Source organism: Nipponia nippon, unplaced genomic scaffold (assembly GCF_047370975.1).
Source record: "Nipponia nippon isolate SJK-2023a ecotype South Korea unplaced genomic scaffold, ASM4737097v1 scaffold_5, whole genome shotgun sequence".
Classification (NCBI taxonomy): domain Eukaryota; kingdom Metazoa; phylum Chordata; class Aves; order Pelecaniformes; family Threskiornithidae; genus Nipponia; species Nipponia nippon.
The window spans coordinates 73718509-73852919 of NW_028262369.1; the positions used below are offsets into that span (position 1 = coordinate 73718509).

The 134411-nt window shown below is 41.7% G+C and overlaps 1 protein-coding gene across 1 annotated transcript; it reads right to left on the bottom strand.

The window, feature by feature from the left end:
* Positions 1–49210: 49210 nt before the first annotated feature.
* On the bottom strand, positions 49211–107786 carry UBE2E3 (ubiquitin conjugating enzyme E2 E3). Its single transcript, XM_087733723.1, has 6 exons — positions 107551–107786; positions 106145–106347; positions 104051–104101; positions 52859–52991; positions 50919–51066; positions 49211–49849 (listed from the first exon to the last, which is right to left on the bottom strand). The coding sequence occupies exons 2-6, from the start codon at positions 106336–106338 to the stop codon at positions 49752–49754; spliced, it is 624 nt and encodes a 207-aa protein (XP_087589849.1). The 5' UTR covers positions 106339–106347; positions 107551–107786; the 3' UTR covers positions 49211–49751.
* Positions 107787–134411: the final 26625 nt, after the last annotated feature.

Sequence of the window (134411 nt, forward strand, 5' to 3'; positions counted from 1 at the left end):
ATGTTAGCATTAATGTGCATCTAGGGAACAGAGAGCCTATCCTTATCAAGACAGTGTAGGCAAAGTATAGACAGTATAGCATAGCAAGGCAGTAAGCTGCATCTTAAACTATATTTGGATCAATTGCTAATATGAATTAATATAAGTCAGTTCCTATTCTATTGCCAGTTATGTTAAGGCACTGTCCTGAAAATGGTTGGTTGGATATCGTAAATCAGAGTGGCCCTAAATTTCTACTTTAAGTCGTGATCAGTCCTATAGAATAATCTTAGGGCAATCTCTCCTTTTGCATTTAGAGTTATTTTTGGAGTTATTTTTTCTCTTTCATATTTATGAAGCAGAGGAAAGTAATATTGAAGCAGATGGTCATGGCAGAACGCTGATTTCAAATAGGAGAGTGTGAGTCAGCCTGTATCTAAATGCAGACAGGATAGATTAGGAAAGAACAGTGACCTTCTGATTAGGAATTCAAAACTCACGTGAAAGGGGAGCCTGTGAATGCTTGTGGATATTTCAGACAAAGTGGGAACAGGTGAGGTTGCCACTGGGAGCCTGCGTGGGCAGTGCTACCTGGAGGGAAGGAAACAAGCAATTTTTCTGGTGCTAGGGAGAGACTGCAGCATTGCCCCTGTCCCACTTCTGCTTTTCCTCACAAGGGAGTGCACACATAAATCATGCCATTTTGTAAGAACAAGTATTACAGCACCTAAAACGTTGAATGCAATAAATATTTTATTAAAATTCACAAGTCCATATTTTTTTCCTTTTGGAAGTAATATGTAAATGCAGATAAGGGCTGCAACTTGAGGAAGAGTCTAGAATAATCAGCAAGAGTTCCTTACCTTCCAGAGGTGTTTCTGCACGTGTGACAAGCCAGAAACATGCAGAATTAATGACTACAAAGTCACACTTCCTGTATCATTCCTTCTGTAAAGATCTTGTAATGAAGTCCGGATCTTGAGACATGCAAGATTTTTTTTCTGCACTTACACATTTGTTATATATTCAGGTTTCTGCACACTACTGTATCACTTTCAAAGATGTTTCGCCAGGTCAGTTCAGACACTCTGGGGAAAATACTTTAAAATGAAGCAGTTGAAAATTATTAGAAAGTAGACTTAAAAAAGCAAGTGTCTGTGTTCAACATTGTGCATGTATTCATGGAGTTTAAAGGAGAAAGGACCATCAGATACTGCTGTCTCACGACTTGCTAAACACCTGTTAACCTGATGTTTTGGGTATTACTAATATGTGACTTACATCCAGTTAGAGCCTATGCTACTGAAGATCATCGATTCTTTGTTTGAAGGGAATGTGTGACTAAGTACATGACCTCCAAAAGCAACTCATTGTAGCAGTTCATCTAATAACATCTAATGTTCATCTAAGGTTCATCTAGCATGCCTCATTTAAATTTGTCTGGCTTCAGCTTCCAGGCACTGGTTCTTGTTATGGCTTTTTCCACTAGGTTAAAGAATCTGGAATATGTATTTCTTCTTTTTATGCAGCAGCTATTTGTGCACCGTAGTCAAATCACCTCTTTCTAGTGAATAGACTGAATTCTTTGCCTCTCTCATTCAAAAACTTTTTTTTCTGCATCCACTTGTGTGGCTTTTTTTGCACTTTCAATACCCTTTAAAATGTGGATACTGGAATGGAATTAATTGTTTCTGTATCATCCTTGTCAATGAGAGATTCTGAGTTAAAATTGTTTCTTTCTCATTTTCGCCCTACACGTATGTATTTAGTGACAGCATAAGGGTTTCTTTAGTTGTGCACTTTGACCCTAAGTCTTCTTGAAAGTCACTGCTTTCCAAAATATAGTCCCTTATGCTGGGCATGTGGTTTGCATTCATTGTCCCTAGACGTATTTTGCATTTAGCTCTGTCTGAATACTTTGCTTCAACTAGCCCAGCGTGTCTTTGTTGAGATTCACCACTCTGCCCATCTTAGGGTCATCTGTAAATTTTATTCACCATGATTTTATGTGTGCTTTCCAGTTCATTGATGTGAATATTCGGTACTGGTAAGAATGGTTGCAAATCCTTGTAAACCCTATGTAAAACCTCCTGCTTAAGTCCCAACTGAAAAGTTAACGCTACACTGTATCAATAAATCACATATTAGATGCTTTTCTTAGACAAGTCTAAACAAAGAGCTGTCAATAAGAACAGTATGCCAAATGTCTGACTGAAGCTTATTACATTTATGTAGTTACTTTTACCAACCACGTCTTAAAGTTTTCAGGGACTGAATGAAATCAGGCTCTTGAAATAATGGGACAAGATGGAAAATTTCCAGAAGGCTGAAGAGAGTTCCTTTTGTGCTTTGAGCCTCTGCCTACGAGTATTGTAATGCTCCTTCCTGCTCCTGGCTGTGTGATTCCAACATTTCACTCTTAAAGCTGCTATGAAATTAGTGGGTCACTGTAACCAAAAAGATTCCCTGTATAAATAATGAGAAAAAGCCATCTGCAAAGGTTAGCTATCAGATCAGAGAGGGCAGGAGAGAAAAGGAAGAACTGAGCATCCTTCAGTAGGAGACAGCATGACTGACTCGTGTGTTTGCTAACACTTACTGAGTTTAATCACCATCGCTAAATGTCTGTTTGAGTGGATTTAAACAATAAGCCTTGGTTAAATATAATGAGCAAAAAGAAAAAGAATGGGAAGCCCAATACAGGTCTGCAAACTGTTTCACTCACTCAAGTCCCCTCTCCTAGCTACAGCGTCTGACTCCCTTTCAGTGAAAGCAATGCCTGAAGAGCACAGTCTACGACCAAGCGCAGACCTGTGTGAGCACTGTGTCTGGGATCCCTTTCTGTGGAGCTTCATCTTGATTAATTGTTCAGTTTATTCCTCTAGAGATGCTGGCTGAGTAATTTTTGGAAATAAGTGTGTGCAAGACATGTGAGACACACACAACCCACGTACCGCAGTCCGTTCCCTGCAGCAGTGCCTTCTGGGTAGCCCAGCATATGCTTGAGGTGCTTCTCAGCAAGGATGAAGGTGCATGAGAAGGAGGAGAGGGAGGGTCACTGGATTCCAACTGGCCACCGCTGCTGAAAGATGGTAGTCTCAGGCTCCCCCTTCCAAATCCTTTTCCTGCACAATCCCATCTGCTTACCTTCATTATTTATGTGGTGCCAGCTATGATATTCTTCTGAACTGCCGTGAGAGGCAGCAGCTCACTAATCCAGCACAAAACTAAACTTGCAAAAAGCCAAAGCGGACAGTTTTCTGCTGTACTGTTGCAAGTGGCTTGTAGAAGGATGTGAGTGTCAGGGGCTGTGCAGAGCTGAGAGGCAGGAGCAGAGGCAGAGGAGGTGAGCAGCAGGGTAGGAAGAGCAGGAGTGGGACCTTCCTCAATGGGCACCGGGTATCAGAGGTACCCCACGCTCTCAGGCTGCACTCCTGAGTCCTCCAGAGCCAGAACAAGCAATGCAGCACCTACCCACCAGCCACCTCAGAGATGTGGGCAGCTAAACACCTGCTTGGAAAAACCTCTTCCCCAGAGGTTATTTAGACTAGCTGGTTTCAAAATGTTTGGGTCTAAGATTTCCCTTAGCTATAGAAGGGCTATATCTACCTGATTCCTAATACAAACAGAACGATTTGTCAAGCTCTGCCTTTCCTGAATCGTTGTTACTAGGTTTTCCTGCCTACTTTGAGTAATGTTGTGAGAGAGCTCCTAACATTATTCTTGTTTCTGCTACTTTTAACATTTTCCAGCTTGCTAGTTTTCTAGCTTCTTATACCATGTTTTCATACTCCATAAATCTTCTTTTTAAATTGCCTCTTTTTTAATATATTGTTAATTCTCCCAATGAAAAAAATGCTGTCTTTTCTTTTTCTTGGAACAAATATTTCTCCTTTTTCTCGTTTTCCTCAGATGCAAGACAGTATATACACATGTGCACACAGATCTCGATGTGCCTTGACTCAGGATATGCAGGAAACACGACATGATCATTTGTTCACACATTCTTCTGAAAATTTCAGTTCTAGCCACCAATAGTAAAAGAGTGACATTAAAATATCTTTTAAAATAAATAGGTAAACCTCATAAACATTCACATTTTAATCAGATGTAATAACGTCCTAAACTGGTCAAATAATAAAATCTTTTAAAGAGAGTATTTATTTAACAGAAATCAAGTAGTATCACCTGCTATATAATCCACAATAGTTAAATCAGCCAGTGTTGGGTTTGTACTCTGTACTAGAAACCATGTTTGCAGTTTACAGATAAGGTAAACCCGAATAGCTGTATACCAAGTCAATCAGTATTACTGTCTTTGACTAGGAATTTCCCAAGGTTATTCTCCTCTGTATTAAAGTTCCAACCTTTAGACTTTCAATTTAAGAAGGAGATGAAGGGGCATTCATTGTGAGATTAGACAGGGAATGATTTTATAAGTGGACATAAAATCCGTGCCTCATAATTTGGAAGGTTTCATTGTGATTTACTAAGCTTTTGTTGGAGTTTTGTTTTGGTTTAGGCTTTTGTTGCTTTAATTGCAAAATTTATTTTTCTGACAGTTACTAATATCATGTGGGTGGAGAATAAGACCTTGTTTCTCCAATTCCCACAGAAAAACTACAGGGATTAAAAGACATCCATGCAAGGAAACCAATGCCCTATCTCCTGGGGTTCTTTTAAACTGACACCCACTTAAATTTTCTTTAGGCTGCCAGGGAGCAAATAAACACGAAAACTTCTGTTTTTCCTTTTGTTTTCTGTAAATAAAGGAGCGTCCATAGATACTTGGGTTGAAACACTGACTATTTATTCCATAATAGTTCTTTTATAGCCCATTGTGGATGATAACTATGTAATTACAATCCTTTTAAGGCTATATTGTCTACATGATAAACTAGCAATCACCTGATTAGAAATATTTTGGAGACCAATATTAAGTATACAATAGACCACAAGTCTGGTCAGGCATGCAATTATAGAACCAGAACTCATGCTGTTCCTAATCAAAATTTATCTAAAAGCAGTGTTTTGTGCATGTGCAAAACATAAGTTTAAAACCTGTCTGTCTCAGCTTCCTTTAATAATATTAAAGAGTAACAGATGTTAGTTTGGGTTGAAAATTATTTTCTTATTTTGTCCATTTATTTTTAAGTTTATTCTAGTTTTACAGTAACGTATATCTGCCTTACTGGTTGATGCCATTGTGAAATGCCACTTTTAACCAACTCATTTTTTGAGACTTTTTGCTGCGTGAGGTTGGAGTAATCTTCCCAGAAGGTGGTTCTTCAACTGAGTATACAAGAATGTTATTAACATGTTGATCTTTTTTCCATGATATACAATCTAAAGCTATAAAAATATCAGTTTCACTATAGCAAGACGACTCCCTGTTAGAGAGAGACCATTGAAGTGTTGATAATGCTGAAACTGGTGAGGATGGCAGATGTGGTGAATAATAATTAAAGAGACACAAATGAGCAGGAAGTTTCATATGCTTTATTGAAAAACATCCAGTAGGTTGGACATACTTTGAACAATTCTGCCCTGCCTTTCCCATGACAAGGAGCAATAGACAGGTGAGGGGAGACTGGAGAACTGGATAGACCCTGGCTCAGTGCCTTAAAAACATGGACCTCCTCCATCATATGCAAAGTTTTGAGGTTGAAGTAACTTCTGCAAAAGTGAAGAGATTCCAAACCACTTAGAACAAACCTGGGAAAGGTATTACAGTCAAAAAAAAAAGGCCAACAAGTTTCACTCAACTTTCCTGAAAAACTAAACTCAAAGGAGAAGTACAGAAAGAATTTGAATCACCTTTCAGGTCCAATGGGAGCTTAAGTGTGTCTATATTCTTCAGTCTGTCTTCAGTCAACGATTTGTTGGACATGCAGTCACTAGCATCATGTGACTGTCACCTGCAGTAAAGCCTTCAGGACAGGAAAGATGGAAAGTTGGAAGTTGGAAATAAAATCAGACCCTCTTAGTGTGGGGAAACATTTAGGTAAAGCGTTGTAAGTATCACAGAGGGGGAAAATAACCAATCGGGCTGTAATAACAGGGGAACTGAAGGAAGAAGTGACCCAAAATTGGAACCAAAATAAATATGTTAAAGGAAACAGGAAAGTAAGGCCATACCCACAGAAACTGGGAAGGGGTAACTCGAGTGTAGGATACTCTGTTTTAGGGTCTGATATCTGTGGCATGAAACCTGAAGTAGCACAGGGCTTGTCCAGAGAGTCTGGCAGGGGAGTAAGTGCATGACCTAGAGACTGGCATGCTCTGAAGAGGGTGCAGGGTCTTGGGGAATATATCCACCCTGGCAAAAGCAAGGCAGCTGTGCTTCTGTTCAGACTACGTACCTGTGGTCTCCCTGTGATGACGGAGCTGGGGATGCCTAATGCTGATGGTGCTGGAAGCAACAGGGAAAAAGGTGGCTGGGCATGGGCAGCTGGGGCAGGAGTGCCACAGCTCCTGCTCAAGCAAGTCTCCAATATAGTTGTGGTGGGATCACCCAAATTTTACAGTTGGAAAAGTTTCTGTATAATCACTCTTTCCTAGAATAGAGATCATCTCTGTCATGTTTTTTGACTTACAAATTAGAAGAGTAAGCAACATCTGTGGGAAGAGTAATCATCCAAGGCTTACAAATCATATATCTGCGTCTAAGCTGATCTTACTCAGACACTGTGCCACTGTTAACAGCTCACTTTTGTGAAGTCTCAGGTTACTGAGTATTACACACAAGTGACCACAGTGTATGTAAAGATGTGGAAGGGAAGTCACTTTAATTCCAACTTCCTTTTCTGCACCTGAACCATAATAATAACAACAACTATAATAATTGTATAATCCAACTGAGTTTTTAAAAAAAACCTGTCACAGATGTTTTAGTGATGCGTGTAGGAGAAACTGGCATTTACATATACATTTTTGTAAACGAAAATCATACCAGCTTCAATGTCAATGAAAATATATGATCCTATATCTTGGGATTTGTCTGTGTCCTGGGAAGTGCCCCTAGAACTGTTCGGCAGTAAAACAATTTCTGGCCTGGATCTCAAGCTGTATTTGACAGCAGTATTTCCCATTTGTGATAGAAACAGGCTACTCTCCTACCATACACATTTGTGAGTTCATGAACTATCAGAGGAAGTTTTCATATTGTGAACATCTGTTTTTTCCCCATTCAGCTGCACAACTACAGCTGGGAAAGACATGAACTGAGCTGTTAGTCATTTCTGAAATAAAAATAGATATAGTCTATGACTTTAGACTTTGGCTGTGAGCATGAGACCATCATTTATGGCTGTTTATTCCACTACATTGCATTACATTAACTTTCCTAATTACAAGATCCTTATTTAAGAAAGCATTTGAAAAGAACAGAAGAAAAAGCACAATCTTTTCTGATAAATTAAAACGTCTTTTTAATGGGCTATCTTCCAAAGGCCTGTAGTTTTTATAGTACTACTCTTCAATCGTTGACTAGCCAACACATCACAGACAACATGCATGGATCCAAACAGCTGAAAAACTGGCATCCTGGTAAAGCTTTTTTGTGGAAGCACTGATTTCTGGAAGTTATTTTATGTAATGATGTAGCAGTTCAGGTGTGGCCTGTGCTCTCTTCTGTAGATTTAGCATGGAGCAGTACAATAATATATACGAAAAAATATCTAAGAATTCCTTATTATGAGTAATTTTGTTTGAGAGCTAATTTCACCATGGTGAATAGAAGAGGTTCATGCATTCTTATGAGGAAATAATGGTTTTGGGCAGGTCTATCCAGTGGAGACACACATGGAAAGAGTGCTTTCCAACCCATCCACCTCTGCTGCACTACTGCTTCCCTGTTGGGGAGATATGGGGAAATAGATATGGGAAAAGATATATTCTATACACAATAGATATGGGAAAAGGGTATGAGCCAGGAGTGGGATCAAGGATATGGGAAAAGGGTATGAGCCAGGAGTGGGATCAAGGAGAATGAAATAATTTTCCCCATGAAACCAACAGAAAATTTTAAGCAAGGTTAAATCAGCCTAGAATTTGTTAATTTTCCTGTAAAAACTTTCAAATAGAGATGATTGCTAGCTTCTTGCTCTGGGCTAATCTGACCGTGGCAGCCTGACTCTGAGTGACCGTAAGGGTCTTCTGCACAGAATGTCATAGGTCTCGCCGGTTTTCAGGCAAAACCTCCCTCCTTTTACTAAGAAAATCTTCCCACACACCAAAACCAAGTGAGGAGGCATGTCAAAACCCTCAGAACTCTCCCACTTCCTAGTTATCAATCACCTGAACCCTTTACTAAGTAAAGAGAAGCAATTTGGCTAAATGCCAAACATGAAGACATATATGTGTTTCTATAACCCACAACACGAAGACTCATCAAAGAAAGGTGCTATGCTAGAAGAGGGTGCCAGCTGAATCTTTGCTGAGAGCCCTATGGTGCTTCTAAATCAGGCAGAGAGTAAGCAAGAACTATCCCGGACACCACAGTTGCAAACTAGCCAAGGGGGACTAATACTCATCTTGCTTGAAAGACAACAACTCTCAACACTACAGACTTTCTCAGTAGCACCTTGGAGTCCACATGGATCAACATGCAAAGGTGTTAAAATCTGAATTAACTAAAAATTGTTTTTCTTTAATTCAATTTTCAAAGCCGTTGACATAGCCGATCCCTAGATTACAAGGAAAACCAAAACTACATTTTCAGAAATGTAACTGCCTTTGACTTAGTAGTATTCAAGTTTCTAAAATACTTCACAGTTAATAGTTTTCCAAGGCTATGTTCTGTGCTCCATTTCACTCTCAGTAATCCTTTAACTAAATCTAGGCAATAAGCAAACCAATTTTAGGTGATTGCAGGTGACCTAGGTGTTGCTTTGTTCAGTATACCGCTCACCCACCACTAACTCTAGTGGCATGAGTATTTTTACAAAGTTTTACAATGACCAGTGTGCTCTCCAGTCCGAATCAACATCTTCAAGCAGCTCCTAAGACAGCTCATGAGGTGCCATGACAGCAAGCACTGGCAATATTCCTGTAAACACCATTTGACAAAAAGATAACATATACTCATATACCAACAATCCCAGTCAGTCTCAGTGGTTGGACAAGATCAGCTAATGAACACAAAAATGGCTGCTTGAAAATGAACCTCAGGAAGAGAGATGACGCTGATCTGTGACGGAAATACTTGAAGAATTTGCATATGTGGTGCAGTCCTCTTCTTTTAATTGTACATGTGTATGAGTAAGTGGTTAAATCCATCATTGTAGAAGTCATTCAAGTAGAACTTTCTGCTCTCTCTGACTGGTAGGGGAATGTGTCCCACCCTGACGGATGGTGGCCTCATCTTGGATATGTGTCTTCTCTAGCTGCATGGAAAATAGCAACATATCTGGCCATGAAACTGAGTCTTTAGGAAACACTGATGAAGAGCAGAGGAGTGTGGTTCCCTAACCACTCATCTCCTAGTGAGCTCATCACCCTCTCTCCACCTTCCTTTCCTCTCTGTAAAACTCAGGAAGAGGTTTGAGGCTGACAGCAGAAATCCCTACCATAGGGCAAAAGTTCAGCTATGCAGAAGACAGAGCCGCTCTGGAGTAATCCCAGATTAGAGAACAAATCTGCACCAAGCAGAACAGCCACTGCAGACATCCCTGCCCTCCTCCCAAGTGAAAAGTGTAGCTCTGTGGCCTGTCTCCTCTCATACAGATGCAGTAGGACAGACCTGTTTTATTTAAAAAGAAAAAAGAAAAAAAGAACTCCCAAGTACTCATTTTTTCCATTAGAATGAAAAAAATGAACAGCATGTGGTAGATATTAGTCATGTTACTTAGTACACTACTTACTCTAACTTTTCTATATACTGTGGTGGCAGGCATTGGTGTTAAACCTTGTATAATCTGTTTTGAAAATTCACCTCAAAAAAGAAAATGAGGATCAGACATTTTTTCAGTAAACATTTTCTCATAAGTGAGTTAAACGCTGTTTCTATTTACAAAACGTGCGAATAAAACACAGAGCGTGTGAGAAGTCATCACAGGAGTGAAATGGGAACTTGGAGCAAGATGAGAGTGTGGCAATTATTTCTACCTACTGGCAAGGATCAGCTGTCCTCCCTCCTCTTTATCTTCCTCCTTCTGCTCTTCCTACCCCACTTCCTACTCTCCTACTGTTCTCTTGTTGTGAATTCTTCCATATGCTTCTTGTTTTTACAATTCCTCCCTCTCCTGGAGATTGGAGTTAACTTACTTACATCATCATCTTCAAATATCTTCTCTTGAAATACGCTTTTTCTGAGATGCTTTCAAGTGGGAAATCATGAGAGTTGTATCAGCATAAGAGAGCAGAGTATGTCTGACAATAGATAATTTTCATGAGTTATCAGTTACTGTAGATAAGAAAAGAAGAATTAATTGAGTCTTGTTCCACTAGGGAGTTCTATTTTGCTGATTATTTAATTGCCCCCTGTCTGCTTACAGGAAGATAATAATACACCTATTAACTTCCAATGTTAAAGAAATTAATAGTCATTCATACATACTTTTCCAGACCAACACACGCCACCATTTGGAGGTTCTTGATATTGATACCTCTGCCTAGACAGCAAGAACAAGGTGTTTCTGCCCTGCTTGCCCTGGCAAACCACAAGAAGCACCCCCAACCTATTTCTTTAGCTGAGATATGAATCCAGTACAGAAGATAGTGGAACTGCTGGTGTCCTATTCACAGGAAGAAAGATTCATCAGCAAAATTCACTTTTTGGAAAGATATGTATGTATGTCAGCACTGCTACGTTACTGTACAGTGTTGCCAGGTAATAGAGGGGAGAAGCTGGGTGGTGTTGATGCACTACAGGAAACAGTGGTGAAAGAAAAGGGTGATGGACAGAAAATTAGGTTCTACTGCAACGGTGATTAGTGAGAAGAAAATATGCAAAACCATGTATTGGTATTTCCTCTGTTACATCTGCCTCTATGGCTCCCAAGACTGGAGCATCTGCACAAACTCTCCTGCTTTTACTACCAAGATTACAACAGCTGCTGTGAGAATTGCTTTATTTTCCTGCAGTACAAATGATTAATCTTTATTCAGCCCAGTTATTTCTACCAAGTATTACACAAGGTTTGAATGCCCACACAGATTAAACAGATAGCATATCTCTGCATATTTAACAGCAGAGTGCACAATGGTATAATGAATGTGTTGAACTTCTTTTTGAACAGATACCCTAGTGCTGCAACTTGAAGCATGACAAAAGACTCAAACAAACATTTCCTGAGGTTTTGAAAAAGTCCGGCTGTATTTTATCAAGTTGAACTGCTCCTTTTCTTAGCCTTTACCACAGTCTTGATGAAGCCTAAGACCCTGGAATTGCAGAGGTACAACTAGCTACTATGCATGAGCCAAAAGTACCCTAACTCTTCTGCACAGCACAGTTTGGACAGGGCATATCGCATATCTGACCCAAAGAGAAACACACAGAACTTGAACATGAACATGGCTTAATTTTCCCGTTGATGTCATCTCTTCCGTGTGCTAAATGTGGCTGAACCTCCTTCGGCCTCAGTGGGTCAGCTCCTGAAATCCTGTTAAGAAGAATATAATGGCAGCCTTTAGTTTATTTATTTATTTTAACAAAATAGATCTCTTGAAAGCAAATTGAACCATATCTTCTTTTCCAAAGTGTTTAATTTCCTCAGAATCCAGGATACACTAACAGAAATTGTAACTGGGAGGCTAAAGGAGCCCAGACAACCATCTGTGGCTTAATCACACAACAGGCCCAAGGGCACCTCCAGGGCCACAAACAGAACTGCCTCCGGAATCTGTGGAGAAACCAGACGCTTCTATACACGGGAGAAGTCTTTGCCGTTTATGCCCCTGAGGCTTCTCTGTGCTTGGAGAGGAATCTGCACTGGGGCCAATACACCCGCAGCATTCCTCCTTTAAAAAAACCATAATATTAAAAGACATCTCAAGTTCAAGAGCAGAAAATAAATTAATAAATGGATCAAAGACAGAAAAATTAAATTATTAGTTTTGGAGTTACTGCTCTCATTTTCTCAATGACTAGATAAATAAAAAGACAATGGAGATGACAAGCTCCTCTCAAACTACAAAGCAACATATGAAGCAGGCCAAGGTTCCAGGAAACATTTGGACATGCTCTGATTCTTTCCAAAAGAGCACAGATTGGTGAGAAGGTCACTCCTTAGTTAGTGGAGAATTTTATCACCATTTGGTTTCAATGTATGAATTATGTCCATTTAACTATTAGGTTTTGTGCTGATTTCTTTATGGGTGTGAATGTCTTATTGCATGAGGATGATTCTTACATTCTTAAAAAGAGCTCTGGTGAAAGTAAGAGCTTGCTCCAGATTTCAGCATTGAAAAACACCTATGCTGTATAGCTGTCTAATGTTAATTCTTATCTTTGACTTTGCTTTGATTTTGGATGTTCAAAACTCATCTTTTTACACCATGTGCCAGCCACTAGACTTCTACAGCTGTCTAATGGGAAACTATCATCACAGCAATGGTTCATCTCCATTTGTTTAAATGCCACCTTTTCCCCAGTATCCTCTGCTAACTCATTCTCTCCTATGACTATCAAGAGGTCTCAGATCATGATGATGGCACATATCCTAAGATTGTTTGACTTCCAGCCCATCTTTCTGATTTGCATTGTACAAAATGCCAAAGCTAGGTTCAGAAGATTTTTATTTTTTTTATCTCAACAGCTGTGACACTGTCCCTCAAAATACACAACTCTTCCTAAAACAGAGTCCCAGGAAAACCTCAGATCTGTTAACAAATTAGCAAATCTGATATCAGCCCAGAATACTTTTTTGAAAAAAGAGAATGTCTTTTTCATTTTATGAACTGCAACTGCACATCTTTATATGTTTACATGTTTTTTATGAGCATTTTTGCAGGTTTATTCAAAATAATTTACCAATTCACATTAGATCTATAGATCAAGCACAGTGAATTTTGACAGGCATTGATTTCTTTTAAAATCTTGTGAAGATCATCTTCCTTATGACTGAAGGTTGTAGCATTGGTGTTCATGATTCATCATTCAAAACATAGTTTTCTACAAAAATGTTCTAAGATTATTTGAGCTGATAAATTTCCTGCTCAAACCCCAAAGGTTGATATACTTTTGAAAGCACAAATTTCATAAAATTTCATTTATGAGCTTTGAAATGTTTCCTTGAGTAATGTAGAAAAGACTTTAATCCAGAAAGAAGCTGGTAGGCTAAATTAAATGGAAATGCATTGGGAGCAAAGGAATACATTGGAACTGTTAGATAAAAATTCCCTTGAAGCATTTCACAAGGCATAAATGTATAAACATCCCATCTAACATTTGGTTGTGTTGTATCTGATATCCTGGATTGCTGCAGGATCAGAGGCTGAGGAATTATCTCAGGACATATGGAAATTAAAATGTCTTCAGATCCATATGGGAAACATCTCTGAGAGCAGAGCAGAGATTTACAGGATAATGTTACTTCCTGTGTAAAAACAAAATCCTTTCTACAGGAATTGTCCTTGTCCAGGGTGTTTCCAAAACTTTGTTTCCAAAGTTTTATGTCTAGTTGGGTAAGTTTTCCTGTGCCGATGAGTAATTCATCAGGCTTTCATACTGATCACGGCATTTCTATTGACTAGTTTTCTTTCGTCAGTGGAATTATTTGGGCTAGTTTGAATTTATTATGAAAATGATCTTCAAAGCATATCATTTTTTAATTCCTTCCCCTGCCGTATCATTGAAATGTTTAATTATGTAGAATAAAACTAGCTCAAATCAACAGCAGACTAGAGGCAGGAGAATATGGAAATGACTGACGAAGATTCCCTGTGCCTCTCGTTAAAGGCTATCCTAACCACATTAGGGCTTATTTTGTGAGCACATACATGCGTGTGTATGCAAACCTGCCAACACTGACGAATTCAAAAGTGGCTGTTTCATAGCCGCCCTGTGCCCATACAGATGAGTTTACCTGTACAGATAAGCTTGGCACCACAAACCAGCAGGAGAGGCGAGCAAACAGATCTGCTATCCGAGCTCTTGAGAGAAGAGCACCACGTCTCTTCCCTGCACCTCAAATACCTGCAATGGAGCTGATAACAATGGAGGGAAGGACTTAGAGTCCATTAACCACAGGACAATGATGTCCTTTGTTCGGGAAGAGCCAAACACACAGGCACAGTGTTTGCTTACGCCGATACATGTATATATGCCCGTGTATACGTGCACGTTTTTTCCCCAAATGTACAAAGACCAACCAGATCAAGTGATTTATGTTTCCAAGAAAAATACCAAAACCTGTTTGAGAGAAGTGGTTAAGGTAACTAGCTATCTTCTGTTCTGAATCTCTGTTGTTTAACGTTTCTACAGTAATGGCTTAAGATGTTGATTAAAAATCCAAGTTAAAAGCAAAATTACCTGAAAATCAGCCACCCAGGCAGGTCGCAGGAAAACAGAGCTTTAAAAAAATCATTCAAACAAATAACAAGGTTTTCTATATGGAATTAAACAGAGAAGAAAAGACTCTTCAAAAAAACTTTCGAAATCCCTAAGTTGTTTGACATGAAGTAACTTACAACCCTCAGGTCTCAACCTGGAATCACAACAACTCGGAATCTCCATCCCAGTGGAAATCTTACCCTTTCTCTCCAGTTTAAGTGATTGACTGATTGCTGAAGGATAAACTGTAAAATTAAATAACAAATGGATCCGGGATACAATGCTGAAGTATCACTTATTGCAATAAAAAACCCCTCCTTACATCTGCACAGTTGATCAAATGTCATCCATTGTATGGCAATTAACATGTTTGCCTTTTTCTGCCTTTAAAACAAAGCAAACAACAAAACAACCCCCTAAAAAAATAATTTCCATATGATTCAGCCGTGGTATTAATCTCATGAATGAAACTGTCTTGGTGTCTGTCTGTCTCCACACCACCGCCTGCTTGCACCAGCAGCAGGTAGCTGTAGGATGGCATTGCTCAGGTAGCGTTAGCAGGCAAACCTTCAGTCTGAAAAAATAACAGTCTGTCTTATTGCACCTATACGTATTTGAGTTGAAAGTGTGACCATTGTCAGTTTGCGTGGAAGGGGACTACTGAGATCACTGGAGAGGACTGGAGGAGGCACAGAGCTGCGGCAGGGACTGCTTTCCCACTGTGTTCTGCTTCGGCGCAGCTGTCTGACTAAGAACAAAAATTGTCAGCTTCACTTGCTGATAAATTCAACTTTGTATCTCAGTACCCAGACAGGGAAAGGAAAGTGGAGTAAATCATTTGGCTACTGGTCATGCTGTTAGTCGTTCTATCTGCCTTCAAAGCTGAAGAAAAAGCTTCTCCCTCCAAAATGTTGGTGTGTTCAGTAAGCAACAAATATAGCAAATTCACGCTTTACAGTAGGATTTTTTTTTGCATTGCCAGAACTTGAAAAGTCAGTAATCAGTTTCAAATGCTGACAAAGGTTTATTTTACCTCAATTTTTCTACTAAAGAGAATAATAACGGCAGTGCACCTATCTGGCAGTTCTCATCTCTGGCTCTCAGCTTTGAGTAACCCTTCATACCTGAAGGAAAAAAATGTTTAGAGGTTTTTCCTTCTTAACACTCTCCTGTTGATTTTTCTACATGGCAGGAAGCAACACAGAGTGCTGAGACTACACCTTTATTGCTTCGGGCAGCATAGACCAGAGAGCAACTAAACTGTGCCTGCCCCATGCCTCCCTTCCTCCCCCCCTCCCAGCAACCCCCCGGACACCTCCAAAGGAGCCACAGACATGCCCAAAGATGTTGCTGCATCCAGCAAGGGCAGCAGCAACTTGTCTGCCGGGTGCCAGCTACAGCAGTGCCTCCTTGGCCTTGCTGCAGTCACGGCTGTCTACAGAGGGAAGCTTAAAATCAGCCTGGATGTGTCCTGTCTGACTTCTGTGTCAGCAACACAAAGGAGGAAAACTCATCAGATGCAACCTCGGTCTAATGCAATGCATACAACTGCGTGGCAGCCAGTTAAATACGTGGTCCAGGGCTTGCTGGGCTGTACCAAAGTTGTTGCTGTAAAAACACAGCAGTCACACAGGATGTCCTACAGCCTGCCATTGCTCATGGCTACCCTCAGCTACTCTATTCCCTTAGCAGGAATGGGGGCATGTATGAGGAAAGACTCAACCACCTGTGCATATTTACAAGTCCATCGAGGAGAACAAAAATTAAATGCCTCTACTTTGCTTTATTTCTTGTGACATGTGCATCACGTTACATCTGGATGTGTCAAAATGTATTATGCCATGTGACTCTCTTTAACCTGGTGGCACTGAATGCGTGTCAGGCTGCAGAAGTAGCTTACTCAAGATGGACTTAAAATGAACACAAGAGAAAAATTAAATAACAGTTTCCAAGCCAGGGAACCCAGCAGAATTTGCTCTCTTGTCTATGAAAGTGCATCAGCTGGGACATCTCTGCTCACAGAAATGCATCCTTAGCAAAACCACCAACTATTTTGCCCCACTTGTATCTAATCTCTACGTAGTGATGAGCTGAAGTTTATTAAGCAAGGGAGGGAAAAGAAAAACAATCAAACAGAAGTAATCTTTCATTAATTCAAAAGATTTGGGATATTTATTTGAGGCTTTCTACTGCAAACTGTTCATTTGGCTGCATTGCACATGTATGAATGCATGTTTCTGCAGAGGGAGTTATTCTTTCGTACTTCACTTCTGCTACAATAATGTTAAATCGATACAATCAACTATACAGTGTTAAAATGCTAACTTTTAATTTCATTTACTTTACATTATTTGGGTTTTAAAACTTGAATTTTAAACATAGCCTGACGCTTGTTTTTCCATTCAGCATTTTGAAGAGAAAAAGAAGTGTGAATCTTAAAAATATCTAAAGGATCCCAGTTAACCACTGAAGCTCATATCTCACTGAAATAACTGGATATGGGAGTCCCCAGAACTGTTGCAAAAGGCTGAATTAAATGACTGAAGTAAATAGTAATATATTTTGGTTGCGTTATATTTGTGACTGTAAATGGTAAAAACACACTCTTCTTCCAAAAAAAAAGCCTAATATATCTTGTCTATCATGTATATACTAGAAATGGGAAGGAACTCTTAAAATACACAATGTGAATTTTTTTTTCCTCCACTCACAGCTTTATTTTGCTAAGCTTCAAGCGGCAGTTTTTGCTTGCAAAGACTCTCCTGTGTAGTTACACTGGAAACTTAACAGGCTCCTGCATACAATTAGCTCAGCCTCAGCCCCATGGGCTTCCCACTCTGAGTAGGGAAAAAAGGACACCCTTATGCCACGGAAAAGACTTTATAGCCTTGTAATAAAACTCCTGTAGTAGTAATGGAGTTACAATCAGCCATGATAGTCTGCTAATTCAGGAGAAGCAGGGTTTGTTTGCAGGCAGAGCCAGTATCTTTTGTTAGAACAACCGAAAATAGCAAGTGAAAATGGACCCATGTTCAAGCGCACAAGCATGAGGTTAAACTGAACCTAATGAACGGTTCATGTGCCTGCAATTTTGTCAATTTTCATACAGTTTTTACAATTCTTTCAGGTGTTCTAGTAAGATGTTAAACTTTCCAATAAAAATCAAGGTAAAGTGCACACTCCAGTGATTTGAAAAACATTAAAAAAATCAATTGATTAACTTTCCTTTTCAGCCAGGATCCCTTCAGCTCTGTCAACAGGCACATTACAGAAAGGCTCTACTTTTTCAAGATGTGGGTGAAACAGACCTTTTTAACTCTGTAACAAAAGAAACTCTTGCTGTTCTTACTGTGGAAATGGGAGAGAAGGTGTTCCTTTCAGTCAAAAACAAATGTTGCCTTTCACTTGCAGCTAAACATCAAGAGGTTTAGCCTGAAAAGTAATTTTTTTCTGCCTCCATGCAAGTGAAAATAGCATGTATAGCCTGTAACTGAATGTGTTGTGTCGGACTGTTTGTCTCTAAATTAGTGCGGATCAGAATGTATGGGTTCTTATTAAATTCTAACCACTATTGATTTAGTTTTGATAATGTGAAGATATAGAAACAAAGCCACACAAACTCATAAATTTCTTTTTATTCTTTTCTATTTCCATGACAGTCTTTAAAGAAAATACAGAAGAAAATGTGGTTCTGCTTCTCTTTTTCTGCCTTTAGCACCAAGAAGTCGCAGTACAGTAATGATAGTTTTATGTGTGCTTGTGATAAACAGCTAGCGATAAGTTGTGGTCAAGGAAGTGGTTTTCTGTTCCATACAACAGCAGGTACAAGTGGTGCTGCTTGAACCAGGCACAGAATTTCTATAATACTAAGAATGAGAAGTCAAAGTAAGTTCAGAAGCAAGTAACAGGAGTTACACCTTTTGCACTGTGAGGCATTTATTTGGCCCTAGCCAAGCGAAGCAAGGACATGAACATTATTTTCTTGTAGCATTTTTCACCAAACGCTGTTTCGTTCCCAGAATTTAACCATCCTTAGGTTGCTCGTCCCTTCCCCGTCCTTGGCATTACCAAGTTCCCAGGCTGTGCAAATGCAGCACTTCACACTACCTGAAAAAATTCACACATATATTTCCCACCATTTAGCTCCAGCTCATCAATATATACATATTATCTTTCAACAGGATTCAGCCCGGATATTTTACTCCTTCAAGACTGTCCCAGTTTGGCTATGTTGTGCTTATTTGCACCTCTAACAGGCCACAGTAAAACCGTAATTTGCACCTTTTGAGGGAGGAAATTCAGAGAAAAAGAGAAAGGTGTTACTGTTCAAAAGCTGTCAAAACAGAAACTTAACCACGGAAATCCATATAAAAGGGAATGTGGGACAGTATGTGATGACAGCCTCTTGTTACAGTGCCTGTGCACAGCATGGGGCTTCTGGATCACACTTCTGATGCAGCTGAGACACACACTCTGCTTTCCAGGTGTCTGAGCTAGGTAAAGCAATCTCTTCATCATCCCGCTTCCTCTGTAATGTGATCAAATCCATCATTCCTTTTGCTATCTCCTTTTGTGTTTGCTTTGCCCTGCAGTAATTTGCTAACTGCAAAGCAGGCAAGTGCTTTAAAAACATACAAGCCTACTGCAAGTTAAGTCATACTTATCAGATGTGCTGGTAGTGAATCATGCTGACAGATTGGCTCTGTTTACCTCAAACAAACTGTCAGAAATGTTCAGTACCCGTACCAAAGCATGGAAAAGGCTTTCAAATACACACACAGATCAGATCATAGCCCAGCGCATCATATTTTGCATATTTCATAAAGGTATCACATGTACGTTTGCATGTAACAATCTGAACAAGCTGTTTACAAAGATATCTGGTATCTCTACAAGAGAAAGCAATTAAGACTCATGTAGCTAATGGGGCAGGAGTAGATTTTCTCTCACTCGTTCTGCCCGTCGAGGCTGGCTGGGGGCTGCAGGAGCTGCTGAGCTGCAAACACTGCTGTAGTTCCTCCACTGTTCTGTCCCTCCGCTTCATATGTGGTTTTGTGCCACTCTGTGCCGTGCTGGTACTGCAGATGGCCTGTGGGACCACATGGCAACTAGGAGTACAGGAGCACAGAGAGCACAGTCTGCTCGAGTGGCCAGAGCACTCATTTGCCACAAGCAACGAGCAGCATTAAAATGTGTTTGCTTTACATTGCCTGGGAATTTCCCTCTCCATAGGGGGCTGTATATAATAATCTTGCTTTTCTTTCTCTGCTTCAGCCTTGCAATTTTCATCCTAAGACTAGTTTTCTTAGCAATTTTAGAAACATTTTTAAACTGAGTTTCTTGAAAAGACACATTCCCTCGACACGATCATGTTTCTGAAGTTGTAAACACACATGCATACAGCTATGATTTCTGATAGCAACCCTTACCTACCTGCCACAGAGACCCCTCTGCGCGTGGCTGTAGGTTGGGACCCAAGGTGATGTTCTTAAAAAAACCCTTAGACTGGTGTGATTCCATTTCCAGTGCTCTTAAAAGAAACCCCTTCTTTGCTTTAAGGAGCTTTTAAAATAATCTACTTCCCTGCACAATATTCAGAATTAAGAATAAAATGGTACAAACCCTGGCTGAAATTTATAATTGCAAAATTCAAACCTGTAAAATCTAGGGAAATAAATAGTTCATATTAAACAACTTACCCACAGCCCTGCTCAATATTTAAATGGAAACCAAGTGGGACAATCTGTGGCTAGAGAAGAGGGAGCAGCAGAGGGTTGTTTTGTTTTTCATTTCTCCTTGTTTTGTTTTTTTGTTTTTTCTACCTGTGAAAGTGTCAGAAAGCCTCCCCCTGTGGCCGTGAGGCATCATTTCTAATTTCCCTGAGCAGGGACCAACCCAAGATGCTCCAGATCTCACTTACCCCAAGGGGCTGGCAAGCGCTTAAAATGTGAGCAAGGTTTCTCATTAGAAAGAACTACAAATCAGGAGTTCAGAACCAGGAACGTCCTGGTGAGAGAGACAGCACTGGTTACAGCTTATTTATGTGTACAGGAATTCAATTAGAATCGACCTGGACACCCACCAACATTGTTGTAATAGGGTGACTTAGGAGAGAAAGGTTTTCCAGGGCTGTACTCTGCTATAAACGCTGGCAGCGCCTGTCCCATCACTAGGTCTGCATGCTCCCCAGAAAAACAACAGCTTGTTTGCATCCAGTACCACTGAAGGTGGCAAATAAGGCACTCTGAAGGGTGCTGTGGCTAGGCTTATGCCGGGTGGATGTGATAGTAATGCCTACTTTGTGTTTATGATCCAGGACAGGATTACAAACTGGCCACACTAGTCAATAATTAAGTAAAAAATAATTCCCTCGATCATTTTACTGCCAGTGAAAAATGGATTTGTTTACATCGGAAAAAAAAGGGGAGACAGTAAATTCTTGATTTTGTAGGGAACTTGGTAACGATTCTTTCCTGCTAGGTGAACATTGCTCCTGACTTCTTACACAACGTGTAGTTTTACAATCATCAGCCTGTTTGTGAAAGGGACTGAGAAGGCTGCTGTGCTATTACTTTTTGCACTTGACTTTTATTGTGTTAGTTTTGCTTCGCTATTACTTTTTTGATCTCCAGCCATCACCATCTTAAGCCAATACTTGCAAACAGCAAGAAAGGAAATAACGAGTCGTTTTAGCCAAAACACCTGCAGTACCCTGGCTGCTGGCAACTTCGTTTCCCTTCTTATATGATTATCTGTTACTTAGGGAGAGACTAGCCTTTGTAGAGGACAAGAAGAGGAGGGTCTAGAGAGATTCTTGTGGGTCTTTCAGATCCTTTTACAACTGTTGTTTTAAAAGGTTCTATGACCTGCAGAAATCCATCAGAAAAAAGAAATACATGCAGACGCAAAAGCTGCCTGAAAGATTTCTTGACATAGACATTTCTTTCTCTTTGTTTTCAAGGCATTTAGCAACAGCATTTTATTCTTGTAAATATGGCAGATAGAAATTTTTCTATTTTTATACAGCTTTTCACCCTCATAAATCTGGAAATGATGTGCCACTTGCCAACTCAAAATGAAAACGCAACCTTCTGTTCCCTCTTGAATAGTATTATCTGCATCTGTAGTACAGGCTACAGGAATGGGGGAAAGCAAGCTAATTAAGACATTCCTCTTGCTCTATGATACTGAGGCAAACTGCAGATACATTAAAAATATTCCCTTCATAGTACTTTGCATGTTATATAAAGTCCTGGGAATGAATCGTCCTCAGATGGTAGATATTTTTAAATGACAAGCTAAAATGCAAAAAGTTTTCGATGGCATTCACATAGTTCTGTGAAGCAGACCCTGCTCAGGCTTCAGCTTTGGGCTCAGCATTTAAGTGACTGAATCTGTCAGTCACCATAGGGCTGTGGGCTCTTTCTTGTCTCCTTGGGTTTGTCGACAGCAGCTTCTCAAGTCTGCAGCACCCTGATGCACCATCTACACAAACAGATGTACACAAAACATTCGAAGTAGTAAGATAATTTGAACTGTGTTTTGGAAACAAACACAGCTTTTTCTTACTGGATGAGAACAAAATTGTCAAGGAGTATTTTTAATGTTGTTGCAAGTGTATTTATTTAATTGTTCCTTCCTGGTTTTCCTTTTTCTTACTGAAACCATTTTTATTCAGTTCCCCGACAAAACCACTAAAAACTCAGCCTTTGGGACACCAGAATGGGCCATCTTTTACACCACCAGAAAAGACACAAGCAAAAGAAAAAGCTTCACAGCCAAAGGGTCTAGTGTGAGATAGATACGCTAACATCTGTCCCGCTAGCTCTCTCTCTTTGTAATATCTAATATAATAATAATATCTAATATCTGGCAGTTTCAGTGGAACCTTTCAAATCTTGATGATGCTTTGGGATGTTACAAACCGCTAGTAAAAATGAAAGATACTGTGAGTCATCAGTCTCTTTTTCCAATAATAGACCTGGGTAAGCTCGGGGTCTGTCTGACCCCCGGTTTATCAGGTTTTCTGTCATATAAGACACAGGAGATGAAAAGATCCCGATTTGTTTAGGTATGTTACCTAGTTCACGGGAATTGCTCGTATTTCAGACACAAACAAACTTTCCTGCAACTAGCTGAAGATGTCACATGGCAAATTTCTGTTCATTTACTCATCCTAGAACTGTCATTTTTTGCGTGTTCTGTAAACCCCTAATTCTCCCTCCCTCCCTCCCTCCCTCATTTCCCCACCACCACCTTTATAAAGTAGCATTCTGCTTTCCTGGGTTGCTATGACAACATTTACACTTGCCTTTTGAAGGCAAAATATGTGGCTTCCTTCCATATTTTTGTCAGCGTGCTCTTGTGTTAGAGGGACACACAGGGGAATGAAGGCAATTGCAGATAAAGCTTTAAGCAGCAGGCTGCAACTTTATTTCTCAACATAAAGGGCATTTAAGTGGGTCTAGCATGGATTTACCTATGATATAATTCCTCAGTGTACCCCTAAGACAGATTCATTCAGTTTAATCTTCTGAATCTTCTTCCTCAGTGCAAGAGAAAATTAATGGAGAAACAGTGAAAGCTTCAGAGCTGCCTCTCTCCCCTGCCTCCTCTCGTGCAGGCAGAAAAACACCAGCAAAATTCACAGTGGCCTTTACTTCTAGGACTTGTCAACTAATTCCAGAGAGGGAGAGCAGCTAAAAGGAACTAAAGGTTAGGAAAGGATGCAAGCTACTTTTAAAATTAATCATGAGGCAGAAACAAAGAGAAAAAGCCCTTTCCTTCTCCCGCCAGCTGCACAGAGGAAGGCCTTTGTGAATGTAGCGTATTGCACTGCAAAATATAGGAACTAATGCTTGCACCTGATAAGAGTGACGGTTGGTTATATGGGCAGAGAGGGGTGCTGTGCTCCAGCTCCCAACAGGATCCTCGGTGCCACTGCCTTGCCAATGACTTGCTGTATTATGAACAACCCAACTGACCTCTGCCTCTTCACAGGTCTAGAAGCTGGCTGGCAGCTAATCTACAGCAGAGGTAACGAAAAATTCTCCTCCAAAGACAAAACCTCTGCAAGACGTTTTGAAACAATTTGGTCTTTATTAAAAATGCCAGGAGCTAAAAAACGCCTCCGTTCACCAAGTGCCTGGCTCTCCTACTTAAGCCACAGGACCCGAGTCAGATAAGTCTTATGGGCTGCAGAACTCTTTGGAACATAAAAACAGATGGAGACATCACATTTCCTCAAAGCAACAGAGATAGGCTGGCTTAGCTGATGCTTATTTCAGATCTCTTTAAAATCCTACAGAAGATACGCAGCAGATATATCTCTATATTTCTGGCACTGTTAGCAATCTGAACTGCCTCTCCTTGTTCAGGCTGTGGGAGCATTGTCCTTTTTTTAACAGAGCGTACCTCTGCAACACGCTAGCTAAAGGAAAAGCTTGTGTGCTCGCTGAGCGTGGGAAAATACTGAACTCTGAACACTGCTGACAAGATGCTAAACTGTGTCAACAGACTATGGAACAAATACATTTGCAAACAAAATGTGTTGCATTTAAATAGATTGTTAATATGTTCTTCAGTGTACGATGGTGTCAGCTGAGTGGGCTTAGAAAACTCGCTGCAGTCAGAACTAAGTTCTACAAGAAGCATGAAACTCCAACATTAAGCTAGCTTGTATGAGCGTGCCAGGAACTCAGAGGAAACTACGAGGGCCTCTCTTGCTCCAGCACTGAACCCTGTATTGCCCAGTAATTGCCTGTCACTCCTACTTTCCGAGATATCCCTCAACAAAATGCAATCCACACAGACTTTAGAAGGCAGATAAATACACTGAAAATTATCAATGTAGACCAAACATGATTTAGCATGCTCAGAGGCCAAATCAAGTTTGCACAACGCTGGCGACAGTTCCACTTGTGACAGAGAGGCTGGGTACTGGCGATGTCTCTTCAGCACCCATCTCCAACTGTGGAGAAGCAACTTAGCAAAACAAGAAACAGAAGGTGGCTACAGCTGTCTCGGAGGGAACTTGATGATCCCCATACCCAAACCCTGAAGTCTAAGTCACAACTCCACTTGTCGGCTCCATTTTGATCGCCTTGTGCTATTGTACCAGTAACAGCTACACTCTCTGGATCCGCTTTGTGGTGTCCAAACTGTAACCACTGTCAGCTTCTTAATGTTTTATATTTTTTCTTAATCTAAAGGTATACATTAGAACCGAACGAATATCTAAGCCTCCTCCATGGAGGACAATGGTCTGAAGAATGTGGCTTCACTACATATTTACAGGGCTTAAATCAATTTCCCTGTCCATGCTACTGAAAACCTGGAAGTTACAAAGACATTACTGAAAGAGGCGAGTTTTGGCACACATCATTGGCATATATGGCATAAATGATGGGAAGTGTTGTTCCTGTGTAACATGAGAACTCAAGGGAAAAGGCAGGTGGAGCAGGAGCCTCTCAGTTTCCAGACCTTTGGTCTTTCAGAAGGCCGTTCCCTCACACGGTCACTTTTGTCCTCACTGGAGAGCAGAGGGCAGCTCTGGGCGGGATGTGTTGGGGCGCAGTCCCACGGGCACCAGCAGCAGGAGCACCCTGGTGCCCTCGCAGCAGTGGAGACGGGGTGCAGTGTAATCCCACTGTGCCTCAGTCCAGCTCCCTCTTTTCCAACACACTTTTCTGTCTCTGCACAGATTGACTGTGGCACATTTATATCCAGCAGCGTTCCTCTACAGCAGGGGATTCTTTGTTGTCAATTTATGGCTGGATTATGTCCCTCTTTAAGCTACCTCATAGGACAAAGCAGCTGTAACACATGGTCCTCACAGCACTCCCGCACTGGAAGCAAGCGTGAGCGATGGGCAGTAGTCTCACCCAGCCTCCGTTATGTTTTGTCACAACAAAGCACTCTAATGTGGTAAGAAAATTCAGGCAACACCCTGTTCCCCGAGGTATGCAGTTTTAAAGCTTGCATTTCAGCCAAGCGGTATAAGAAAAATAGGAAATGAAATACGCATATCTTCTGAAAGCATATTTTCAAAATTTGAGCTGTATGCACAGTTTTGGTATGGGTTGCATCATTCCTGTTTAAAACCCCGTTTTAAAAAATCCACAAAATAAGTATACAACAGCCAAGTCGTCTTTTTTTTTTTTTTTCTGACTCCTCAGTGATATTACTGCATGTATGCAAATAAGGGTATGTTTATTTGTCCGTGGTGCTCTCTCTCTCAGCTCATTTTTCTGTCCCAAGAGAGCAGTCTCAGAATGCTAAGTTTACTAAATCAAATAATAACGAAAAAATACTTCAAGCTAGGGACAGTGAGGATTACTAGCTCATGCTAACTTCCCAAATCAGAAGTGCTAGCTGCTGTACTGCCCTGTGGCCACGTAACACCGCGTGTATATTCCTAAAAGACTAAATGATCTGTACCTGTAGCTCCTATCAAGCACATATAATAAGATACTGCTTTTGTTCTGACCGGTGTAAAACATCAGTCTGGAGACACACATGTAGATGCAGAAGTTACAGTCGGTGAATGTCTAACCTATTTAGGGTGTGTTGGTTGCTGTTCTGTTTTTATTAATAATTTGGTTGCTTTGTTTTGGTTTTAGGACCCAAACAATGAAACTTCACTGGTCAGCCACAGAAAACAGTTCATAGCCTGACATCTTCTGTGACAAGGGCTCTCTTGATTTTCAGTCTTAATTTTCTTTCCTTTAATTTCTTTTTCTTAATTGGAGTAGTGTATGACATGCTAACTAATTTCTCTCCATCATTAGGCCGTAGTCCTGCACATATTTATGCACATGATTGACTTTGTAATCACAAGAAATCTGAAATGAAGGTGGTAAAGCAATAAATGTGTATACATGCATAGTTTGTTGGGAATCTGAACCTTCTCCAATATCTCTTGACTCAGACAGCTATAATCTCCTTAAACACTGCATTGTCAACCTACATATTTTGCCTAGGTTAGTCTCCTTTCCAAAAGCAATCCATCCAGATCATTAATCATGTAGCAACTTTTCCCTGTTAAATATCCAGTCTCTTCAGTTAATTAAGTATTCCAATATGAACACGATATTCCAGGTCTGATTTCTTCACATCTGTCCATTATCACATAAGACTCATTCACACGGTTTGTCACAACCATTGATGTACATCCATGTTCAGAAAGATACAGCTCCCAACTGAAAATGCTCCTGGGGGTGAACAGCATATGTTCCATTTTATGACACTGGCATGGATGTGCATTGCTCAAAAATCTTCCATACTTTTTTTTATAATGCATGAAATACATTAAATAAGACAGAAAGAGTAAGAAGATTTGGTAGATCAGAGCATTATCTATCAAGAAGAATCAGGCAAGTCTAAAGGAGCAGTGTTATTTACAATGCTCTAAACTGGAATTCATAATTTAATGTAATTCAAAGCCTTTATCCCAAATAAGAACACTAAAAGTTCCAGAATTTCGTGGTGTTTTCCTTACGCAAAAAAGCATAGGGAATAAATAAACAAATAGGAAGTGCAAGAATATTAAATAACAGCAGAGTAATCACTTTGAGCATAGGAAGAATGAACTAACTAACTAACTAACTAACTAACTACTTATTTAACCCTCATTCTCACACACTCTTAATGTCTTTCTCAAACTCAGATGATCTGACATTAGTCCAACAAAATCCAGGCTCCCTACAAAGTGCAGCGCAAAATTGACAGCCATCCCTAGGATTCAGCTGTTATTTTTATCAGACAAGAGCAAGAAAGAAAGTTGCATGAGCCCTCACCACTACTGTAGCCCCTGTGAGCAGTAGCAGGTGGAAAGTCTTAGAGCAAATACACAGTGCTGTCTTTTTTAGTCATGATTCTTCCACACATTATAATACATTGAAGTGCTGTGCTTGCTTTTTAAGACAGCCTCATCTTGATAATCAATGTAGCCAATCTAGTGAAGTGCCACTTTCCTGCTGTGAGAACGCACAATTCTTCTTGCTGCCACAGCCCCCTGCTGACATGTTTTACAACATTTAAGCAGGAAACTGTTAAACCCGACTTCTCTTTTTTCCCCTCTGTGCAGGCAGAAATCTTCTTTCCTGCTGGTTTCTCACTTGAAGTAAGAGCCGTTGAGATGTGCCCTGGCTTTTACCCTGAGCATTGCCCTAGATTTAACCTTGTGCAACGGTTATCTTAATTTTACTCAGTTTTTTAAAACTGACTCATTCAGTCAGACAAATTGTGAAAGTGTCTGGTAAAAGAATAGACTTCCAATAAACATGGTAAAAAGGTCACCCACACCAAGTTTTCTTCGGAGGCAGGCGGGAGGCAGCTTCAGTGCATTCAATTACAAACCACACCGAGTCAGTTCTGGGCATTCTTGTTGCTGTAAAGAATGCAAAAAGCAAAGAGGCTGGACTTTGAAATCTGCATCTGCAACGTCAGGCACGCATTTTCATGCCATGAGCCCCGCTTCTCACCAGCAGCACTTTTAAAGAAGGACGGGAAAAATGAAGTTAAGGGGCTGATAGCTCCGTCAGGCTGAATAAGCACCATTAATAGGCATTAAAGTTTATGACTGGGAAGCTGATACAGGTGCAAGTTTTATGAGTTTTAAACTTTACTTTGACGTAATGAGTAAGGTTAAAGCCAGAGGCTTTTATGCCATTATGAAAGGGTCTGTCAGTGAGCACTGTAACCTAATTAGTTCTGATGCAGCAAATCAGCAAAGCCACTACTGGTTATGACCTCTGCCAAGAGCACGAGAGAGCCAGACAAATGAAGCTTAAGATGTTATTAGTTGTTCTGTCGCAAAGTTCCAGATAAAATATGACAGGATGTTGTCGCTTGACTTCGGCATCAGTTCTCCAGATGGCACTCAGCACTGGCTTGTAGCGAGGCTCGCAGGGAGGCTGCCACATTGGCTCTGTCAAAACGAAAGTTTTCCAATTACAAAGAGATAATGCAGAGAGATGCAAACTTAATCCCCTGAACGAAAGGTTGCAAGCTGCGTAATAGCAGTTGAGGGCAGAGGTTTCGCATAGTTCACTTGCTTTAAATACTGCTGTTCAGGAAAGCTTTACTATCCTGCCCAGGAAAACAAAGAAATCAGATGCACTTGACACTGTGCGTTAGGGCAGCTGTGGCTGGACACAGCCGTGCCACAGCCGCTCTTGTGGAATTAGTGGCTCTCATCCTCCTGCTGGGCTGTCGGTGTAAATCAGGAAGAGATGCCCCTCAGATAAAATGGTGTAAGATGGAGCAAAAAGGAAAATTAAGGACCTTTGAACTAGCTGAGCGCTGTTCACTTACTTTCATTTAGTGGTAGACCAGGTAACTTCTGCCAGTTTGGTTGAGGGAAATAATGTATTTTCTTCCTCAAATTTTTATGAAATCTTTAGTGGGAAAAAGAAACAGAATGTCATGCAAGTGGTGAGCTTACAGGATTTGACACTGATGTTATGAAATATTATCTTCATATTTATAGCACTGTACCAGGCATGTTGAAGTTTTTCGGTAGCCACAGTGACAGAATGACAGGGTAATGGCCTGATAACCAGCAGAAACACCATCTCACCTAAAGATCCTTTTGAGCTGCTGGGAAGCATTGAGAATTGTATAAAGGCTAGAAAATACAGTAAAGAAACTATCCTCCACTTGACCCACGTACATAGAGAACTGTTGAATGAATGTACCACATCCAATTGTAAAAGCTCTTAGTAGTATAGCTTTTCGATATCACTCAGCATCACTGAGTGAATCACGACTGTGCTTTTCGGGGTGTGAGTGTCCTCTTCCATGTGACACTCTTCTGACGTTTGAAAGCAATATGTTTCAGGAACATTATTTGTAATAACTTCAACACAAGAAATTCCCTTTAAGCCTAAGAGAAAAACCGTCATCCTGTGAGGGTGGTCAAACGCAGGCGCAGGTTGCCCAGAGTGGTTGTGGAGTGGCCAACGCTGGAGATACTGAAAGCCTGACTGGGTGGGTGGTGAGCAGCCAGCGCCAGCTGACCCCGCTCCGGCCAGGGCTGGGACTGGACCAGGTCTGGAGGCCCCTTCCAGCCCCAGCCGTGCTGGGTTTCTATGAGCCTATCCAAATTATCATTGACAGACCAATGTAAAAAGAAAGCCAAAATCAATTTTAAAAGAAAGTCACATTCTCTATCTGATTATAAGGATGTACTTTAAACACATAGGAAAATACGTAAATACAGGCAAGCAGCACCAGGACATGAACCAGCAGGATTATTTTCGATTCTCTGATTTCCAGCTAAAACAAAACTCCCCGAACAGCCCCCCCAGCACAGAAAGGGGGGCGACTCCTGCCAGGCCACAGGTGAGCGCCGCCGCAGCCCCCGATGGCTGCAGCCGCCGGCAGCTCTCCGCAGGGACGCCGAGCGCTTTGCCCGCCGCCAGGGAGCGGGCTCCCTCCCGCCGCCGGCCGGCCCCGGCCCCGGCCCCCGCGCCCCCCGCGCCCCCCGCCCGCGGCCGAGCGGCCGCCGGCGGCACAGCGTGCCCCGCCGCGGCGGCAGCCCCACCTGCCGGGCGGCTCCTGCCTGTAACAACCTGAGGGGAAAGCATACCCCAAAAAACCTCCGGGCCCAGCGGCGGCCGGCTCAGCCTGCGTGTGCGCGGCAGCGCCTGACCGAGCCCGCAGCAGCCGGGTTGACTGCAAACCCGCAGCCTTTAGCCGCGGTTTCCATGCTGCCCCCCGCCCGGGTGCTGTGTGCTGCTGCCCGCTGCGGGCTGCCCGGGGCGCGGGGGCAGCCCTGCCCGCGGGGCTGGCAGCAGCCGCGGGCGAGAGGGGCAGTGGGGCGGCCTTCCTGCCCCGCTCGCTCTCCCCGGGCCGCTGCCGGGGGCGGGGAGGGCGCTCTCCCTTCTTTCTGGCTTTGAAAAGGCCTGCTAATACTGAAGCTGCGTGAGGTGGGGTTACCCTAACCCCACACATGACTAAGTGGGGTTACATTTTTCCTTTTGGGGAACTAGCTGTAACCCTAAGGATGACACGGGAAAAGGGCTTGGAGGGCTGCAGAGAAATCTGGGTTGTGTCGCCTGGAAGCAAGTCTCCAGACAGGTCTTCAGGAGGGGCATTTCTGCGCTTTTTTTCCAGCCAAGTCCAAACAGCAGATTTGGAGACAGCAATTTCTGGCTAGAGTCCGTTCTTCAAACCGCACTGCTCTTGCATCAAGTACTTTAGGATGTTTGTTTTCCAAAGCCTATGTATCCATACTGGTTAAGGCAGTACACAGACTCTCTTGACAGTACACTAATGACTGTCATAAATGCTAGTGTGCCTCAGCCCTAAATATTTAGTAGGTTTGCTAGTCTCTGCTTACTAGAATGGAGAGGAATGGTGATATATATGCTTATGCACAGAGCCAAGAATGGCTTTGTTTTCAAAGATCTTGCTGTCAATAGTTCGCCTTTGTATGCCGCGTCCTTTTTCTTCTAGATTAGGACAGAACTTTCGCATAGGTACAAACAGCCGTGACAGCCACAGTGCTGCCATCAGGGAAAGAGAGGAGTTAAAGAAGTAGGTCACTGAATGGCACAAGGCCTTACCTGCAAAGGGCTGTGCACCTTTATTTCCTGTGGAATCCAGTGGGAATAGGATACTTTGAGAATCGCCATCAATGGCATAGCCAGAGATACTGAAAACTTGAATCTGAAGGGAGATGTGACAGCGTTTTCACTGCTTCAGAGTTGCATTTGTTCAGACAGCCAAAGATAGCAAAGATGAAGGAGGAGATTGTCTTATGATTGTAGGATTTGTCTTCTTCAGGGCCCAGAATGCAGCTGTCCCAGATTTTATTCATGCATATGGTTTAAAAAAAATGTACCTCTCCCAAAAAGCTCTCCCCAAAAGCTGGAAGAGCTTATATTGAAACTCGGAGCAGCACCATGAGAAAAGGATCCAACAAAAGAGCACAGAGTATATAAGAGACAGCTATTAACTCTACATGTGCTCCTTAGTTCCTTGTAGGCAGCAGCATGTTGGTAAATGCTCAGCTGCAGGACGAGGGGTGCTGTGGATCTCCCCAGGGAGCTTCGTGCACAGGGAGAGCTCAGAAGATGGCCTGGAGCTGTTTGCTGGGGCTGTGCTCTACCCGGTAACTGCAGAGCAGAGGACGTGACTGACAGGTCACTGCAACATGAGCCATCATCTGATAAGTGAAGATAAAAAGCCTATAAAGAGAAGAAAACTATTTTGCATGTTTGATTTGGTAGAGATGGGGAGAGTCTTTTTCCCTCAGCAAAGTTTAATGCTCCCTCAAATGAGCAGCAGACCAGGGCCTGCCACTGCTTACTGTTTGAAATTATATTCTCCCTTTTGGCTAAAAAGAACCATGAAAAACATCTTACTCCAAAGCGTAGCTGTAAATTCAGCATTCATAGTGCAACAGAATAAGAGAAGGGCATTTTCTTTTTAATTGAAATAGCAGGATGTGAAAATCTCCAGTGCAATTGAAGCACAACTGAAAGGAGTACTCTATAAATGCGACTAAAGAAGTAGATAAATGCAAAATGTAGAGGGGAAATCAGAAATTCATGCACAGAAAAATGAAAATATCTAAAGCAGAACAGCTTGGGGGAAGTGACTCTAGTTTCACATAGGTGTGGATGAGAACAAAACTGTGGTAAAGGGAAACGCCCTGCAAGGTGACATGCGCATTTACTGAAAAAATTAGTAGGGCTGTGGGGTTTATGGGCCTAATTTTGCATTGTTTGCAAGATCTGCAAAACTTGTTGCCTCTAACCATCCCTGCACAATGAACTGATCACTGTCTTATCTTTCTGAAGAAAACTTAATTCTTGTTTCCTCATCGAGGAAATATAGGTTTGATGTAATCAAAAGTTTTGCAAGAACACATGATATTCATCAATATTATATCTCATAGAAATTATTAAGAAATCCCCTCTGTATTTTTGGTCAGGTGAGGCCGCTTTGTTCTGGCTGCTCATTCGGATGCTGATAGTGGTGCTCTGGAAGGCACACATGCAAATGGTAACATCAAAACGAAGCGCTCTGATCTTATCTCGGTGCAATGCCCGAATAAATTCCCTTTGATATTCCCACAGTGCATGCTTTTTTCCATTCCATGACTTTCAAAATTTCAACTCCTTATTCTGTCTTGGGATGAAAGGAAACTGTGAAATGTTAAAGCCTGTTGTTTGTTCACATCGGTGCAGCAGAGGCAGAGAGCAATCGAGGCTTAAAATTCTCTTCTGTTGGACATTATGTCTGGACAGTTTTTTAATAATAAGATTCTGTGGCATGGTTGAAAACATTCTTTCACAGCTGTTGATGTATTAATCCAGCATGGGGAAGAGAAAACTGAAAAGACATGTCAGCCATAGTGTTTATATTTATATATAAAATTAGTATACGGTTAAAGCCAACAGCATGTTTACATCTGGATCCTGTATGATAGCAGTTGATACATTTAATATGGCATGTGGCATAAAACAGGATTAGATAAGGTTTTCTGCTTAGCCGTGCTTCTCTTGTGCAAAAGAACATTTATAACAATGTTCTCTACAAATCACATCGTAATGCTGAATGCTGTTTCGAAATGCACTGTGCATCAGCAGTATTTTCCAAAGGTTATGTCCCTGTGATTCGTGCTAATTAGCAATGAGTTGGCTCTGGGGTAGAAGATATGCTTAGGAGGATTTTCAGAGGTTTGATTTCAAAAACCCAAACTGACCAGACCATTCCCCAAATTAGCTGGTGTGAATGGACCTGAAAAAATAGGCTGGAGCAGGACCTCACACAAGATCGATCGTTTGGAGCTAGATTATGCAGAACTGAGAAAAAAATGCATGTTAATGATGTGAACTTTGGGAAAGCCTGTACTCAAAATCCTAGGCAAGGGCCCAGATAGTACTTTATTATTTGACGTGTCTTATCCACATGACTTAGTCTTCAAGTCCTCCCAGAATCTGAAACCACACCAGCATCTCTTGGCACAGTCCTTAATGGCTGCTAATTTCTGCGTGCTCCCATTCCCATCTCCTCAGCTCCTACAGCACTATCCTTCCCAAATTGAACACACAGGACCCGAGTGTGAATTTTTTGTGAAAAGCCTAACTAAATCGTAATAACATGTTCAGAGGAAACCTGCTCCCTCATACCCCGGTGCTGAGCATCTTTGTGTATGTCACCACAGTACCTGGCAGTGTGTACTGGAGGCTGGAGGCCTGGCACTGTGGTCCCCAGGCAAATAGGAAAAAAAAGTGAACATGTGAACTAAAGGCAGCTGTAGCACCTACCACTGATCTCTGTCCGCTGGAACTTGCTACCCAATACCTAGAAGCGATGAGGGGAACGGGCACTGAAAATACTTTCCACCTGCAAGTCAACGAGTGAGAAATCATGCCTGCACATGTACTGCAGGTACACGTTCAAATCCACTTTTAAGTAATAGAGACATAAATGAAGTTAAAATAAATGGGAGACAGGGCTGCTAGTCATTCTCTAAGCTATAGGCATAACACAGGATAATGTCTGATGCTGTCAAAGAATATGCAATTCACAGCCTAAAGAAAAAATGTAGCTGTGTTTTCATATAAGTCCACTAAAGACCAGAGAGAAAAATGCACGCAATTTCTGTAGTCAGTAGTAAGCACTACTGGCATCACTCTGTGTCCGAATAAGAATAAACAGTAACCATTATGAATATGGAAATAATGAAATATAACGGGATTTGTATTTGGAGAGAAAAATGGCTTATTTCAGTATGTATCTTGAGTGCATCTATGAGTCACGTAGTCTAAATGATGAGAGAGTTCAAGCACTGCAGACAGGTAATAAATAAAGTCCTAGAAATGCCCAGCCTGGTGTGTGTTGCTCTATCATGAAACGGAAGGATTCAATAGAGAGGAAAATTGACCAGCCGCTGACAGAAGATAATGGACTTATCTGTTAAGGGAGTGGAGATAATGTAATATTTAGTATGACATTCCTGATAACTAGTCAGGAAGATCTACCTGTGCCAGATTTCCAAGGTTATTTGTAATTGAATGTAAGCAAATATCACTAGAAAGCAATGTAAAAGGAAAGAAATCTCCTGCCATTTATTGTTAAGTGCAGAGGAGGGGGACTCTCATTTTGCTGCCGCTGAGAAGGGCAGACATCTTCCCGTCCTCCCTGTCTCTGCCCTTGCTCACGGCTATGCGCTCTCACCTACGCCTGTGCGTGAGCTCTGGCACCTGTTTGTCCCCAAACTGAGCTGATGTAGCATAATGCAGCTGCACAAAACTAGATCTTTTTTCCCCTTGTAGCCCTTGTCTGCTGGTTTAATGAGCTGGGTTGGCCTGTAGTTCATTTCTCAGCTGTTAGAAGGCTGGAAATTAGAGCTCCTGGTAGGTACAGTCCTTACTCCTTCAGCGCACAGTAGTAGCCATCCGGATGTATGGGGCAGAGCAGGGCTGGCGAGGCTTCTTATAGTGATTTAACAATGTGATTCCACACATATTTTGAATGATTTTTTTTTCTTTAGTGTAGGGTCTGATTCCCCACATCTGCACCAGTACAGTGTCTCTTGGTTTCAGTGCAGCTGGTGTAGGGCCAACTGAAAAATTAGGCTGGTGATGTTTGAATCATTCGTGGAAGACATCTGGGCTATTCACTTTACATACGTGTAAAATCAAAAACCTCTCTTTTTCTGTTCTTGCCACTTTTTTTTCTCTATAATTCCAGCAAAGATGGAGTTCCTCCAAAAAAGAGCATTCATTTCTTAACGCTGAAGGCATTTAGAAAAGATGTAGAGAGCAAGCAAATTGCCAGTAAGTGGCGTGTCAACATTTATGGATGCAGACTAAACTGTGATATTGATAAATCACCATAAAAAAGAGCCTTATTTGGGGAGTATGACTGGAGCAGAGCTCCTTCTGATGTTGACAGAAGTTTTGCCCACATAAAGGATTTCAAATTTGGTTAAAATTGTGGCATTCACTCTTTTGTCAAGAAGCGATGGGCAAAATTAGTCTCCTGACACATTTCTTACCTATCACATACTGTAATAACTCTTTTCCTCAGACAAAAGCCTGATACTGGCACTGCAAAGTACCCCTGCCTGGAAGGATAAAGTGCAGATCGGAAGTAAGAGATGATGAGAGGCAAATAAAGCATGGGATGATTTGATGACAGCCATGGGGAGAACACAGATGGGATGGAAAACTTGAAAAACACCTATCCTTGTAAAAACACAGGGTAATGAGAGAAAAAGAAAGAAAAATGAAGGAAGGAAGGAAAGAAAGACACAGAGAGAGAGGAAGGAAGGAAGGAAGGAAGGAAGGAGAGAAAGAAAAAGAAAGAAACCTGAGCCAAACATACTGCCAGACTGCAGAGTGCCATGAGAAACTGTCCAGGGCCACAGAGCAGCTCTGCTTCGTGGGGTTAGTGCCTTGGCAGGGCTTGTTCGTCCCTACCCTTCCCTGAGCGAGCCCACCTCGCCCTGTGGCACCCGTGCTGGGGCTGGTGAGCTCCAGCCAGTCCCGAGGCCAGGCGCAGCGAGGTTGGGGCTGTCTGTACCCTCTTGTGCAGAGAGGAGAAATGTTTACGCGGCGTGCTGTTCTGCTCTTCGTGTTTCCCACACGGCCATTGAAGCCATTACATACTTTTCAGCTCTCAGTCTCTTGGGAACTTGGGTTTTTGGGAACCAGAGCGTGCTTGCTGCAACCGCTGCCTCTGAGTCACTCTTTGCATCAGCCTGCAACTGCTGGCAACTTCCCCCACTGAAACATCTTTTCTTTTTTTTATTTCCCTTTTCAGAGGCAGGGCAAAACAGCCCTGCCTGGAGTTGGGTGTCGGGACTCATGACTTCACATCTATCATGTGAAGATGGGATGGCTTTTGGGAAGATGCTCTTTGTTGAGGCCGTTGTCTTTACTTTTCTTGCCTGGTGGCAGGTGTTTCTGATTTACAGCCGTACTACATACAACTTCAGAAATACACGGCTCTTCCATTCCAAATGATATCGCTGTATTTGTCAGTTTTTAGATTCACTATGAAACTATGCATTGTGTGTTCATTAAATGGAGTGTTTCTTTGCCAGTTTAAGACTCCACAGATTTGGCTAACTTGTTGTTTGTTAATTTTTAATTGCTATTGCAACCCCCTGATTTCAGCTACTAGAAAGAGTCTTGAGGCATGTTCTGGAAATCCGCAGGTTGCAGGAGACTTTTTTTCTCTGCTGGCAGCTCTTCTCCCTGGTCATTGTCAGCTGTAGCACTCAGAAAAGCAGAACAGGAAAGGAGAGGTAGTACTTGACTTAAGTTGTTCCTGGAAGCACCAGCAGCTCAAATTAGCACAGGGACTTACCTGGCAACTTGTGAGGGATGGGGTGCTTTGGTTTTGTATGTTTTTGACACATGGCAGTGTGTAACTTGAGTCACAGTGCGGTATGCTCTCCAGCATGGAAAGAAGGAGCAGAAGGAGTGTGTAACTGAATTCAGGCAAAAAACAAGAGCTGGGTTTCACCATAAGGCAGAGAAGAAGTAACCCACTGCTGTCCCTAATTTTGTAGGGAGCCAAGAGTGCTCTCTACATGGACAGTGAGAGTCTCTGGTGTTGAGGAACACCATTATTAACTTGATTTCTTTGTTAGTGTCATTCCCACCTATGCAACAGCTCCTGTCCCGAAACACTTGAGCCGCCATTTGAATCAGCCCAGCATGTACTCTATTTCTTGTTCTTCGCTGTGTCTTTTTTCTGCAACTGCTGAGAAATACTGAAGTGGAGGATATACAGATCAGTGCCTTGGAGCACTGGTTTCAATATAGCCTGAGATATCCAGACCCTTGGCACAGATTTGTAAGCGGATTGAATGACTGTAGAAGATGAAAATAAGGGACTGACTGAAGTACACATTGAGGTTAGCATAACATAACAATACTGATCCACCTACAGGATTCATGGAAGAGTCTGAAGGAGAATATTTAAGCCAAAATTTCCAAATTTATATTCCAAAAGCTTATGATGTCAATCTGTTATCAGCATATGACTTGATTTCAAAGACCCTCTTCTGATGTTAATGTACAGGCTAAGGTCCACCCTGACCTTCAATAGATAGGAGAAAATTAATAGGATTAAAAATCCTCCTCTCTCTGTTGCGTCTTTTGAGGAAGTCAAAGAAACAAATAAAAAGAACTGTAGTTCCCAGACTTGCAATAAAAGCCTAAGTGACATGAATCTCAGGTCTTGGGTCCAATCTGTCACTGCTCCACCTGTAAGTTTTGCGCTGAGTTAAACTGGGGGGTGTATGGCAGCAGTCGGTGGCAGCTGCCCAGCCTTAACTACAAGGAAAAGTCAGGTATGTAGTCACAGCTCACATGAATACTTCTGCTGAAAAAAACCCCAGTCTCTGGTTCAAAGCTGCCATAACCAGAGATAGGTCTCAGGGAATATTTTGTTGTTGTTTTTCTTTTACCTTTTCTAATTCAGCATAGACTTCCAGCATTCCCAACAACATCCTTGAGGAAAGAAGTTTCCTAACATGCTTCCTCAGTGCTTTGAGGAATATTTATTGTCTAGTTTGTTTTGAAACTGGGCTGTCCTTGCTTCATCCTGGCATTGGAAGAGACGATGAGCGATCAGTCCCAAGCATCACTCTTGGATGGCAAGCAGCAGCTCAGATCCCATCATGTACATAAAGTCAGACTCTTTTCCTTCTGCTTATCATGTTACATTTAACTATACTGAATTTTATTGGCTGTATTAAATCCTGGTCACTGTAAGTTATTTTGATAGTTCTTCACAGACAGCTCTCTTCTTAACCATTTTGAATAACTATAAATCATCAGCAAACTTTGTCCCCATAGTATTGAGCCCTCTATTGCTTGCTTGCTTTTAATAGCTTCCCTTATCTTCTAGCTAGCTTCTTTTTTTCATATTTTAAAAAATTTTTCCTGATAAGAGCTTTGCTCTGAGACCCTATATGCCTTCTCAGCAGAAACAGGTTTCTTTAGATACTTTCCAGTCTGCTTGTAATGATTTTACTCCTTTGAATGTACTCCTAGTGTACTGTTAACAGGCTTCTACATTTTCATGTAGTTCTTTTTTTATTTTCTTTTTCCAAATATGTCTTGGTTTCTGGAGCTCCAGTATGGATGCTGAACAGAAGTATATTTTGGTCCCTGTTACAGGGTAGGTCTGCAAAAGTAGCATTTTGCCTGCAAGGAGTAGGGCTGTGGTGCTTTTCTTTTTCATTTATGAGTGCTTTCTGTAGCTGCCTAGTCTTGGGACCCCCAGCCATGGCCCAGAGGGTAAACTCATCTGGGGACCAGTCTTTGGGCAGCACGGCTTCTCCCTTGGTGGCCTCCATCCAGCAGCACTCCAAACCCAGCGCCTGGCTTTGTCTGTCTCCTAACCGCATCCCTAACCCTAACGGGATAAGAGCAGTGAAGGCCCAGTGGGATCACAGCCGTCTCAGAAGGCAGCAGGCACGGCAGCCGGGATGGGGAAATCTGCACCTTCCCCTCCATGTCTTTTGTCTCACAGTCGAATTACCATCCCTCTCCCTAGGAGGAGGACGAGTAGAGCCATCCGTCTGTCCTTTGCCACCAGTCAGGCCTAGCTCCAGCACGTCAGTTTTTTCTTCACTCCCACTGTCTTGCTCCTCTTGTTTACCAGAGAAGTCCTTCAGATGGGTCCAAGCTTTTGGGTTTTATTCAGTCAGGCTTTATTTCGGCCCTTTGCATTGTGTTGGATTTTTGCAGCCACAGTGGCAGGCTGAGCTGGCCCTTGGTTTCTGGCTCTCCGAGGAGCAGAGACCGCACGCTGAGCATAGCTGGCTCCTTGCCACCTGCTCCTGTGATAGAGGATGGGTGTCAGAACAAAGCTGGCGGCATGAATTGGCATGATGAGGTGAGAAAGTAGGGTGCACGGTGCTCCAGCTGATGCTTGCCAATGTAATTGCCCTTCAGGCAATAATTCTTGCCAGCGTGATGGCCTCCAGGGACCTTCTGCAAGCCAGTGTAAGCCAGAGCCGCTTCTGCTTCCCCATCACTCAGCTGCCATGAGTGTTAACCTTATATTAATTCAAGACTGAACCCCTAGATTCACATTAGTCAGTTTCTCATAATAACAAATTGAAGGAAATTACCTCTTTTTTTCAAAACCCTTAAAGTGGAAGGAAAAGAAAGCAGTAGCAAGATTTGGAAGGATGGCCTTGGGAGAAAAATCTTTTGTACTGTTGCACGGTATAAACGCCACGAGGAAAGTGTACTCATCTGGTGCTTGCAGCCTGCTTGGCAATTGCTACAGTAACTTGGTTGTTCTTAAACCAGCAGAAACAGCTCCCAAAGCCGCTTTCCCAATGCATCCCTGACAATGGCCAGGAACGGCAGAGTCAGCTGTATGGCAATAAAAGGAGGAAAGCAAGAACTACTGTAAACTTAAGGCAGAAAAATAAAATGGGGACAAGACCTGAAAAGAGCTAAGTCAGCTCCCTCAGTTATTTGCAATGAAAACAAAAAAATCTGAAATCTTAGATTTCAAGAGACAGCCAGATCCTCACAGTAAAAGTCATCTCTAGCAGGTCGGAGCAGGTAGTATCCATGGGGACTTTTAAACTTTCCCTTCTCCGGAGCTTCATGTTTCCCAAATGCTGCAAAGAGGCACTGCAAAGACCTCGTCCACTCCTTTCTTCTGGAGAGCTGGGGGTTGAATACCAAGGACTAGCTTGTCGCTACACTTTCAGATTGCTCTCAGATAAGCTTCTCGGTTGATTCTTGTTTTGTGATTTTTTTTATTTTACTGTGTGGCAAATGTTCCTCAGCTCTGGATGACTGCTGTTATGCAAATAAATTGGGTTGGGTCACGAATTGTACCTCCTCTCTTTGTAGTTCCCCCTCTAAATGGAAGTTTGAAGGTTCCCAAAGGCTAGCCGGACTGAACAGCAGCTAGAAGGCCCACCACCCTGAGGGAGTGAGCAAGAAGGTCCCTCATGAAGTAGCAATGGCCTATAGGGAGCATCACTGTGATGGATGCGGCAGATGGGTCATGAAGTGCCTGGGGTGGGGGCTTAGTGCCACAGGAGCTCCCCACAATGCTGCCCTGTGCCAAAGTCCCAACCTGAATCCTGACCTGATTGGAAAAAGCCTGGTCATTTTTAACCAGCTGTCCAACCACCGCTGCTGACTGTTTAAATTGTTAAATGTTTAAAAAGTCCACAGCCAGGAAATATTGGTTCTCCCCAATGCAGTTTGTGGGACTTGGCAGTAGTTTTAGAGGATTTCCAGCACATTTGCAGACCTACAACACGTTCAAAGCATAAATCTCAGCAATTTGCATGAACCATCCCCCTTTGCAGTTTATGGCTCTGAAAACGTCTTTAATAAAAACCCTACCACAGGAAATGTCTTCAGACGACTGCTATTTCACAGCTTCGCTACAGGTTCCTAATGTAAGTTAATAAGGCAAACACAATACCTGACGTTTGCGATGGTAATTGCCCAGGCCTCACTTTGAATAATGCCTAAATGCGATTGTGTGTGACTTCCTTTGCAGAGTGTCTGAATTCCAGCATAGGTCGAGGCCTGAAGAATCCACGGCTGCTTTAATCACTCAATTAAAGCCTTTGAAAATCATTAGCCATTTGGTAACTTTAAAATATTTATCCATGCATCATTTTTAAGCAGACAGTGCCAGACCAGCACAACTCCACTTGTTACACTGGGGGACTGCTGCTGGAGGGGCAAAAAGGAGCAGCATTAGTGCACTGCGGCAGAGTAGGCAAGTGTATCACCGAAGCTGAAAGGCTGAGAAAGTCACAAGTTGCCTGTCAGCTTTACCTGATTTACAATGTTCAGCCGAGGTCACCCTTCAAGTGGCAACATACAAGCCAAGAGCCAGGAAGAGTCTTGCTGGCTTGCAGAGCAGTAGCCCCCCACAAGTGCCCCGGGTTTGGGTAAACTCCTCCGGGACCCAAACAGCAGAACCGATTGCGCAAAGGAGAAGGCGAAGCAACGCCGTCGGAATCCTTTGTTACAGAAAGAAAACCAGCTGCCCGCGAGGCCGCTTTTCAGAGTGGGACTTATGAATGAGTATGGCTTGTAAGGAGAGGAAAAAGAACTTTCTGATGCCAGGGACCTAATATTTAATCTAATAAAGAAAATAGAAACTGAACATGATATCTCAGTCCATCTGGACTAAATCTACCCATCTGCAAAGATTTAACTTTGAAAGGTAGTTGAAACACTCTCTTCTTAACTTGCATATTTATTTTCTTTAACTGCCTCTTCTTTGGAAGCAGTGGCATCTAAGTGCAGCACCGCTATTCTAAATATAAGGTCTCTTTCTGAGAAAAAAGACGCCCAGAGAGTATGAACAAGTAGGCTGGGAGGCACTGACCAGCACAGCAATGCTTCACATCCCCCTCGGGCTGTTGGGCTTATGTCAGTGATATTTAGGTTCGTGCAGCTTAAGGTAGCTTAATGAACTCGGGAGAGATGGAGTACCGGGCTGGCAGCAGCTATTTCAGATGATCTGTTGCAGTTTCTTATTTTTAACAATTCGGGGGGGTGAAAATATACTTTAAAGTGAATTGTGTGTCCTTAGAGTGCAACGTAGCGGCTGTTGAGTAGAACAAGGCAGTGAGTCACGCCGCTGCCCCCCCCAGGAGCAGGGGAAGCCCCAGGCCACAGGATCGGGCCCTCCCGTCCCGCGGCCGGCGGGCTGCGCTCGCTGCAGCCCCCGCTGCCCTGCCGGGTGAGGCGCCGGGGCCGGGGCCGGCACACCGCGCCCAGCTCCCGCACACGCTGCGCTGCCGGGCCCCGCGGCTCCGGGCATGAAAACCCACCTCGGGCGGAGAACCGCAGACTGGGCGCGCCCCGGCCGCAGGCGGCCGCCAGCCCCGCAGCGCCGGGCCTCCCGCCCCCGCCCGCCGAGCGGCCGGACGGCGGCGGTAGCCGGTGCGGCAGCGACACCTAGCGGGCAGCGCCCGCCCTGCAGCGGAGGGGCCGGCACCGCCCGGCGCGCCGGGCGCCTCGCCGCGCCGCTGAAGCTCGGTGGCCGGGCTCGTTTGAAACGGCTCCGGCGTCCACCGGCAGCTTGCCGGCGCAAGCCAGGGCCCGCTGAGCGGAGGAAAACGCCGAGATTCGTGAGCTGACTGCGGTGGGAGTGGGGGACCCCACCGCGGGAGGGCTGCTGGCAGCGGGCCCCCAGCCCCTCCGCCCGGCCGGAGGAGCGCGGCCGCCCGCCCGCTCTGTGGGGAGGCTTCAGGGGAGCCGCGGGCAGCTGAGCCCGAGGTGCCGCGCCCTGCCAGGAAAGCCGGCACCTGCAGATAGCTGTGCGTGCCTCAGTAGGAACCACGCCGCTACAGCTGCGTTTATAAAAGCCCGCTCAAGTGAGAACGTCTGAAATGTTTTATTTGGCTATTTCCTTCGCTTGGTATTTATTTGGCTATTTATTTTATTTCCTGAATTTCCTCATGGAAATGCAGGAAATTAGCTAAGCCAGAAAGGCCAGCGTTTGGTTTGATTTGCCCTAACTTTCGTTTTTCTTTAATGCAAAGTTCAGACATTTCATGGTTTTTTTATACACGTGACAGTTTCTGTTTTCCTTCTCCCTTGCTACAAAACTCCACAGTACTTCACCTTTTTCATTTATTCCATCTGCTAGTTTATAAATGCTTGGATCAAATATTATGCAGTAGGCAAGGGAAAGTTGTAGTAAAGTCCGTGATTTATCTATATGATGTACTGAACTAGGCAACAGCCCTGCTAATAAGCAGCATAATTTTCCAGAAGAACTACTGTGTAATTTGATTCTTACTGCCTTACTTTAAGAAAGATCATTCAAGTCATTTTACAGTAAAATATCAACTAAATCAATGAATGAAGCTTAAATGACACCTTAATGTTTTTAGTTCTTCATTAAATTCATACTTATGAAAAAAAAAATCGGGTGGAAACGGCAACACTCAGAAGTGAATAGAATGAAAAATGTTGCTCATACATAAGAACTAATCATTCCAGCAGTGAAAGGACAGCATGTTAGCTTCACAGCTAACAGGGAAACTCAGGCAATGGCAGAAAAGCACAGGGTGTATTAATATTTCCCTTCAGAAACTGACAAGTTTAAAATAATTTGTCACTTTAATTCCACTGCCTATGAATTAGGAGCTGTAAGTACTGGTAACACCTCTGTTTAGCTTGCAGTCAAGAGAGTCCCAGCTTGGTTCAAATTTTCACAAATGTACCCAGATTTAAAATGCTGGAATACATAAACACAACCATAGACTTCTACGCTTGCAAAAAGCTGCCTGCCTTGGTATAAGCAATGCCATCACGCACCACTGTACTTTAACAGCTTCATTGCACTTCCATTTATCACCTCTGCATTTCCAGCCCCACTATCGCTGCCTGGCTCCGTGCATGAACACTGGACTGTGGATTCCTAAGCCAATCGTACCCTTCAGAGATACATCCAGTTGCTACGTTCAGAGGAATGGTCTCCCACAGGATTTGTGATTCACCCCTGTCTACCTGTATGATATCTCAGAAAACTAATCTCCAGGACGACAGCTCATTCAGCACTCTGGAAAATTTACCCACGCTGAGGTCCTTTTTAAATAATGACATGACATTTGTTCTGTAGAGGGAGACAAAGCCCAGACTGATGAAAACAGTTGGCAGCTGCTGTCATTTGTGCCATTCAGAAGCCAGATGATAATTTGTCCTTGGGGACCCATCACTTCTTGGCAGACAGACCTGTCCAGTGCACTTTGCTATTACTTTTGCTGTTACCTCCCACCCCTGGTGCATGCAGCACACACACAGAGTCAATATTCAAGGCAGACGAAACTAAAACTGACTGCCAAGAGTCAAAGGATTTCACGATACTGAGAACTGGGAGATAAGATCACAGATGAATTCAGTGATGATAAATACAAAGTAGCAGATATCGGGAAAGACAAATTTGTTAGCCCTACATAAGAGGTTAAATTAGCTATTGCTCAGAAAAGAGATTCCAGCATCTTTCAGCACAGCTTAATGAAGACATTAGCTAAGCAATAAGCAACAGTCAAAAAGGCAGAGTATTACGAATTACTAGGCAAGCAGACGAAACCAGAAAACATTATTCCAGATGAATTGCGAGTTCAACTTTTGCATAGAGCATGCAGCTCTCATCCCTTTAAATTAGCTGGAGCAGAATTACAAAATGTACAGGCAAGGGTGACCAGGATAATCAGAGCATCTTCCATACAGGGAGAGATTTAATAAATTAGGACTTTCCAGTCCGGAAAAAGAGGTTACTAGGGGCTGATAATAACGCTGGTACATAAAATCATAAATGGGATCAAGGAGGAGAACAGATGCAATTATTCATTATTTCTCACAGTACAAAACTAGGAGACACAAAATGAAGTGTTCACATAGCAGGTTACATGCAATAATCACATAACAAACAAAGTATTTTTTCACACGGTCCGTAATTAAACTGTAGCATTCACTGTCAAAGGATGTTGTGGAGGGTAACAATTTAGGATGGTTCAAAGAGATGTTTAGCTTGGACAACAAAGTTACAAAATGCTTCCCAATACTTGGAAACACTACATAAGCAGATAGGGCTGTCCACACCTTACCTGCAGAAGAGCAATAGCAACAACAATGAAAGAGAGACAACTACATGCATTGGTTGTTCACGCACAGTGGTCCCACCACAGCTTACATCCCTATAGATGCAGAGCCTGTGCTCAGACATAGTCACCACGAGAGGATAAGTATATTTTTCATACTATGCCTCTTGTTCTAGCTATTCCTGGCAGTTTTCATTTTTAAGGATCCCCCACATTGTTGCTAGTATGTTGGATGCTTTCTGTTCTATCCAGCAACAGAGGCAGTCATAACTGCGCTGCAGAGAGACATGCACACAGAGGGGTGGGGGAAGACAAGCTGAAGCAGGTTTCCCTCTTTAAGGATAAAAAAGCAAAAGCCCCTACGTGCTGCAAACGTTCCAGCAATTATCTTCCAAGTGCATCACCTGCTCTTCCACCTAAGTTACAGCTGAACGTGTCTTAATTATCATTGACATCAGCAAGGTCAGGCAGCAGTACATGCAGCTGTGCTGTTCTCTCACTTCTTCTCCCTTTAAAACACGTGCTCTATTACACGATCTCTCCTGTTGCCTTGGGATCCTCTCTGGCCCTTTCAGTCGGAGTGGATAGTGAGGGAAAGGGCGTGGCGGTTCAGCCTTGGAAGTTACCATGCCACGCAAATGCAAGCGGTGCCACCAGGCAGAGGTTGAAGGGATACTGTACACGAAGCAGCGCCAAGTTCTCAAATGCATTTGTTTCCCTGGCTATAGCACAGGCTGCAGAAATACAATGTTGGTTTATGGCTGAATCACATCTCATTTTAGTCATGCTACTGTCGCTGTTCTTTGAAGCTGTTTTAGTTCAGGATGCCTTCCTTCTTTCACATAAATATCCAATGCTGAGTTTTGCTGAAGAAAATGCAGGAAAGATGAAATTCACTCTTCAGCTTGGAGTCAGGAGTCCTTCCTTGCCGTCTGTGCCCACGCAGACGAAACCCCAGGGGCAGAAGACCACGCGATCGATGTAGAAGCTGCTGCTGCGGTCTCCAGCTTCCTCCCCTACAGCGCTGCAGTGACCCAGGCAGGGCCACGGGGAAGCTGTGGCAGCAGCAGCAGAAGGGGCAGCCGGGGCTGCCCTGCGGCTCAAAGCTGCGCCCCGCTGGTGCAAAGCCCCTTGGCCTGAACCCTGCAGCTCTCTCGTCGTGGTGCAGGCGGACACTGCTGCGAGTGGGGGACACTGCTGCGAGGCCACAGATCTGGTTCCCACACATGAAGGTGAAAAAGGGGGAAGCTTGGTCTCACTTTCTCCAATACCCATGGCCACAAATAGCCTGGTACAGAGCAGGAATCGGTGTGCAGCAAAGCATGGCAGTTTCCTTTTCCCCCCAAGAGGCAGGGAGGAAGCAGAGTACGAACCAGACCTGGTTCAGTTCCTGCTTTCCTTACAAGGCTGTGCAAGCCTGGCCAGTGGCTCAGGCTACCCTGCAGTCTTGCTTTCTAGCCCCATGTGACTCCCTTCCCTTCCCGGCTATAGACTTTGAACTATCGCTAGTCAACATAGATCAGTAAGTGATCCACATAAGGCACCCTGCACATCACTAAGACATCATACAACATGAAGCAGCTTACCAAGGACATGTTAGTACAAAAATAATAAGGTTGATATATATTTTTCTTTTCGTTGTATTTAATATATTTATATTTAATACATTTATATTTAATACATTTATATTCACTCATCCCTTCTCATTTGATATGACGAAATATTTGCTCTGAATGTAGCCACCACCTCAGCTGAAAAGCAAAGATGTGACTGTGCTTGCCCTCTGCTCCTCAGCAGTGTCACAGCTCAAAGGCTGAGACAGCTGGTTCCCACCCGAGTGCCCCTTGTGCCATGAGATCATGGAGCCCGGTTCGGGCACCTTCCCAGCCAGCTGCGTGTGTTCCCCACTCAAATCCCAAAGACAACAGAACAAGAAAAGCCCATCTAAAATGGAGAGGAAGAGAGGATGTGCGATATCTTTAGCTGGTCTTTTCACAAAAACGTCATTTCAACTGACTTTTTCTCAAATACAGAATCCAGCGATTTGTGATAAGAAGATGGAACTGAAAATTAAAACTGTAAAATAGGATCAGTGCTGTGCTTTGGTAGTGTCCGGTATTCACCCCAGCACAGCCAGGAAGGAAATAGTTTGAAAACACCAGATGCTCATTGCAACGGGTATTTTGGATGTATTTCCAGCAGGGATTTCTTCCCCCCCCCCCCCCCCCCCCCCCCATGAAAACAGACACACATTCTCATTTAACAACTAATTGATTTATTTAACAATACAAATTTCTTTCTACTGCATGGTTTAGCAGAGAGAACTTGAGAAACAAAATTAGCTTCTTTTCTTTTTTTAAAGTTTAATTGTTTACACAAAAACAACCTTTACTTCAGTAAATATAAAATTTACACACAAAAAAACTACATTAAAAAAGAACAGAATCATGACAAACCAACAAAAAAAAAAAAAAGGATGGGAATTCAGTGTAAAGGATCCAATTGCAAGGAAGGCAAGATGGGGCAACACTATCAAGGCATCCCACTTGTACACCTAGGTATCTGAAGTTGTAGGTGCAATACAAAACCAAAATACATTAAAACTAGGATTAAAACCTGTATTTTTATACCATAATATTTTATGATATAAATATCTGTAAATTCTGTAGGCAACACAGTTAATGTGTGAAATACATAGTTTGCTCTTCACTGGAAAGTCACTGGAGTGGTGTACGAGCACCGTGTCACCCACGAGTGTGCTAATGGTCAGCAGCGAGCAGACTTTAGACGTCCAGCCCGGATGTGATAGCCCCTTGTTTCTTTGCCAATCTGTGCTATTTCTCACACGTCCAATGACATAATGAGAAACTCTGGTCACCTCCAGCAGTGATTTCCAGCACTTCATCTCCTGGCATTAGTCTGTTACCTGACTTAGGCATATTCACCTGCCAGATCCCCTGTTTCTCATTCCCTTTTGCACTTTATAACCTGAACTCTAAAGCTATCTTGTAGCTACCAAGAGAGACTGGCTTCTAGGTTGAGATATTTGGGATACACAGTTCTTCAAGCCACCTTCAGGAATCTGTAGAAATATTTAAAGTAGGGTGGACAATTCATGGTCAAAGGTTATGTGATACAAAAAACGGGGACCTATATAGTGATGGCTAACTTTAGACCTAAATCTTTAACATTTTTTCTATTGCTTCTTTAATATTTAAACTTAACATTCAGTTTTCATATATTAAATGAGCAGAGCATCTTATTGATGGAAGTGCTACATTATCTCCAAAAACACCAGGTAGTAAGGGAGACTGTAAAGTTTAAAATTAACTGTAACCTTAAAAATCATTTAAAGGGATCAAGTCTCTTTTTTTTATTATCAATATTGTGACTGGCAACCTATAAAAGCTTAAATTATAAAACTATTAGTGACTCTACTTTTTAAACTGTATGTACTATAAAGCTGTATATCTTTTGTTACTTATAGATGTTACAAAATTTCCAAGTCAGAAAGTGAAGGGGGGGGGGGGGAAACATAGTCTAAAAGTTTTACAGATTTAATTTTCACTAACAAAGGTTCATTTCTCCCACAACTGTTTTTATGCCATAAAAATCTGATCAAATTTATTCTACTACTTTCTTTTCTGGACAGATGATACAGTGTTCAATCATGCTTTGGAAGACCATTTTCAACGGGTAACTGTAGTTCTCTAGATCAGCAAGTCCAACTTGCTTTACTCGGAAACAAAAGCACCAGACTATCTCTAACTTGGCCCTCGTCCTGCAAAAAAAATTTGTAGCAAGACTCAGGCAGTCTGTTATGAGAGCAGGACTGGCCCTGAAGCAACCAGCTACATTAACTTCTGCAGTAAGCATGTGCAATGCTCTCATTTCAACTTGAGAAAGAGCCAAACAGTATTAGATTTAAGGAAATTGTAGAAATGACATTTGTTCTGTAAAAAACAAAACAGGGAAAACTTAAGCAATCCACAGGTGTGCATTAAACATTTAACAGCAAGCCTTTGCTTATGTATATTAATTTAAAGATTATCCACAGGGATCTGTGATACATTGGCCCTGCCTTGTTACTATAATTAAATTTATTCAAATATTAATTTAAAATAGGAAAACAAAGAAACTGCTCCTTGGGGAACATGTTTATTGTGTTTGAGATGATACACTGGGTGCTCTCTGAGCTACAAAGGGAAAAAGGAAATCCTTTCGTTACAAACTGACAAAGGTAAAAGTTAAAACAGTTTTCACAACAGCATGTACCACATATTGGAAATAGATCTGGGTTTAATACAAATGACATAATTCCTAGTAATCTACAGCTACCTTTAATAACTTCATACAGATAATGAATTAGGCTAAAATGCACTATAATATTTGGTTGACTTCAGGAACAGTATCCTTAGTACATCACAAAATACATTTTGATATCCCAAAGAAGCAAGACTTGCAAGTAGGCATTTTAAACATAACTAATCTACAGCTACAAATTTCTACTCTTGATAGCATTTACCTTTTTGGGGGGGCAGTATCCCAGTCTTCAAAAGGATAAAAGCAGAGTAGAATCAGTATAACATATACACAGAAGTCCGTATTGTAAAGGCTATAAAGATTTGTTGCACACTGCAAAGTTGCCTTCTGCACCTTCACACTGCACAAGTAGTTTGTAATTTATGTTGCATATCTCTTGGTCCACTGTCTGGCTATCCTGTCATGTTCTGCTCTGTTGGTCAGGTACTGAGTGGCTATGCTTCCAACCAGAGGGTCAGCTGCAAAAGGCAGGAGAAGATGCATTAGAAACCATTCCACGATAATAAAAAAAAAAAAAACAACAAACACATGATTTAAAATACATAATCTATTCCAAAAGATAGTCTTTGTTAGGCCAGAAAATCTGTGAGATATAGTGGGACTCTTATCATACAAGACATTTCCAAGAGAAAACACACAAGGCACAATGAACAGAAAAAGAAAACAGAAAAATCTGTTGTGGTTATCTGCGTATTAACGAATCTTGCCCCAGCCAGGTGCCCTGCTTTCACCCCTTTGCAAGGGCCGACGGGTGCAGGGGACATTCAGTGAGTGTAGCCTGGCGCAATCCTGTCACAGTGCTGGGACAAGACAAGTGTACCTTAGGGTATCAGGTCTATGGACACACACCGAGGGGGTCCAGTTTGCTTCAGGAGTCATCAAAGAGGCTAATCCCTTTCCCCCTGATCGTTACCAGTCTTCTGTAAATGAACTGTCACCTTAGCACTACTGCTCAGTTCCTGCCCTGATTGCAGGCAATTAGCATTCATTGCCTAATGGCACTGGTCACACACTTGTTGCTCAGAAACCGTACTGCTTCCAGTAGAGTTCCTCCCAACAGGAACAAGGAACTCTCTTTGAAAAAGGGAAAAATCGCTCTGCACATCGTCCCCCTCACATTTGCAAGATTAAACGTTTGAATTGCTGTCTTGAGAGAAGGGACTTCCTGTGGCCCCTTCCAACCTGCAGGATTTATGAGTTTACAACTCAAGGGAACTTTGTTACTTTCCTGGATCGACCACTCACTTGCTGCAGCTCCTGTAATACAGACCTTCAATGACATCAGCTTATTTTCTTCACCATACCTTGGGGGTAAAAAGGGCTTAGTGCTATTTGCTTTCTGTTGCGCCGCAGAAGTGAAAAGTGCCATTAAATGTGGGACGGCATCCAAGCAGGAATGTTTCATCCCCAATTTTAAAAATATTAATTTTTATTTAATCTGCATACAAGCAAATACGCAAATTACATTCCATGGCAAATAAGTCAAACGACTAAGAGTGGACGCTCAGTAAACTCTCAGCTCCTTACCTGGGTTGCAGTCTGTCAGAAGAGAACAAATAGACAGCAGAACCTTTGAAATAGTCAAAGCAGGGCTCCAGTTGTCTTTCAGGATATCCAGACAGATGACTCCCTGACTGTTGATGTTGCAGTGATAAATTCTGGTACGGAAAGTAACCTAGAATCACAGCGTAAGAGACAGAGAGGGAGTCATTCGGTGTTGCCCAGGGATGCTGCCCCTTGTCTCTGAGCAGCAGCAGCGCCTGGGGTGCTCCCAGTTCTGCAGAGCTTCTGTGGAGGCAGCTCATCACTGCTCATTTTCTAAAACACAATTATTTAACAGAAGAGAGCGTATTTACTGTAGTCATGGCTACCTTGGAGAAACCTACCACGGAGATCTTTGGTGCACAAACTGCTTTCACACAGGCCCTCTGTCTGGTATCCGCAAAAATTAGGACCTACTTTGTAGTACTGTATGCTATTTAATGAACATCCTGCGTGTCAAGAACGATCTAATCACAAACTTAACTTTACTGTGGTTTCTGAAGGTGAAGAAGTAGACAGAATTTGGCTGCATGTGAAGTATTAGTTGATCTTTTCCTTTCTTTCAAAAGCCTAAATATAGTCCATGAAAATTAATATTTAAAATTGCAGTATTGTATTATTCTTGTCCAAATTAGCAATGAAATCTTTGCCTTACCCTTCATTAGGCAAGACATAATATACATCCAAAACAACGCTATCACACTAACACCATTCTTGTTTTTAAATTATTTCAGACTAATATCGGTAGAACATGTAAGAATTATTCTGCACAAATAAGTTAGAAATATTTAAGTGTTTTAATTACATAATGCACAAGAAGATGAAGGAAACTTTCTTTTTCATACAGATGCAGGGGGGAAAAATCCGTGATGTTTCTGAAACTACTGAAAATTCAAAAATTATCATGCTCTTAAAAAAACCCCACAAGATTTTCATGAGGCATTTGTCTAAAACTCTGCATCGCTTCATTATAACAATCTTAACTCAGAGAATATTAAATTTTGCGGGTTTCAGAGAAGTGTGAAATACATAAAGGGTATATTCTTCTTTACGCTGTAATCCTTCTGGGAATGAAAAAAGATATCTGATTTATAACATAACACTGTAGCTACAAGAGCCGTAAGTTGTAGAAGCGTTGTGTGGTAGAATGTATTTAGTGTTTGTGAATGTCAGCAGTGTCCTTTCTGGTGACTTGGTCAAGAGCTGTAATTTGGTGCTAAGGGAGGGGAGAAGGGAACAACCTTTAACTTCCTTGATATCCATTAGTAAATTATGATTTCTTACGTATTCATACTATGTCTGAGCAAGGAAATGAAATTTTAGTTTAAGTTAAGATTAGTTGCATTTAATAAAAAGAGCTTTTGCTTAAAAATATTATCAAACAAGGTTGCTGATCTTGCCAGTAGTAAATAGATTGACATTTTACAATAATGGAAATCATCACAGTAATTTACCCGATTTGAAGTCACCATATCACACTCTAGTTGTCTATCTAAACTTATTTTAGCTTTCTGTTATTTTGCTGAAAATTACGTGAAAATATATAGTACAGGATCTGGTTCATAACAAAACGAAGTTTATTATGTATACATATTTTAGTAGCTGGAATGAGAAGATGAAAGCATAAGAAGGTCTTGTGCCATCTTCTATTAAAATTAAAATTTCTTGAATCTTAACTCTTGATCAGAATTATCATCTCATTTATCGCTTGGTAAAGCTTGGAAATCAGTATTGACTGTGGTAATCAGGAAACAAATTAGACACAGGATTTTTCTGAAATTGCAAGCCAAGATTTTGGACCTTGTAGTTTTCAAGAGACCATAAAAAAATTTGATATTCAGAAAGCAATGAGCATTCACTTACTGCAAGTTACATTCTTCTCACATGTGAAACAACGATAAACACAATAAAAAGCTTACCCTTACCTTTGGTGGCTTGAATGGATAGTCAGATGAAAATGTGATATCCAGGAAAAACACGCCTCCTTCGTATACAGAACCTGGAGGTCCAAGTATAGTAGATCTCCATTCATAAATGTTATCCCCTTTAGGACCGGCACTGTTTAAAAAAAGAGGAGAGAGAAAGGAGGAGTCAGGTGTACCTTTGAGAGGGGCATTTTATGGATTTCCTTCTACATTCATTTTGTTTAATACAAACCACTTCCCTGTCTTGAACATCTGCCTAATTTCCAACTGATCTCACTGCGCTCAGTGTTTGAAACAGGCACAAAAGCTGGGCACTCCGCTGTCCTTTGGAGATACAGCAATGAAACAGATTGACCATGAACTACTGGACTGTCACTGTCTGAAACATACCCCCGATCTGCTTTCTCGAGTATGCGGTTGCTCTGAGCTTCTGCATCATGCCCTTCCAATGACATCACATCCATACACAGAAGGAGTTGTATATCTTGACCACATTCATCTTCTCCAGGCATTAAACGGATCATACCTCCATAAAAAAATGTGACTTACAGGTATATTGATACACATTTATTGCCACTTGTTTCACAGACTAGAGTGAAATGTTACTCCCTTGGGCAGGAAAACGGGATGGGAGAGACAGAATCAAGTAGCCTGGAATTGAGCTTCTTACAGCACTGTTAATCCAAATAACTGTTTTCTTCAGGCATTTTCAATCAGCATTGAAACTACTAGCCAAAAATAGTTTATTTTAAGAAGTACAATACTGAACGCATTTCTCACTAGGGGAAGGGTTATTGCATAATTAATAATTAAAGTAAAGCTTTGAAAGAAGGGATAATGAACAAGCATTTTCTCGACTTCTGAGACTTCATACTTAATGCTATTATCTCACAGTAACCATCTAACCTCCTCACAAAAAAAGAATCAAAGCACAATCTTATTTCTGTACGCAAGTCTTGGGGTAAAAATTAACCTAACCTTTTGCAAAATGACCTGAACCTGAACCGCTGAGATCCAAACTGACTGCTATGGAAAACAACACCGCTGAGCTCAGGCGGGCACGGTGGATTCATCACATCTCTGCAGACAAGTCAATAACGCAGCACTGTAAAAGATCCTTTCAATTCTCCCCACCGCGGCTGCCTCCCAGGCACCACCTACATCTTGCAGATGCATGGTGAAGCGTCCCCATCCTTCTCCCTCTGCGGTCCCCAGGAACGGGCACGGAGGACTGTCATACGGGATTGCACAGGAAGCAAGCGACAGGGCATGGCACCAAGCTGTAGCCTGGGAGTTTGTGGTTTCTGGCATTGCTCGATACTCAGAGAAGCCTCCCTACAAGCCTTCCAAGTGTTAAGGCTCTTCCCATGTCATGTCACCTCATGTATTTGTCATACATATGTCCGCAGTCTATAACATGGCATGTTGGACATTCATCCCTACTACGTAGTCAAACATGTGGAGACACTTGTCAGGGACAAGGAATATGAGCAGTCTGCACTAGGCATCTGCAATTCCCACACCAAAAATTTAGCTATTTTTACATTAAGATCATATTTGAGAAACAATCAAAAGCTGATTTTGATTATGAACTTCCTTTCAATTCATAATTTCCCAACATGTTTTTTATCTTGTGGACGTTTCATGTACCAAATGTTTAAACTGTTATAGGCCTTTCATTAACAGGACAAAATAATCATGGATTTTGGCTGACATCCTATTTAATTAAAAACAAAAAGTATTTGATGGAGCTGTAGCTATTTTCCTGTTGCCAAAATGAAAGTAGGTAACAACGGCGTGCTGGCCTCCAGAGTACAGCTAAGAAAGAAAAACTAGAAGTGCTGTCAAAATAAAGTTTGGGTCTGAAATTACTGGTCTTGCCTTTCTATTTGCAATGCATGCACAAAAGTGGAAGAAAAACAGTAGATAAATTTTAGAAAAAAAAAAAAAAGGAAATCCAGAGGCAAGGAGGTCCATTTTCGATGATGTAATGAACTGTTCGTACCCTCAGTCACTCCAGAAGATAATTCCATTCATGCTCTCTAAAAACCAATTAGTGTAAGAACTGAAAATATTGGGGCAATAATGACAATATTTAAAACCCAGACAGGCCACTGAAATGTTTTAATTAATTATTGACATTCATCAAGCTTACAGCTAATTAGTATTGTGCTTGGAAACCAAATTTCTATGGAGCAATTCAATTTCAGCATTAGATGTCCTAATGACTGTTTTATAGTTTAATGCAGAGGTTAGTGCTCTTGCCTCGTGTGTCAGGTACCTTTCCTTCATACACCTCTAACAGCTGGATGCAATTCAATCAGATTAATGAAACAGCTGAATTAAATTAGTGACATATTTCAGCCCAATGAATCAGTCACAATTAAGTGCGGCACCAGTCCGGTGCCAAACTATCTGGTAATCACCAACCAAGTCAGAGCAAGGGCATCTATCAGCTAGTAGCCAGAAGCTAAGTGCAATAACTCTCCACCTATTACTATCTGCTATCCTCTTCTATGCTACTGCTAGCAATATATAAAAGGATCGGGCTACAACATGAGAAGGGGAACTCCTGACCTTGTAAGTGGAAGAAAACACTGTGTTCAAAACCCCTCCTACTGCTGAGAAAAGATTGCTGCAATGTCAAAAGTAACACAAAGCTGTAACAATAACTGCACTCAGATAAAGGAGAAAATTGTTAAATCAAACAATTTCATTACATCTGATTGAGGTTTGTGAAATCTCTATTTAACAGCTGAAGTGCTGCCTCACTTCCAGTGGTGCAAAAGATACCCTTGCTTCATTAGCAACCTGAAAATCCCTGCAATTACTACATCATTGGTGTGAAGAGACACGAGATTAAAGAGCAGAGACAAGACACCACACTTGGCTTCTACCACCTCTATGTTTCCACTGGGGATCATCAGCCAACCATACCCTACTTTGTCTTTTGTATACATACCAAGGTAATCTTTTTTGGAAGTAAACAAACCCACACTCTCTAAGGCTCAGCAAAACATACCAGACCTATTCACGGCAGCCTTGGCCTCTGCAGTGATTTCCACAAGGACAGGACAGTGGGGTTACACCCACTTGGCTGACTGCAGAAGAAGAGCAGAAAGCGCAGTCCTGCCTCAGGCAGGGTTGTGTACTGAGCTGCAAGCGAGTGCCGTAGCCCCACTGGAGTCACTGCCTTCGACTCTCCGTCACCGCAGAGCATCGTCCTGGTGCCGCAGGAAGCCACAAGGAGGGAACTGCTACTCCCTGGTGCAAATCTAACTTCTCTGTTCCCACAGAGGACACCAAAAAGCCCGGGCTGAAAACTGGGAATAAGGAGGCTTTCCTCTGTCCACAATTTTCTATTTCATTGATACACTCAGAAGAAATACTCTCCTCCTGTGGGGCACTAAAGAGGCTGGCATGGGAAGTGCTTCTAGGGGCTGTACTTGAGCTCTTTATTCCCAGAAGTTCTCCTGCTATTGAAGAGACTCACTCTCCTATTGCAAGCACAGGCTTCAAGCATCCCACCTTAAACCTTGAGAGCTGTGGTGAGTGACAGCCCAGCAATCTCTCTCGCGGTCTGCTACACTGGACAGAACACCCCAGGCAGAGCGCTACAATGGGGAATTTCCATCGGCTTTTTCCCTTTCCTTTTTTCATCACTGAAAGACTGAGCTCCTTCTGACTTCCCCCATGGAATCCATATGGACATAAAATCCTCCTCTATTCTATCCTTTAGCACACAAAATCCCGATGGAGCAACAGATGTGATGACAACTTCAGTGTTTTGGCTACACAGCATACATGTGCAGTTCACTGCTACCAGCCTGCTGCCCTCCTAGATTAGCCTACAGAACATCACAAATTCAGTAAAGGCACCACCCGTATATTCTCAATAAAAGAACCACTTGATTATTTTTTTTAAATATGGGCAAAAAAAATCTCAGACAAAGTAACAAAGCAAATTAATTGAAATGACAAAACATTCTTTGCAAAATTAAGGGGTTTTTATTTCATACATAAAAGCTGGATTGATTTTTTTTAATAAATTAGATAAATTGACAGAATAAAGTTAACTGGCTACATCTGCTTCCTAAGTAAATATTCATTATGCCACTTCACTGAGGGATATATACCTGATCCAGATAAGACAAAGGATTTATAACCACGCTTTATCCAAGCTAGTCCGCTGAACAGATTTAATTTACAAGTGTGACTTCAGATGGTGAATTTGAGAAGACATGAGGTTAAACTCTAGGGGCCCATGGGGTCACACCAGGTCCTTTAAACCTAACTCTGCTGAACCCTGCCTCTCAGGTTTCATGAAGAAGAGCTTTTCCAGCACAGCGTTACAAGCATTCACACGGATGCAGCGGCATTCACACCAGCAAGAAGTCTGTTAGAGTCCTGATGCAGCGGTTACAGAAATCAGAATTCAGCATTTGTTACAATTCACTATATCAAAATGCATTAAAGCTGCCCATATGGAACTAGCTGCACGATGAGAAACTAGGACAAGAAATTTCCAATCTACATGATGCTAGTAGCATGCTGCTTTCTGCACTTGCTAAATGCGTTTCTCCTGTCAACAGCACTCCTCTGAAACATGGGGCTCTAAATTTGGTGACAGAATGCAACTTCATAGTACTGAGACTGTGATAGTTAAGAAGAAAAAGCGTGAAGAAAAATGTAATTTAGCTAGATTTCGTGTTAACTCTGTTATGCTTTATTATGAGAAACAATTTGGGTCTGCAATACGATACAACTGAGGAGGAAAAAAAAAAAAATCTGTTTTTTAGGAAGTGGCCTCTGTCAGACTCTAAAACAGTCTTATAAGAAATGTCATTGGTACCATAAAACTAAAGGTACTGGTCTATATCCCAAGATGCCCATCGGGGGTGCCTACGTAGCACAGATTTAAGTGGTGGAATATTTTCCTACATTCTTCTTTCAAAGGCCCCACCCTTAGGTCTGATACCCAGGCAGGTACCACAAAGGCATCAGCTAACAAACCAAACGGGGTACCTGGAGTGAGAGTTAGGTAAGGAAAGAGCCCTCTCCATCCTCCCCCAACTTTCTTCTCAAGATGCAATTCAGCAAAAGTAAAACTCCCGAAGCTCTTCACAGACTGCCCAGCCACAGCGACTCTGTCACAATGGTATAATTATAATTTTTACAACAATGTAAGAGAAGACAGTACGTTAAGAAAGGAGTAAGATATCTTTTTTGATTTTTTTTAATTCAACTGAAGGTACTAAGGAAAGGAAGAACAAATGCCCTTAAGTACGCTCCACAACCTCATGCTCGAAAAATCCACTTCCTAAAGCTACATGGTGAGTTTTGCAAGATCCACAACACAGCTTCAGAAACTGGAGTTTTACAGATCCGGCAGTAAGAAAGGCACTAAGCACGTCACCAGCATGAAAGGCTTTGTTTTGGGGAGCAATGTCTCAGCTAAAGCTGTTGGCTGATGTTCATGTTCAGCACCATGCCACTGGAGGCTGACGGGGCTGTAATAGATCCTACCAGCACATACAATTCAGGCAAATACACAGATCTCATATGTAGCGAGTCTGTCTGCCTCACCGTCTCCAGTGGAAGGAGAAAGCTCCCACGCTCAGGTAACTTCAAGTTATTGCAGAAGTCGGGACTCAAAGCTACCATGTAGGGTACCTAGTGTGGATGCTGATGTTTGCACCTCAGACTTCCCAAACAATCAGGGTAGAGAGATCGGTGACTCTCTGTAGCACAAGGAGCATCTAAATACTCCCTAATAGCAAGGTTCTCCATCTCTCTGGTGACACCTACTTTTCGCTGACTGCATGGGGAACTTGGCTCCTAACTCAAGCCTCTAAGCTCAGTACTCCATGTATTCCTCACCCTCCATGCAGTGAGAAAGGGTTGTCTAGCTCTGTATTCACACACTACCTTGTAGCACACTAGCTTTTTGACTACATATAGATACACACTGCCATGCTGCTGGTAATTAAAAAAAAAAAAGTCTCACAAAGAACCAAAGGATCTCTGTCTGGTGCAAGCTGTCTGAGAGTTAGTTCAGTGTTACTCTGTGAAGCCTGGAGAAAGTACAAATCACTTACCAGTAGTTGTATTTTAATGTTAAACATGGGAATGGAAAGATGTTCAGATTATTCTCCTGCTTTGATATTTCCAACATTTTGAAGAAAATTTATCCATTACCTTTTTTCCTTAATCCTCTTTTCCCAATTGCGGAGGCGCTGTTGTGTTTTTGGTTACAGAGCACAAGAAAGGAAATGATCATTAATTAAAAGACTTAAAAAAGGGTTTAAAAAAGGGCTTCAGTCCTGTGCCCTTTAAAAATTAACAAGCATGGACAGCAATTTCAATTTTCTTTATTTTTTAATGCCTCGTTTCCAGGGCTTTCTGGAGTACTTATTCTCAGCATTCATATTATCAGCACTGGTGCCTGATAATAACTGATACCTACAGAATCTGGGTAGCGCATCCTCTGTACACAGAAAGCATACTGGTTTCACTAGCAAGAGCTTCAAGTACAGCCCTAATTTTTGGATTACAGCATTTTTCTAGGGTTGTACACATGTGGGCTGCCTACAGCAATATATCAAATCCATGTTGAAAACACTTTTTGATAAGGTACTAGCTATTATTAAGGTTTCCAGGTTATGTGCAATTTCTTACAAAGAAAAAGTTCCAGTCTATTGTGTTCTTTATATAGCTACAACTGTTCTTATTTTACCTGCCACTGAACTATCTGATACATCTGTTTGCTGAAAAAGGTTATTTACTGCTTCTAGCAGATCCACAGAGGCTCTGTGTTACTGAGGATACATGGAGTCTAGTTCACTGTACAAACCTTTGCTTCTGCCACTTCCTTAAAGTCTATCATGCCCTTAAGACTGAAATCTAGAAATTACTGCTGAAAAAAAGTGCCTGTTTTTAACTCATGGATCCCCTGCTAATTCAGCTGGTTGTAAAGCAGCGCAGGACTTGTGCCTGAGGCCATGGTTCGATGCAACAGTAAACCCAACTTGAGAGCTCCTCCTACCAGATCAAAAGCAGCATGGCTACGCAAAGTGCTGATCCAACGTAAACTAACTTGGCTGAACCATATACGTTCCAAAAACATCAATGGATTATCTTTGTAACACCAGGCTTTATGCTTAATCAGGTATCGTTTGTCCTTCTGCAGCCAGCATAAAGAGGGCATAAACTTCAGATTGCATGGTCCAGCTTAGAAATGTAATCATGTGGCTGTATTTGGTTCACGTCAAGTTGTACCATTCGGGGAATCTAACCGAGTGCAGATCTGCTATTAATCACCCTAAAGAGAAAGATGCCAGATTGTAGCGTTTTAGACAATTCAAACCTCCAGCACCAAACTTGCCATTAGTAGAAGAACATGCACTGTTGTTACCAAGGGAAGCTGAGTGACAAATCATTTGATAATTCCATCAAAGCTGTAATATGTAGATAACCAAAGTAATGTATTTTGGAAAGCTGATAGTTTTTCCACTGCCAAAAGCCCCATTAAATTACTTCATTGCTATAATAGCTCAACTTGACTTTCCTCTTTGTATTCCTGCTAGTTCCTAGGACCTTTCTAGCTGCTGTTAGAAGTCTGCTCAGGTTTGCTCCATCTTCCAGAACAACCGTAGCCAATTAGGGAGGCAGAATTCCTGTAATTTTTCTTTTGAAAAATAACTAACCCCAGCACGTAGTTCGCTAAATTACAACAGAAATACTGAATTTAAACCAGGTAACAAAACATATCAGATTGTTTCTGTCTATGTCTCCACAGAGGAGTTGTAAATATATACTACCCAGGCAATACATAAAAAGTTTACCAAACATGAGTTGTTTTTGAAAACAGAGAAATCACAGGATTCACAAGCATGAAGAAAGTTTGTGCTGAACATTTGGTTTATTTTAAGTATCTTGAAATCTGCATAGAAGTCTCTCTCACATGCCTACACTAGAGAAATTATCCATGATCCCTATGAAAACACAGAGCAGGACAGTCAGTAAAGGGAAACATTTCCTGCTACTTCACCATGTGTTCATAATAACAAAGCTGTAATTTAGCATAAAATAAAAGACCAGCTCTCTGTCATCAGTGTTGAAACATTAATAGTACTAGTGGCAAAACGTGTGCTATTTTCTTGCTGTTGGTATAAAGCCCAACTTGTATTAAGGCCAAATCACTTTGTCAAAGAAATTTGTCTACCAGGTATACAGTTCACATTTTCCTTCCACTCAAAATTACTGATGAACCTGTATTTAGCAAACATAGCAAATTTTGCCTTTCTTCCATGAGAGAGGCTCCTTCTCAACTCCCTAACACAAACAAAACCCATGTGGGATACACATATATTTTATTCTTCAATATGTTATAGCCTCCATACTGATGCTAGCAATCCAGACTGAAACAATCACATGGTACCTGAGAAATTGTGCGGACTTAGTTTAAGGAGTCTGCCCGCAAATACACAAAATGGAAGCACTCAGACACAGGATCATTTGCCTAATGTCATCCAGAAAACGTGTGCTGTGGAGTATGACTGCAATGTAAATCTCCCGAATCCCAGGCCATCACCTTACCCGCTGAACTGAGATTACACTATTAGTAGCTCATTCAATAGTTCTGTGGCATCCACGTGTTTTAGACATCTGTCACCTCCATCGTTCACTGCAAAATCTTCATGTCAAAAAGGTAAGTGACACTGAGAAATCTAGTTTAGGATTTTCTACCAATATTTTCAATGACACTTGCAACGTCAACAAAGAAAATCTATTATTCCCAAAATCCTTTACACACACACTTCAGATGGAGGAAGAAAGAACAGTTAAAACAATTAATTTCACTAAAGGATCTAATTAATCTAAAAATACAACTGGCTTTAAAACTGTAGTAAACTTATAAAGATTCATGCCCAAGAACAATAACCAGGCAATTTTCAACAGACTAAGCCTGCAAGTCAACTAGAGGTGTCCAGATGAAGCCCCCAGCTATCAATCTACCCAAAATACCTAAACATTAGGCAATTTCAAATACTGACTGATGTATTAAAAAAATCTCCACTGCTCTGTGGATTATGTTGTGTTTTTTTAAGGAACGTTATCTTCAGCCAAAAATTGAAAGGAACTCCACCTATGAACAGTGCTTTTCAAGACAGAAAGCACATTAGTGAATTAAAGAATCACCACAGTCTGACAATTCAAGCCTAAAGGCAGACTCCATGATTAAACTTGTGAATGGTGTTAATGTTGTGGAAAAACTTTCTTCTAATATCGTAAAAGGAGAAAGTGCAATTTAGTGAACACAATTTATTCAGGGACTTCATCAAGGACCAAGAAAGAGAGAATTGCTGGGAAGTCACCTTCACTGAAATGCGGGTGTATCCACCTGTCAAGAAGATGAACGCCCAACGTGCCTGGTGCTACCACAGTGGAACCTCCTCTTCCGGGATATCCAGGATTGGGCTTCTCCATCACTTCACAGCAATATAGCTAGAAGTTGCTTTTTCCGCCCCCCCTCTAAAAAATCGGCTTTCAACTTCAGCAGCTAAGTTACAGCTTGCCCACACAGAGATGGAGAAAAGACGAAACCAGTGAGTCGGATAGTCTGCTTCCATTAAAACACATCAACACTCTGAATAAGAAGGACCTACTTAGGGATTTAATGATCTTTAATACATACATATTAGTTTCATACTTTTAGTTGTTCCATACTAACTTCCTGAGTGTTTGCCCTGTGGCAAGCACTGAATATTTTCCCTCAAAAGAAGTCTGTATTGTCATCATCTAAGTCAGCTCTTGGTTCAGTCTTCCTAACCTTCTAGCACAGGCTTTCTTCCAAATGTAATTCTGTTATTACTGTTAAATACTTCCCCCCTCTTGCCTCCGTCCATTTCCACATCACACTGTACAGCCTAACAAAACAGAAAATGCCGTGCCACAGCTCCCTGTGTTGGATGCCTAACTTGAAGCCATAAAAAGTCTGATGGAAATCTCTGTAACTTGTAAAAAGCTGTATTTCTCAAAAATAAAACTGACCTTTCCCAGTTCATACACAAAGACCTTCCCCACCTCCAGCACAATAAGGACGACTTCTCAAGCCTGGCTCCTTTCCGAACATGGCTGGGGTCACTACGTGGCTTTTGTCACTAGCTACTTCATCTGAATTGAAAGTTCAGAAGGCCTGTCTTTAGCCCTCTTCCCACACTGGTTAACAAAATTTCCTACACCGAGGATTGCTTAAATGAGATTTTCACTTTTTCACAAGATTCATCATCTGAAATGATCATCAGAGCTCTGGCTACAGGCTTTAAACTCTGCTTAAAGCAAAATGATGACAAGCTTCACATTCAGTGCAGGGCATGAGTTTATCATTGACAATTTTTATACATTTAATATAATTTATATCTTTGATTTTAGGTTTTTTACCTTTGTACTTTTAACAAAACAATTCTGCAAATAAGCTTTTGCCAATCTGAATATATAAATCAAACCTCTGGGGTATAACACATTCCAGTAGACCTGAGCACAAGGTGACTGGTGCTGTCCCACAACCAATTAACCCCAGCAAAACCAGTCCCGTACCTCCTCTCAGTCCTTCCCCTCCCTTGAACACCTGTAGTGGTGCTTGTGAAATTATATACTGAATTGCTCTGTGGTGCTGAGCGGGTTGAGAAGTAACCAAGGATTGCTGTCAGGCTGCCTGGGCTCAGTACGTAAGCTGCAGAGTGACACAACATTATGAGCAGGAACAGTCCTGTACCGAGCACAAGGCAGACTTGATTCAGGTGCTAAAACATTAGCCCAACAATGTCCGTTTCACTAGCTGAATACGTGTATTTGGAGAGTTTCAAAACAAAAGCAGCTGAGGATAGGAATCTGTTTTGTGTAATGCAAAATTGGAGACAGCTGAAGCAACACTTGGTACAGAGTAGATATAAATGTAGCTTGTGTATTAAAAGCATTAAAAAACCCTGTGAATATCAGCTTTAGTTCCAAAAGCACACCAATTCAAAGGAATGGAGAAAGCATCATGCATACAAATATACAGAAATCAATGTCTGATATGAGTTCATTTTACTCCACAAAAGTGTACTACACTAAAGAAAAATGTGAAAATAATAATCATTCCAGGGGAAAAAAAGTCAATAAACATCTAAGCGAAACAAGTCTCACACAGTAAAATCTGTTTATTGAAAAGGCAGCTCCAGCCCAACTATTGCTCCCTCTAACAACGTTAATTTAATAACTCTTCCAAATGAATGTTCTCTGTCGAGACAGCTGTAGCATATGGAGCACAAGTAGCTTGGGTACCAAGCCTAGGGAGCAGGGCTTTGTACCCCCCCTCTAAGACAGCTGCCACCGCTAAAGGATGAGCTAAGAAATTTGTGACCCGCACAGAGCTTTGCTGTAGAGCTTGGACCACTGGTATCAGTGGACTAAGATACGCTGCAACTTCATTCCACCTTTTTACACATCTGTCTGTTCAGAGCTAGGATCAAAAAGAAATGTAATTTTCCCCCACAGCCCAGATTCAAGGCAGCTGTTAGGAAAGTGGCAGTTTACTGCCTGCAGTAGGATACAGCAGCTCAGACCTCAGGCAAAGCAAAAGCACATGGACAGCACCGACCTCCTCCTGGGCGTTAAATCCTTCTTTCCAATAGATCGGGTTGCAGCACCAGTTGCGCTGCATTCAGGAATTAGATACCGCTACAACATGGACACGGAACGGCTGTAATCTCAAGAAGAAAAGGCTCAGACTGTGTATGGTTTTTATTTGAGACTATAAGCATGATTTATCAGTGGAAAGAATACGCTTAATGACTACCGTTGCAAAATGCATCGGGTTATATACAAATTAAGTATAATCTCTTCCAACATGTCCCAATGCTATATATTGATACATAACTCTACTTCCTTCATATTCTCTGTCAGTTATAATTTGGTGAATACCATTAACCACACATTTGCTTACATTTGCAATCTAGGAAAAATAACGTTCTTTCTGAGAACTGATCTCAATAAAGCTCTTTCCTTGCTGCGAATGCCTATTTTTAAAGCACAACACTGCTAGAAAAATTAACTTAAGACAGGCTGCCTGCTCATTGTGCTTAACAGATTCAGAGCTGAAAGGATAAACATTTTTAGTAGTAGTTAGCCTACTGGGATTGATTACCTATGTTTAGGTGATTGAATATTTGTAACAAAAAAAAAATAGTAGTAAGTATATCATTTTGATATCATTTTTACTGCAGGTGTCTAAGACAAGATCAATATTCTGTTTTACAGACAGAATAATAAATGTGACAAGGCAATGACTTGCTAAAAGTGACCGACTGTATAGGTAAGGGACAGAGGAGGGTACAGAAGCAAAGTCTCCCAAGTCTCTGACAAGTAACCAAAGCACCAGGCCTCAGCGATTCCCATTCAGTGCTTGAAGGTTCATATGCCTGAACTTCAGAAGCCACACAAACACTCCTTATCCTACAACCAGGGTGTGGATAGGTGCTCCCAAGGGACAACTTACAAAACGAATCCAAACAGAAAGTTTTCTTGTTTAAATCTTCCTTAATGAAATTTAAAAAATAGTGCTGGAAAATAACAGCAGCAGGAGTAGTAGTAATAGTAATAATAACAATAACAACAATAATGAAAGGATCAAACTCTGTGGCCTGGCCCTGGGTCCCTTGCACCCGAGCGTGCTGCCGTACCTCCCTGGAGAAGGTTACTCAGCAGGTGCCCAGCTCTAACAGCAGTCCCAAGCATCACCGGCATTTTGGGCCGGGCAGAGGGAGGTAACTTCAGCCGGTCGCGCTTCAGCAATTCCCAGCTGCCGCACAGTCCCCAGGGAGCGCAGCAAGCTGGTGTGGGGCAGACTGGCAGATTGGCTCAGGCGTGGAAAGTCATAAACAGCTCTTTGATAGCTTGTCCCACTGCAACAAGCAAGTGCCAGCAGAGGTGACGATCCTGCAAAGGGAGAGACGCCGGGCGTTTTTTTTGCAGGAGGTGGTTTTCCAAAAAGGTACCCAGAGGCTCTTCAATAGCCCACTGATAATTTGTGAACACAAAGATCTAGCTTTTCAGGGTTACGCTTCATCTTCATCTTCCTCCTGCTCCCCCTCCACTGCAAGCAGCAGCAGCTTTCACAGGGCAGGACTCCATAGGAGCTGGAAGCTAATTACCAGATGTCTTGTAAATCTTTCCAATCTGCACAACTTCATCGAGTTTGCAATGCTTAACATCAGCTCTTTTGGAACCTTTTCATCCTTATTTTTGTGTAACAAATTTTCAACAAGCTAGGAGTTCTTTGTTCTCTCCTAATAAAACAACCTAAAATGTTAACAGTTCAGCATGAAACTAATGAACTAAATGCACTTTTCTGGAGATCTGAGCAGAAGTACAGCCATTTCCAGATTTGTGTGAAAATTTATTAATTCTGGAAAAAGTGCTTTGGGCTGTTTCTTTAAAATAACTTTAGAACTACAAAAATGAATACAAACAATGGTTGTAAATTATTTATGTGTTTTGCCAAACATGGCCACTCAAATACTGCGGTTTTTGAGGACAACTTAAATGAAAATCTTAAAGGGGGCTGAAAAGAGAAGTGGACCAAGTCAGACGTTTGCTCGGATGCAACTGTTCTGTCCACAAAATTTTACTCCAAATAACTGCTAGTGGCAATGCAGAGATATTCTGCAAAGTGTTGAGCATTCAAGTCTACAATTTACATGAATGGAAATGATTTTCAATTGCCTCCTCTTGGGGGATTTAGTAAAAAAGATTAAGAGTGAAGAGTTAGTCGGTTGAGTATTTCTGCTCCTGCAGTACTGCTGACACAGGAGACTGTCAGTTCTCTGTAACCTATTCAGTGGGATCCATACCAAATAACTGTATAGATTTAGTATAAGGCAGGAATATAGACCCCCACTCACATGAATCCTCCAGCTGGCAGAGCTGGGCCGGGTATGAACCACCACCGAAGGCAGCTGGTAACATCTCCATAGGTGCAGCTGATCACAAAGGGAATGCCTGACCATGCTCTGACTGTGCTATGGGAGGAAAGAAGGCTCTGAACTACCTAGGAAATGTGTCTTATGCCCAGGGCCAAGAGGAATGGGTGACATACAGCTTTTTGCTAGCTGTATAGTGGGAATGTCCTGTTTAACATCAAAGATGCTTTATTTAAACGTCTTTGGCCAAAAGAAACAAAGCAACAACTTTCACCTCGGGCAAAACACCCAGGCTGCTGGATGCCACCTGCTCTGGAAAGACTCTGTCATGACTAAAACTGCAAGCAGTACCTTCCCTTTTATTTTGTACAAATTCTACCCTGTGGATGCTGCAGATTACGTGGTGTAAAAATAAGTATTCAGCACTCAGTATTAAATGTATTTAGATGCATGCATTTTGGATAATAAGCCCAAATTACATTGCACTTCTTGGTAGCTGAAGATCATCTGCTACAAGTAGCATCTTTCCCCCCTCCAAAATACTAACTGAAGTACCTAAAACATTGTCCTCAGCAGATTATTTTCACAAAAGCATTCAGGAAACATCAAGTTTATAGGAACTGCCACTATAGAAGGAGCAGCTATGCCCCAAACCAAGTGACACTTCAATCACAATCTTCATTTGAGCTGCTGTTGCAAGAAAACAGTAGTATTAACTACAAAACCTCTGTTGTTAAAAAGAAAAGTGGCAAACATAGAATTAGTGGCTGTGTTCACATGTGGACAACTGTCCAGGAGGATTATGGTTACACGAAGCTCCCATTTTGGCAGGCGCAGAATGACATGATCCCTCCACCACCGGTATGGCTGCAGCTCCCAAGGAGCAAAACTCAGTGAGAAAGGACTGGGCCCTTCTACCACACGTTACATCCCTCATGCCTTCAGAAGAAAGGAAGCAAGAGGCCTCATTCATTCAGAAGAATTCAGGACAACAAGGTAGAAGAGTTGCCCCCATTTACAGAGGTGCAACTGCAGTACCTGAAAGACAGTGCTGCTCCTGAACTACATGACCGTGATGAACTTGAGGCCCACGTGGGTATGCCATACAGAAGCCAAAAGCGTAATGCTAAGGCAGCAACAGTGGTTTTTTTCCAATCAGACTAAAAGCAATAAACTGTTTAAAATACATTCTAGGAAGGGAAGTACTGCTAAATCTGGTACTGTTCTCCTGCTGAGAGTCAATGCTGAAGTGATGACACCAGTAATTTCTATCTGACTTTTTCCATATGCTTTTCTTACATTCAATGGGAACAGTCACTCTTGTCAGCTCTAAGGAGCCCACCCTAAGTTTTTGTGTATGAAAGATCAAAAAAAGATTTACACTGTTTTCCTCCAGGGCACTTGGCTGCCCATGCTATCCTGAATGCCTTAAACACTTATAAATGCTTCTTTTCTTTAAATGTTAACAAATTTCAGTCATTATTACAGCAATTTTACGAGCTTGGCTTTGTGAAAAGATAAATCTCCTAACATGCTCTGAAAGAGTCAATCTACAACACTTCCACGTGCCTCTCAAACACTTCAGAGCAGGCACCTCCCTTTAAAGATCTGCCCTGGAGAGACCTCCAGCACCCGGCATGACCTCATTAACCACTGACTCATCTGAGCCATGGAAGAAGCAGCAGTCCACCTTTAATACAAGGTGCTAAACCACTGAAGGTATAAAGACAGTGATTAGCAATATGAAGTGGAGCATATCATGATGATATATTCTTGACGATGCTTCTTAGCTTTCTTCTTTCCATTTTTAAAGCTTTATATATACTCTGCAGATTGGCATTTCTGTGCTTCTCAGATCAACTAAGTGGCTATGCCAAGCCTTCCTACAAACAAGAATTACATTAGTCACTTAAACATCAACTGCCTACACAGTCATAAACTAATCCACTCAGCTCAATTATATTGCAGTAACAAATCCTGACTAGACCTGGAGTCCAATGGGAGGAGAACTTTGTGGAGCACAGAAAAGGGTGAACTCGCTGGGGTCTGACGAGTGGGTGCCATTGGAACGCACCTCGAAAACCTGAGGATCCGCCCCAGACAGCAGGTATGGAGCAGAGAGGAGCCATCTCTCAAATACCTGGGCCTTGAAAATCTCTAATGCTCTGAAGGTCAAGCTCCACCTTGACCACACCACCATCTAAAAGCCAGGAGGCAATTTTGTTGGCACTCCCAACAAAGTGCTGCCTAACAAACAGGCACAGGCCGGATCTTAGCTTCTGAACAGTCTCGAGGCACAGCTCCAAGCAGTGTATCATGGAGTCAAGATACAAGGTGAAGCAGGTACAAATAAGGGCCACATAAAAAAACAACATGGTACACTCAATATGCCAAGCACAAATAAACTAAACACAGCTGTCTATTTGGCATCACAAAGCATCCAACAGAAAAATAAATCCCAACTTTCAAACACTGACTTCCCCCCACCTTTATCTACTTGCTGTTTGATTAATTTTGACAAGTGAGGTCCGCAAATCTAATGTACTACTTCTGCAGACTGTACGTTTCCAGCCTCCTCATGGTTCAAATTTTCAAGTTCTTCTACACCTTCCCACTCCATTCACATCCTTCTCAACCTCCCTTCAGAAATGCAAGGAAAGTATATGTCTTCCGCTAAAATCTCAGCCAGCAGAGACCGACCACGGTTCTCCCAGAATGTGCCTACATTTGCTCTACCTCTCTCCTTCCATCTGGCTCAGCTGAACGCCTCCCATCCAGTCTCCAAGAGATCTTCTTCCTCTTCCCTTGAATATAGTATCATAGAATCATTAAGGTTGGAAAAGACCCTTAAGACCATCGAGTCCAACCACTAGCCTAGCACTGCCAAGTCCACCACTAAACCATGTCCTTAAGCACCACGTCCAGGGATGGAGACTCAACCACTTCCTTGGGCAGCTTGTTCCAATGCCTGACTACCCTTTCAGTGAAGAAGTTTTTCCTAATATCCAATCTAAACCTCCCCTGGCGCAGCTTGAGGCCGTTTCCTCTCGTCCTATCACCTGGGAGAAGAGACCGACCCCCACCTCGCTACAACCTCCTTTCAGGTAGTTCTAGAGAGCAATAAGGTCTCCCCTCAGCCTCCTCTTCTCCAAACTAAACAACCTCAGCTCCCTCAGACGCTCCTCCTAAGACTTGTTATCTAGACCCTTCACCAGCTTCGTTGCCCTTCTTTGGACATGCTCCAGCACCTCGATGTCCTTCTTGTAGGGAGGGGCCCAAAACTGAACACAGGACTCGAGGTGCAGCCTCACCAGTGCCGAGTACAGGGGCACTATCACCTCCCTGGTTCTGCTGGCCACACTATTCCTGATACAGGCCAGGATGCTATTGGCCCTCTTGGCCACCTGAGCACACTGCTGGCTCATGTTCAGGCAGCTGTCAACCAACACTCCCAGGTCCTTTTCTGCCAGGCAGCTCTCCAGCCACTCCTCCCCAAGCTTGTAGCGTTGCATGGGGTTGTTGTGACTGAAGTACAGGACCCGGGACTCAGCCTTGTTGAATCTCATGCAATTGGCCTCAGCCCATCAATCCAGCCTGTCCAGGTCCCTCTGCAGGGCCTTCCCACCCTCCAGCAGATCGACACTTCTACCCAACTTAGTGTCATCTGCAAACTTACTGAGGGTGCACTCGATCCCCTCTTCCAGATCACCAATAAAGATATTGAACAGAACCAGCTCCAACACTGAACCCTGGGTAACACCACTCGTGACCGGCCGCCAACTGGATTTGACTCCATTCACCACCACTCTCTGGGCTTGGCCATCCAGCGAGTTTTTAACCCAGCGCAGAGTGCACTTATCCAAGCCATGAGCAGCCAGCTTCTCCAGGAGAATGCTGTGGGAGACAGTGTCAAAGGCCTTGCTAAAGTCCAAGTAGACAACATCCACAGCCTTCCCCTCATCCGCTAAGTGGGTCACTTTGTCGTAGAAGGAGAGCAGGTTAGTGAAGCAGGACCTCCCTTTCATAAACCCATGCTGGCTGAGCCTGATCCCCCGGTTGTCCCGCACGTGCCGCGTAATGGCACTCAAAGATGATCTGCTCCATGACCTTTCCCGGCACTGAGGTCAGGCTGACAGGCCTGTAGTTCCCCGGATCCTCCTTCTGACCCTTCTTGTAGATGGGTGTCACATTTGCTAACTTCCAGTCAGCTGGGACCTCCCTGGTTGACCTTGACTGCTCATAAATGATGGAAAGTATGCCCCTAGTACTCCTTCAAACTGTTACTCTTCTTACAATGAAGAAAATCTTCATCTCATGAAGACAAAATTCCCTTTCCTTGACAAGGTAACAGACTCAAGGAAGAAATATTAATTATAAATGGCATCTGCTTCATGTCTACTGAAAATACTCATCAGATAGACAGCAATACCTAGGTATCTTTCACCATTGCTGATTCCAACACAGATCGAATTATTCACCTTAGACTCATATTCAAACTGCAGAAGTTTTGTTTATAAAACTTTTCTTCTGAGCATGCCTGAAATAACCACATAAAAACCATGAACTACTGACAACTAGAGTATTTTTTCTTCCTGTATTTCTAGTCAAATCAATGCAATGATCCTCTTTGTGCATGGTAAAATACTTCTTTTTTGGTTTATGCCTGTTGCATAATAATATAGAAATAAGCTATCACATTTTTACTATGAACAAAGTCTAAAGAGGATGATAGACTGCCTATAGCTGTTTGCACGTTAATCTCAAACAACTGTATCGATGCATATCTGCTGTAGTTACCCGAAATACCTTGATCTGTTAACAGTGCTTATATTTCTACTGTCAACATTTATTTCTCCTTAAAAATCCTTCTTTTTAATCTAGAAATATTTCAATAGTGAAGAATAGAAATAGAAAAGGAAAATGACAAGGAGATTGATTAAATATTCATAAACTAGGAAATGTTAAATTTGAAGTTACACATGGTGATCTTAATTCTAAACTCTCCTACAAGTTCCTGAAGTTCCCTTTAACTACCTGACTATACACTCTATCTGAAATAATTTTTCACAACTTTAGATAGACACCACCTTTCAGTAAGACAAATATTTTGTATCTATAACCTATAGAGCAAATTGTCTATACCCAGCTTCCTGCCAGTCAAAAATACCAAAATACCAGAGACCACCTACGGCTCGTACACTGAGCCAAGTTCACCAGTAACACATCCCCTGAAACAACTATGAGGAAGACAGTTCCGCTGCTAAAGTGAATTACATGATATACGATTATTAACCTTGATAGGAAAGAAAAAGTCTTGGAGAATAGTGGTTTTTTTCTACAAAAGAGATCAAACTAATGCCGGTGTTATAAGAATGATGCAAATATACAAGAAAGAAAATATTACAGGATGTATTAAGTGTGTATGAAAATGTAAGCAAAAACAGCACCATCGATTTGAGAAACAAACAGTAATTCAGAGGGACTGTACAGTATAGGACAATCGTACGTACAATTCTAGAGGTCCTGCAAGAAGTCTACTTAACATAAAAAATGCATATGTATAAACATTCAGATTTGGAATTGTTTTAACCTTGGGCATTTGTAAAGTTATCCAAGCAGCAGCAGCAGCTGCATTCCTTCTGAGCTTAGCACTCTGAATCCTCGTCTTCTGTAAGAAAGCCGAAAAAATGGTAAGGCATAAAAAACCCCCTCTGACTTCTCCACAGTAAATTCTCAGCCAAACACTCGCAGAGTTTGCTTGCTTGCTCTCAGTCCCCTGACCGTTACATTTTATACACTTGTCAAGCAGGAGACTGCTTCCCTGCCTCCTCCTTTCTTTCAGCTCTGTGACACTGCTGTTACTTTTCTGCAACTTGTAGCTAAATCAGAGCTCGAGACAATACATGTCAATACTTAGATAGCCACAAAAAAGACATAAGGTTCAATAATTTATTCTTCAGACCCCCAAGAGTGAGAATGCTTTTCATCTGTAAAGAAATCATCTCATCTTCCCTCTATATCAATAAATAAAACTCTCTTTTTTTTTTTTTTTTAAATTTGGAACAGGCAAACAACAGAAACTTTCTTTGGATTTTGTTTTCTCAAACACTTCATTCTTACTTTAGCTGAGGACCCAGATTCGAAATATATCTGTATTACTGAAGAAGACAAAAAATGATCCCAGCAGTGGCACATCTAACCCTAAACAGCTCTCCCTGACGGACAAAGTTCATCAGCCTGAGGCTGGATATCCCAGTCTTGCAGCACAGTAATGCCCACAGAAGACGCATTGGCAAAAGCACCCAAAACCCAGTTAAAACCTACAAAAACATTCTCAGGGATTTCTGCACAGCTACTGAATCATGACAGAATCCTTCAAGAATGATCAGGCTCCAGCAGCAGAAAAAAGCAACTAGTAAGAAGCAAGAGCAGCAGAAAAGCTCCACCAGTGTGTGGTGCGCATAAATAATATGGACGAATATTAAAGTTGCTTTTCCCAAAACTCACCTCGGTGCCACCACGCTGCTCTGCTCTGGGAATATATGCCATGCCAGAGGCTGAGGGAGGCACAAGCTGGTCTTGTCTGTGGTAACTCAATGAATGAAGTCTGGAAATAAGCCAGCTCGCGTCTGAGTGCAGCGTCAATCCATTTCCCTGCCTGGCGTAAGACCGGTAATGCTGAGGAGAAGTTAAAGCTATCTGTATGGTGTTTATTGATTCAGGCCTCTACCAGCTGGACAGTGCCTGGGCCGTGCCCTACTCCGTAACTGAGAAGAGTTTTCAAAGTCACACACCACCACCAGACTTCAACGGATCCCATAGATGTTGTAACTACAAAAACCCAACAACAACAAACCAGAAAGACCTAATCCCCAAAAACCAAACCCCCAAACTCTATGTGGCTTGGTTTTTTTAATCACACTTTCCCCAGAAACACCAAAAATAAACTCTGCCGAGGTAGGAAGTAATTTGTTTATTTGATGAAGTAAACCCAACTATGTCAGCAGACTCAGTGCATCTCAAGGAACTGTAGCCAAATGAGGGTGCTCACATGGGATTTTAAAGAAATATAAATGCGGCTGGAAAGGGGTCGGTACTGTTCCCTCAGCCCTGGGTCCTGCCCTGATACGTCCTGCCCCAAAAGGACGGAGAAGGTGCCCTGTACTAGGCCCATTACTGGTCTTAGATGGGAATACCTGTTGGAGGAGAGGTTACAGATGTCTTTGTTCTGGCAGAAGTACTGCGCACACAGCAACAAGTGATACCAAGTCTGAAATTTGACTCCAAGACAACATTCAACTTCTTTTCTGCATGCTGACGCAATGTTAACTTTTGAAGCCTAATTATGATCATTGAAATTTCAATAAACTCACTCCACTGTTGAACAACAAACCCAAACATGTTATCAGGCAGGGATTTGTTCAGAGCCACCAAGGATACACTTGGCACATCCCACTCCTCTGTTCATTTCAGTGGGGCTGTTCCAGAACAAACACACATTCAGAAAAATTTAAATGGTCTGGAGCAGCTGGATGCAATCTTGATTCTTACTTAGGAGAGCAGTGTTCAAAAGCATGTCCAAAAATGTACCAAAAGCCGTGTGCTCAGGTCCAGACTCGGAGAGGGAACTGATATGACTGCTGAGGAGCTGTCAGCGGTGGGTCTGTGGGAACTGGTGGAGAGGAGCGGAGAGGAGAGGACCACTTTCCCGGTGGTTACAGAAAGTCAGACAGTGGCTCAGTTTTATTATCTGGGAAATGTTATAAATGTCAGCAGCAAGGGGTCAGCTAAAAGGAGCCTTAAAATGATACATGAGATCAGCATAATACACAGCATTACCTTCTGTTCCTCAAGAGACAGAGTTTATGTTGGCTGGAATAATTTTAGAAACATCCCATGCAGAGCACACTACAGGAGGATTTTCTATTCTCCCCTTTCCTGAAGATTTACCAGAGACCTCAACTAGCTCTCAGGGAACCAGGGGGGATCTAGTGGGAAGAGTTGGTTTCTCACAACTAGGCACTGCCTTTGTCAGTCTGATGAGCAGGTTTAGCTCTTGAGCTCTTAATGGCTTTTAGTGGCAAATCCAAGAAACGTGCAACAGGGCACGAGAGAGGGAGGCAATGACGACCAATGAAGACCCAAAACGCAGGACACTTCTCTATTTAAATGCTTTCTGGATAGATGCACCCTCCAAATTTAACGGAGGAGGTAGGAAAGATTTCAGCAAAGCTATTTCAATCTGTAGCTTTTCACAGGACATATGCAGGGTATATACTGGCTAGCATATTTAGTGGGTACAGGAAATATTTTGCTGGCATTAGCTATGCAGAGCATTATTAAAATGAATGAGTGTACTCAGTCCCTTTGACTGAACTCTGTTCTCAGTCTCGTCTGAGGCTTGACTAATGTCACTCAGGTTAACGGAGTTGCTTTATACCAACACAGTATTATATTTTAGACACTGAGAAATGCTAGTAAGAATTAGTTTACTTAATTCAAAATTCATAAAAAGACAGCAACTCGTGCTTTTGTCTATAAACGTATAGTAAAAGTATAAGGAATATTTTAATGTATAGCTAATGAATTAACATTAATAATTCACATTTAACAATTAACAATAATTAACATTAATAATGTACAGCTAATGAATTAGTATAGCTAATGAATTAATAAACAGCATAAAAAGAGGCAATAAAACTGAAAATGAAACAGACCTCCAGTGCTTTAGATAAAAATTGATTTATAATTTCTTCAGATTTAATGTTTGTTTGACAGAAAATTCTCTCTCTCAGAACCTCTACAATGTCTCCAAATAAGATACAAAATCTCTTTGAATAAGATACAATCTCTTCGCATAAGATATTAAATCTCTTCAGGTTAATTCACCATTCTTCTCAGCAAAGGCAAAAACCACAATCATCTTATTTGGGTTTCTTAGTAAACAGATTAGATCCACAGATGCAGCTACTGTGTTACATATGCATGTGACAACCGCTGGCATATTGCTCTAGCAGTGCTCAAGCACACATTTCTCTACCAGTTAAACAATCATTCCTGAAATAAACACATCTTTTCCGCTATCACAAGCTATAAAGCAGTTCAAGAGCCCTGAAATGATCTTTTCATTAGTTTGAGATGCTTAAGCATCCCAGTACTGAAACGTCCCATGTAAGCCTTATGAGACAGGAAGAGTATAAATCCTGCTCTCCCATTCCCTTAATGAGAATGCCTAATAAAAATGTAAACTAATTCTCTTGGCTGCCACTATCCTGTCTACTGAATGAAATCTTCCTTTTCACCCTCATATATTTATATAACTTTAGAGCTACAAGATCAGTACGGCTGTTTGAGATTACTCATCCAATGCCACAAGCTGGCACTAGTTTCTTAACTTCCCCCATTTCTTTTTTTTTTTGTCTTTGTCTGAGACCAGACAGGATCACTCGCCCTGTTAGCAAATCCATCCTCTTCAAGTCAGTACTGTAATAGCCTCACCGAAGTCCATCCTCCGTCAACAAAGCAATCACAAACCCCTTAGCATGCAACATTTCCTTGTTGAAGCTATACTTTAGTAAATTTGAATTATCTATTTGGTTATCAACATTTATGTGCTTTTAAACTCAAACACGTATTAAATATGTTTAAACTGATCTTTACCTTTCTCTCTCTGTAAATGCCTCCTCGTCCTCCTAATTCAAGCAAACACAGACAGTGCTTCTCCCACAACAGAACACTTGTGTCTCCTGTTCTACTCACACAGAGGGCCTTGCTCAGCCCTTTCCCTGCATCCCCTGGCTCTCTCTGGGGAAGCAAGAGTTTCAGGCAGGCAACAATCTGACTGTCCAGCAGCAAAAGGAAGAGAGTGGAGATTTCAGCTCATTTTCATGCCTGACCTGTAAGCCAGCCAAGAATGCCAGAAGTACCTCTAGACAATTTGAAAAGCTATTTAAAAAAAAAAAAAATCTTGAAGCCTCCTAAAAGCCAGGGGTTATAAAAGAGATTCCAGAAACCCTGGGATGATGCAGAAAAGCAAGTTGTCTGGAGAATGGGTCAGGAAACGAGTTGAAGCACGGGCCATGCTCAGACGCGGCCAGCAATCGCAGCTAATGGCAGAGCACAGCCATCCTGCCCGCACCAGCCTGCTTTTACCACCACTCAGGCAAAAGCAGAATCACAAGACATGTTTCAAGGCAAAAAGGTACCACGGTGGAAGCTGCCAGAAAGAACACGTAGAAGATGAGACTGTTGGAGAGCTGGACTGTCTTTCACCATACAAAGCTGGAAGTGAAAGCATCCTCATTTGGTCCTGATTGGCCATTGAAATAGCTGTTAAGCCTACTACTTCAGGCTCACTCTTGAAAGCACACATCTTGCCAGGGACCAAACAGGGAGAAGGCTGCAAATCTGCTCTTCCCTTCTGCAGTAGACTGCTGCTCTTGTAGCATCGTTAGCAGGTAAAAAGAAGCACTTGGGCCCCAGCTAGCCCGAAGTACTCCCAGGGGACACAGCTGGACAAACAGGTCTTTTAGGTGTGCTTCTCCAGACTCTTGCTGGGTGCCCTCCCTCCTCCTGCCCTGCATTTGCCAAATCACAGCTTTGGAACGGACTGGCAGGCACCCAAGCTTGTTCCTGGCTCTCCCAGGTAAACGCTCACTGCCAAGGAGATGTACTTTCCCTGGAAACAGCAATCCTCCCCCTCCTTGTCTCACATCCAACAGGGTGAGAGAGTGTCTTCTTGGCCAGAGAGCAGGCTTCCAGGTAAAGAAGGCGCTCAGGACTGGAGCACCCATGAACATCAAGAGAAAGTAGGAACTGAACACCACCACTCCTTTGTGGGTTTGTACAACAGGAATTAGACCACTTAGAAGACAGTCTCCAGCTCATTTGTTTACTATACAGTGCCTAATGCATAATTAGGCAGTGGGCTCTGCCCTTTAGAGTCCCTCTTCTTTCAGCCTGTGCTCTAACCTTTTGATGAAAAACAGACAGGAGAAAGGAACAGAGTGTGTTTAGTACATGTAATATAAGCAGGTCTGGTGGCATGCTGATACTTCCCAGTCTCCAAGGAGAGGATAACAGCTGTCTTGCTGCTTCAACCTCCTGCTCCTGAGTTGATTCACACAGTGTCTGAAAAAAATAAAGCTACGCCACAGTGCCTCCGAGCTGGGGGACAGGCAGAGGAGAGCCTCTCGCACAAGCCTCGTTACGCAGCCCTACACACAAAACGTCCCATGCCAACCACTCTGTCCCCGCATGAACCATGAGTGCTTCCTCCCAGCAAGCTCCAGTTGAACCTTCTGTTTTTTCTAACGCTTTGCTTTTATGCAAAAAAAAAAAGCATTTTTCTTTTTACTTCAGTATCGCTGTCTTGCTGGAGCACTAGAAGATACAAGGCAAGGGAAGAACTTATGAGAAACGCTCTGCCAGTCTTCCCGCCCCAGGCTGCTCCTGTTGTCTTCTCCACACAAGTGCAGGACATGGAGGAGGTCTCTCTTGGGGGCACCAGCTGTCTTGCCTCAGTTGCGTTGGTCTCTGGCATGTGAATACAGCTCCTTGCAGGACCCAGTGACGTTTCTGTACTGAGCAGGCAGCCTTCAAGACGAAGTTAGGCCAGCTGGTTTTCCCTTACAGTATTCACCCCTCTGTGAAGCTCTGCCTTTTGGCAGTCTCTGCAGCGTGTATTGTCGGGCCTGGCAGCTCACCTGCGCTTCACGCTCCTTGCCATCCTCCCAGCAGCACGGGAAGGGGAGCTCACCGCCACCTCAGCCCCGCTCTGCGGTTCCTAATGCTGGCAGCCACACACCCCAGTTCACACGGAGAGCAGCTCCCAGAGGAGACAGCAAATCAAGACAGACCCTCTGGCCGCAGCCCGCAAGCCTGGTCTATGCTTTTTAAATATGCACACGACTCCACGTAAGAGCCGCTGATGCCATGGTGCCCCTCACCACAGCCCTGTCCACACAAGGGCTGAGGCCTTTCTGAGCTCCCAGCTTCTGGCACTTAATGCGACTTTCTTCCACATTCACAGAACAGACCCAACAAATGTCATCCAAGCTGTTTTGCTCTGAAACAACAGAAGTGGGATGAAATCACCTGTAATCTCATAAAAGTGTATTTCAGGTGCTGAGGGCAAGCTAAAGGTTTTTTTTAATTGCAACTGATTCAAAGCAAACGAGAAATTCACATGCCTGGCACTGAAGTGAGACATCAGATCCGCTTTAGATGCTCTCCTACAATGCTGACGTTACACTGGGCAGCTCAGCTCTGCGCAGAGGAAGACAACTTCTGCCGTGGTGGCAGTCTCTTGTAACACAGATCCTCAAACCTGCTTCTAGCAACCACTAAAAACTACATTTGCTTCCATTTGGCATTTTTCCCACCCTCCTGGAAATGCCATGGTTAAACAGTTGGGTTTTTTTCCAAGAAGTTGTGACTTAAAATAAACACAGAAAGTTGCTTTTGAAAATGAGAACGTAATCCCGATTTCAGTGATCACACAACTGCTAGAGGAATAGTGCTGCTCAGGACCCAGGCCAGGCGTCTCAGCCATGGACAGGCAGGCAGACAGACACACAGAGCACTGGCAGCTGGGCAGCCACCTCCGGACACTGCCCATTCCTGCCTGGTGCCTGAAAGGGACCTGTCTTCTGGGGTGAAGCAGCCTAAGGCTCATCTCCTCCTGTCACCAAGGATAGGCAGACATCGCCTATTCAAACAGGAGCTGCCAAGGAAGGGAGTGAATGAGGAGGATCTGCAGCAGCAGTTGCTAGGGGTTATAAGCTGCTCTTGCGACAGAAGAGGACAGCTCAGAGAGACACTCTGACTCCAGATCTGACTTTTTATTCCACCACCCACCCACATTACAGCCCAAAGCCTTCGCAGGGTACTACTTCCCCCTGTTTGGGTCATTGCCCATTTATGTGTACTGCTAACGAATTCAACAGCTGCAAATCAGGTAGGGGAAAAGGGGTTTTGAGATCTATGACTGCTTCATCTGGCTTACACCTGCATTTCTGGCATATGTGCAAAGCGCATCCAGATCACACTTTCTTCACCGTAGATAGGGACCACAGGAATTGCCCATATCGTGTGGAAAATGTACTTAACCAACTTCTACCAAGGACCAAGATCCTCTCTAAGACACTCTGAAAGGGGTAAGTGCTACCTCCCTATGCAGGGTAACAGCCTGAGCTCTAGTTCCTAATTATGTCTGACCTGGAGGTCATCAAGACAAGCCATCCAGCCCTCTTTTTCAACCAAGCAGGAGAACCATTAGCTATAGCGGGTAAACTCTTCAGAGCAGAAACTGTCCTTCTGAACGTATTTGTGTTAGGATTAGCATAACAGGGTCCCCTGACAAGCATTCCAAGAAAAAAAAAAAAAAAAGGGAGGTATTTGCAGTGTTGAGGAGGCCTGTACAAACAGACAGTGCAAATGAACAAGAGCCCATGTTACCTTTCAACCCTCTTACTTACTGAGTAGTGCTAGGGGTTGCCCACCCTTCTCCCACATGTGAGCCCAGAAACTCCTGCCCTGAGCATTACGCCCTTCAGCACTTACTGATGACAAAAGAAGGTGCAGTTTACACTTACTTTTACAGCTCCATTAAAAGGTGACCTGCAAATAAAAAAAAAAATCAAGCACATTTAGTATTATGTGCTGAATGCCCCCAAATAAACAGGATTAGATGAGCATTCAGCCCTCATGTAAAGATTAAGTGAAAAAACTAGCACTGACTGTGTACTTTGATTTTACGCTCGTGAAACAGAGTCCTTCCTAAAAGCAACGTAGTGAGCAGTTCCTAACAACTATCAGCTTCACATTCCGCCTCTAGCTGCTTGTAGACAGCATACTGGGATGGAGGTGTGGCAGAAATATTATTCCTTTGAATGGCATGTTCCTGAAACCACCACAAGAAAGCTGGCAAAAGTGAGGGGACAGCAGGCAGGTCCCACTTCCCCCGCTTTCTCTCTCCTCACCCTGCTCGGGCACCAAAGGCTACACTTTCCAAATGCACTGACCTGACACCGGGCTAAGCCCCGTGTGGGGCCACTCGTGGATCAGACATCTTTGAAGATGAGGCTTTGAGATCCGTTAAAAATGTTAGCAGTGCATTGCACAGCTACGGGTAGAGCTTTCTTCCGTAAAATAGTGAATGCAATAGCTATTTCCAACTCGCGATCACCACACTGCTTTCCCCTCTTCCTCCTGCGTTTGGCCCCGCTGAACCAACTCCCCTCCCTCGGACCCAGCTCAGGAAAGCGTTTCTGCATGTGCTTAAAACCCACTGACTTCAACGGTAGATAAGCACATGCTTTATTACTTTACTGACTGGAGTGTTTAAATGAATGTAGACCTCTCCCAGCAGTGCTCTTTTGTACCAAATTTTGTACCTTTGTTATCCATTACCCTGTATAAAGTGATGAAAAATTAGCCCATAAGTGATTTGATTACTTCATAGCTACTCCCGTTCATTCTGACTTACAAACATATGGACATGCTAAAGAAGATGAAGGGTTTTTCTCTCATAGCATTCTTATACACAAGAGGAGGCTGTTAAGCATCATGCTGCAGTTGTCAAACAACCTTGCTATCCCCCCAATATTTGCCATTTATCTAAAGTGAGGCTTCACAAGAAACTACGTTAACCTACAGAAATACACAGTGGTGTTCAGAAAGTTGTTCAAATAAGGCCTAGCACCTAGTTGCAAATCTTTTAAGTAAACAGTAGCTTTGGTGACCTACTGTCATCAAAATACATTTTGATACATGCTTACTGTTTGTTGGCTTCTTTAATTTGGCTTTTTTATTTCTCATTCTTTTGCGAAATCTGATACTGCTTTATAGGTATCCAAGCTGTTAATGTAAATCAGCAACATTATCCTACAACTAAAACTCTACTATAAAAACTTTAAAAACACTGTTTTGTAAATACAAGTGTTAGAGCAACCAGAGGTGTGCACACTCTCTACATCTAAATGCAGAATTTCAGGCAGATTGATTGACATTAACAAGAACCATTATTTAAACTAAGAAACCAAACAAGCGAGTTTTATCAATTCCTGCCAACAACAATTCTTGAGTTTTTAGTAGACTGTTAAAGACATCTGCAATGGGTTAAGAAAGAATTTAAAAATAACTACAATCTTAAGCAGAAGATCTTTTAAATTAAAAATGCTGGTGAACCAAGAAAAGGGAGTAGGTTATGCCAAATTTGCACTTACATTTTAGAAGAGGCACATGATGGAGTTGAACTGAAAGCACTGGACAAAAGCTGCTTGGCTTCATCATTTCTCCTTACCATCCTCCCTGAATAAACCCACCTACCTGATGTCTTTCTGCTTTCAGCTAAATACGCTGCTGACATGAAAGGCAGGTTTCCTCTTGCCTTGCCTGGGAAAAAGCACGCCAGAACAGAACATGGTCATGCACAGTGGTGTCATGCCAGGGCTGCAGCCAGGAGCATGACTGACCACTAACAAAACAGAGGAAACCAGCCAGGAAAAAAAAAAGGCATGGTGTCTAAAACACAAAATAAACAGAATAAAACCCCCAAAAAACACTTCTGTTGATTTCACATTGTCTGTAATAACAGTGGACATCATACTTCAGAAAAAAAAGCCATCCCAGGGGCTTTCCATAAAGTAATACTGGCATGGCTTTCTGTTCTTGTGTGTCTGATCTAGCATCCTGCAAGCAGTCCTTCCGCTAATATTTCAGCATACAATTAAGAGAGGCTAATTGTGTATAGAGAGAACCATGCATGAAACAGCAGCATGGGGTCTGGCTGAGCCTCAGTCCCTCAGCAAGTGACTTCAAGAAGTTTTCAAGTAAGCCAAGGAAGAGAGCAGAACCACAGTAGAAACTACAGCAGACCGCTTGCCTAAGAGCTATACATGCAGAAGTAACACTTAAATGAGACGTCCCCTCTTAAACAGTTAGAAGCATGATTCAAAAGGAAAAAAACCCTAAGACATACACACTGAAAGATTTAAATATTTTTAAATTACTTTACCAGTTTACATTAATTTCGGCTATTTTCAAACTAACACTCAACTGTTAGACCACTAGGCAACGCCATCTAGTGATGCTGGTTGAAAAAAATCGTACTACATCCTTGATTAAAAAGGTTTGCTCTTGCAAAATCCTTATTACTGGAACTACGGTTTCAAGAGATGCAGAATTTTCAGTACTTATTTTCAAACCTACAGCGTTAATTTAGCAAAAAGGTCTGAACCATTTTATTTACCCTGAAGTAATTTACAGAACTGACAACACAGAAAATGAGCTGGGTTAATCACATCAAAGTTTAAACATGCACACCATGTAGTCTTGATACAGTGCAAAGCCCACTAAATTACCTTCCCGTTTTGGGAACAGCTACAGATAGTATTTGTGTGATAAAATAATCGACCTCATTTTTGAAGATTTGTGTTGGTGTATAAAATACCTGCTTGAAAAATTTTACCCCAGCCTTACAATCTCAAGGGAAAAGACACTCTGTGCAGGTTTAAACTCTCTTCTTTAAGAGATGGACCCACTCAGTCATCTGCTGGTGATAGCTGCTAGCTGTAATTAGCTTCTGGTGGAAATTGCCAGCAGACGCAACTAGAAGTTTAAATCAATTGGCTCTGCTTCCTCCTTACAAGAAAATTGGCGTTTCAGGGCTGCATTCCAGCGTGATGGATCTAAGAAACCAAAGCCAATTTGACAAGAAAGGGAAGTGTCCCTTTTCATGGCCTGCTTTAACCCTGAACACGCTGCATGTTCCTGGAGGATGTCTCATTTTTTCATTTTTTTGAATCCCCAAAGAAAGTAACTACAAATATACAACAAACATTCCTCCGGAAAAGCCAGTGTTCAGCCCCAATTATTTTCCCTTCACAGCTGTGAAGATGGGACAGGGGGGGACAAGATGCAAAAAGTCAGAAACCGAGAATAAAGGCAGCACGTGCACCAGGACTTGCAAGAGGAAGGAGAGCCCGGTGCGTGGAAAGCCAAGCAAAACCCTCAAGCACCAGCACTGCAGCTGGTTCACACTCACCCCAAACGCCGTGGGCTCACAACAGTTCTGCGTTTTGGCTGCACCATATTGCACCTTTCGATAGCACCACAGCAACTGCTGCACAGGTACCTGCTCTCACCCTACTCTGCTGCACACCCTGCTTTCTCCCAGTTTTTTCCATTCGATCAATATTTCATTATTTCAACATTCAGGGCTTCATCAGCTTGTAGCGGCCTAGGGGCTGTGCATTCTTGTCACCTGTCCTGATCTCATCCTCCTTCATATAAACTTTGTCAAGCAGATGCTGAATGTTCAGCCATGATGAGTAAGTGGCATCCTTGCTTTGCCAGCACTGGGCTTTGTGTAACTCTTGCTGGGATTTAACTTCCTTGTATCTAACTCCCGGGGCTACCTGAAGACCTCAAATGGTAAAGAAACACTTCCCCAAGGCCACCATTAATTTGCAATGAACACGTCTAACACGTAAGCAATCGTTTTCAACAAGATGGTATCTATAACTGGGTGTTGTAACTACTCTTCAGAAATAACAACTTCTTAACAAATCATGTAAACATCTACATCAGGTGGCTGCCTAAAGTCTCCATGTCAACGGCACACATGCACACCTGCCTTATCAAACCAGGCAGCACGACTACAGTAAGGGCTTCTGTCAGGCTACCTTTCAGCACCCACTTTATCTGTATACTACGAAACTTAATCGATGATGTCTTCAGACTCGCCAGAAAGGAACATGATTTGAGATATATAAGAAACTCGCATGCAAAATACACTAAATACAGCACTTACACGAAAGCTTAATGGAACAGGGAAGAGTCTAGTCAAGCAGAAACGCAAGCATGGCCTTTTTTTGACACTAGATAGACGGGTCACATTGTAAACTACTGGAATTATGTAGATCCTGCTACAACAAAGTGATGCTAGCGACTGTTTTGATGCATTTCCTGAAAAGACATGCAGTGACAGCACAGCAGAACTGCCACAACCACTCACACACCAGCTGCCCCATATATGCACAACTCCCTCCTAAATACTCACTTTAATACTCACTTTGTAACCCTACTTACACAGGTCAGCTTCTGAACAAGGTGTGTGGGGGGGTTATTTACCAGAACATTTCTAGCAGATTAACCAGAAAAAACATGCATGCACACGCTCAAGTATATTACTCACACAATACTAGACTTTTCAGAAAGCAGAGTTAAGAGCACTCTAATAATTTTACTTCCTTTTAAAAAAGCCCATTTTAATAGCAAACCTCTTCCAGCATGCTAGATGGCTTTAGCTAGATGGGATCTTTTCCCCTCCAATTAAGAAGAAAAAATGCTGTAGATCTAATCCTGCCTACAGGCTATCTTTTTCTTTCCTTTTTAAAAAGCCAACACTTACTACTTAATTATAAATCTGGTGTTTTGCACAAAAATGGGATCTTTCTTAAGCTCTCTTCTGCTCTGTGTTACTCTGACCTAAAATTGCAAAGCTGTTTCCCAAGCCTTTTATCGTGTCTTTCTTGTTAAACAGTTATTCTTCTTATTAAACAAGCAATAGAACAAATCCTGATTTCTTCTTTAAGCAGTGGAAAAGTAAAGTTTCTGCCAAAAAATCTACATAGCCGAGAATGCTAGCTAATGTACATTCATTGCTTTCAAGGCTAAAGCAGTTTACACCAGGTAGGAATCCCACCCAGGAGCTGAAGCTCTCCAAGACATATGCTCTTCAGAGAGAGAGTGAGCAACAGATTAATAGCTGTACAAAGAGGAGCAGTGAAAACTGGATTCATACTTAGTCCAAGGATTGCCCGCACACTTAAGCGCTGTGGAGTGCGTAACCCTCTGATACCCCGGTTTCACACCACGCGGCTCCATCCCCCAGGCAGTGTGGGGCTGTGGGACACAAATCAGTAGTTCAGCTCTGCCATGAGTAACACGAGCCTTAAGTCTTTCCTGATGGAAAGCAGGCGGCTGCCAAACCGAACGTGCTGTGTACAGCGCCAGCATCATTCTCTGCCTCTCTAAGACACCATTCACTCAAAACGCAACGTCGTCTTCACCCGAAATATCTGTTTGAGCAGAACTACGGCCCATAGGCTTTGATACTCCCGTTGAGATCTCAGCTCGGTTTCTGTACGCTTGCTCTTTTCTAAAGGGCAGAACAAAGAGAATATTTGTCTTTAAAAATGCCTCAGAAACCACAAATGAAAAATTACATGAGAAGTGTACAGCTTTAATTACGTCTCTCAAGGGGACGAGATAGCATTTTTGCGTCCCCATCTTGTCTTCTCTCTGCCCTGGAAATTCATGAGATGATCAGAGAGGTACAAATGTTCGCATTTGTAGGGGAAAATATCACCTACATTACATCCTCAGCAGATCATGTAAATAACAGGACGTAAAGTCCCACAGAATTAGTTTACATTTGAAACATTTTCAAAATATTGTTTTAGCTCTGTATAATAGACCTCCATAAGATGTGACACACAGCAAACACAGGGCTGCAATTAAACAGCTGGCAAACAGCCAGGAAGAGATAAAGGCCCAGGCTGTCACCTGCTAGACAATATATATGGCTATTTTGGCAGCCAAAACCGAATGTGATAATTGAGCCATGACACATTAAAAAGGCACACAATTTCCAAGGAAAGAGTTCCTGAGCACTAAACAGGGAGCATCTATAGTGTGCTTACAGCAAACCAAGATTTAGGAGTAATAATGAGATCGGACTGATTATAATTCAGTGGTGCAAAGAAAACCTTGTTTAATGCACTGCACCACTGTAAGCAGTTATATACAACCAGACACAAAAATACATGTGTGAAGCCCACAAAGGCTGTCAATATTTGAAACAACGGGAATCTGAGGAGTGTGTGGCACTGTCTTGAATTGTTTCTCTGTGTATTTTTTATATTAATAAGGATTTTATACAGTAGCATTCTTATCTCCAGAAATTACAGGGCACTGGATTTGACTTCCAACACCAGGAAAAGTCCCAATCTATATAATTCAGTTTTAAAATAAAAATATATAGGAATAAATGAAGAGTAAATAACTCTTCAGAATCACATTTCTGCTGTAAAGAAAAATGACCGTCTTGTTTAAGACATGAAGAACCTTAACACTGGCAGCAATAGCTGTTTGGAAGACAAAGTCCAGGAGCTTTTCTAGTGTTTCACTGCATGTTTTATTAAATAACCTAAGGACACAACAAACTAACAAATGTACCAAATGAAGACACGGTTTTAAGTTAACACCCAACAGCTATATAAAGCCTCCTATAAATGCACTCCATCAAATTAACATGCTGACATCAAGTGCATTTCCTTCTCGAGTAAAGGACTTGAAAGCCTATACATTGTCAGCCCCCAGCCCATTCATTCACTAACCTCCCACAAAATGCAGGTACTTCATGGTCTAAAATTACGCTAATATAAAAGAGAAGCTAAATTTGGGCTCTGTAATAGGGAAATCCCTATGAAGGGTTTACTTCCTAATCTTATTCTAAACTTAACCACATTAAAGATGTATTCAAATAAAGAAATGGCATGTGTACCTTCCCTAACCAAAAGCTGCAGTGTATCAAGACAGCTTAAAAAAAATTTAAGAATCCACTTTTAGGTCCACTAGCACCAGTGATATCAAGAAGACAGTTGCACAGCTCTTCTTAACGTCAATACCAATGAACCAGAACTGAGACCAGTGATACTGGCAAAACTTTTGGAAATGACCCCCTGCACTGAGCATCAAAGAAAAAGGGGAAAATACAGAGACATTAAGAAGGGGTCCCTTCAATTTAACCTGATTTCTCATCACAAATAAAAATATCAAGGCGCTCCAAAACATGCAGATTTCCCCAAAACAAACTCCTTACCCACCTCAAACTCTAACGCCCAACACACACTTCATATCTAACAACCAGAGCAAACTGGCATTGCCATACTGGGCCAAAATGAAGAATCAGCATCAATATTTGACTTCATACTAAAAACAGTACAAGAAACTAATAATTACATAATCTACTTTTACAAAATTATCTTTAATGGCTGTGATAGTAACTTCATTAACTGTCAGTAAAGGAAATTAAAAAGCTTAAAGATGAGGTCAGAACACGCACTTTTGGCTGCTTCCTCTGAAGAAGCATCAAATGTGTTGTTTCTGTCTGAGGAACAGCGGGGTCCTGAGGGTAGCTGCTATGCAGCCTCAAAAAGAAAAATGAAATCATGATACAAATTTTTCTGACCCCCCAAATTAAAAGAAGCAAAAGGGGACAACTGCAAGCATAAATTAGTTGATCTTCTTCTGAAAAATTCATACAATTACATGTACAAATGGCATATTATAACAGCAAAATATATTAGAGAAGCATAGTCTTTATTTTTTTTGTCCCCAGTACTGCAGCAGACACACAGGCATATTATTCCATAGGCTCTGCCAAGTGATGTTTAGTGGCAGCTGAAACAGGGCCAATTCACACTCCCTTCAGAAAAGCATTTAAACACACACACACAAGTCTTCCTGAAAAAGGTGAGAAAGGCATGGTGTGTTTTTTCTGACTCAGGGCCACAAAGCAGAAAGGCAGTAATTAAAAAGGTAAAAACAAAAGAGGAACGAAGAGAAGTCCCAGTTAATTAGCATAGCTCATATACTTGCTCCTTACCCAAATATCCTATGAAATGTTAGTAAAAAAAGATTTTTTTTCATGAATTTTGTATTCCAGCCTGACTGTGAACAGCTAGTTATGAAAAGAGCTCTCATGGAATTAAATGTCATCCAAAAAGTAAATTTTCATACAGATTAAGGGAAAGTATGATGGAAAACTGGTTTAGGACAAGAAACAAACATAAATAAGTAGCTTTGCAGTATGAGAACACTTGAGGACTGACTAAAACTGTGCCAGGCAGAAAAGGAAAGACTGACTAACACAGATGAAGAGGAATACTACAAGTAGTAGGTAGTTTATTTACACCTACCAGGGAATCAGGAAGTGTTTCTTGTTATGACTATGTTAACTCCATTCAACCTTTGGCCACTAGTAATCAGCTGTAATTGCAAAAGAAACTGTCTGAAAATACATGGAATTGTAGGTAAAAGTTTTTAATCGTCTGCTGTGTAGAGTAGTAGCTGTAAAAAGGTGTGTCCCAGTATAATGCAGAGCACTAATCCTCCCCACAAAGTAGAATACCCTGGAGTAGATAATAACATTCTCTGCAAAGTAAATCCTCTCTTTATTTATACTCTGGCACAGTTTCCCGATGTTTACATTTATTCAACAAGCCAAAAAATTACTCGGACTTTTTTCTTTATATTTCACATTTAGAAGAACAGCAAAGCTCTGAGCACCTGGACCATAATTAAATCTATAATTCATCCAGCAGAATGAAGACTAATACACAAATAAATTAACTCCACCTGCCAGAAGAATTAATAATACCAGGAACAACTTATTGCAGATACCAAAAATGAGAACAGAAAGGTTTTACAGTAAAGCCTCTGTCTTTCAAACTTCACTTAGGAAGATCTTTTTCCCCAAATTCCTATTCCAGTGGCGATCCAGACTCCAACACTAAAACTTTAGGGGCTAGGAAAAAAATCACAGAAACTACTAACTGTCAGACCGAGAGGCACAACACCCGTTAGCGCAGTCATTTTGAGTCACGCCACAAGCAGAGCAAGGCTACACCATTAGCACGCTGGGCCACCACTGTTCCTCGCCGGGAGAAAGAGGTGCCCCCGGCCGGTGCCGCGCTGCTGGCTCTGGAGCAGAGCTGGGGCGCCCCAGAAACACCTTCGCTCCTAACGGAGGTTTCAGCCTCTTGGGACCGCATGCAGCCGGTGCAGTTTCAAACAGCAGCCAAGATACTGCAGTTTATACACCCACCCTAGGACAGAAGAGCACAAGGGTGTGTTTCTGTCCTGTTCTGCACTGTTTCTCTGTCCTGTTCTGCATACAGACCAGATAAAAGCCAGGGTCTGGCTTGCACCTAGCTTCAAGACTGTAGTTACACACTCCAGCAGTGCCAGGATGACTCACAGTGCTTTGCACTCTGCCAGCTGACTTTGTACCCAACAGAGATGTTGCATACGGAAAGCGCAAGCAGTTGCAGCACAGCATCTCACAGACACTGCTCGTCAAGCATTCATTGCTAATGACATCTACTGCAAAACTAACCAGAACTGACCCCTCAGTTTTGTGATCAGTAACCGACTTCAGAAAAAGATCAGCTTTTAGAAATAACATTCAGTGCACTGCATGGACTGCTCACTGCACAATTCAGTGTTGCCTTTTTTTTTCCTTCAGGCTTCAAAAGTGAATGGCTATTTCAAAGTTAACAAACCTGGAACGCTTCTGGGCATAAATGGATTTGGACTAAGACCTGGAGCAATACGGTCTCTCCTAACTACCTGTTCTTCTTCACGCACTTTCAAGAAACAGAAAACCAATGTGATATTTTAGCACTCTCATCTCCCCACCTCCTGAAATTAGCTGCTATCACATTGGTGGGTGCACATCATCTTTACTGGAAAGTTGCCCAGCCTGGATGGAGGATTTTAGAGGGGAGGTATCCAGCTTATCTCAGGTGTAGGAAGAGGTACACTCACTGTCACTCCTGTCTCCTTATTCACATGTTCAAAAACAAAAAGAGAACGCAAGTACAGTCAAGTCTTACAGTCCTGCATGAGTGAAAAGTAGGCAGTAGCCATTTACAGAGCAAGTATCAAGAACGGCCTGCTCCTCAGCTAACAACGCAGAGCAGCACACAGAGTAATTCAGAGGCCATGCAAACAGCCTAAACAGCATCCAGCAGGATGAGGAGTCCCACTCACTCACCGAATGGCACAATCCTGTATGTAAACAGGCTGCAGAAGGTACAGGTACCTATTAGAGGGGAATGACCTGCCAACACACAGCTCTACCACTCTGCCAGACTCAGGCTATTTCAGTCGGCAGCGCCGTACCGGGGAGCTCAATGATGCGATGTGCCCACAGCCACATGAACCAGGCAGGCAAGAAATCCAGAAAGCTGGGTCTTCAAGTTCAAAGATTTATTTTTCCAGTGTTACATACTGCCTAGGTATTTGCGAGGACAGCTTAATTTTGGCTTATGATTTCTAGGCTAGCAAAGCTTTCTCTGCCTCAGACTGCAGAACTCCCTCCCTATGCTTAAATGGGATAAGGACGCGGGTAATTTGAAATTTTCTAATAAAATCTCAGTGCGAGAGTTAAAATGTCAGCATGTAACTGTTTCACTAGTGATCAGCTAACAGAAGCAGCCAGCAAACACGCTTGACCCATTCCACAAACCTCCTGCCTAATTCAATCCTTCACGTGCTTCAACTTTTCTTATTAAGTGGCAATCCAGGTACAAGCACACAAGGTACAAAATTAACCTCGCTCCACGCAAAGCAGAAGGTGCCACCGTGCACATTTAACAAAAAATTTTAAATTTTGCATTAGCTTCTCCAGCGTTTGAATTAGGCTGGAGCGCAGTGACACTCCTGGCTGCAGAGACTGGGACGTGGCTGGTGCAGGGTACAGCACCGATGCGCTCCGCAGGGCCTCTCCGCACCTGCCACCTGAAACAAAGCACTGAGCCTGAAAACCTCCGCAACCCAAAAAAGAGAGAGTTACAGAAGGTTAGCTAAAGCAGGAGAAACCTTTTCCATCTCTCCAGCCAACAAGTGCCTGATGGAAAGTGCCTAAAGTAGTACACCTTTTAACTGTTAAAAAGGAAAAAAACAAACTTTGGGGTTCTTTCCCCACAACATTCCAATACTTTTTTAAAGAATCTATTACTGAAAACAGCTTTACTTATTTGGTAACAACAGCTTCAGTCCTATAAACTCATGGTTCCACAGAAAAAGCTCAGAACGTCTCACAGATGCTTCTATACCCTGGCATCAACTTGCAGAACCAGCTCCTCCTTTTCACCTCTGTTAAAACACTACAGAGAACAGTGAGCATCACCATCGCACAATGCCAGGCTGAATTAAGTTTACTAGATCTTCAGCAAATAATTATTTCTAGCTTTATTTAGACATTGTATGTAAAGCATAGAAAAAAATCACACAAAAGACAAACAGGTGCCACTCGCAGGAAGCAACAGTTCCCAGTTCCTTCTCCCCAGACCAGAATTAGCAAAGTCTAACTGAAGGCATATTCTTACAGAGCTTGCTTTCTGTACAGAAAGAAAATGAAGTGATAACAAAACATTTAACTGATTAGTACAGCTCACATCTCTGTTTCCTCCATCCCTGACCCCACCTTCGCTAATTTCTAGCAAAGCACACTTGTCATTGTATGGGAACTTTGCTCAGAATGTCCTTTATATCTAGGAGAACCACACAGTGCTCAGTTTACAATAGTTGGTTTAGTATAGACAACCGCTACTGTTAGCTTGCCTTCTAACTGATAAGGAATTATTTTCTTTCTTCTATTCCTAGGACAAAAAACCCAAGCAGGCTTAACAAAAAAGGACTTAAAATAATGCTAGTCTGCAGTATTACCATGAAAAATAAACAGCCAACCAAAACACTTGAAAGAAAAATGCCTTCACCATATTTGTTCTCAAAGAATCTAGAAAGTAATTGATTTCTCCACGTACTGATCTATTTAAGGTTTGGTACTGTATATTATCAAACAAATCACTGCTCTCTTACTGCTCTGTTTTGGTGATGTCCCTTTTACTTCAGTAACTTGTTCTTTTTAAAAGGAAAACTGAGTTATGGTGTGTTTGCTCTGGTAAAAATAAGTACATCAGCTGTAATTCTGGCTTTCAGTAAAAAAGAAAAAAAAAAAAAAAAGGCAAACCAACCTCAAAAACGGAGGTAGCCAGGTTACTATTTCAACTCTTCACAATATTCCAGCGATGCCAGCACTCTGTGGAGGAAGAGGAACGTGGAGCTAGGCCCTACCTGGCTGTATAAAATTTGTATGGGTATCACACGAAATATCTACTACAGACAAGCAAACACTTTTGCGGCTATAGACTGTGCTTCAAATAGTTTATCATATGAAGATCACCCTCTCAGATTTGATTACTGTTTAGTCACGCTTGCAGAATTTTAGGTTGTACAGTATTTCTACCTTTTGCATAAGAAGTTTGTTTAATCATTCAGACTATGCTTTATATGCAATAGGTTGTGCTGTGTAACTTAGATCACTTGAATTTGCTTCCATGGGAATATAGTGTTTGTTACAGCATTCATTACAAGTCGATTTTAGTCTCTTAAGACCTCTCTTTGCTTTTGCTTTATAGGCTAGAAATTAAACCAAATCTCTTTTTTTTTTCTACAAAATGTTGAAGTCCAAAACTCTAAATGCAAAACTGGGCTTTGGCATAATGGGTTTGGTTCACTGGGCCCTTAAGGTGTCTGTCGAGGGAGGTGTCACTAAATCTGTAACGTCCCATTACAGCTGTAATGTCCCACGACAGCTTCCGCCATTGATATTAATGAAGTAGATACAGATATGCCCTAGGTATCTATGAACAAGTCAGGACGAGCACATGTACAACGATAGCGCAGAGCTTAATGTCAGCTAACCATCCCTGCACCACTTCACCTGTCCCGTGGATCCTCCAGCCTGGATGAGGTCTCTGATGTTGAGATACCAGGGGGAAGGACAAAAGCTAGTTAAAGTATGAGCATCCCCCAGGCGGTGGCTGCACAGTAGACAAGTCCTTTGTCTGTTAGAAAAGGTGCCTGTGTGCAGGGAGGAATCTGGCTGTCCGTTGTCTGCTACAATAGCTGCGGCTTCACAGCAAGAATCACCATCAGCTGAACATATCTCCTATTGCATAGCTTCTAATCTGTTTTAACACTTTTTTTCCCCCAAACTCACTTTGCTCAAAGCATTTACAGTCTAAATGCTTTACTTAAATTGCAAACAAAAATAGCTTTCTGCTGCTAACCTTCCCTTACAGAAAGGAAGACACCAACGTTTCTATTTGCTGTTTGTTTTCCATTTGTCCCATGGAATCTGACCTGCTGACGCTCTACTGATTTACTCTGTCTTTAATATTTTGGTGACTTCCATGTCTAAGCTTCAGAGTGAAGTGATAACCTGAGTTCAAACCTAAACCGCCTCACTGCAGCTTCAAGTTCAATGAACTGACCTGGCATGATTGAGAGTCCCCGGCTTTCTGCAGCGCCCTGGACCGCTAATCCACTCACGTGGTGGCTTGAGTGCTGGGCATAGCTACCTTTGCTCAAGCTACGCTCATCAAGCATCCACAAGTCAGGCTGGCTTCGCGCTGAATGCGTACCTTAATTTGCTTCCCGATTTCCAGCCCTGCCACTGAAGCTACATGAAGGGTTTCTGGCAAGGGAGGAACCCACCTCAAAGACAATCGCGTTGTGAATCCTTGAGGCTGGCCTTTAGCTTTGCCGTCTGCTCTTTGCCTTTGTTGGCTACCTTCCCAGCGCCTGCACCCTTCTACATGCCTCAGAGAGGAACTACTGAAGTTTATAGCAGCATTAACTCATCAGCTGGAAACCTGCCAGGCTGCTTACATTTTCACTCCAATCTTCTGAGCCCTGACTTCAGAGGGTGCTTGGAGATAGGATCCATGGGCAGAGGCAGTATGCCATGTTTTCCGATGTGCTTGGATCCATTTGGGGTGTTGTGCACAGATGCATTAGGGCTTGCATATCTACTGCAAACTGCCTTTATGAAGCAGGGAAAAAATGTCCCTTGCTTTTGTTTATCTCAGTGTTAGAGGTACTTATGTGCCTGTGGAACAAAAGCAGAGAATCCAAGCAGAGAGCACATGAAGTATCAAAAATCAAGATCTACTGCACACCCAGTGCTATTAGTTTCGCACAAAGGTGAAATGCCTCTGGAGAATTGATGACGTGTGCCTAGCTTATTTCTAGTTAGCAGAACGTGACAACTTTGTCCAAGGAAAGTAGGATTGGACCCAAAATGAAAACAAAGCCAAAATGGGGCGGGGAATAATAAATCAACAGAAAAATCACTAGACATTTGCTTTTTTTATTGACAACAGGACAAAGCTTGTGCACTTCAGTGACTTTTTAAAAAATTGCTGTTACTGTTGTTGCTTGAAATCATAGAACCTATATATTTTCCAGGATGATTATACTACAAAACCCTGATTAAAATACAGTTTTTAATGAGGGGAAAATCACTTCCTGATGAGCTTTCCTTTAACATTGTCATTTAAATCCGGTATCACAGATAGCTTGGTCAAACTGGTCCTCAAGAGATCACTTAGTCAATTTTCTGCTTAAAGATAAAATCAAACTGTATCTAACCTTCTCCTGCCAGTCATTTGTCTAAACTTTGTTCTGAAAATCCTCTAGTGATGCAGATCCACCACCTCCTTACACATACTGTCTTTATAGGTACTCCTCACATCTAAATTAAGTCTTCGTTATGGCAGTTTAAGTTGCTCTCCATAACCACCAGACAGGACTAGCAACAATTGCCTCACTTCCTTTGCAGCAACTTTCTTCTATATCCGAAGATTATTCTTTCTTTCTCTCCTCTAATCTGTATTCTGTCCAGCTAGCCCATGTCACTTCGCAGTGCTGTGCTTAAAACTGGATAAGGTACTCCAGCTGGCCTTTACTAATGCTGAACTGAATGGGATGGCTTTATATACCATGTCTCCAACACTTCTTTTTTTTTTCCCCTTTTTTTAAATACATCTCCCTGTTGTGACTGCTGTTCTATTTATTTCTCTTGCTGTGGCCTCGTATCGTTCATTCCTGGAAAGCACATGATCCTCAGAGTGGCTACAACTTTTCTGAAGAACTGCTCCTCATCCAGTCTTTTTTTCCCCATGGATTTGTGCAGCTGATTATGCCTACTGAAGTGCTGTGCCTTGCAGTTCCCATTATTAAATTCCATGCTATTTTTAAGGTCACTTCCTATATTTGCCCACGTCACTTGGCATCCTAGTTCTGTCCTCCAATGTGCCTACAACCCCTTCCTCCCCGCTGCTACCTGCAAATATTTATTGCTACCTGCAATATTTATGTGCTCCAGTCCAGTATCCAGGTCAATAACGAAAACATCAATTACTAATGACTGCAGCATGGTCCTCTACAGATCCTCTCTACAAATTCTTCCAACCTGAAAGTGACACACTAGTAGCCATAGGTCACTGTGGTGTTTCATCAAGGCAATCTCTCCCCTCATTTGTTTCTGAAAGTGATGCTTACAACAGTAGTTTCAGCACTGTCGACCAAATCTGTATCTGAGTTTCTAAAAGACCTGGCCAGTCTGTTTTACAGTAATTGCTGTAAAATTAACAACTGCTTCAGCCACAGTTCCGAACTAGATAACAGTATACTGCACTCTCTGCCCAGGGAAAATTAATCCAAATTAATGCAAGCAGGCTAGGACTCGTTTATCACTAGCAGTTACTGGCTCAAAGTAAGGCATCAATTTAAAGTTACAGCATAGTTCCTGGCTAGCTTAATGGTATGCATGCTCCTGTCCTAGATGGCAGCTGGATATCCTTGCTCCCTCCTACTTAGCCCTGAACTCACGAAATATGCTCAAGTTATTTTTCATGATGTCTGTATTACCTGTTTTGAAATGTTCCACATCTATGCAAATCCTAGTTACACCAGCTCCAGGAAATCTCCACATATCAGTTTTATATGAAGTAGTCAACTCAATTTAAATAAAGAGTTTAATGTAGTTTAGCTGATTCTTTTATATTTGCATTTGGTTAATTTGAATTAAAATTAGGTGTCCCAAGTCTGTGAAAGTAAAGATCAAATCAAAGAGGAGTAACTGATACACACAGACGAATGAGTCTGATGGGGAAGCATTCAGTGTGCTAGGACCTTGCCATACATACTGTTTATCACAAACTAAATGTGACAGGCTGGCAGCGGTGAGCAATGCACAGTTTGAGTGTAAAAAGAAATATATATATATACATGGCATATTTTAATCAGTTTTATCACAGAGCCTGAAGGGCCTTTGTACAGTTATACAAATCGATATTTGAAAAGCAGATTTGTCCTTAAGTCTAAGGACACATTACTTTGCGGTTTTTACAAATTTTTACACAAGAATGCTTAAAGAATTGTTTAGAAAACTGGTCCGGCTCAGGCTCTTCTCGTGTTTCCAGATAAAACTTAGACATAATGAGGGTCAGTTCTCTAACACCAGTAGCTGAGTGAAAAGTGTCTGAACTATTTCTACAACTCTAGAGTAGATAGATAGCCATGATTTTTTTTTTATTTTGACAGTAATGCTAATGAAAACTGGTGAAAGATTTATAGTACCTCTTGACTAACACACAGACATTTAAGAGCATGTACGACAGCACTGTGGACACTGCTTACACAAGTGCCTAACCTGCAAATCTGTAGGCATGAAAACTTACTCCCTTGAGTAGATATGCTGATTTGTGTTGCATAACCCTTTCTTAATTATGCCACTGAGATTACTTGCATAAGAAATTCAGTGTGTGGGGGTTGGTAAAAAACCTTGGTTTACAGCTTGCAAGAGGTCGATACTAGCACAAGGAAAAAAACAACTTGAGGCATTTTGAGTTAGTGGATCTGTCATCTACTCTCAACTGAAAAGAAAGTAATTTAAATATTCAAAACATTCAGGAATTACACAATCTTCCACTGTTGCATTTTTTTAATAAAAACATGTTAAATAACTCCGCTCTAGCTCTACTTAACACTTAAATGTTTTACTGAAACGCCTTCCTGAATTTGTTTCATCCTTACTCCTTAAGCAGTTTCACTGACTACTGGCAAATAAGGTAAAAGCCACTCTGCACACATAAATATGGCAGAATCAGGCTGTTACTACAAATGGACAGAAATACAAAAATACCAGACTTCTGATTGCTGTGCTAAATTATACCACTCCTTCCTACTCTGATCTAGACTATACTCTTCTGGTAAGAAAGAGGGAGGGAAGAAAGAGAATGGAAGAAAACACTTAGTAGGAATAATTCTAGATAAATCAAGGCTATCACTAGATAAACATATCTTTAAATCACTGCAAGCCACTGATTTATGTTCAGCAACTAACAAGGAAGGAATTGCTTTAGAAGGAATGGCAGGACTCCGTTCGGAGCTGCACAATACTAAAAAGTAGTATTTCAATATTCACTTGAGAGCGACTTCAAACATGTTCTTACAGGAGTTGTGAACCCTCTTCATTGTATTTTTGTAACTGCAACTGCAAACTTCTGTATAGGGAAGGAAGTGTTAGAAATAATCGTGTGGGTTTGTGTTGTCAGAACCATTCTGCAAACTTCAGCTTTCTTTTCTTGTAGCATGCATTTATTGCACTCGGTGGTGAGAAAGTGCTGGGCAGGGAGAGACAATAAAAAGCATAACGTAACTATCAGAAGATAGAATATCAAGTAGAGTTTGAGTGATATTTTTTAAATTTTGCTCATTCAGCTTCAGCACAGGCATTTTTGCACGTACTCCTAATATACTGTCTCTTCCATACCTTAATCAACTTCTCCTTCTATAGGGTACTGTTTAGTGTTCACAGTTGGAGTTTTCACTGCAGAGGTGAAAACAAGCAAAACTGACATCATCTGTTTCTCAGTGAGACTCAGTATTTAGCAATACAAAGACGTTTGCCCAATAAGACATTAACAGAATAAACACAAAACTGGGGGACTGCCATTGATCTGAAAAGTCAAAAGCTTGACCGGAAAAAAAAATAGTACATGTGAAGATTTGGGCACACGTTTGTGCTCCTGTATAGGGGCCTGGTATTTGACTGCATTCAGAGTATTCTTCCTCCTACTGATTTCAAAAAAGCAACAGAACTAACGCCTGGCTTTGACAAAGGAGAGATGGAAACTTATTACATTTGAGAGACAAAGGAATGGATTGACTTATTCATATCCTGGTGTGTCTGACAAAATGCTTTGTGTGAACAATGCCTACTCTGAAGGGAGGGAGGAAAAATCCAGCAGAGTTAGTTTGAATCACCTATTTAAACCGTTTAAGCAAACTTGGATGACTTTTTTTTTTTTCTTTTTTTTTCCTCCCCTCCCTGGGGAGCACTATGGAGTAATCACATGAATCTGCTTCACTTACTGACTGGAGTAGTCACCTCCATGGCAGAACTGGAGCAAACCACAGCTGTGCAGTAACATCTTCAACAGGCACAACTGTTTGCAGAGTAAACATTTGCCTATAACCTTACTGTAGATAGAGTATGTTAACAAAAGGAAGGCTCCTACCAGCTTAGCTGCGGCACCTTCCTCGCTAACACAAGGCTGCGGTAGCTCAAATCCAGTGCTACCTCTGCACGTGGAAGAGCCTGCACCAGCAGCACAATTGTTCGTTGCTCCTCGTTGTTTCACACAGCTCAATTGAAAGAGCTTAAATTGCCGGTCTGAAGAATACCTTCACAATAGTGCTTTAAATACATACTGCAATGCTTCCCCACTGATGGGGTAATAACCACAGCGAGACAGTTACAAACATCAGGATTCATGGGTCCATAACTAAACCAGTAATAGCATTCGTCTGCCAAGGTTTTGCAGGCATTTTTCTTTGTGTCAAACTCCAGACCGTGGGGTTGGGTTGGCAACACTCTGCAGCGTAGAATTAGCCCAAGATGTGGCAGTAATGAAAGGGAGAAATGCAGTCCTTAGGAAGCAGAAGAATCCTGTATTAAACCCAAACCCCTATGTGTCTTGCTCCCATTGTGCTCAGTACACATACTTTGGAGTGTTATTTTAAAATAAGTAATTTTAAAATGAACTACTCATAAATTATCAACCTACTTGCAAGCCTAGGAGAGGCTACAAACAGCAAAATCATCAACTGCTACCTTTTGTAGTACTGCTCAAGAAATCACATTAGTATATATTAGCATACAAGGCCTGAAAATAAATAGTAATCGAGATAGTAATCCCTATTAAGGAAAATCTTTTCAATCGACCTATCAGGTCAGGCACTCACTAGCTAGAGGATGAGACAGAGCAGGGAGTCTTTGGGACAATCCAAGCAGCTCTCCCTTGGTAAGGATTCCCATTTCCCAGCAGCGAGGAAGGAGGGAAGTTGTCTCTCTGACCAGTGCTCCTCTAAGGCACCTGTTTTGTCTGGCCTTTCTTCTTTTTTTTTTTTTTTTTAACCACTTGCTTTCAGATGTCTGATCTTTAATTTAACAAAGAGAAGAGAGTAAAGCCAACTGACAGAACAGACTATAAAATGCTTGAATTCTTCCACTTGCATGGGAAAGACGCACTATCTTAACTCACCTCTTTTTAAACCACATGAATTAAGCTCTGAGTGGATACACTGATTTTGGTGTTTGCTTTCATTTCCTACAAAGTTTATACCAAACTGGATTTGTTGTAAAATGGGTCATAAACTATAAACTAAGCTGGCATGGGTGTTACTAAATTTACTTAATACCGGGTTGAACTTCAAAAACTTTCCCATGAAGATGAACAAGCATTAATTTTGGAATGGAAATGAGGAGGAGCGAGGAAAGAAGACAGGGAGTACATATTTTTGCTATTGTGGATCAGCGGGGCAGCCAGGAACAGCTAAAGGAAGCTGCTATAAATCACGGTACCCCTGGGAATGGCCTCACTTGCGCCAGCCCTAAAACCCGGGAAGTACAATGAGCGTGGGAGCCGGCCATGCCCTGCTCCACCTGAGCTGCAGCCTCCAAGTTGGGCAGGTCAGAACAGCAGCCTCAGATACAACCTTAACGACAGAGCGGTGACCTCTGATCTAAACAGTTTTATGCCATGAACTGAAAATAGTTATTCCAGATATGTCAAACCTATTTAAGAGCATCTCTGCAGCCCAGATTTACCACACATTATGTGCAAGATCTTTGCAGCATTTTCCTGAGAATGTATAATGGTGGGGTTTGGCACACTTCCATACCTTGAAGTATGTATAAGCGCTTGGCCATGGTTTGAAATTGAGCTGCCTAGGAGCAATAGGGCCAAGACCTTTTTAGCTTTGCTTTATGCTATTAAAAGCACAAAAGAAATTAAATACAGCACACTGCACCAAGTAGCACAGCTTTGAGTTAAGCCAGCAGAAGCAAGAAAAAAGAGGATCAGATACCTGTGTCCTCAGTTTACCTATCTGTCCTAGTGCTATAGTGCATGTTGGACAGTAACTGGCTTGTTTCAGGCTCTTCTGTTGGACAGGAGAAAACATGGGGAGAAAGCAGTACTTAATTTCCCTCCAACATCTTTAATGGCTTAAGACCAAATCTAATTTTATTGTTTTCGATGTTCTCTCTCTCTTGGAAATCACACCAAAATCACAGGAATTTAGAGTATTACTGTATGTTAAAGAGTAAAGCTATCAGCATAAAGATATTAAGTTTTATACTGGCTACCCCCAAGATGCAGTTTGTATTCACTGCTCACAAACATGACAATGTGATGCATGACAACACAATTTTTCTAACAGTTCATTGTGCAATTAACAGAATCAGAAATCAATCTCTACTGTTGAGAAAAGCAAGCAAAAACCTGCTATTTAGACATTTTTACTGTGCCTGTCATTCTGCTATCCCAGTGCCTAAAATAGAAGTTAATGTGCAGCCCAGGCCTGCTCAGCACACCCAGGAACAGGGCCCTCTTGGGGCTCTGGCATTTTTATAAAACAGATGTGACCGTGGGAAATTTAACTGCTGAGGAAACCTACACCTCTTTTGCATGCGTATCATAGTGCAACTAGTCGATGCCATTTTCAAGTGGCTAAATCAGCCTCAGATCACTCCGACAGAGCAAATCCATGTGCAGTTACACTGGCAGGTGAGAAGTGGCAGCAGCCATCGGTGTTTAACATGATACAGGAGAGTTCAACGTACCCTTCAGTATTTGTACTGTATTCTGTTAAAGTAACGTTTTGTATGTGCCATTATCATATTTTTAAAATTGCTGATTTTTTATCACTTATGTAATTGAATAACCAGAAGGGCTATCAACATCCAAGAGCATCGGCTGGCAGTTGTATTCTTGTGAAGCCTGCAACGTGTGGACTGCAAATGATAAGGGTGTGCTCTAGAACTGGAGGAGAAACAGCTTTGCATGAAGAAATTTCTTTGGGAGAACTTATGATACAAAGTTTTTTATTTCTAAAGCACACGTGAATATGCCCAAATTATACAGGCTTTTAATTTTTTTTTTTTTTTACAAATTCTTTTTCTTTTACAAGAAATGTAATACGCAGCTTGTTGCATGACGAGCAATGAAGAGGTGTCATATGCCTGCGGTTTCAGTCTCTCGCCTAATCTGTGCTACTACACCCTATAAGAAAGCATGTTACAAGCTTCAACTGCTCTGCACATAACACACAGCTGCATTTACCTCCTGATACCAGCAAGGCTCCTTCTAACAAGTCAATTCCAATGTAACAGTAATCCTCTGAGCACTGAAACTCTGTTCAAACCGTTCATCCTCAAAACCCAGAATTTCTGTTACAGAAGCCAGTATCTCTTGTAAATATTTTTTTTTTTAATTTTGCAAAAGGTAAAAATGCACTCATCATCCAGTTGGTATTGAGTAAAAGGGTTAAATTCCTCTTAAAAAATACTTCTGGGAACAGAAGCACTGACTTCCTCACTGGCAAAAAAATTATCTTTTCCCTTATGCTCTGCAGGTGAAACTTGAATAATTTTAGTCACATTAGGGGGTCTTCATCATTCTCAACAGCATTCCTGGGCATCTGGTAGTACCAGCTCACAAGAAAAACCCTCTGCAATACTCTTGTGCTAATACGAAAGGGACATGCTTTCCCAAGGAGCTAACTATCAGATCGCATTGGAGAGTGTGAGGAGGGGAGGCTTCTCTTTCTAAAAGCCAAGCTGTAACTTGCTGTACCCGAAACTGCTACAATTATCTTTTTAGCAACTACAGTGAAAAGTGATGGTGTTCTATTTCATTTAGATACTTTCTCTCCTACCATGCCCTCTTTGAAGGTCCAAGTATAAAGTGCATGACCAACACAGAATTAGACCCCAGTAATTTATTAAAAGTTATTTAAAACAGTAATCTAAAACCAAAATAAAACAAGAACACCCCCCCCCCCAACCACAAACCCAACAGATACTTGCTCTCTCGACAGGGCTTGCCTCTATTGAAGAGGGAGAGCCACTGACCCTGCATGCAAATACATCAGGCTGCCACAGACAACCTAGAGCACAGTCCTCAGGGTGAGACACCTTTTACCACAAATTCAATAAAACACAGCTCTGGTTAGTCCCTGCTCTCACGGACTAGTCAGATACGAGAACAACTCACATTTTACTGAATTCACAAGACCTGCACCAAACCTTTCCAACTACTCAAAAAGCCAAAGAATTCCAACATAAAATCAGAAAGCACTTCCAGCAATTTTTTTAAACACGTACAAGGCTCACTGTTACACATGAGCTATTAATCTGAAGATACCTTGCAGTCGGAAATCTTACTGAGATGCATCAAATGAAAGCAACATTATTTAAATGTAGCTTTACTGCAAATCTGAACACTGGATGCTCACAGCTAATGAGAATTTTTATGCATCCTTTAAACAAAAGTAAAACATGCAAAAGATTTAAAGAAATTAGCTAGCTATGCTACTATTTAACTTTCCTACAGATCAAGTGCTCCAGTTACTGTCACTTCATCTAAGACTAAATCACTCAATCTTCCAAGCTTACAATTTCATTTTCTAAAACCTAACAGAAGTGCCTCCCAAGCTGGGAACTTCCTTACAAATATTCTCTATCAAGGGACTATAATTTTGACCAACAGACACATAAATTTAAAGGCAATACTTCCATTTACCTAACTGTTAAGCAACATCCTAAGAGAAAGCATATAAAAATCACATATGGTTCTTTACCTTTACTTCAGAATGAAGTGATAACTCTATAAACCCGGCACTCAAAAAGCCAGTTCAAACTACATGCAGACATTAAGTTGAAAGCTTCAGCGTATTTTGAAGTTCATATAATTAATCTTTCACAGAGGCAGTGACCAGCTACGAAAAACAAACTGAATACACTTTACTATGTACATCAATCACTAATGACTACGCCTCCAACATGCAGACAAAATAGCAAACTTCGATATCAAAACGTTCCCTGTGCTTGTTCAATCTGCTGTACGCAATTTTTGTCTAGCAGTCACCGGCCGTAAACACTAAGTTTCCCATTTGTTAGCCTCAGCACATTAATCTCCTACCACCGTCCACAATTTAAGAAGCCGTTACATACCTGCAGTTAGGAGGAGGATCAAGGGTTATTTCAGCTAGCTCCTTCTGGATTCTGTTGGTGAAATGAGAACAGACACAAAGCATTTGAGATAGTCTATAGAATAAATCAGGGAATTACACTGCCCTCTACCACCATGCAGTTAAATGCAAGATTGGCTTTGCCTTCAGTAATGCTAACATGGCTGCTTCCTCTTTGTTCTCAGAGGCATAACCCAAATCCCACAGCTGAGAAACTTTGCAGCTTTTTTCCTGCTCCACACTGTATGTAAACAGAACACTTACAACTGAGTTGGGTAGAAATTTCCCACGAGTATTCAGAAAAGTAACTCTTTTTCACATCCGAGCACTTTTTACCAGAGAGATTTTCTTTGCAAGCTAATATGCAAATGAGGCAAGGGGCGGGGGGGCCTGCACAGGCAGATTTGACAATGACTTTAAACCAGCGCTACAGACCTGTGACTGAGGCTGAAGAAGTGAACCGCGCTGGCAGCAGACACGCTCTTTTCACAGTATTTTACCTACTACTTTGCAGTGTGTTTAAAAAGTGGATTTGCAGATCTGCCAGGCTGTCTCTGTTACTGGAATAATCTCTCTGGATCAACTTTGCTTCTCTCCACACCTTCTGCTGCCTTTCCTCCCCCAACCTTATCCAGTAGCTGTATTTACATGATAAAAAGTGATATAATAATTTGAAATAACCTGTGCTCAGCTTTACTCTATTACAACCATTCCCAAGGTGTTAAGATCCGGAAGAGGAATACCGAAAACTTTTTGTCAATTTAATAGCTTATTCAGGTATATAAGAGGTGTAGTTTCAAAAGACGTGTGGTAAATTCCTCTTAAAAATATCAAATAAGACTTCTCTTCAGAAGAGGACACATACGAGCAAGATCGTGAATTTCACGTGAATAGCAAGTGTGAAAATATCTAGTATCAATAAATTCAGTCAGACTACTGAACTATTTGAGATGTATGGAATTAGACTTGCAACAATTAAGTGAAATAAAGGCAAGAAGGGAAAACTCAGTCTCGAAAGCCTGCATCTCAGGCTTTTCAAAAAAGGCAAGTAATAACAAATTACAAAGCCTGCATCGTAGTTCCAGAACTTTTCTTTCTTTAGCCAGTCCTGTTTCAAAGGGTTTCTTTAACAAGCTCAAAAGTCATCAAAGCCACCCAGTCATACTCTGCAGCAATTTTAACACATTTCAAAAAGTACTTACTGAATTTAAGTCCAATACAAAATTACTAAAGTGTTCCTAAAAGTTAGAACTACAGTATTCACGCTGAATAAGCAAAACTTGAGACTACTACGGCTACTCTGCAGTTTTCCTTGCTACAGGATATTTGTAAGTGTTTGTAAAGAAAAGCAACTCCAGGGAAAGGACTGGAAAGTTATGCTGCACCTCCGAAGATCACCGGAATCAAGGGATTTAAAGTTTGCTTATTTCACACAGCTGAACTTACAGAAAATTATTATAGTGCATGTCTTGAGAGCTGGACTGACAGTAACCTTATATGCAAATAAAAATGCAACCGATATAACTAAAGAAGGTTTCTGAAGATTTTGATATTTAAAGGTAGAAGCTACCTGTAGAACCCAATGGTTTGAATCTGCAGATCCTCAGGGAGAAAACTCACCTAAGTTTCTCCTGAAAGAACTGCAGAACGAACCCATTACTTCAAGGCGTGTAAGGCTCTCCCATGCATTGACATGAAAAGCTAGTCATAAGGCCCACAGAAGCCACTAGGGTTTTGTGACTTCTTTAATTAAAGACCATTGCTTGTCATCAGTCTACAGACCATAATAAAATACACCAGGAGGACTCCACCCCATACCAATCAGGCACGGAAACCTAACTTTTAAAAAGACAGCCAAAGCTGACACTCTTGCGCGCATTTTTGCAAACACGAAACATATTTAGGTGCCCCCCCAGCCAGCCTGTAAGCTACCAGGTTCTCAAACAACCCTTCAAAAGATGTATGACAAGTCTGTGTAATTATTACCCCAATATAAAGACTTGAAAAGTGCAATGCAACTACTGCGACTCAAAATACTGTGCAAAAATACTACAGAATGTTTCGCTGTCCCCTTTACCTTTTAGCACTAGTAGATAGCTTAGCAGTAGTTTTGCTGGATAGTTTGGTGTTCTTCTTCTGCTGGGTGGCCGAGGGCTTTCGTTCTTCTTGCTCTTCGGGTTCAGGCGCAGGTGGATCCCTCTGATCGGCATCTGAACTACCGCTGCTGGTACTCGGACTTTCATCGTCTGACCTCTGCCTATCACTGGACATCGTGGGGAACTTTTTTGGGGAAGGAGAAGAAAAGAGGCAGAGTTAACACAACAGGCAGGACTCTCTCTTGCCATTCCCCAAGTTCCAGAGAACGCTCGAATCGGTGACAACTCCGTTTCACTGAGAAATTAACCAAAATGTACTTCTTTGTCTCGTCCCCAAGGGCTACAGTTTGACAGCTGCAAAGCAATATTTACACTTCTGAAAATACAGATATTTCCAATTTTTAAACCCACTCGCATTTTTTTCATACTTTAAACAATATGCCAATTGTCGACTTTGTTCTAAGGCATGAGACAGATTTAGCAGGGTACTTAGGCAATGAACATTAATAACTTATGACACATTGTAAATAACAGACCTCACTGAAAATGTTTTTTAAAAAGTCACTAATGCCCTGTAAATATTTACACTGGAGCAGAGCATTTTATTGGGTCCAAACGCCAGATCCCCCCTCTCCCCCTCCGAGAAAATACATTGCCAATAACACTTGGGTTGATTTCAGATGGAAATGTACACTTGCTCTGTGCATTTAAAGGGCTGGGCTGGGGAGGGGCGGGGGGGGGGGGGGGGGAACGAGGGGGGTTTTTTGTTGTTGTTGTTTTTTTTTAAAAAGGGAAAAACCCCGAGATGCATTTAAAGCAACTCGGGCAGCAGCAGCCCCGGTTATTTACATGGCCAGCAGCGAGAACTGCATTTGGCCACCACAGAGCTGCCGGAGGGGGAAGAAGCATAATTCAAACTGCACCTTCTGCACAGCTCTCCCCGCCGCCGCTCCCCGCGCAGCTCCACCAGGCAGACCGACATTTTTCCGCCGACCGGGGGGTGGGGGGCGGGGGGAGGAGGGGGCTGCCCCGGCGGCCGGGGGGGGGCCGAGGAGGAGCGCGGCGGGGAGCTGCGGCAGGGCTGGAGGCGGCCGCCCGGCCGCGCTTTGTGGGGAGAGCCCGGCGCGGCGCGGCTCGGCTCGGCTCGGCTCGGCTGGGCTCGGCGCGGCGGGCGGCGGCGGCGGCTCGCCCGGCCCCGCACCGCACCGTGCGTGTGCACCAAGTGAGGCGTGAACTCGGGCCGGCTCCGCGCCCCCGGCCGCCGCCAGGCAGCGAGCGCCGAAAACAAGAACAAAGCTCCTCTACCAGCCCCCCCGCCTCCTCCCCGCCTCCCCCCACCGCGCTCGCCCAGCCGCCGCGGCAGCCGCCTCGCCCGCCTCTCCCTTACCTTCGCCGGCGTCCTGTCCCGCTGCTGGGTCGGAGGGGCGGGATGGCGGGGGGCCGGGCCGGGCCCGCGGCGCCCGAGGAGGGGACGGAGGCGGCCGGGGGGCTATACGGCGGCGGCGGCGGCTCTGTGGCCGGGCAGTGTGGAACATTGAGAGCCGGAGCAGGGGGGGACGGGGGGAGGCGCGGTGCGGCCCCGCGGCCGGCGGGTGGCGCTGGCGGGCCCCGCTCTGCGGCGCGGGCTCCCGCGGCGGGCCGGGGGGCCGGGGCGGGGGGCGGCGGGCGCGCGCCGGCGGGGGCGGGGGAGGGGGCGCCGGCCGCCTCCGGCCGCCTCCGGCCTCCCGCCTCCGCCCGCCCCCGCCCGCGGCCGCCGCGGCGCCGCCGGCGGAGCTCCCGGCCGGCGGGGGAGGGGAGAGGGGGCGCTCGCTCCCCTCCGGGCCGGGCCGCGCGCAGGCGCTCTCCCGCCGCGGCCGAGGGCGCGCGTGCTCCGGGCCGGGCAAGGACAAAGCGGCGGCGCGCGGGGGGGGCGGCCCTCGACGGCCGCTCGGCCCGGCCCGGCCCGGCCCGCGGCCTCCCTCCGCCGCAGCCGCCGGCTGCGCCCGGGGCCCGACGGGCTCCTGCCTCCAGCCCGCCGGCGCCTGCCGGGCACCCCCGCGGGCTTCGCCGGGCCGGGCCCCGCCGACGGCTGCGGGCCGTGGGGCCTCCGCGGACCTCGGCCTCCTCAGCCGCCCCGGCCTCGCACCTCACACCTTGCCTCATGCCTCGCGCCCGGCGTCAGCGGAGGGAGAGATGCTGGCCGCCGACACAGGAATGGGGCCCGTGGTGGTTTCTTACCCCGCCATTCCCTCCCTCACGTGTTCCCCTCCAAAATATCGCCACTCGTGGCACGTCTTCGTACGTGGCAACTGGAGGAACTCCACTCTCTGGCGTGGCGTCTCCGCAGGAGCCCAAGCAGCGGAGCGGCGGCCCTGGCCGTCCTGCCGGGGCTGAGGAGACCCAACGTGCTGGGAGAGCCTGCGTCCCCAACGCGGTGCTGCGCCCCCGCCGCAGCAGGACTGCCGCCCTGCAGCCTCACCGCTCCTCGCAAGAGTACTCGGGATTAAAAACAGAATTAGGAGTTGTTCCCTCAGCAGCCAGTGTGCTAAATTGTGAATGTTTTAAAGATGAAAGGGGATAATTGATAGCAGTTGTGGTAGGTGTCACAGGAACATGGTATAGAATGGAGATTCAGTTTATTTTCTGGCCTGTCATGAATGCGCTGTTCTCGTCTGTACTTGAACAGCTTTTCACACTGTGTGGTAAAAGCAATCCGCCAACTGAAATAATGTAAATATTCCAAACTTAAAGCCTGATCATACTGGCAATAAAATCCACTTGAAAAAGAAGATTTATTGTATCTGTGAAAAGTAGATGAGGTTGTGGATAACTGGCTTCAGCAGAGAAGGAATTAACAATTACTGTAAATGTTTGTGCAATTTACATGAAATTTCAGGCTAAGGTTGCTGTCCAGCACAAGGGCTTTCGCCTCAATGGCTTTTACCTCAAGGGCTTTCGTTATCAACAGCCTAATGACTTAAAGCTACTGTGTTTTCTTAGCTTGTGCAGGATCAAGGGGTCAGACAGCGTATCTTGTGCTCTAGGGGGCATAAACAATTGGTGTGTCAGGGAATACCCTTCTCTGGGTAGCTGAAGTTAGCTCAGTTGAAAAGTATGCTGAAGATGTGGTGAGAGAGTTGAATGATGTGATGTGGAGGAATACTGGAGGTTTATTTGTTAAAGTAGGCTATAGAGAATTCCCAGATCACCACTACAGGCAATTTGCCCCTGAGGTATGCTGTAGAAAATTCCTAGCATAAACAGTATCTGGCATGATGAGCAATCTGGGCATAATTAGTAAAAGGGAAGCATGGCAATATCAAAAATCTATCAGTCAGCACTGAGAGCCTTTTTTCCCCCCCCCACCCCCCCCCCAATTCTGTTGATGATGCTTAAGATGAGGCTTGCTGGAGCTTTGAAAGTCAGGATTAAGTATTTAAATTTTTATTTTATTTCAGGTGAAAATTAACACAGGCGTCCAAAAAAAAAGCATTGGAAGAGTGTGCATCTACACAGTAAAAGTAAGTAGGTTGGTCAAGGGTTGCACACCACGTCAGCTACTACACGTTGTGTGGCTTCTGTGGCTTTCAGGATACAAAGTGAAAATGAAGAAAGCCCATTTAACAGAGATTAATTGAAAAGCCAGCCTAGATTTTATTTTTTCCCAGCCTTTTGTACCTTATTAAAACAGATTTACTACAGCAACGTGTGGATATAACAGATGTTTATTTGAATGCATATTCATTCGTTTGACATCAGGTCTCAAAGGATGACACTTTCTTCTTACGAGGTTGTATTTTCCTTGGGTATGTTTGTTATGTTGTCAGCCATAGAAAAAGTACCACACTGAGAGCTACGGTACACTTTGAAGGAGAGGGAGAAATGCCGATTTTAATAGCTATTGTTACAGAGCTACATATCACAGTCTCTCTGGCTTTTCATATCCCTTGTGATTTGACATCGATGTAATTTTAACTGATGTACCCATCATGAATGCTTTTTCTCTGCCAGTTTATTGGGTACTTGAACTGCGAAAAGTGCAGCTGGTATTGTGAAGCACAGAGCCTTCCTAAGGACCGTTCAGAATTGTCTGAACAGTCCTCGGCACTTGGGAGCAGGTGAGGCCTGCATTTTTTTCCCCAATCAGTTGCCTTCGTTGTTTGTGTTTTGTTGGGTTGTTTGTTTTGTTTTTTTTTTTTTTTTCACAAGCCCTACTCCCAAAGGTGGTTGATGTTTTTTCGGAAGCCCAGTGTCTTTTTGGGTATGTCTCCATCCCTGTTCTGTCAGAGCACAGGTATGAAGTTACTGTCAGCATGCAGAGGTTTAACAGCTGCTTTGGGCTGCACAGACATCTGAAAATATTTTTCTAGGTTTAGGAATTCACAGTTCAGTCTCCTCCATCTGACATGAAATTCTGTGATAGCAAACAACTCCGTGCCTGGCACCAGAGCTAGGGTGAAAGGCATTTTCTGCTTCTCACAAAAAACTATGAGGGATGGAAAAATCATCGCTTGATCTCCTTGCCCCTACCATTTTAAGGGTGTACAGATGGTAAAATAAGGCCAGCATACATTTTTCATGATTAAGAGCAGCTCAATTGAAAATACTACTTAATGTTTACAGTCGTATACTCCATCTTCTTTATCACAAAATCATTGTTTCCTGACAGTAAATATATCTCCACCTAGCAATGCATCTTTCTGTTGTATGTGTGTTCCCATACCAGGCTGTGTTGTTAAAGCACCTGTTGGAGCGCTACTACAATGCCACAGCTAGATAGGCACAAACTGCAGAACCAGGAAATGAACAAAATATTTTTTTTAAAAGTAGACGGGGTAAAATTAAGGTTGTGTTTTTATTAGTAATTAGTGTCATAGTAGCAACTAGTGCTCCTTGTAAGGTAGATCCTGTACAACTATCCAGCATGTCTTTTCCCAAGATAATTAACAATTTTAACAGAGAGCGCTAGGAAAGTGGATTAGGCAAAAACCTTGGGCCTGGAAGAGGTGGAGTGACTTACAGAAGCGCGTGCAGGAAGCCTGCTACAGAGTCAGTAATTGCAGCTCATCCTGTTGTGCCTTAAACTTAAAATCACTACCATAAATAGGATTATTTTTACATTGTGATACTATAGGTTCATTTGGGTTCACGAATGAAAAAGAAGCCCCTAAAGAACAATGTTCCTACTATGTTTCAATTAATTTGTATCCTCAAGAATTTACAAGAAAAGCAGAGGTAACTTTTTTGTCCTCAAACCGACAAGTAAAGTAAGCGTGGCAGCGGGCAGGAACCAACCGTTAGGAAACCACCTCCCAGTCCCTTTGTCAGCTGGTGTTTAGCCCATCTGTTGGTTTTGTATTGCCACCTTACAAATTCTGGCCTGGGAATATGATGGAGGAAGGATGGGGAGGGGAGTGGGGGGAAGAGACGAAGGCAAGAGCCAGAACACTGCTGTGCTTCAGTTGTTCTTGTTTGAAGAATGACTTTTTGGAGGCTGTTGTAGCTCAGCAATAGTCCTGAGACTGCTCTAATGCAGACTGTCACGAGGCCTGGAACTCGGGATGCTTAGAGGAGTTTTTCAGGATATCTTTACTTTCTCTGGATCCTTACGTGCTTGGATAAAGCCAGGAGGAGAATTTCACCAACTGTATTTTAACACAGGAGTTAGCTAGTTAGCCAGGGTTCTTTATAGTGTTGAATGCTGCTGTATCTAAATCCGTAGAAAAATACTTAACATATGCTAAAGCACCACAGATATTAATTAATCTTCATCATAATCCTATGAAGTAGACAGTAAGTTCTACTGTATGGTATACATTGTATTCAACAGTTGTTTTTTACACACTAAAAGACTAAATGGTCAGTTGGGTACTAGTTTTTAATGGGCAGATTAGCGTTAAGCACTTAAAAAACATAACACACAGTTTTTGAAGCACAAAGTCATGTGGAAATGTTTTTATTTCAGTGTTCCCATGGAGTCCTTGTATTCTATTGTGTAAATTCTTTCCTTGTGTGTGGATTATTGATGCAAGAAAAAAACATAATGGCCCCTTTGGAGTTCCTGTAGTCATTCATGTGAATCCGGTGTCTGCATGTCAAATGAGTATCAATGCTTTAAAAAAAAACATGTTTTTTTTTTGTTGCAAGCAGCTTGTATTAGCCAGCTTTTAACCTCCATAATTTTCATTTTACTTGGAAGGCTGTGAGAAAAGTGAGAAAAATTAAATAGATAAAATTCAGGTGGGATTGGTCTGTCTCTGTCTACTGGACAATAGTAATTTGTACTTCATGAGGGTATTTCCCTCTATAAATAAGTGTTATTTCAGTGAGTATTCATCTGCAAGCAATGTCATGAAAAGAATTTTTTCTTTATTTGAAATTTTAATTTAAAAAATATCCTTGATGTGTATATATATTTCAGCTTGCATTAACACAGGCTTAATTTTTGGTAGAGTATCATGAATGTTTGACTATAGTACAGTAAAATGCAAATACTGGCAGACTTTTACCTGTAGCAAAGTGTGAGAATGAGAGGTTTGTAAGCAACTTCATAAACTCCATAAAACGGTTTTGTGGTGTATATTCGACAGTATAGTGTGTAAATCATAGGAGAACTTGGCTCTACAGATGCAACCCTCTCAGACCAGCATTCTCGGAAAACTTTCAGTGTGAGAATCTGCCCCTTTTCTGCACACGGGGCGTGGTAAAATAACGCTGTCATTCTCGGTGTGTGATGCTCTGCTATGAAAGTAGTGGCTGTTGTAGTGAATAATGTTGAAGGCCTAGTAAACTTCTTATTTCCCTGTTATAAATAGAGATATTCCACCCCTAAACCATCTCAGATTAAATTGTCTATAAGTATGTACAAAAGCATATATCTTAGTGCTATCTACAGACTGCTTAGATTGGAAACCTTTGGCTCCAAAAGACCAAAGTTTGAGTGAAAGCAGAAAGTTAATAGGCTGGTAGTAACAGAGCTAATATCCTCATTCATGCCAGCCAGAATAAGGCAAGATAATTATAAAGTCAAACTCACTTGACCAAGTTGAGGTCAGAAAGAAACATACACATGGGGCAGGCATTATTCATAAGCTGATTGATGTTTTTTTTAAAAAAAATAAAAATTAAAATTTACTTGAGTAAATTGGTCCATCCTGAGGGTGTTATTAAATAAAAAGAATCCTGCTTCAGTCTGGCTAACCTGTTTCCCTGGGGTTAGGTGGGCAAAAGATTTCCTTCATCACCTTTAGGGCTGGCGACAATTGGCACAAACAGCTTTATCTGGCTTATCAGCAGTTTGGTTCCCAACAGGCTCTTCAAATTCTGGTTTCTGACATCCCATCGAGGAGGGAGAAACTGACCAGCATTTAAAGAAAATCTTACAAATCCCGGAGAGCAGTCACACCCTTTAGTGATGAGTCACGGTGCTTTACATTTGCCTGCCTGGAAAGCTTGTGACACTTTTGAATGCACCCTAATGATAGGGTAAGGCCCATACATATTTCCCATTATCATGTCTGCACTGGATAAAAGGCCAGCTTGGCTGATCGCCTGTTCTACAATAAAGAAGTAATACCTTTTTTAGCGTATAAAGATCAGGATTACCAAAGACTCCTGTGGAGTAGCTTTGTGGCATCTTGCTTTTTAACTAGGAACATTACTGTCTGCATTTATCCACTCCCTTCCTGCTGTAGGAGCCCTAACCTCCCACAAAGGGACAGGAAAGACAGGTCAGGGCCCAATCATGATAAATCACTGCTGCAAATAACTGGGCAGGGCTGATCTTCCACAGCCTGGACTGGGGAGCTTGCTGGGCAGTCTCTGCAATAGGGGTAGGTGTTGCAACTCCCAGCAGTTTCTCTTGTGCCCTGGTCAGTGGGAGTTGTTCCCACAGCAGGAGCAAATGTGTGTCAGGAATGGGTCTCCATGGTGGTGGTGAGGGCTGAGAGGGGAGGACAGCCCTGGCTGAAGAGCTTCCACATATTTGATCTGTTATCTCCCCTGCTGGAGCGGTCACATCCAAGCGGAGAGCCTGGGTGATGCCATCTTAAATCATTGTAGCTAAAGCCATCTGAGATGGAAAGTCAGGCCCTGGAGATACACTGGCAAAACTCAGGGGCAAGAATGGATTGAATCCTGCAGGGTGGGTGGAGGGTTTATGTTTGTCATTGAGCATGTTAAAAGGTTTCTCTGAAGTATTTGAGTGGTGAAGGGGTGCAGACTTAGAAATGAGCTGCTTTTAGTGTTACAGTCATTTTTATCACCCCCATGTGTGTGATGTCAAGATGTGACTATCTTCAAGTAGCTCTTTTAGTATCACCAGCCAGAAATCTTTGCACAGGAAAGAAGTTATGATTAGCAGGCGTGAGACCAGTCTGATTTTAGTCTTGTCCCATGGTTTCAACAATAAACTCTTCTTTCAGATTTTGCTTCTTTTTATAATGAGCATTTCCATTTTACACTTTTGAGCAACATCCTCCTTCCAAGTGAGAACTGAACCAGGCTCCCTCTGGAGTCCCTCATTACTGCTAGGCTGGCTGGGTAGCAGCTGATGGATGAGTGTCCTTCCTGGCCAGCCACGTGTGCTGTCTCTACTGCACTCCCAGCAGAGAATGAGAGATCAAGGATGTTCTCCGTGCCCTGCAGAGCACAGCTGCACTGCCGAGTGCAGTTATCCCTCAAGTTGCTTTTGTCTTAAGTACCCATTGTGTCGTTTCCCTACCTTTATTCACATGTATGTCAACAGACTGACTGTTGTGTGTTTTCCAGCGCAGTAATCCCAGTTGCTACTGGAGCCCTCCTTCACAGTGCAATGTGGCACTGCAGTGCATGCTTCTACTTACAGTGTTTAATAAATGTGTAAATTAGCCTACTCTATCTCTTCAGGTAGGAGAGTTGTATGACTGCACTTGTATATCACTGAGTATGCTATTTATGAGGACGGCAGAGCATGGAGGGGCAAGGAGCTTGAGGTGGAAGTTTGAAATATAATTAGCACAATGGAAGTGTCAGTTAAAGCCTAAGTTTAAAGTGTTTCAGTGTTTCCAACCAGAGTTAAGCTGAAATGATGCTCCTGTGTTCTGCGCAACACTGGTGAGGAAGACTAGGAAACACAAGCTTAATTCACGCCAGCTCTGCTTGGATCAGGCTAACTGTAGCATTGCCTATTCATACTTGAATTTCTAACAGTTATCTTTTACTACTGCTTTACTATGTTCTCACTAATATTTAATGTGCATATTAACATACTATGTTTTTAACAGTGCTTTTTGGTTAAATAAAAATAGAGGAGACTGTACTATGCCAGAACAAATAAGAACATGGTGCTAACTTCAAAACAGCAGAAAAAAAATATGCCAATGAAGCTGCTTCCACTCATCTAACATCAAAAGATTACTTTACTTTGTACTGTATCCATGATCTTGAAAGCCATGAAAAAATCTCTCAGGGGTATTCTTACTCCTAAGTTACCTTACGTTGTTTTAATTAATTTGCTAAATGGAGATCATCATTCCTGAGGTCTGCTTATTTTTGTCCCTGTTTCAGCTGTGTGTGAGAATGAACTTTTGGCCTTTGCTGTCAGGCTGATCATGGTTTTAAATAGTAATGTTCTTGCTAGTAGACTGTATTAATCCTACTAATGGAAATTTTAAGATAGGGAACGTCTTGGTCAATGGAATCAAATTCGTCTACTTAAGTGTTGAACTGGGACACAGGTATTTAAAGTTAAGTGTTTAAATGCCAGCACATAAACAGGTGGCCAGATTATTTAAAAAAAAGCTAGTAACTCCCATCAATATTTTACATATGATACCTTCTAGTGTCTGGTATAGATATCTGACATATTGGTGTGGTACTTTCCTGTCTCAGCATCAAACCAAGGATAAAGGAGATATAGAACTGAAGTGGTTCCGTTAATCGGAATTGGTTAAAGCATATTCATTTAATAATGGACATTTTGCAATATGCATTTTTAGCCTCCAGAGTACATTTTTCCTATTTAATTATCTTTCTCAAACTAAACTTCGAAATAGTATGGTGCTAATATAATTCTGGCTGAAACATTTGTTTGATACCTCTTTCAGTGAAGAAATGCAGTGACGTTAAGATTCATTTTATCAAATTAATAGCTATTAAACTTTAGTGAGTGGATAAATGACTCAGAATGTGTGAAATCCTGAAGCAAACAAAAACCTTCCTAATGATACATTGTTTTTCATTGTTTTTTTGTACCAAGGAAGCAGTGTAGTCAGTCTTTACGTTCCCAAATTTATTTTTCACAGAATCCTACCCAACAAGTAGATGCGTACATGAAGAAAGAGTTTTAAAAGTGCAAATCAACTTCTTTTATTTGCATTGTTTCTTAGCAGTTAATATGCTATTAATGGGGTCATTCTGAACTATCAAAAAGCCCTGTTCATACAAGTAATGTCCAGCAGGATAGAAAGAGGTTTTGTGCTGAGGCTCAGGGCTAACAGGTGATAAGCTGTGGTTCTGCTCCCAGAAAAAAAAGGAAAATGAGAAATGGGTGGGATAAAGCACCTATCTACCACTCCACAGTATTCAGATGTATAGATCTCCATGAGCATTGTCCTTTACTACACATTGATGCAAAAAAAACCCTACAGAGGAGAATAAATGCACCATTTTCTTGAATAATTATAGGTGAATTGATTATGTCTGGTTTTGTACTTTATTAACAGAAAACTCATGCTGTTGAGTGCAAGATCCAGAACTGTTGAATTTCGACCTCAGAGCTGATCTACAGCTGCGCCTTGACCTTCATGAACAAAACCAGATCAGATGGTGCCAGCTAGCCAAAGTCAGTCCACTGGGCTGTTCAAAACAGCAAGGAGAGAAGGTATGCCATACTATTCAGCCACAAATGCTAAAATGGTAGTAGTATCGTTTGAATATATCTACCTTCAAGCCAGCTCTTGTGTCTCCCCACAAAAGAGGTTTCCCAAGATTGGTGCTTGTAGGTTTTACATGCTGGTGAAGCTCATTTCCTAAGGGACTTCGGTGTTCACAGAGACTCTACTGAGACATTCCCAAATACTCTCTCCAGTCAGTCACGTGATTGTCATTCAGGTAGCCACCTTGGCACATGTTGGTCACATCGCAAAGTCCGTTACAAACATAGGTGTGGCCTGAAAAAGAAAGTTGCTCACCTACCCTGGTGTGTCTGCCCTCAAACTGAAAATCAGCTCAGGTACTCTAAAGCATCCACTAAAGAAAAAATCATCCATTTTTTTTCCTGAGAATGTGGGGCCTCCTGCAGGTGAACACCACTTGTAAAAATACTTCACTTTTCTTCCCATCTCTTCCTCCATTTTCTTAACGGTGTTGTCAGATATAACAGGAATAAAGCAAATCCAATTTGTGACGTAGTTTGCAGGTCATGTAATACTTGCAGATAAACTTGCAGATAAACTCTGTCACTGAGGTTTCCACAGTCTGAAATTCGGCTCTCTGTAGTATCTTGAGGCTGTGGATTAATTTCTCACACGGGGCTGAATGCAGTGAACTGTGGAAGGACTGTACTGTAAGGAGAGGTGAGCATACTTACCAGAACAGGCCAGCCTTCTTTGGCAGGCAGTAATCATGCAGCAGGCGCAGGGCTTAATATCCTGCAAAGACGTTGGCAGGTTTCTGGGAAAAGGCACTCCCTAGAAATGTACAATGTGCCTGCTTGTGATTTTGGATGATGCCTGTCCACCTTTGCTGCAGGATGCTTCAGCACCTGGCAAAGGAGCTGTGAGATTGTCAAGATTGTATCTGAAGAAGCAAACTTTTATTTTGTTCAGCACTGTGCTCAAGTTAGACCACTTTTCCTGACATTTCCACATACAACAGAACTTCCAACTAACAAATAAATAGTCTTTTTCTGCCAACCACTAGAAAGGGGAGATTTGTATTCTGTCTTCAGGTGTACCTGTTCACTAATAGTTACCCTGCTGCCTGGAATCTAAGAGGTTTGCTTCCCTCAGTAGGCTGGCCCTCCACAGAATTTGGGTCAGTTTCAGAATATCATTATTAAATTTAAAAGCTTTGTTTTCCAAGTCACTACCTAGCGCAGCTTATTTTCAGACGATGATGTTTTCTCCTGCTATCTACTTTAGTTTAGGAACAGCGTTTCTGCTAACCTGAAGGGTAAGTCTCATGACAGCAGAAGACACAGAAGACTTTCAAACCCCTTGCTGAAATAGATAAGAATGATCACAACTTTCACAGCCTCCAGGGTTAAGTACAACATGTTATTTTAGCCTTGCTATCCCCACCATGTACACAGCTTAAAGCAGCAATGAAGAAAAGAGGAAAGCAGAAAAGGTCAGAATGGAGAGTGAGAAGAGGAAATAAGTTAGATAAACCCTGTCTGGGGAAAGGAAAGAGCGAATTTAGACTTGTGGCCTGTTGTAATATTGGTTATTAATTCTTGAGAGAAGATCATATACTGTGGGAAAGGGCAGCCAAGATTGACAGATGAGATAGATAGCATTGCTACACTCTGACCCCAGCAGTCACAGAACTGTTCTGTGTCTGAGTTTCCTCATCTATAAAATGAGAATTGTTCTCACTTACATTTCAGGGTCCTCAGAAGCATTAATTGGTGCTTATTGATAAGGCCCGTTGAGACCACCAGTTGGAAATACAGAATAACCTGGGTCTTCTGGGCTGTCTTTTCCATCTCTCTATATTCTAGCCAAATTCATTTAAAAGACAGGTACTGTCAGTTCAGGGTTTCTTGGAAAATAATCAACTGTAAAAATGGGAAGAAGGAAGGGTTGTTGTGAAACACGTGCCTAATTTTAAAGCAGAGGAGCACTGCTAATGTGCTCTCCTGTCTGCTGTGGTGCTTATCCCCCCATCCCCATTCCCATCAAGCACAGCCAAGTCTCAGAGACTGCTCAGGCTCCTTGTGGGACCATTCTCTGGAAGGAAAATTGACATTTTCTTTTGAAAGCAAGAGATCATTTCTTTACAGAGCTGAAAATAAGATGCCAACCTTGCCTCTTCCCACCATACCACGTACTTTTCTTACCACCAAAAAAGCGGACTGTTCAGCAGCTGCTGTCATAGGGAAGGTCAAACTATGGCATTTCTTTTTCTGGAGAAGGTGCAATAGAGAAGTGGAGAGGTCTCACCTCTGTAGGGGTAGGTGATGCAAACAAAACTAGCACTTGTGCTCCTCTCTTGATGTCTGCCTTTCCACAGTTATGCAGGATGTGATTTGTGCCAGTGTCATGGTTCTGAGGAGCATGGTGGGCATGGGCAGTTATGGAGGGGATTGCCTTTTACATCATCTTCAGCACTACCCACCACAGCGCTCCTATTAGCGGGGAGAGTACCAGAGCTGATGAGATGGTCTGGCCCTCATTAAGCTAATGTCAGGAAAGGATTAAAATCATCCAGTTGCATTTCTAGGTTTTAAATTGACATTAAACCCACAATAAATTACTAAATAAAACCAAAGACCTTTTCATCCTCAGATCAGGTTAATCTTAATCTTTAAAATTATTCCCATTTTTATAACATTTCCAAACCAGTTATAGTGTCAGTGGCTACATACAGTTACTCACTATTAGTTACTCATTAGCTGTCACAAAGCTCTGTAACTTCTCTCACCATGACCTCTTTTCCAAGGCAATCCTGGAGCACGAGCCTTCTTTTACTGAAGTTTATTTTCAAACATCATTCAAATATCTGTGCTGAACAGCTTCTCATTCTTGCAGTTGCAATACGCAACATTCTTTTTTTGCTCCCTCTGCTCCATTTCTTACGTCACCTGAAATATATAGATTTTTTTCCCTTTGCAGGTTCCATTGCTTGCACCGTTCCTCTGTGCTCCCACAACTGATATTCTCCACAGGAGAGTTCTTCAAACTGTTTGTTACAGCCCCCAACAAGCTTCCAGGGGGTCACAGGAGCTGTGAATTTTTAGACTCTTGAAGGAGCAATGAACTACTTTGCTTGGCAGTCTACATCTGTAGCTGTCATATAAAGCTAGTTTTTACTTCCTTGCCTTGGAAGGGCTGAGCAGATGCTGTTTCCTCAGAGAAGTGGAAGTACTGAGTGGATAACATCTCCTCTGAGATGCCCTCCTCTTTTTCCCTGCATAATTTGCATGAAGATGAATGAATTTGTGCTTGCAAATAATTTGATAGTCTCAAATTTATATTACTTACAAATTTACAAATTTACATTATTTACAAATTTACGTTATTTACAACTAGTCCTCCAGAGGGACTAGTTGTTAAGCAGTGTCAATCTTTTCTCCCCAACAAGCCAGTTTTTACTCTCCATATTCTCATCCATTCTCCTGTTCTCCTCCATTTATTCCTCCCCCTCTTCTCCATTTTTCTCTCTCATCTTTCTCTCTCCTTGTGTTTGTCTGTTTTCATCCCCTTAAGTTCTCATTTGACAGGTTGGCCGTGCACCTCACTGCCTCACTTGACCGTTCGTGCTAGATCAGCCCTTCCCATTTGAATGCCTGCTTGTCCAGCCTTGTCACCTCTCACTGTAATAAAACAACTGCTCCTTGTTAGTGCTTTCTTCTTCCGGTTTTAGGCCTGGTTTCTTGAGGAAACAAAATTTATGTGATTATAGTGTATAAATGCATATATTTACCCTTTACTGTGAATAAAGTATTAAGCCTTTGGCAAAACTTGGAAGAGGAGTAGAGGAATTTAAAGTGTCTTTAAGTTTTATCGAAGAAGTTGGCCACAGAGAAGAAAAGGAGTTTATTTCATGTTCGTCTGAAAAGAAAGACTGCAGAGCTCCTTCTTACTAGACAATAGAAAATCCATGCAGAGGACTGTGGGACTCTCATTCTATTAGGTATTACATTATTAGAGATTGTATTCTTAGAGCTTCAGTCTGGGTTTCTCTCCTCTGTGGACTCTCCAGATGCAAACTCTGATTTTGGCTTTTCCCACAGTTGCAGCCTTCAAATTATTTCTCTCCTGTGTGTATTCTTTGCTGTCCAATAACAAGTGAACTCATGGTATATCGTTAATATTATTCAGTAACAAAACCAATCAATCACAATGTACAACTCCAACAGAAAGAAGACCTCATGGATTCTGATATTGACAGAACTACTATTTTCTGACACTTGTTTCTTAATCTATTGTCTGTGTATTGTTTAGATTGTAAATATTTGGCATAGGGATCATCTCTCTTTTTTTAACCACTATCTTGTATTGGAATAGTAAGCAGTGGTTACAGTTAGAAAAATGGTTCCCATAGTTCTTAAACATTTCTATATGTTAAGTATGTTTTAGGAAGATTAAAGAAAACACATGCTTTCAGTTGCACTCCCTTTTGACAGTAGTAAGTTGAAGCTTCCTTAACGCATGCATGGAATATTTCAGTCTTAACTTGGTACTATGGAATTCTTAATACAGGCATTTCTCAGAAATACAAAGCTTACAAGTGTGAAACATGTTGTAAGTAATAATGAGCAAAGGTAAGTAATAGCATCCCAGTTGAAATAAAAGCAGAAAATAGCTAAATCATTTGAAAAGAGATGAATTACAGCAAAGTAGCTGTGCAGTGTATAATGATGAGAAGTGACTGTGGTCTACAGTAGAATGAACTCATCTTGCAGTGTGCGAGCCCAGGTCCTACAAAAATGGCAGGGCTCCTGGCCAGAAATATGTCATCAGACAGCATCAGTAAACATGTAAAAAAATCTGGGTTTTGTAAAGATAATTTAATGCAATTGTTTGTGGAGGAATCTTTATGCACCTGTGTAACTCACCCTATTTTATCCTGAATTATATAAGACTAATGAGTACAGAGAGATATTTTCACACAAACACACAAAAAAGAAACCGAAACCAAAGGTATGAAAAAAATTCAAAATTGTACCTAGGTGAATTTAGTGACAGTTAAAAATGAATCTGAGTAAAAATGGGAAAAATTTTGCATCCTGTGCAGTCTGCTGTACACTCTGTGTCCTGTGCGTAATTAATCATTTACACCTGTGTGGAATGTCACAATTCTTAGTTGGTAACATTTTGCACCAGGATAACTAATACAGTAGCTGCAGGGGTTTGGTAAATAAATGGCTTTCCTTATTTACTTATTATCTTTCCCCCTACCTAGACTATGTTAAACATGTTTCAGACCTGACTTGGTTTCAAGTATGGATAGGTTTTCAATAGCAATGTCATATATCTTACTTGAAGGTGTGAAGAAAAGGCAGAAACAAAAATGTTTTAACTCCAGCACACAGTTTCCATGCTTCAGCATACTTAGGTCCCCTAGGTGTCATAAAAGTGATAAGCGAGCACTTTTGACAGCAAACCTATTTTTATATAACCTTTTTCACAATAAGTGACTAGTTATCAAATTTAATTGCTAACTGTTCTCTGACTTTGCAAAACTTCCTGGGCACCATAGAATTTCATGGATAGGTTGCAGGGAAAAGGCCTGACTAGATCCTAAGAGGGGGAAAACACAATATATTCTGATTCAGTGTTAACTAAGTGGCTAATGTAGATGTTTACAAATATAACCAGTTTGTTTATACACACCCACCATATTGTCAGCCCCCATCTTCAGTCAATAGATTGCTTTTCCTTTGAGGATGTCTTTTGTATGGAAAGAGCTATGTGGAAAATCAACCCACAAGATATTACTGTTTTATGGAGCTCCCGGTAGACTACAGTGAGAGCTGAATCCCTAGCACTTTTCATTTTAGCCAGGAAACAAAAGTAATGATGATGCTGTCACCAATTCAGCACCTCCCTGAGCAACACGGAAGAACTGTTAAGTATCCCAAAGTGGCTATTACTACCTGTCATCTTTCCACGCTGTTGATAGCACTTAGACCAACTGTTGTTATGGTGGGAAAAAAAGAGAAGGCTCATTTGAAACTGGTATAAAACCCAAAAGATTCCATTCAGACACAGTTTACACAGTTTAAATGGTTGATTTCCATGAAGTTGCAATTACACTGCAGCAGGTCTGGATCTGAATGCAAGTTCCCTGCCAGCAGCTGTTGTAGTGCTGAGGGTTCTCTGCAGTGCGTCTCAGCTGTCTCCCCTCCTTTGTCAGCTTTTGGTGTCACTAAATTGCCAAATTGCCTCGATGCAGAAATGTAGCTCTGTTTCTGGGATGTTCCAGCTTCTTGATTTTTCTTAACTATATTAACAATGTTGCACACTGTTATCATCCCTTTGGAATGCTGGGACAATGAATGAATTTAGACTTTCGACAACAGCAACTTCAATACCCATATTAAAAACGGGATTGTGATCACTACGTCCCACATTCACCCTAGATTGATGTCTTTGATCACATCCGCTGTATCTCAGCCAAACCTACGTTACTCTTTTCTTTGAGGACTGATGTGCAAATTGAACTCATTGTTTCTGATGTAAAAACTTACTTTAGTCTGAGTGCCCTTCTGTCCCCTAAGTTTGAAATCTTTTCTGGTCCATGACTGAGCAGTGCTTGCCTGTATATTTTTCTCTACATTTCGCATCCATTGTTTGTCATGTTTAATCGGTATCCAGAGGTATAAAATACAGCACGTAAGAGCTGTACAAAAAACATTTGACCAATTAAATGTGGTCATCTCTTCCTGAAGAAAAAAAAGTCAGATATTTTGATAAACTACTCACTTACCAGGGAAAAAACATAATCTTTCAGTTGATGTCTTTTCCATATGTATTTCTTCTCTGATTATGCCAGAAACAGCTGTGTTTAGGAACCTTTAACCTTAGGAAATGTAAAATCTCTAACTTACCTAAAATAGGAAATCATCATTTTCTGTCAGCAAATGCTATGAAAGCAGTGTCTTTGGCTAAGTGTGTTCTGCAGGAATCAAAGAACTTGTGCCATGTGAATTTTTCAGAGAGACATTTGAAAATATTCTGGTCTTTAATGTCTATTAGTATGTACCGGCTACTTATAAGGGACTTTTTCTGTAGGCTGTACAGCACATATGGAAAAAAGTTTTTAAATGCGAAAATGAAAACCATTGCAATTTTTCCTTCAAGACTTAATTTATATTATATGCAAACAGAAAACATTTAATGAAAAAACCCTTCATGAGATTGTTTATTGTATTGTATACAATATTGTATATTGTATCCTGGGTAAAACTGAAAAAAAATAGTAGTAGCAAGTCAGATTTCATTAAAATTTGGACTTTTTTATTTCCCCCAGGTGAATGTGTCTTTTTCAACTAAACGATCTCTAGTGAAAAAATAAACCGCCTGTCCTGTAAGAATAGCACATTGAGGAGTGATGATGTAGCTTCACAAGTCACCACATCATCATTCACACATCATCTCCTGCTGAACATAGTGCTTTATCTTCAAGAGATAAATTCAGTGTAATTGCAGGAAGAGAGATTTAGGTTAGACATCAAGAAAAACTTCCTAGCCCTAAGTGTGGTACAAGAATAGGGCAGGTTGTCTTGTGAGATTGTGGGATCACTGAGGACTTCTGAGAAGGTGTTAGAGGAAAATACCCATCAGAAATAGCTTAATTCTATTCTGGAGTAGGGAGATATGTTCCTGTGATTCCGGTGATGATTGTCTCATCATGACCAGAACAGCATGATTCAGCATTGGCTCAAAAAATGAAAAAATTTAAGCTTTTGCCTTCTGTGAGAAAATTTGACTTTTCTCTTTTAACCAGAAATGAAAACGTCAGGTGTGAGAATGTCTGATTTGTTTCACAGTCTTCAGGCAACTCTTACAAAAAGGAAAAATAGTGGGCTTCCTAGAGTACTCCACCTTGCCTAGAGGGTCCTATCGTAGCTGGCGGAATAGAGGAAATCTCCGCACAGGTCTAGCTTCCTCCAAGAGCAGTCTAGGTCTTGAATGGCAGAGAGCCAAGGTAGACCTGCTTTACTTGGTGGCCAAGAAGAGCTACAGAGCTGATCCATAGCCCTGCATATAGGTCTGTAGGTGAAAACTGTTGTTACTTTTGAGTGGAAACAAGCTGTTGAAGGGAAAACTTCCCAATGACAGGCTGCTTCTCATCTCTGCTGCATTTCTGCCAAAGAGTAAATCTGGTCCTACATTAGCATAAGGTCTTGTACACACAAGTGGAGAAATTTTTTCCCAAAATAACCTTAACTTGTGCTTACATAGTGCTTTGTATTGCTGTGTAGGCTGCTTACTTTAATCATTTAATGTGTACACTGCTTAGTGTGTTATTCTCTCTGTTCAGGGCAGCATTACAGGTGTTGAGGATATCATAATTTTTAATTTACTGACTTAGGTTTGTATAAACTTACAGCCATACTCATCATATCAACACCTTTTGCCTTTCATTTCCTTTTTGTTGAATACTGCCTCATCTTCTGAACATACTTCTTAATGCAACAAGTATATTTATACATGCTGATTCCTCAAGCATGACATTTCCCCTCAAAAAAACTTCTCTAAAGTGTTTGGTATTAAGTTAACAACAGACTTGAAATATTTAAGCTGAACCAGTGAGCATTTTAAAGCATTTTCAAAAGCTTTAAAAGTTAGAAGCACCTGGGTAGAAAGGCTTAGAAAATGTCTTTTCAACCATAACTCTAGAGTTGCTATAGCAATGTTATAATAGTGCCTTATTAATAGACAACTACCTAAATATGCCTTAAAAAATCTGTGCAAATTTGTGCAATAATTTTTTTAATGTCAGTGCTGGTAACAAGCTTAAGAATCTGAAGACACTAGCCCCTTCATTTTGGGCTGCTTTAAGCCAGGATGGAGCATCCTGGATTTATCTAACTGTTTTGCTTTATCTAAGCAAAATGGCTATCTAAGTTTTGTAGGTAACAGAAAAGGCTGGTTCTATCTTCAGTTCCTATTTACATGCAGTAGCTACATTCCCAGCGCTGTACATCCGCTTCTGTGAACAGTGTTCCCTAAATAGTTTTGTTGCTTTAAATGGTGCCTGGCTATGCCATCCCCCTGTTAGAATGTCAGTTGCAAAATGATCTGTTACCTCTACATCATGTGCCATTTTTTCTTCTTTTGATTCTTACCCCTCCCAGTGTGTTAGCGGCTATATAAACCCCTGGAATTGAACCAAGCCATCGAACACAACAGTATTCCACTAACTTTGGCTGAAGGATCTATTTGGGTTGTTTTTTCCGTAGCATTTCCTATTCCTGTTACTGAATGTAATAACGAATAACAGCAGGTAAGATGTCACACTGCATGAGAAGTTAATACATTTTTCATGCTCTTCACAAAAACCTTTTGAATGTCTACCATTGCTCTGAGGTCATGTCCTTTAGGAAGGAAAAAGGCCACTGTGACCAGAAAAACAGTTTGTCCTGAGCCCTTAGAAAGAGTTAACTCCATCATCCACAAGGCTTTTATTCATAGGAGCTATTGCAATCTTGATTTTTGCTGTTGTGGACATTAGAGTATAGTATGTTGTCAGGCAGGCTACTTTTTCAAGATTTTCATTACTTCAACTGTTTCATACTCAGTGTTTCACCTGTAAGAGAGTAAAGCAAACAAGAAAAAGTAGGAAAAAATTACAAGAACTGTTAATGTCACGACTTACTGATTTACCCAAATTCATAAAGCTCTTTGGTAAAGGGAAATACATTTTTCTCTTTCTGTACTGAAAACAGGCAGTCAGAATATAGCGTTGATAATAAGCTCATTGAGTCTACTTATTATTAAAAAAGTTAACGAGTACTGAATAAGATCAATGTCTTTAATTTTGTCTTGCAAGATTTTACACATTAACCAGAAGATATTTAAATCTCTTCTGTAGAATAGGACCCCTTTTCAGGAATGTCCTTCTGACTGATCAGACTTCTTAAACGTTGCCATTCTTTTAATTTTATAGTAAAATCACTCCACTACTTTTCTCAATGTTTTTGTTTAACAATTTGTCATTTAGCTGAATTTTTTCCCCTTCTGGCCAGAACATTTTCACATGGATTCTGAAGGTGATGATCACACGTTACAAAAAAAGCAGTGCTGGTATGTAGAATAATTGTTTTCATATTCATGGCTTTCAAGTTAAGATTACAAATAATCATCATAGGTGATGATTAAGGTTGATTGATGATTAAGATCATTAAGGTCATGTATCTTTGTGACTGAGGACTGATGGGGGAAAAAGAAAGGATTTCTGTCTGGCAAAAACTAAACTTCTTTTGTGGTAATTTTTGATATTTATTCTTTAGACTTACCATAAAAGCTTTCTCCAAATTAAACATTTCTGGATTATCAGTAGATTCTGGTTCAGGTAAAGTTCCTTGTGCTCAGGGAATTGCTTTCATGTTTTCTTAGATCATTGTTCAATTTTTTTTCTGCAACCTCTTTCTCTAATGTCTGTAGTTTTTCTGTAGTAGGGGGGTCTTTTTCATAAAATATGCTGGTTATACCTTCATTTCTATGAAGTTTGTCATTTAGGCTATGGAGCCTAAATTATTTTAGCTTGTAGTAAGTTAATTTTCTCTTGATTTGCCCAAGTTCTTCAGAGTTGAATTCTGCTGCCTTGTGTATTTTCATTTTTTTCATGGAGCTTTTTTATTATGCTGTTTTCTCCATGGAATTAAGTAATATTTCGTTTATTTTTAAATTCAAAGTCTACTCATTACATTCAGTGCTATTTTTTCCTTCCTTTGGGGAACTTTTAATACTTCTACATGATTTTTCTGTGAAATTCTTACAATTAGAGCTAAAAACCAGTCCTTAATTATTGACTTAATCAGTAAACACTAGTGTATTCACTTTCACTTTTTTGTCCAGTCTTCATATTTGCGCAGTCTCTGAATATTTACTAAAATTTCACAAATTTCAGAAGATACAGGTATTCATCCAGCCATACATATCAAAAGTGTATTTTTCTTTGTTATTTCATCTCTATTTTATTTGGACATTCTAAGTCATCCTTCAGGAATGGAAATTTTGGCTTGTGAGCTAAATGATCAATTAGACGCTATGCATAGTCAATATGAGCGATTCAAAAACAATGCAGAAGATTGTGGCGTGCTTACATAGAAGCAATTTGGTGTATGCCTACAAATAAAGAAAATCTGTTCACAAATGATTAAGGAACACTAAACTTATAGTAAATCTTATTTACAATGTGTAATTTGACCCAATATACATGAAATCAAATTTCAGTTGATGTTTCTTAGCCTTTTTTTCAGATTTAACGTTCCAGCTTCCTGTAATGACAGCAAAATGGATTTTATTTTAGAGCTCAGCCTTCATAAACTGTTCCCATTTTAACTGAATGACTGCTCTATCCAGCTGCATCCTACCTGTTCTTCACTCACAGTAAATGCAATTCTTATCCCTTAATGTAATTAACTCATTCACTGTTATTTCAGAATCCTCTGCATTTTCATTTCTAGTCATCACACTTCTATGTCCTCCAGCTGATTATGTGCAAGAACCTAATGCAGCCAAAACTGTGTGCTTGGGCTGCGCCAAGGACAGTGGAATAGTGTAAAGTCTGCGTAGGAGGGCTCTGGATCTGTTTGCTGTTGGTGTGACAAGTGTAGTTGCTCTCCACTGCAGCTCAAAAGCATTCTGATGCCACGTGGCCACCTGGACCCACACAGATCTCTCTCAAGGGAGGGTAATGTTCTGCATCTGCTTCTCCCTCCCTATTAAAAGTTGATTATATGGACAGCCTGGGACAAGTAGGATGTGAAGATATTTTTCCACCAACCTGTGGGACATCAATTTGTGATTGCATTTCCAGGCCAAATTTGCTAAGGAAAACTGGATCAGGTAGCTGTCTGCTACTTTCTTTTTATGCAGTTTGGCCTGTAACTTTAAAAACGCATTCAAGGATATTTCTGTAATTGGGAGACAAAACTGCGGGGACCTATCTGGAAGGAAATTGAATTTTGTAATGACCAATAAAACACTCTTATATGCTGTAAAATGACTGAATTTATTATGCCACAAATTAATAAGAAATGATATATTTATTAGGATTACTGTGCTAATATGAATATTACTTTTTGGTACCGTAGAAGCTATTATCTATCCTAGTATTTTTTTTGCACTAAAGAAAGCTTACTGTCGGTAGCAGTTTTGCATAGATAAACAAAATGCTTTTGAAACCAAAAGTACTTGGCACTTAGAAAATTGCTGATTAGACTAATATTTCTTTGTGTAGGATAATGTTACCACCATGACTTGTATGCCAATGGTATTTTCAGGACTTTTTTGCAATCATGCTTTACAAAAAGTGTTGGCAATGGCATTTCTGACTTCCAGATCTTTAAATGTTGACAAACACAGTCCTTGCAATTGTTTTGTGCTGCTTATATAACTGTGTACCCAGGCATGCTCTATTTTAACATGTATGTTGATCAAACACTATGTTTATTCTATATGTGGGTGATTTTTTTTTTTTTAAATGAAACAGGCAAGCCTAGAAACTACATACCCTTTGAAGCAGGTGCTTCTCCCCTAAGGGAAAGAACATATTTGCTGCCTCTTACACTCACTTGTTCTGTGGGTGTCAGAAGGTGAAGAGGAGGGAAGAGAAGGTGAAAAATAGTCTCTTTGTAAAATTTTAATTTAAGCATTAATTATCTTCAAAAATTAAAAGGGTTCCTCTGGCAATAGATACATAGGGTCTGGTGCTCAAAAGGGGCATGGTGTGGCAATGAGACATGAAAAGCTGTGAGTTTGTACTCCTCCTCCTCCTCTCTACCTCCCACTGAACATCCTTAACAGAAGAACAAAAACATTTCAGTTAGCAGTCTTTCTGCATCTGAAGGGAACTTACTATTACATACATAAGCATACATATACGCCTAAAAAGAATAGCCACAGAGCATCCTTACCTAGCAATAGAGCATCCTTACCTAGCAATAGAGCATCATTACCTAGCAATAGAGCAGAGAGAAAAAATGCAACCCTGATACACAATTATTATGCAGATGTTAAGTATTTGTTTGAAACCACTGTCTGTGTTTACTATGTCTTAGCATCAGTTGGCAATATCCATATCAAAATCTAGAGGATGATAACAAGTTAAAAATAATCAATAGTCATTTATCATTTAATTTATTACTACTTTCTCAAATTCTGGAAGAGTGCTTGATATAATCAGCTGAAGACATATCAGGATAATTTAATACATTAATAGTTAGAGGCTCCAATTGAAGCTCCAGTTTCTTTCTGGGCTTGATTATAGATCTGTAAAATATTTCTTTCCAGCTACATTAATTGATAATTTGGCAGAAAAGATTACAGCAAATTAACCTCTAATAATTGTCTTTTACTAAATGTGTTTGTATCTTCTGATCTGAGTACAGAAAGACAGAATATTTAAGTGCATTAACCCTAGTCCACAGAGGATACTACTGAGACTGTGTCCTTGGGACCACTGACTGGCCCCCAGCCTTGGGACCAAATGCTGTGTCCCGTGGTGCTAGCTCAGTTAGGTGACTTCTAAACTTCATCTAACTAGACTGTCCCTGAATCTGGCCTCACACTTGTTGTTTGGTTTCTTCTGGACTCATCCCTACCCAGCTGGAAAAATTGGCTGGTGAGTCAAATGATGAGGCCACAGAATGAAACATGCCTTTAAGAGTCAGGCACTAGCTGCAAGCATCTTTTGGTCCGTAGATGGAGTTTTGTAGGTCTGAGTTTGAGACTACACCTGTGGATTCAAGCATTGGATTAAGTTCTGCTGGGTACTTCTGTAGGAACACAGCTCTGACTGACTAACCTGAAGAAAGTGGTCAGCAATTAAAAGTTAATTACTATTATTATCCTTGTGTTGTAGGTAACCAGAGTAACACTCAATTCGCTATGGGGTTTGGGCTTCAAAAAGAAGTTTAGGACTATAGTTCTTCATTTAAGATGTGACAAACAAATACCATTTCTTCTTTCCCCTCTCTCCATCTTTTAACACACACATAAAAGACAAAGATCCCCTAAATGGTCTGGCAACAGGTAAAGGAAGACTTGGAGGCTAGGCTCCCTCCAATAGTTGGAAGTGATTAAGGAAGAAAAGATGACCTTCGTCATTCCATATCTGTCATAGTTACTGGATAAGTTAAAGTAGCAAAGTTACAGCTTAATAGGTCACATTCTTATTTTTATGTATTTACATGTCTGGGCAATGCAGCAGGTGACAATCCAGACAAACAGTGTGAGGCAGGTGGAAGAACTAGGTCACAGGTACACAGCAAGTATTAGGCAATGCTATTCTTGGCAAGTTTTTAAAAAATAATAACCAATTTCTAACTAACATATTATAAACAATTATAACCATATAGCTATATATGACTGAGATATTTACACTGCACTGGGACATTACTGTCTAAGTATCAGAAGTCTGAAGGAAGAAAATTATTTTTATCTTGCCAGTTTGTTTTGTTTTTCATTTTCCTACTCCCTGTGTAATCTAAGTTAATTCAATGTGCAACACATAATTCATAACAGCCTTAAAATATTTGTCTGTATCTCTTTTCATAAGTGAATGTGGACTTTTTCATCTGTGCAGCAAATTCACAGGTTTTCTATTATGGATTCTTACAGTATCACATAGCATGTTATTTTCCCAGATCTGATGGTATTTACACTGGAGATTGGAGTATCTAAAGCGAGTTTAACATTTAGAGTAATCATGAATAGTTATGTGATGATGTGCAAACCTGAGAACAGCAGGGAAATACACTTTTTTGTAGCATACGACATATAACTACACAACAAACACTGGACTGACAAACCCAGATCTCCAGGCTGTCCTTCTCAGGGGTGTCATACTGAATTTGAGTGAACAATTTCACTGGATGACAACATTTGCTAGGTCTTTAACATGTCAGGTTTTGCTAATTGTCTTTAATATCTTCATTATTGGCAGTATTTTTTTTTTCATTGAATTCTGCAAATGGTGCAGCCAACTGACCTGTGATTGCTAGTGCTTGATAGGAACTTTTGTTGGTTAGTTTTGATGAGGCTCAAACTTCCTTGCACAATCACTTTCCCTGACTGAATAAGCATACTTCACAAAACAAACATTCTAGTGTTACCCAAAAAAGTGAAAAAAAAAATCTGATTTTTAAATCTATTTTTTTTTTAGATTAAAAAACCCCAACAACTTGCTACCAGTATTTGGCAATGTTCCCTGCCTTCTGAAATAGTATGCTAGTACTGCTGGTCGGACCATCCATCAGGCCCACGAACAGACCTAGTAAACATTAAAAATGTGAATGGCTATTCCTGGAAAAACATTTGCATTATTTATATTAGGTCTAATAATGAAAACTTATGGCAGCAAAAACACTCCAATTCATACTGAAGCGTTTCACACTGAAGAAATGTTTCTGTGGAAAAGACGAACAGAATAGCTAGAAAGAAATTTCTCACAGCTACAAAGACTGTAACAAAAGCAGACATTGTGGCAATAGAAAACAAATTGCTAGCTATTGTAAATCCTATTATTTTCTCAATGTGCCTAAATAGCGTACTACCAGGACTCCCACTGACATTACTAGCGTGGAAATAGAATATTATTGTGAATGCATTTTCAAAATATTATAGAATATGCAATATAAGCTATCAAGCTCTCCCTCTCCTTTGGTATCAAAACCCATGTTCCTTTCACAGAGTGAGCCTGATTTTTGGTAAGGCCTCTGTTTTACCACAATAAATATAAGTAAATATGACAAGTGCATTCCCAGGTTTAGAAAAGACATTTTTACAACCTGATTTCCATTTGATTCATGCACAGTTTTGACATGTTTCACTTTCGTCACAGGACTTTTCCCTACATGAGGCATGTTGTGAGGAAATGTGACACGTCATGGCTGAACATCATATCCGTCTCTTCATGCTCACCCACGAACAGTTGGAGATGATTCAGGTCAGTTGTTTTGGTTACAAAACAGGTGACACTGAGTGCTACAATGATGCTGAGCAAAGTTTTTCCAAAAGCTCTGTACAAAAAAAGTGTTTTGCCCAAATCTGTTGTATCTATCAAAATTCTTTCCTCCCCCCATGCTAAATTATTGGTTTATGCATAGCTTTCAAAAGAAGTGAGAGGGTTTTTTAAAGTTCCATTTTTCTTTTCTACTCTATAGTTACATCGGAAAAAGCTCAGTCATACTTCATAATACAAACAGTACATTTTGTTGGTGACACATTGAGGAAGATATGTTCACACACATGCGTGTGTGCGCACACACACACATCTATACTCCAGAAAATGAAGCTTGCACCGTAACATTTTGAAAAGTTCCTAAGTGATTTACAAGCTTTAATGATCAAAACAGTTTGAAGATTTAAATTCTAAAGGGAACAGGAAAATAATGATTTTTGCAATAAAAGCTGAAGACTTAAAACACTGGCAAGTAAGACTTGGGTTGACCAACACAATTGTAAATTCAGTTCTTTCAGCTCAATTGTTTTTGCTGTCCTATGACACTAGTTTAGATGTTATCATTCTCCAGGGGAGTTTCACAGTGGATAAACTGACGTGATAAGAATGCTTCAGATGTGTAGCTTTTAACAAATAAAACCAGCAAACTGCTACTTAAAGTAAAATGTACATTATTTCTAATTCTGATGATTCATATACTGATACTGGTTTCTTACATGATCCTAGAAGTTTAGATTTTTCAGCTTTTTAACTTAATTTACCCTATAAATCCGATGGGAAAAGCAGCCTTTTAAAATCATTATTTTGAATAGCCAGATAACTTGCTTGAGATACATGACTTTTAACTCAATGGCTTTAGTATTTCAGATTTCTCCATCATTTCCAGCGTAGAAGCTTTACTGTCATTGTCAAGCAATTTAAAGAAATTAGTTTTCTGTAGTGGTGGCTGATTCTTATTTGGTCCATGTGCTTAAAGTCTTGTGTTTTCAGTTCTTGCTTTGTAATTTTAACATGAGTAATTTGTTTAAATTAAAGTTTAAAGTCTTCCATGAGTGTTTGCTGTACGGAGCTGGCGCTGTATGAAAATACCATATATATCAAGACTTGTGAATGTTGAGGATTGGCATCACTGAGTTTGAGATTATAATTTTTACCATGCATGCACATAGTACGAAAAATCTTTCATTATGATTGTCAAGCCCATAAAACATTTCTCACAGAAATGTACCTAAAATCTTTTACGTGAAACTACATTTCCATATGGAATTTCATGCAGAATCGTATGATTTGAGGAAAAATCTTGCTACTATTGTTGATCATTAGAGTTTTGGTAAAGTCTGTAATATCTTCAAGATCATACTGTCTGTGTGTACATCTGTGTCTATGTGTTTGTGTACTGAGCACATGATTTTGCTACAGCACTAC

What these genes read in the sequence shown, in the direction of transcription:
- UBE2E3 (XM_087733723.1), bottom strand. Translation starts at nt 106,338, where the DNA reads ATGTCCAGTGATAGGCAGAGGTCAGACGATGAAAGTCCGAGTACCAGC. An exon ending in CTATCTACTAGTGCTAAAAG is followed by an intron (nt 104,102 to 106,144) that starts GTAAAGGGGACA and finishes TTTCACCAACAG; the next exon opens with AATCCAGAAGGAGCTAGCTG. An exon ending in ATCCATTCAAGCCACCAAAG is followed by an intron (nt 51,067 to 52,858) that starts GTAAGGGTAAGC and finishes CTGTGATTCTAG; the next exon opens with GTTACTTTCCGTACCAGAAT.